The sequence below is a fragment of the Rhamphochromis longiceps genome, linkage group LG4 (genome assembly GCF_057381845.1).
Source record: "Rhamphochromis longiceps isolate RC_006_pf linkage group LG4, R_longiceps_female_GT1.1, whole genome shotgun sequence".
NCBI classification, from domain to species: domain Eukaryota; kingdom Metazoa; phylum Chordata; class Actinopteri; order Cichliformes; family Cichlidae; genus Rhamphochromis; species Rhamphochromis longiceps.
The window spans coordinates 20691974-20836152 of NC_140560.1; the positions used below are offsets into that span (position 1 = coordinate 20691974).

A 144179-nucleotide genomic window follows, 5' to 3' on the forward strand; every position below is an offset into this window, starting at 1 on the left:
AAAGACCCAGGAAAACCGAGTTAACGATAAAAACAATAACAAAATAACGAAAAGAAAAGAGGGCGATGACATTAATGCCAAGGGTTCTGAACTTATGTTTTGTTTTCACAGTGAACTGATGTCACTCATGTTGCAAAGACACTCATGCAACTTTGATCAGCCACCAAAATGTTCATATAGAGATTATTGGGAGCAGCAGAAATTGTGGCCATGATGACACATTCACAGTTGTCCACCCAACACCCCAACTGATTGTCTTGTAAGTAGAGAAATAAGTTCCTAAATGAAATTCCTCTACCACAGTGAGCAATCTAGTTTCCTCCAGTGCTGGAATCAGGCATGACAGACAGCATGTCTCAGAGACCAGCTCAGTTACTGCAGATTAAACTGAATCATGTCTTAATTCACCCATTTTGTACTATTAGACGTTGGCACTGCATGAAGCAGTTTGATTATTCTACAGATCGATGTTTTATGTATTGCCTTGACTTTGATGCTGGCCCTCAAAGGGTTGATTATGTCTGCTGACGAGTCATTTTATTGATGGACAAACAGCACATTTCAGATTCAGCTCAAATATTTCAAATCTGATCTAAATTTTTTAAAAAATGTTCCTTGATCTCTTCCCCCCCAGCAGTATATAATACATAAGTATTGTTTCCAATCATCACTAAAAATCTCATGTTAGTGCTGCCATTTTGCTCTGTCCTTCACTACATCCCGGAACTTGTGTTTTCTTCCTCCTGCCTGACAGCTCCATATTTAATATAATCCTGCCATCCACCTGTGCATTGTTGGTGTTATTGATGAGCTGCAAGTCACTCAAAACTGGATCTCCTTCCATATACAACCCTCATTCGAGACAGACCAGCACCATCTCGCAACCTCATGTTAGAAGACAAGTCCAGTATCAAAATTCAAGTGCACTCGTCAGTTCTTCCCACAGCTATAGGAGTTAGAACCAGCAACATGTTAAGTGCAGCAGTCTCCCATAATCTAAGGTTTCTCCATGTTGCCTGCTACTCTACATCATGATCTCCTTCCAAAAGTCTCATCTTGACCAGTGACCCCGTGTTTCCAAAGAAATGTGCCTTGTTGCAGTCCATTTGCAAGACTGTGTAACTGTGACAGAACAGATTAGTCAGATCAGAGTACAATGTATAGCCAAGTTTATTTCTTAGGGTCAGACTCTATAGCAGTTGCATTAGACAGCATGGTCTCCTCCACTTCAAACTCTGAGGTGGTGTTGACATGGGGAGCTGCAGTGGTGCTGTTGTCCAGAGAGGATTCTTCAAGGTTCACTTTAGACTCAGGAGCATCTTCTTCCCCACCTGTAATTGGAGGAAAGAGAACCCCACATTATCACTGTTCAAATTTTAAAAGACTTGACAAGACCTTAGTTTACCTTTTCCAGCCATTTCACTTTTGCCATCAGTCTCTTCAAGGTCTGGTGCAGACAAGTCAGGAAGCAGTCCTTTTTCCAAATCTATTATTTTAAGAAGTTTCACTTATAACAAAACCAGACTAAAAATGAGTAATTACTGTTGCCCTTCTGGTTACCAAGTTTGTGTATTCCACTTCTCCACTGGCTTCCATACACAGCAGGCCCGCCGATTTTATTGAGACCCACAGGCAGCTTCTCCACAGGTAGAGGCCTGCTCTTCTGTGAGTGCAAGACCTTCACTGGTCCTAGTTTAGCTTCATGTTCCCACACTTCCCAAAAGAAAATAGGACACCATCAGACTTTTGAGCACAAAACTGGGTTAATGCTGACATCTAGTCGTGACCAGCATGCACAAAACTAAACAGCAGCTACAATGGACAGACTGGAAACTCTACCCTGATTAGTCCTCAGTGGTTCAGGTTCCACTGGTTTCCCAAACCCACGGGGACCAAATCTTCCTTGGCTGATGGGCTTACTGCGGGGCTGGACGACTTCATTCTGGCTTTGACACTGCCCACAGAGGTAGTCGTTCCCATCAGCTGACCGCCATCTGAAGAGAATCATTGGCACGTTTTAGTCAGTCCCACATGCATTGACTTTCAATCATCTGTTGGACACTTTCAGACACACCTTTCATTTATGAAGGTGCATGCTTTATTTGTGGATTCTGCATCATTCACTGGGACAGCAGTCAGATGGCATGTGATGTAGACCTAACAAGAGAATTTGTCAGGAAGACAAAGCACATCTGCAAGAGTACGACTTACTGCCACAATACATTCTCACCTCCCCGTTGTCGGCATTGTGGAACCTAAAGGCATCAATCACCAAGTGGAGCTTTTCGTCTTGTGCCCTGGGTAGGAAGAAGGCCCTCGACCCTGGAAGCCTTGAATCAACCAAGCACCTAAACAAGATTTTAGGGTAATGTGAGAGTCAGATAAACTACACTTAACTTGCATTGACTGTAGAAACTTTAATAAACCTCAAGTCTGCATAACTCAAACCATTCTAGCCAGCCTTTACACCATCTTCATCATCAACAGTTACACTCCCTAAATGGCTCATCACTTTAGCCCCTCATTACTTTGCAACTCCCGCTCAGGCTTAAAATCCACTCTAACGTAGTCCAAATCCAGGCCTTTGTGTGCTTACCCATTTTCAATAAAACTGTATCTGGGTTGAGTGTTCACGTCTGGGTGAAGAGTGGCCACACAGCTGTTCATGAACACCCGGAGTCCCGCGTGATGTCCAACTCTGACTGAGGCCTCGATGCTGATGGGCTCGCCGAGGTAAAACACATTAACCCCACGCTCGTGCTGCCAGTCGTCTGCACAGAGAGCAGAGCGGTGAGCATAAAATCAAGGCCAAGAAGTCAGTGATGGAAGTCAACTCACCTGTCATCAGCTTCAGGTCAAACTCCAAGCGTTCCTCTGTGGTCTGCCTAGATGTGAAGGGGATCCAGGCAGGCTGGAGTGGAGAGCTGGACAAACTGTACTTCCTAAAATACAAAGCACGTTTTTAAAAGAGTGAAGAATATATTGATAATCTTTGAAGGTGTACTTTATTAAAAATAAATAAATGGGAATACAGACCTTTCATAATGGCACTCAATTGGAATCACAGCCTCTTCCATTCGGATTACGCCATGAGGAGAGGCCACAGGAGCGTAAATGAGGAGGTTTGTGTAGACTAGACATCCTTCAGTCATCTGTGGAGAGCAGGTGTGTTTATAAGTAGACGATGTAAGATTTAATACGTGTATAAGCTGCAGCACAGATTAGTTACCATGTGTTTGGTGCCGCAGTCCGCGAGGCCAGCGTGGATCCTGTACTCATCCTCAGAGGCCGCTGCGGCTCTGCAGTCGTCGCTGCCCTCCACTCCAAGGCGGAGGTCGTCGCTGTTAACAGGAGCTCCAATAGCAAACATGTCTGCCTTGATCACGACCTCTAGAGAGTCCGGGTGGCAGATCACGCCAACGGTGTTCACGTGCTCCCGTTCTTTTTGCTCCTGGTGCGCGCTGTGAGTGTGGCTGTGGCTCCACGAACGCGGAGCCCTCTGGAAGAAAGCATGAAGCGGTGGCGGCGGGAAAACTAAAGATGACTGAACGCAGAGTCCCGACAGGAAGAGCCCAACGAGGAGGTCAACCCAAAAATGTAAAGGCTCCATAAAGAAAACAAAACGAGGCAACCAGCTTCGGACCGCGAGCGCTCCTGTCTGACCCACGAGACAGCGCTCTAGGCTGACACGAGGAGCGTTTTAAGCTTCAACCAATCAGCCTCGTCAGCGTACCCCGCACACCTGAGTCCACTCAAACACTAATGAGCTTCTACCTGCATCCACGCAGTCTCGGGGTTCCTCTTGCCTCCTTTCCTAAACTCCCTTTCTTCACAGAAGGAAAAGTGGGTAGGAAAGACGGGTAGGAGGCTTCATATGGATTTGGGAAAAGATATAACTACGTACTTTATGCAGATCGTGTTAACGAGAGCAGTCTGTGAGAAACTGTTGGAACTGTACAAAGATCTAACACCGAAAAAGGGTGCTTTGTGTACCTCGTGGTTGTAGTAGTTGCTTCTATGTGAGTGTTAATTTACTTGTACTGAGAGGGAGCGAACGAGCGCGTAACTGGCACATTGGATGAGTGGCTCAAAGCTGTGAGCGAGGTGCCCACATGGCTCTGTCGTGAAACTCTTCTTCAGTGTTCACGATGAGTGTTTAGAGCTGACGCCCACTCACTGATGCTCAACGACGACACTGCTCAGATCAGGTGCGATTCTAGGATCAGAGCTTTGGGGGTGCTGAGCACCCAGAGAGCTGCCCAGCCAGGCAAAATAAACTTTACACGTCTTCCCTGTCTCTGTCAGTCCCTGCATCCTTAAATGTCTCCAGTTGTCCCAAGTTCTCTATGACTGCCTCCTTGGTGCATTTAAACCCCTGTTCCTCCCTGTCCTCGTCATCTGTTGTCTTCGTCTCTGTTATCAGTCATCATAATTTTACCATCTTTGTGCAAGTCTGCAAATTTCTTTATTAAATCATAAGATTCTTAAATTCATCAAGTCTCTCTGTGCCTGGATCCTCGTCACAAAACACAACATCACTGTTTTTGTTACTGTACATTTTAACACAATTTAATCCCCAAATTTTGAAAAGTCTGTAACAAAACCATCAAATCTGATAAAGTTTATTTAAATGCTGCAAAAGATGAATGGATTGGAATAGAAAAAAATACACATCCTAACCTTAATTACTGGGGGAGAATAATGAATGATGCTCATAGTGAGTAAAAAGTAAACTGAGTGCATTTTTGGACAGAGATTCACTTTTAATGAGTATGTATAATATAATACAGATACATACAAAAATACTCCCAAAACAGAATAAATTATTACAAAATATTAATAAAAATAAATAAAAATGGAGGCAACTTTGCCTGTGGTAGAATGTATACAATGTATGAAAAAATCTTTACTGCAGACACTAATTTGACTAATTTAATAATACTAATTTTGTGTTGTAAGATTTATGAGTTTCATGCTTTCATAGTGGTACTTGGGAGAGCTTGACATTTTCTCAGGTGGTACACACTGTAAAAAGTTTGAGAAACACTGATAAGTGTATGTGTGCTATTGGAAAACATTTAAAGCTGTAGTACAGAATCTTTGAAACAAGCTTAAAACATTTTTAGAATATAAACAGAGCATCTGCTTCTCTTTACAGCTCCTCACTCCACCAGGGCTGTTTGGCACTTTCTGATAGTGTGCAAATGTGATGTATGTACTGTGGCAGTCATACAGACGACTGGACGGTCCAAAAGTTGGCCTACCTATTACTGGCTGAGGTTTTAGTAGAGTTGTGGCTGAACCACATAAAAATATATCATTAATTTTAATCTCCCAAATCAATGATAATGTTATGTTGGAATGTTGTTAAAGAGGGTCAAAATGTTTCAACCCAGTTTGTTTAGCAGATTCTGTATAGCAGCTTTAATATAGGGAGAACACAACTTCCTGATTGTGTGAGTAAATTTTTTTTTCTTTGTCAGTTTAAACAGTTTCTGTTGTGCCTGTCACTGTTCCCTGTCTGTTTTCTTACCTGGCTCTTCCTGACCTTGTACTTTCTCATTTTCCCCTCTTTCCTCTCTCCCTCTTTGGACTGACAATCATACACAAATAGATTGTATTCAATTAGATGAAAAAATTAAATTAATATGAAAAAAATACTATTAAGATCGCTAACAAAAAGTCCTCTTTCAGTGTACTTTCAACCAAAAGGCAAATAACCAAACCACATGAACATCTAATAAAAGATATAAATATTGAAACACTGATCCAACATTATCTTTTATTGACGGATCATTTGGTACACAGGTACACTTTTACCTGAATGTTGCTCCTTTTTTTGAAAAAAAAACTTCCTTATATCCATTATGAACCTGGCTGTCTCTCTGTACACACACACACACACACACACACACACACACACACACACACACACACACACACACACACACACACACACACACACACACCAGGAGTTATAATGTTAATGGGCATTCAGTCAGTTAGCTAGTTATCAGAATCAGAATCAGAATCAGAAACTTTATTGTCATTGTCATGAGAACAACGAAATTAAGAATGGTCCCCGATCATTGCATCATCCCTAGCAATATCAAAATATAAATAAAACAATAAAATTCAATAAATAAAATAGATAGAATACTTAAAATACTAATAAGATATAACAGTAAAACATTCACATACATTCCCACACACATGCTTCAGACCGTGCATAGATTAACACAAGAGTGGCGTGATGGACATTTTTTTGTAGTATTCAGATGTGTTATTGCAGTTGGATAACAGCTGTGTTTGAGTCTATTAGTCCTTGCTCTGATTGCCCTGTACCGTCTGCCTGAGGGCAACAGTTCGAACAGGGAGTGGCCAGGATGTGAGGTGTCTTTTATGATGTTTTGGGCCTTTTTAAAACAGTGGGCGTTGTGTAGAACTTCCAGTGTGGGGAGAGGGCAGCCAGTGATCTTTTGGGCGGTGTTAATGATCCCTTGGAGTGCTTTCCTCTGAGCCCCTGTGCAGCTAGTGTACCAAATACATATGCAGTAAGTTAGAACACTCTCAATGGTGGCTCTGTAGAAGGACACCAGCAGTTTCTGTGTGATGTTATTCCTCCTGAGAATTCTCAGGAAGTACAGTCTCTGTTGGGCCTTTTTCAGCAGCTCGGAGGTGTTCACACTCCAGGAAAGGTTCTCCTCTATATTGACTCCCAGGAAGCGGAAGCTTGCCACCCTTTCTACACAGTCCCCATTTATGAATAGTGGTTGGATCTCTGCCTTTTTCCTTCTGAAGTCTATTATGAGTTCTTTGGTTTTTGAAGTGTTGAGGAGGAGGTTATTGGCCTTACACCATGACGTCAGCTGCTCCACCTCGTCTCTGTACGTAGACTCGTCTCCCTTGGAAATGAGCCCCACCACTGTGGTGTCATCTGCAAATTTCACAAAGATGTTGCTGTGGTGGCGAGGAGTGCAGTCGTGTGTGTAGAGAGAGTAGAGCAGTGGACTGAGCACACAGCCCTGGGGTGAGCCAGTGCTGAGACTCAGGGCTGAGGATGTGTGATGGCCAACTCTGACTCTCTGTCTACGGCCCGAGAGGAAGCTATTGATCCACATGCAGGTGCTGTATGGAAGCCCCAGGTCTTGTAGCTTGGCCACCAGTTTGTGTGGAAGGATGGTGTTAAAAGCTGAGCAGTAATCCACGAAGAGCATCCGCACATAGCTACCATGCTCTTCCAGGTGAGTTAATGCAGCATGGAGTGCTGTGGCTACAGCGTCTTCCGTGGATCGGTTTGCTCTGTAGGCAAACTGGTGTGGATCCAGGCTGCGGGGCAGGGCTGCTGTGATGTGTCTGCGGACCAGCTTCTCAAAGCATTTCATTAGTATCCATTTCAAACAGGACAGTGGTAACAACACCAGGCTATGGACAATTTTAAGTTTTACATTTTAAATATGCTATATAAAATTCAATGGGAGCAACAGGACGGTCAAATGTCGCTGATTTTACTACAGAGTAGGACGGATTGTAGGGTAGCAAACATCGTCGGAAAACACGTTTTCAACACTGCAGGTTACCTGGTGTAATGGTTTTCAGCTAAAAAGAAACATGGTCTGACTCCTACCCAACTATATAAAGAGTAACTGCAGGTTAAATGCAGCTAACATGTCCTGTTTTCAGCCAGGCACTTACACCTCCGCTCCGCTGCGTCTCACAGTAGGGGAGAGACGAGCTGGAACAAACCATTTTTTTTGGGGGGGGGGGGGGGGGGGGGGGGTAGCTATACTTTTGTTGTTGAAATGTTACGTACTGTATGCTTTTTATATTTTTAGTAATGTGTCACAAAAACAGCAAATATTGTCAAAAAAGTAAGAAATCTTTGGGGGTGCTTCAGCCCAAAAATGGGCTAAAATCGCCCCTGGCTCAGATCGTCATGAAACGGGGCAGAAATCAGCTGATTTGCGCTGTCTTTATCTGAGCAGTGCGCAGATTTCACTGTACTGATTTAGTAACGATGTTAGAGATTGAGGAAATGTTTGTTAGATGTTCATGTGTGAAAATTGCAATGTGCAACAAAGAGACAAAACAAAACAAAAAAACCCGAAAGCAAAAGAGATGAGCGCATTTACGCACGTGGCCCAGTAGCACAGTAACCTTCATTGTTAACAAAGGCAGAGCTGATAGTGAATAATATAATACAGGTCAACTGTTACACCCAGAGATGAGAAATATGATGCATTCAAATAAAATGCATCATATTTCTTTTTTACTAATGATTTATTATTTACATTTTATTCTTTGTTTATGTATAAGGTAGTTCTCTGGTGCTGTGTGTGGGTCCTATAGAACATAATTCCTATTTTGTCTTTCTTTGCTTTAGTTTCATTTACATACACTTTTAGGTGATATTTTATTTCTGAGGCTTTCTAATGAATGGCCCTTACTGAAAAAAACTTACTGAACAAATTCATTAAATGAATCACATCATATATATTTCCATGTACATGATGTTTTAAGTTATTTTTCTGTGTGTGGGTAAAGAGAATGAAAAGGAACTCTTGGAGACGAGTGTCAGGGATGATTTTGTTACAGAAGGGTGGCAGCAAGACTGAAAGGGAAGGTTTACAAGATGGTAGTGAGACCTGCTATTATGTACAGTTTTGAGACAGTAGTACTGACAAAAAGACAGGAGGCTGAGCTGAAGATGTTAAGATTTTAATTGGGAGTGATGATAATGGACAGGATTAGGAATGAGTACATCACACGGACAACTCAGGTTTGGAGACAAAGTTAGAGAGGTGAGGCTGAAATAGTTTGGGCATGTGCAGAGAAGGGACAGCTGGATGTTGAAGATGAAGCTGCCAGGAAGGAGGAAAAAAGGAAGACCTCAGAATGAAACAAATTTCCCACGTGTGGGACTAATAAAGGTTATCTTATCTTATCTTATGTAGTGAAGGGGGACATAAAGAGGGCTGCTGAGGTGACCCCTGAAGGGAGAAGCCAGAAGATAATTTTCCTGTGAGTATGTAAGTAACGTTCACAGATTTATGTTCTGTATTGTTTTACGTATGTTAGATCTTTCTGTGTTAAGGAAGCTATAAAACCACCTCCCACACTCTGCTCCACCAAGCATGGCCTCCTGACTGCAGGAACTTCACACAGTCACACAGAAACAAACTAGTTTTCTTATTTAATCTGTGTTTAGTTGATAATGTTGTAACCTGACTGTTGGAGGCAGTCAGAAGATTCACATGTTAGAACTCTATATTTGTTTTTACTTGACTAATTAAAAAAAAAAAACTTCTTGAGGATGTTGAGGATTCATTTTCACTGTAGTTTTTTTACTCAGAGGGGTGTGCACCCAGCACGTGACAACCTTTACAAGTCAGAAAATCTCAGCGTGGAGCTCGGAGACCAAGGGGAGGATTTTAACAGCTGCTCTCGCTTTGAAGTCGTCTTCCTGCTTCGAGGTGAAGAACAATAAATAGGGTGAGGCTGTCCACAGAGACTCACAAGAGTGTGAAACAAAGAGGAAAGACACATTATGACTGAGCTGCGGTGGATCTCAGAGCTTCTGTAACTGAACGGACAATGAAGGCGAGGCCGGCCTGGATTCTTATTTTCTTTCAGCTGTTCGAAGGTAAGAAATACGGACATTTGAATCATATTAATAATAATGTGTGTGTGTGTGTAGACTTAAACTAAAAGTTTGTGAGAGAAGGTTTGAAATCATAAACCTTGGTAATGAATAAAAGGAACATTTGATCTCATGATGGGGGAAACAAATCAACCTCCACAACGAGATGTAAAGAAAGTGGAAAATCTGATGGCTCCTTCTCCAGCTGTTTGGACATGTGATAGACAGAAGGGTTAATCCTCAGGGATGTTGAGACATATTTCCGTGTGGAGTTAACGTCTATCATTCCCTCCTTCAGCCAACGCAGAGGTGATCTTAAAACGTCTGACGGAGGGTCAGGCTGTGGTGATCTCCTGCTCCCCTTGGCAGGCCCACGGAGGCCTGACGGGCCTCCACCTGTACCACCGCGGTGTCCAGAGCCAGACAACCCTGGTGTCCGTGACTGAGGCCGGTGAGGTCACGGTCGCCACGGATCACAGAGCTCGCCTGGTGCTCCGTGGAGACCTGAGCTCCATGAAGGTCAACGTGACCATTTCTCGCTTAGAGCTGAGCGACACAGGGCTGTACATGTGGGATCTGAGCTACAGAGACACTAACAGCTCTGATCAGATGATCCTCTGCGCTCAGAAGACCTTCGTGCTGGTTGAGGTGGCAGGTATGTGGTTACACCACCTCACAGTGCAGGATTCAAGCTTGTTGAGATTTAACTGTTGTTTGTGCTGCAGGGAGGCCGTGCCACTGCTCTCCTGGTTACGCCCCTCTACTCTGGACCATCTTCACAGCAGCAGGGCTTCTTCTGCTGACCCTCACCTGGCTGGCCATCCAGAAATGTGTGAGTAGTTACCTCAGAGATGCAGCTTTAACTGAGCTCTGATAGTTTGGTTGCATAACTCCATCAAAATAACGGCTACAGCTGCACGAGTGAGTTACACGAGGCTAATTATCGATTAATGTGTCGGCTATGATCCTGGTCTGACAGTCATCTGTTTTTTTTTTGAGGGAATCTTCTGATAAAGTGTGATGTGTGACTGCAGCATCGTTACTCAAAATGTGCAAAAGGTATTAGCAGACAGGAGCCCAAGTTAGAGGTGAACCACAGCAGGATCTGTGTTCAACAACCCAGACAACCTCAAATGACTGTACGCTTCATTTCCTGCTGCGTTATTATTAATACCATCAGTTTTGCACAAAATAGCCAAGGTGCAAAACCCAAGGACAGAACAGTTTCTAATGTAATTAGTATCATTTGTCTTTTTAAGTAACAAACTTTATTTATAAGGTCTGTGATCAGGTACTGGTGGAGTGAGCGTTAAAGGAGAGATTACTGGAGTATTTTGATATTTTCAGACTGAAAACCCCCGAGGGATTTTTTATTTTATTTTTTTTAAATCAAGACGACACATCCAAGCTACAAAAACAAAAGCTGAAACTTTTTGTTCTATCACAATCTAAAAAAACCCAAACATGTGTTGTAGGTGAAGTTAAGGTCTCATCGCAAACCACAACCTCATGCTCCGATCTATGAGGAAATGGGCAGGAAGCAGCAGCACCAGAGCCCCAGAGGCCCCCAGAATAACCACGAGGCCCCCTCGCACCTGGAGGAAGTCAACTTCCCCGTGTACGCTAACCCAAACATCCGACAGCTTCAGGACAACTACTACGCCTGTCCCAGACAGCTCAAACTGAGAGACTGACACCATCGGGCCAACGGTGCTGCGAGCAGTAACAGGAAATAACAGACGCCTTTGCAAAAATACAAGCGCTGCACACGCTCTGATGGTGATTTGCATTCAGGATACAAAAGGATGAAGAAATAGCACGAACCTCCACTGAGGCGACTCACTCTCTGAGCAGTATTCACTTTTAAAATTGTATTTTGTACACATGCATTTAGTTTACTTTGTTCTTTTTAAACATAATTTAAGAAGTTTTTCTCTGTTCAAAACCCTTTTTATATATGTGATCAAACATTTGAGTGGTGATACTTAAAAATGGTTAGTGATACTTGTAACTCATTTTGGCTCAACTTGAAAGAAAGGCAGACGTGAAAAGTAAAAATGAGGTCAGAGGTCACATGTGACATTTAGAATTCCTGCACACCATTATCAGTTAGCAAAACAAAAATAGCTCTTTATAACATTATTATCACTTTTATCTTCAGCTAAATCTACTGAGCTTGAAGGAGCAGTCAAGCTGACATTTTAAATCCTTATACCAGGGGTGTCGTTATATGGCTTGGGGGCCAGAAACAGCCAGGTAGAGAAGACCTCCCCCATGACCAGTCACACTACACCAAAGTAATTAAGTAATATATAAACAAAGTAACAGTCTTTTCACCATCTACTCTTCCATTTCCATTAACTACAGCAGCATTTCTTCATCACAAACTCTGATGTTCTGCTGAAATTGCACTTTTTTTCCTTACATCTGGGAGATTCAGTGTGTGGTTAAACTTCTTCACAATGACAGAAATGAGTTAAACATCGCTGTTTACACGATAAATTTTTACGCTGATAACACACCACACTTGTAAGAATCATAGTGTCTGAGTCAGAAGGCTTTTTGTCAATTTTAGACCAATAAATCATTGAGTCGACCTTAAAGACCTCGATGGACTGTTAACCCGACCCCGCTCTACACTCTGTGGAAAGTCTTTGAGCTATCGTGTTTACAGACAGGACAACACACATTAAACCTTCTTGGTGGAAGCAATACATGAGAAGGGGACGGCTTTAACAGCCAAGTAACAAAAAAATGCTATTTTTATTAATATTTGAAAGAAGCTCCATAGTTCATGAAAACATTTGTTTCGGTGCATGTCATTTAACAATCACATTCTATGAGGAGTAAGAGATATACAGAGAGAAACAAAATAAAAACAAAACATTACAAGCCACTGACTTCTCATTAACTCTCAGTACAGACGTTTTTACTTAATAATTCAAACAAAAGAAAAAAAAAAAAAAAAGCAGCCCTAATCCCATAACTTTCCCACCCACCCTCTGTAAAACCTTAACCGAGGAGAAAAACAAACAAAAACAACAACAACAAAAAAAAAAAAAACCCTTGGAGGGTGACAGGCTAGAATCCCACAGTGCTAAAGAGTGAGACGCTCATTGGTTTTTAGGAATACACAGCATGGTGATGTAGCGCTAGGCCAATCTGAATCAGAGGGTGGGGGGAGGAAGCTGGAGATGGAGGTCTCCAACCCCTCTCTGCCCTCTTTATCAAAGAAAAAAACAAAACAACTCAAACAAATAAAAACACATTGGATCCCCAAAACCCCTGCAATAGATCAGCCACCTACAGCAAGTAGGCCATAAAATCCCCACCTTCACCCCTCCCACCCCCACCCCAAACACTTGTGCATAGTTTCATGATCCTTTTACAACCAGCTCACGTTTTACAAACATCCTCCAAGCTGTGAAAAATGCTCCACAAAAAGAAAGAAAACAAAATTCATCTATTATTAACATTAATACCCGCTGTGGGAGAATGAGAGCGAGAGAGAGAGAGAGAGAGAGAGAGAGAGAGAGAGAGAGAGAGAGAGAGAGAGAGAGAGAGAGAGAGAGAGAGAGAAAGAGATTAATGCACAATGTTTCCTGAATCAGTCAGGACGGGACCTCATTAAGAAAACACAATAAAGATTCAAACATACAGCATTTTGCATGTTATTCACCATCTTTTTTTTTTCTTAAACAAACTCAGACCATTTTTGTTTTTGTTTTTTCCATGTAAAGCAATTTTAATATATAGATTTATATATAAAGCACTCCATTTTTATTTTAAAGTCCATTATTTGGTTATTATGTAACTGCTACGGATTTAGAAACAAAAGGTATTCTCTCTTCTTCTGAAATCCATAACTTTCAGTGCTTAGAATTGTTTCTTTTAAGTCATCCTTTGTTTTTTTTTTTGTTTTGTTTTTTCTTTAAACTCATAAAAATGTACATTAAAATGGCGTGGAGTTGGTACTCTGGAACCCTGGCCTTCCTGAGACAAGATCCACTTTTTCGTGTGTGTGCAAGATAGTGAGCAATTATGTCTTTTTTTGTCTTCTTTTCTGTTTTTTTTATATAAAGGAAAAAAATATATATAATCAACATAAAACAAACAGGCTTCAGATAGTCCATGAACAACATTAACACAGAATAAAGAAGGTTAAACATAACAAGACAACACTGTTCAATCCCAGAGTTCTGAAAGTAGCACAATAAAATCTTCATTCTGTGAAGTGTTGCACTTTTTCTTAAAAATGGAAGCATTTGTCCTTTTTTTTTTTAAATCTTTTTTTTATTTTTTTTTTAGTTTCCCCACATGGTTTCATTCCTTTGTTTTGCTGATTTGTTTCTGAACTCCAGAATAAAAACTGTAAACTGTCAGTGGCCTTGCAGAAGAACAGATGAGTGAACTAAGAGAAAACCGAACGAAAGCTAACAAACCCCGAAAAATAAAATAAAAATAAAAAGGTAGGCACCTCTGAATGAGCCCTAGAAGCCAAGGCTCGGTCTGATGTCATGTCCTTCACCCTCCGTTGCTCAGATTTGGGAGAGCTGAAGTCCTTCTACCCCAATCTATGGCCACAGGTCTGCAAAATACTTTTTTTTTGCTGCATTTTTTTTTTATACATATGATTTTTTTTTGATTTTTTTTAAAGTTTATAGTCTGAAAAATGGTGCAATACTCAATTATGATCCATACTTTCTTGGATTATTCCACAATGAAAGCCACTAAGGTAGATAAACATTACATTTTCTTTTTAAAAACACACTTATTTTTAGTCCTTGAGTAAACATTTACACATGAACTGTCCCCCCAGATACCTCTTCCCCCCTCCCCTCAGTACTTGTATCATGTTGTTCATATAGCTGGATGAGGGGTGAGGCTGACACTCAGTGCAACGCTAGAGGCTAGTAACAATTAACATCAGAATATAGTATTTGACAAGCAAAAAGAAAACAACAACAACAAAAATGATACTGAACTGAAGAGAAACGTGAGGCAGAGATCCCTCCGCTGTAATCACGAGCTCTCACGCATCGTTTCACCTCGCAGACATTCATTCACAACGTACAGTACAAGCGGCCTTGTGCAAACACTCAAATACGACTGATGTAAATTTGCCTTTAAAAAAAAAAAAAAAAAAAAAAAAAAAAATCTTTTTAAAACCGATCTTTGTTTTTTTTTTTCACTCTGAACTGATGCTTAAAAATAAAATAAAACTCCAAAGTGAATGAATGAGACAAGAAAAAGAAAAACACTACAAAAAAAAAAAAAAAGTGTTCACATTACATTATTGGCGCTTCTTTTGATTCAAGTATTTGTTTTCATTATTTTGTATTACTCTGATATGTTTATGATCTTGTCTTCTGGGAAACATTGATGTTGGATACAGAGGGTAAGGAGCTGATGCCAGGGCAGAGGGCGGGGAGGTAAGGGTAAGGGTGTGGGTGGGTGGGGCGTTAGGCTTAAGTGGAAAACAGAAATCTAGCCATAGACACACATACACCCACAAATGTACGCTTGGTTGTATCCTGTGTATGAGCTAGCATGTGCATATTCAACCCAGACCTTTGTTTTTAGAGATTTGCTAATTCAGCTCTTTTTGACCCCCAGATCCTCGACTGATCCACGACTGAGAAGTAGATTTTACTCGAGCTCCAGTTGCCTTTGAGTCCGTGTGACTTAAAATAACAATAATAAATCGTAAAAAAATCAGAGGGGGGAGGGGAGGATGTGATTTCCAACACTAGACCGGTAGATAAGAGTGCAGACGAAGGCGTGGGAGAGGGTGGGGCTTCTCAGTGCTGGTGAAATCCCAGGGCACGTCTGAGAGACTGTCCTGGTCACCCATCCCTCCCACTCGGTTCAACTTCCCCCTCCTCCCGTTGATTCAAGTCCAGTGTGGAGCAAAATGCAGGTTTTTCAGGAACAATCGCACAAAAACAGACAGCACAGGCAATAGTGATTGTTTCGTTGAATGATGCGAGTCTAAAGTGACTCTGGAAGAGGGTCAAAAACCACCCCGCAAAGAGTTTTAAGACTTGGTACCGAACTTGAGGTGCGTCTCTTGTTTCTGCTGATACGTCAGATCCCCGCTTGGACCCCCAAAGTCAAATGTGCAGACATGACCTGTTTTCTATATATTCATATATATGCGTGTATACTGGCTGGCACAACCTTCAGGTTTGGAGGTCCAGAGTGAACCTCCAGGATACAGCTTCTCCCAGGCGTGGCTCGGAGAAACGAGCCCAGAGAGGGTGAGAAGGCGGCAGCTTGCAGAGAAACAGAAATCAGGCGTCTCGGCCTCAGAGTGCACAGCTGAAACAGACTGTGGTTTTTTTTGTAGTTTCTAGTTTTTGCAAAAACCTTGATGATAAAGGAAAAAAGAGAAAGAAAGATAATGTTTTTGGTTTTTAAAGAGATGTACCCGATGTGACCCATAAACAGTGCACAGACACATACAGGGACGCTCCCTCCTCCTCCTCCTCCTACTGGTGAGTGACCAGCTCCACTCATCTGGCCTTAAGCCTCCCACAGCTCCCACAGCCCTGCAGCGATAACATACACTCATTGTTGCTAAGGATAAATCAGGATGTGGCCAAAAGTGGAAGTAGACTTTTAGAAATCTGTTGGCACAAAAACTCAACTTGGTGCCTCCAGCAGGTCATTTAGTGTCATCTAACAGCTCTGTCCACTACACGCCCCGCCCCCACCCTTTATTTTTTTCTATTCTGAAGAGAGGCTCCATCAGTGTCCCCTACATTTGAATCCAGGTGAGGTTTCAAGAGAAGCTGCCCGGTAATAAAGGTTGAAAGGGTTAAGTGGAAAATTGGCAGATGAAGGGGATGGCTGTGAGCGAACACCTCCTTGTCTTTGCATAGAAATGGAAGGCTGTCATCAAGTTGAGGTGGTTCTAAGTGATAACTGGGTGCTCCCAGAGTTAAAGCACCAGCGTGAGCGAGGCCCATCAACACTAAAAACGATGGGTGTGTTACGACACAGCGCAGTGGACGCTCGGTCACCCCAGGATGGACAGAAGGAGTTGGCTTGTCATCCTGGAGAACCTTAAACTACACCCCCCTCCTTTTCATCCTGATTTGACTCCTCAATTCTGAACCCCCTCCCTCCCTCCCTCCCTCAGTGATTCATGCGGCTGAGGCGTACCTCTAAACTACACGCTGGTTCTGCCTTGGAGGCAGCGGCGGTGGGAGGGACAGGAAAGAAGATGAACACTGCATAAAAACCATGAAATCATCAAATATAACAATCGTTCATGATAACAGCAACAATATCAGCAAACTTCTCACAACAAAACAAAATTAAAATGCACACCAGCAACTCCAATAAAAAAAAAAAAAAAGAAAAAAAGAAGAAGGGGAAAATACAATAAAACAAAACATCAGTCGACTCCGTCTCCGGATAAAGTGATCCTTGCAGGAGAGAGACGGGAGGAGAGAGTGGAAGTGGAGGTTGCTGACAGACTCTGGTGTAGCAGTAGTAGTAGTGAGTAGTAGATTCAATACAAGGTGGCGGGCCAGTTCTGAAGGAGCTGCTCTTGGGAGGAAAAGGAGAAGGAAGAGGAGGGAAGCTAGTCTGTAAGGGTCTGCAGGGAGGCAGCGAGCGAGCGTGGGAGATGGAGGGAGGGGGCGAGGGCTGCTGCAGCACTGCACTCTGCAGCAGGCAGGCACTCAGTGGCCACACTATCACACAGGTTGGCAGGACCTCCAACAACAAAAACAATCCAAAAGCGGGGGTGGGGGCGATCCTCCCTGCTGAACCCAGTAGAACATGAACACGTCGAGTGTTTCCAGACACCAAGGATAAAGATTTCAAAAGCTGCAATGTAACAGTGATATCTACTTTGATAGCAGAGGGGTGGAGTTCTCTGAGGTCTTTTCCTGCCACCACCCATCATCGCTTGACTTAGTTCTTCTTTGTGTTTCCCTTCACTTTGCTACTGTTTGACATCCTTTCTGGTCCCGCTGACTCAAGGGAAGAAGGACTCCAAAAAATAAAATAAAATAAAATAAAATTGGGGAAAAAATAAAAATAAATTCACATCCACGTCAAGTTCAAAAATAAGTATACAGAGAAGCCACTAAGCAGATTGCTTTTTTTGTCTTTTCAATTTTTATTTGCCAGTGTTGCTTCTCCTTTCTTCTGTTCGTTGGCATTGAGGGTATGAGGAGTAGCCGTGCTCTTGCTATGTGCTGTGATAAGACCACCAACTCACACAAATCGTTGATTCAGACATTTCTTGAAATGCAAATGTGGGTAAAATGGAGGGAAGGGGAGTCATCTGGTCTTCTTGTTTTGGTTTGACGCCATCACCCCGTCATGCACGCACGCACGCACGCACGCACACACACACACACACACACACACACACACACACACACACACACGCACGCACACACACATGCACGCACACCTGCCTGTCCTTCTCCCCAAAAATCAGTCACAAGCATAATCGTGGAGAGTCGGGTGGTGTGTGCGTCCTTGTGTTTAGACAGAAGGCCAGCGTGCTACTCTCCTGACACCCTGCTGGGGGAGACAAAGGGAAGCTGTAGTGGCAGGGTTTTTTTTGTTTGTTTGTTTTTTGTTTTGCAATGAGGAGATGAGGGCCGGTACAGGCGGGTGGATGGGTGGGTGGTGAAGTTGGCGGGCAGACCGATAAAGTGTTTGCAGTTCATTCGTTACAGTCTCCTCTATTAATCCCGCGAGTAGGGGTGCTTGGACGGTGAGAGTCTGTGGCTATAATATTGCACGTCGCTTGAAATGGTTGCTTTGCAGGCGGAGTGGGCGCGCACGGTAGAGGGGGCGAGGCAGAGGCAGGGAACGACTTAAGTTTTTTTTTTCTCCTCCTCCACAGCATCAGTGACTGGGTCTGAGAGACTGAGACCAAACTGCGAGGTGTCTCCCCGCAAGTGAGTTGAGGTGCATCGAAGTGTTTCATCTTTACAGTTCCATAGTAATAGCAGTGGTTCATCACTGCCCATCTTAACTGTACATGCGACGACCCCACCCACCCCGTCCCTCGACACCACCACATAAGATTGACAGACACATTTTGAATAATATCATTTCTTAGCTTTGTTTGCAATGGTTCAAGAAGAGAAATTAAAAATAAAACTACAAAAATAAATGGCTTGAACAAGGCGAACAGAGTTGCATCATTCCCTTTGAGCGCTGTGAGGGGAACTCAATCTGCTTTTAAACAAACAAACAAAACTAAACAAAACAATGCACTGAAGTCGCGAGCTGTGGTTGCTTAAGCGGTTGTTAAGCCGCAGCAGCATGTACTCTCCACTCAGGTTTCACTGGCTCAGAAATAAGGGTGTGCAGGTGTCCGTATGCTTCTTCACCAAGTACAGAGTGAGTGAGGATAGCAGGGCAGGAAATAGTTTAAGGCTAATTATTAGTGCTGAGAGAAACAAATGTGGAGTCTGGACCAGCTGAAAGTTCAACAACCACTCTGATTGAAGGGTTTTTTAAACTTTGGGAATGACGCCTTTTTGTTTTCCATGGATCTCTGAGGTGCAGTATGATTGCCTCAAATAGGCAGTGAGGGATTAGTTTAAAGATGGCAGCTCATCACTGTGTCAGTTTGACTAAAAGTACGTCTCGCACGGCAAAGTTCTCAAAAGTTCATTTCTGAAAAAATAAAATAAAATAAAGTTCTCGTTCCTGTGAAGAAAAAGCTGAACACTGTGATCAAAATATCCGTTATTGGGATTCACAACAGAACTGCAACTAAAAATGTCAGTAAAAACCCAGGAGGAGACGAGGCTGACGAGGGCGAGCAGCAAGGTGTTTCCTCGTCCTCCTCCGTCTCTCCTTTCCACCTTTACATCCACGCTGATTATCTCCACATTGATTTGCAAGGTTTTTGCTCCTGTTTGTGTTTGTTTTTGTAAGCCTAGACTCTTCTATCCTACATGGACTCCCCGCTCAGCAGGTCCCCAGGCAGCAGTGTATTGATTGGGGTGGGGCTCCCCATGACCCGTCCCTCCTCTCCACTCGGGGGTCCCCACAGGCTGGAATACTGCTGAACACCACCCCACAGCAGCTCTCCACCTGTTTTTGTTCCGCCTGCTCCCAGGCCGCCGCTGCTACTGTTGCTGCCGGCGCCGTTGTTGTTGTTGTTCCAGTGGGGCGAGTGCCCGATGGGGTGAGACGCTCCAGACCCGGTCCCGCCCATCCTTGTCTGATTGGTGCCTGGAGTGGCCTGCCAGCTGGTTGTTCCTCCGAGTGACTGGCCCTGTGCAAAGAAGCGGTTCACTTCCTCTTCCCCGGCGAACTCGGCCAGGATGGTGGTGTTACCGAGCACGCACCTGCGTGGAGATTGAAGCACAAAGACAAATGATTCATGGTTAAATGCCCTAAAATTAACTGAGTGAAACACTTTGAACCAATGCGCTGATGCACGTACATGTGCAGGGACTTTTGCGCCTTGGCAGCTTCGTCCTTGGAGCTGTAGCGCACTACAGCATTTCCCTGTGTCAGGTTGAGGTGGAATGTGATGAGGGGGCCGTGTTGCATGCACAGTGTTCGCAGAGTCGAACCATCAATCTGAAAAAGAAAAAACAGCTGCCAATGGTGAGCCAGCTCATTTAATTTTAGCTACAAAGGGGCGTATTTTCAAAAACTGTGGAGAAGCAAGCCTCTTACCTGCGGAGTGAGGTTCCTCAGCACGAGCCAGCTACTTGTTCTGGTGGAGCTGTCTGTACTCCATGTGGTACCTGCTGTGCACGAGAAAGAGACAGCAGTGAAAGGAAGAAGTCTGTTGGCATGTGGTTCATACTTCCCAAGCTTATGTGAAACCAGAATCAAGTCAGTTAAGCTCAATGGGTGGTGTCAACTTCACCCACGAAAAAAGAAAAGCTGACCAGAGTCAGTTGATTTCAACGTTCAACCACAACAAGATCTTCTCGAGGCGTTATTCCTGCCTGTGCTCTACCTGTACAGCAGCCCTGCGGTCGTAGGCCACATCAAAATGCCTCCTCCTATGAGAGTATACTGACAACCACGCTCACACATAGTACTTTAAATACACTAACCTCTGCACGGCTCACAGAATGTGAACTTTTCCTCTTTGCTATACGGTTTCATTTCTAATTATTCCACTGTTTTCATTTTTTAAATGTCCAGTATTTTCACATGAATGCTGTTTTCTTCCAAATCACCCATGGAAACAATTCCTATTATAAGTGCATTGTCTTCCAAAAGTTTGAAGCTCTGTTGGTTTGTTATTTTAACAGTTATATCTGTCTTTTGGATTAATGACATGACAAAATTCACGTGAAGCATTTGAAGAGGAACATGACAAACATTAGAGACACAATAACCTCTTTGTAACACTACCTGTGGTGTAAGAGCTGCTCCAGCCTTGTCCCAGACCCAGAGAGCTGCCCCCCCAGGTGGAGGAAGGCTTTGTGTTGGTGAGGCCAGGCGGGGGGCGGGAAGGGGCTGTAGTGCTGCTCCGAGGGCCCTGTGGGACCTTCCACAGCTCGTGGGACAGAGAGGCCTGGCTGTGAGAAATGGGGCCTGGAGACCAAGTGGATTTCATCTCTGACAGTTTACCTACAAGAAAAAGAAGATGGCAAAGGTTGGTCTGCAGAATCATTCGTCCGAAAGACAACCGCTCCCGCAGGAAGGAGTCCTGCAGGATGAAATCGCTGAAAAGTTCTGAGAAACTGTCCAAAGGTGAATATGAATAAGCAAGTAAAGACTGCATTACAAAGTACAGCCTTCGCTGGATTTTACTCCAAAATAATCTCATCTTGTGTCATGGTACAAATCTATCTTCTGTTTCTGTGAAGCACACACTTTACATATAAACCAAAAATAACTGAACTTGGTGGCCTTCATGCACATTTGTGTGTGGCGCAGGAGGCACAAAACCCCACAGTGTGTTAGCGTATGCATGAGATGTGTTTGAGAGACACACAAAAGGAAAATTACTTCTTTCAAACAGACCAGTTAAGAGTCGCTATAAAAACGGGAAACACGACAAGCTGTACTCTCCATGCCGCACACAGAGGAGGAAGGAGATGCACTAACATCGCAGGGAGGGGATTATGCACTGCATGATACACAAAACTGACAGGGATACAGCTCAAATGAAGGTCACGTTTAATCAGGGGCAGTGACTCGTATGGAAAAGAAGACACGTCTCTCCAGTGAATGGCTGAAGCTCTGGGTGTTAAAGTAACAGGAAGGAGAGGAAAATGCTGACTTGCAGTGAAATTAGCCACTGCAGTGTGGCGAGGGGGTGGGTGGGTGGTTGTGGATAAACCATGTACCTGCATCCTCCATCTCCGGGGACGAAAGACTGAACGAGCTAGTGTAACCACTGACTGGCCAATCAGTGGAGGGAGGCAGAGCCTCGTTCTGAGATGAGGTGGGAGAGGAGCCTAAGCCGACGCCAGCAACACAAACAAATAGATACAAAACAAATAAGGAAAACGCAGCAGAGAGAAAATGGCATAAAGAAAAACACACAACAAATGATGACAGTAAGGTTCTTTAAGAAGAGAAGAATATAGAATATGACAATGATTACAGCAGCAGTTAAAAAAGTAGGAAAATGAAGAACGAAAGAAAAAGAAGCAGGCTCTCAGGTGGCAGAAATACACCGGATCACGGCTGATTCATACACCTTTCTTTTTTAAAATCATCTCCAATTCATCTCTTTACTTATTTGACTTTAAACAGAACCAAAACACTCAAACTGAGCATCTTGATTTGGAGGCGACGTGGTCCGGCCTTCACTCACTTCTCCTGTTCTCACCTCCGCTCCTGTCCCGGAGCAGGTAGCGGTTGACATCTTGGATATTTGTGTTGATGGTGGGTCCGCTGGGGACGCTGCCGGGGGTCACGTTGGGGTCAGTTTCAGGGTCGATATTCTGGAGGCCCTTCCACGGTACACCAGGACAAAACTCTGAAAGTAAAAGGAACACGTGCGCATGATTTTCTTACTTACGGGACACCAAAGAAACTTATAACAGGCATGTTTCACAGGTAAAGGTTTTTCTATTATGCTCATTTTCTGCACATGAATTCAAATGCCTGTCCTGAAGATATGACAAAGCAGTTTTTGGCAGACAACATAAACTTAAAGCTGACAAACTGAGAACATGAGCGCTGCTCACCTGGTGGCCAGTTGATATTGGTCCCATTGGCCATTTTGTCACTGCTGCCTTTGCTCTGTCCCCAGCTGTCTGGAGGCACCAGAGGGCTGGAAGGAGACTCTGAGCTGGATATCAGGCTGTAGGGGCTGTAAGATTCATCCAGCTGAGTGGGCTTTCCAGGAGGGCCCAGGTTGGCACCTAAGAAAAGCACAATGAGACATCTAAAACCCAAATACATTAACAGTTTTTAAATAACTGGCAGAAACTGCTGAAACAGTATTTTCAACACGCTCAAATACAAAGGGATTTTCAAGCTGGCATTGGGTCTCGTAAACATATTGTTTGAATATATCATGCTGGATATACAACTTCCAGTCCACATTTCAGATCTGCATTTTACACATTGAACACTCGTCTCCAGTGTCAAAAGGCTATTAGGTGAAATAATCATGACAGTGAGCCCCGTTTTCTTTCTCACCGTGCTTGCCCAGGTTGGGCTCCAATGGAGAAGAGTTTCCAGAGAGGCTTTCGATTGAGTTTGGGTGTGTCCACTGTGACAGGCGCGATTGGGGTTGGGGGGGTTCCTTCATTGACAGACTTCCCACCTCCATGCAGTTTACATTCAGTCCAGCTGAGGACATTAAGGAGATGTTACTTCACAATCCTGCAAGGACTACTTTTCCACATTCAAAGAGCAATGCTGATACTACTCACAGAGAGAGTAGGGGCTGTAGGTGTTAGGAGATGACTGCGGCTCTTTGGTCTGCAGGTCCGGGAGGCCTGGAGCCTGGGGATGACCTGGAAATGAATCCAGGGAGGATTTGGCTCCACCAGGATGCAGGCCTGAGTGGGAAGGGGGCGGTTGCTGTTGCTGCTGCTTCATCAGCAGGGCCTGGGCCAGCTGACGCTGGTGCTGTTGGATCTGCTGCTGCATGTTATTGATTGTACGTGCAACCTAGGGAAAAAAATAAACATGATGGATATTCAATGCGCAGGTTTTACAGATCCAGTAGGAGAATTAAAAAGTGAACCTACTTGCTGCTCTTGTTGTCGAATGGGACCAGAAACATTGCGCTGCGCCTGCAACATCTGCTGCTGAATTTGTAAACGCTGGTACGCCTGTGCAGGCATAAACAGGATTAAAAGTTTCTCAATGCCACGTACAATAAATGTAGATTAAACAATATGACCACATGTCCTTTTTAGTTACGTATGAGGTTAAAGATGAATTTAAAATGCTCAGATGTATCCAACAAAACTGAAAGCAGATAAAACTAAATGAGACTCACCAGTTGCAGCTGGTAAAGTTGATTTAGAAGGGTCATATGTTGAGGGTTTATTGGTGAGGTTAAAAGTGCAGGATTCAGACCAATGTTTTTTGCTGCAAACTGTAAGAGCTGTGCTTGAACCTGTGGAAGAAAAAGATAAGTAGGCAACGACTTAACAAAATGAAGATGCAAATCTGAGAATCTGCCTTATGTATAGTCTGCACCTTTCTCGTGTTAGACTCTGAGACATTTGAATTGAAATAATAAATGTAAGAATCTCACATGGCTGCTTTTAAAGGTTATGGTACAAGTCTGAAGTATTCACCACTGTATACATACAAACTCGTTCTCTCCTAATATTTAGACAGGAAGTGTTAAATAAGTTCATATGTTTGTGTGTATGTGTACCTGAGGGGAGAGAAACTGAGGCACTTGAGCACGTAGACTAGGCTGAGAGGAGCTGAGAGGCGGCACTGGTGGCTGAGGAGGCGGCTGCGGCATGGCCCGGACTTGTGCTGCTCCACCACCGCCAAACATTCCACTCTGCACCTGCCGAAAAGAGGACATGTCGATCATTTTCTTTAGCATTTACTCTACTGAAGTGACCTTGTTTTAATGGAGACTATTTACATTTGTGGCTTTTAAGCATCATAAGACCAGCTCAGGTATGATGTACTACAACGTGCAGAAATCCCAGGAAACATTTAGACACTCTGCTGTCATCAGCAGGGAATTTAATACTGCACATGCAGAGCGTATTTAAATATGGATTAACAATGGAGTGACTCACCTTATCCATGAAGGGCAGGCGGGGATCTGCTGAGGGGTCTTTGGAAAGAAGCGGAGGCCGAGGGCAGCTCATGGGCTTGTTGATGAGCCCGTTGTTGTAGTCGTGGCCAGCTATCCCCATCCCACGCTTGTCAAGCTCCGTCTTCTTTTCCAGCAGGGCACTCATGGCCTGATCCAGGTTCATGTTGTTGCTCTTCAAAGCCTCCTCTGCTGGATCCCTCTGAAAACAGAAAAGAGATTAATCCCAAAATGTTCGGATCAAAATTATGCTGTTATAAGCATTTCATGATTAGCTTTATTATTATTAATTACTAGTCTTTTAATAAGTTTATAAAATGGCTATTGAATGTTTTTTTTATATATATATTTATATTTGAAGAAAAGACTAAGCACTCACAGGGAAGCCCATGTCAGTCAGCTGCTTGATGAGACGATTCATGATCCAGACCTCATCCTGCTTCCCTGGGATCTTCCCCTGTAGGAGATGTGATCAAAAATGACAATGTCAGTGCAATTAACTGATTTCTTATGATGTCAAATAAAAGCATAAGGAAGTGTTCTTTATCCAAGCATTTGTGCTGCACACCTTTGGTGGGGGCTTTTTATTTGCATTGCTCCAAGAGTTACAGGAAGAGTTGCTCTCCTGGGAGGCAGTGCTATTCCACATGTCTACCTCCTCTGCATCCCACTGACCACCTGACAGGCTCAGGTCTTCACTTCCACCTCCCCATCCATCTTGCATAGGTTTGGGAGCTGGAAACAACCACACAAAAACGCATAACAACAAATAATAAGGGCAAAACAGGTACCTTATGTGGCATATTTGTGATGTTTGTCATTATTTAAAATAACATGCTCAAAGTACTACAATATCTCACATATCAACAGGATGGATACTGAAACCCAGTATTGGAACAATGACTGGGCCAAAGTATTAATAAAAAAAAAACAAACCTTGATTAAAGCAGAGTTCTGTTCTGTTTTTAATACCCATTATCTCTCTTTTAGAGCCTCTGAGTGTGAGTGCAGCTGTCTCTTACAACCATGGCTGCACTGTGCATCAAATACACAGACTTGCTCGAAAGTGTGGTTTCATTTCTGAAGAGTAAATGCTCACAACACTCAAAGCCACACATGCAACAAGTTTTTCTTTTTTTTTCTTTTTAAATATAAATATGCCAAGACGGAAACATGAGCAATATGTCAAAACATTTAGCAAAAGAGTAATTTGCCTTAGTTAAATTAACATAGTTGAATCACTAAAAGTAACCATTAGTCAGCTGAACGAGGCGTTTTGGTGGTTAAAAAAAAAAAATGTTAACATTAAGAACATGAATGTAAGTTATCTGTTACCATGAGCACAAAGCTACTATTAATTCTATTGTTATTGTCTTTATAAATAACAAGAAGTTAATTATTAAAATAAGCAGTATGAATAAGAGCAACAGGTAAATTCTATTCTATTATCTACTATTCCCTGGTCCAAGTTAATCTCAACTATATGGGTAGGATGTTTGAACCACGCTTGACAACCTGGCTCAAAAGCACTGGGGATGGTTGGGTAATATGCATGAGTCTCTTAAGCTAGTAATGTTTATAATGCACAATTAAAAACTTGTTTGTACGATGTTTTACATCTAGTAAATGTGAAGGTTTTATGTTTCACATAGAGACTACGTCAAAAACATAATATAGCCACTAGGGGTCAGTGTAGATTTATGTGCAAAACCCAAGTACTCCTGCTTCCCTTGTGCCATATTGATGTCCTTGACTTGACTCACCGGGAGAGAATTTTTAAACTTCTGTTTTTAAGCAGTATAGCAACACATACAGTATGATTGTATCCCAAAGCTATCCACACTTGGACGAGACTGAGCCATTTACCAGGTTTACAAGATGCAGGTGTCATTGTCGGGTTGCCCCTGCCATAGCTCTCCGGATTGCTTTCCCCCCAGCCCCCACAGTTCCCGCTGGGTTTGCCCCAGGCAGACGTCCCATTATCCACGCTAACCGGGGAAGATGCAGGTTCCCCCCAGGAGCTCTCCGATTTTGTGTGGGAGCTGGATATCTCTCCCCAACCTGGAGGACACACAAACACAATCAGTACTACTCAGAAACCAATCAGATCATGCGGCGTTTTTTTCAATATTGTGACCACACAGTGTCAAACTAAACTACAAAGATTTTGTTGTTACGATACGCCATTTGTTCATTACACTGACTTCTGTTTGCAAAATTGTGTGTTTAAATGACAGTTAAGAGACCAAATCATTATTTCTTGCCCTTCATACAGAGCAACAATAAAGGCTCTTTGTGCCATACAGCATGGCCTGGTTTACTTTGCTAGCTAAGTTTAAATGTGCATGGTAGATGCCCAAGACACAGAAAATGGGATGGAAATCTAACAGTGATGTATGATTGTGTCTTGACCATATTCAATGTCTATATATACATAGAAAAACCAAACATTTTAGTATTTGATCCCTAATAACCTGAGGCTTAAATATAACTGAGTCCGGTTAACACCACTAAACTGATTTAGCCTTCTGCTTTGAAGTGTGAAATGCCAGCCATGCAGAGAGGCAGAAACCTGGGTTTGGCTTAGCAGGAAGGTTGATGGAGGGAGGAGATGCCCATTTAAGATTTGGCATGGTCCCGTCCCTTTTGGCAAGAAAGACAGAGTGCTGTCTCTAGGCCTGCAGCAGCGCCAAGCTCAGTTTAGCTCTCTCCCCAAGGAAAGGTCAAGTCCCAAAGGCTGCTTCAAAATTATAGTTAACATTCAACCCTCTTGTGTCACTGGGTAAGAGGTGCACTGATCTAAACAAGATATAATCTCATCTGAAGAGTTTGTTTCTATCCATCGTAAGTCACTAAAACTCTATATTAAACAGCCAGTGAACAGCCTGCTGTCAGGATTGATCCAAAGGGTTCAACATGAAGAGTCAAATGAGGGCCAGCAGGAGGCTTCTGCCCAGTGCATAGTGTCTTGCTCCTCCTCCTCCTGTTCCTCACTTCAACTACTGACAGATGGTGGCTCCTATATAATCACACACTTCCTATCCATCTCAAACAGTTTGTGGTGAATCAATATTTTCACGAGGCCCTTTGTAAACAGCATTCTTGTGTTTCCTCTGCCATGTGAGGTTGCCAGGGTTGCCCCCATAGTCGAGCCGAGAGTTGTGAAGTGTGAGGGCGTCACTGAGGGACAGGCCTGGCCCTACCCACCTGATTTAGATAGTTGATTAGAGGCAAATCCAAAGAGAGTAAACTAGGTTAAGATATTACCTTTAAGTGGATCAACAGCTTGGAGCTTAGCAGCGGACAAAGCCAACCACCAAACAAGCTTTTTAGCACCTTTTGCTTTGAACAGTGAACAAGGATGAAGAAACTAGGAAACCCAGGCAGGCATTATAGTTTACCATTAACTAGATTAAACTCATTGAAATCAAAATTTGAATGCTGACTGTGTATATTAACTATACATTGTTAGCATTCATAAACAGGGAAATCTGAGCAAGTCATGTTACAGTCTGCATAATATATAGTTTATATCACCTTACCTTGAGCCATCAGGGGACCTCTGCTGTGAGATGCTCCAGGCTGGTGTTGCACAGTAGGATCCAAAGGCCCGCTGGTGGGGCCTGAGTTCTGGCTGTTTTGGCTGTGGCTCTGTAGGGGTGCAGGTGGCCCGTGGTAAGGGTGATTGAGAGGGTGGGGATGGTTGTTGTTGGTGCTGGGGGGATTATTGCCTCCAGTAGTAACTTTAGCTTGGGACGATCCTGAATTGTTCCTGTCCCACAGATTGACTGCCTTGTTGTAGGTACCGGGATCGCCCCAAGCAGAGGTCCCGTCATCGATCTCCATCTTGCGTCGGATGGAAGGAGGGGAAGGCTCTTCCCAGCCTGTAGGCTCAGTTGTTGAGGATTCCTGCTTATTTCCACCCCTACCTGGACCTTGTTTCACTGAGCCCGATCCCCCCCAGGACCCCATGCTCCCTCCTCCATTGTTACCACTAGGCCCATCTTGAGGCTTGCCCCCCCAGCCTTGAGAGGGACCACTGGGTCGCTGAGGAAGTGACTCTCCCCAGCCACCATTACCTCCAGGTCCTTGAGAAGACATTCCCCAGCCTCGTGGTTCTCCTTCCCAAGCAGTAGTGGGACTCTTTTTACTCTCTTCTGAGTCCCCCCACTCTGCTGTGTTATTGCTCACTCCACTGCTAGCCCAAGTGTGAGATGCTTTGGGCTGTTCTCCCCAGTTCTGGGATCCTGACTTGATGTGAGAATCTTCCCACCCACTTGGCTTCTCTCCCCAGGACTGACCACCATTTTTGGGTATACTGGTGCTTGGACCTCCTGGTGGAGGGTTTCCCCAACCACCAGGGCCACCTGGGGGCTTGATGTTGCTGGATGGCTCTCCCCAACCAGAGCTTGGCTGGTTGGTAGCTGCTATGTTACCACCCCAACTAGAAGTGCCCTGAGAACCAGGCGCATCATTTTTGCTCCCAGAGTCAGTCATCTGGCTAGGGCCTGTGTTAGTGTTGGAGGGCCCCTGGGCATCGACTGGAGTGGTTGAGCCAGAGCCCCATGATCCAGTGCCTACATCACTCTTACGTTTGGTATCGTCCATGTCCCAGGAAGTGTGCTGGCGAACGGGAGTCTGTCCCCAGCCACTGTTGCACAGCACCCTGGGGTCCAGATCCTGGGCAGGCATCAAAGGAGCTGATTTTTCTCTGGATGACCGGTCTTTTTGCTGGGGATGGCCTTCCATGCTGTCACTGCTTCCTTCACTAGCCGCAGCTGTGCTTACAGCCCTGCTCCATGAGATGGACTGAGAGTCCTGTGCGGGAGAGCTGGGTGTATCCCATCCTCCCTGGGTCTCTTCAGGGTGTTCACCCCAGCCTCCAGAGTTCCCTGTTCCATCTCCTTCATGGCCCCAGCCAGGTGCCTCCTTAGATGAACTTGCCTTTGAGTTGCCACTGTTACCCCATACTGAATTACCATCTTCACCATTGACCTGTGAGCCTCCTGGCGGTGGCTGGGTCATGGAACCCAAGCCTACAGGTGCACTTCCCCAGCCAGGCAAACTGCGGATGGGGCTGGGGGGTTCCTGCTTATTAGTGTGATTTGGTCCATCAGTTTTAAGGTTCTGAGGTTCTGAACTGAAAGACACATTCGTGGACGGGGAGGGGTGTGGCTCTGCATCAGAAGCCATCATGGTAATCCAGGCATTGCCAATCCCCGAGGAGTTGCTGTTAGTGTTGGCTCCGGTACAGGTGCTGGTCTGGGCTGGTGGGGGGCCAGGTGGATTGCAGAGGTTGGGTGTAGAGTGAGGAGGTGAAATGGTGTTGGCTCCCCCTGAGCTGCCTCCCCCTGTGCCACTTCCGTCATGCCCCAACATGGGCCAGGCAGACGGGTTGGCATTAGGGTTTAGGTTCAAGTTAAAGTTGGTGCTGGAGGATGATGAAGGACCCCAGCTCCTAGTACTGCCTCCTCCTCCTGGGCTGTCACTCTTCGTTTCACTCCCCATTGAGGACTGAGGGGGGCAATGGGAAGATACAGCCCCAGGGCCCCAGCTGCGACTGGCTGCAACCTGGCCAGAGAGCATGCTGGTTCCAGTATGATTGGCAGGGCTGGGCCCACTGTTGGCTTTGCTGCTGAGGTGGTTGGCAGGGAAGTGGCCTGTTTGGCTATTTGCTCCCGTGGCCATACTCACTGTACTACAACTACTGCTAGTACTACTGCTTCTGCTGCTGCTGGTCAGGTGACCAGAGTCAGTGTCCAAAGGGCATCCTCCTGGAGGGACCTGGCTCTGGCTGAGTGTAATAGAAGGCCAAGCCTCTGTGTCCTTCTGGTCGATAATTAGTTGATCCCAGCCACTGAGATTGGTGGAAGATGCAGCACTCGTAGCACTTCTGTTGGCTGGCAGGTGCCCCCAGAGGGGATTATCATACTGGGCTCCCTGGCCACTCTGTGGGGGCAGTTCTGTGTGAAAGACACACACAAGGAAAATAGACACACACACAAAAAAAATCATGAGCCATAAGCAGGAGCAACAGGATGACAGCAGAGAGACTAAGTTGCATACGTCATCACACCCACATTTGCTTAGTAAGATTGAAATACCATGGCAACATGCAATGTGTCTTCACCATGCTTTATAAATGAAAATACATACCACCCACATAAAAATAAATAAATAAAAGGAAAAATTACTAATATGATAACAGAGGGGGCTTTAATTAGTAAATGAATAAAAATTATGTACTTTATTTGTATACTACACATTTCTAAAGGAACAAACACTTTAAAATATGTCATTTATCAAAATAAGGTGCCGTGCATTCAGTACGTTTAAAGAATTTGTAGTAAAACATGATATTATATTTTTCTCTCGTCTTTCCCTCAAATGTTCAATTAGTTTAGTGCAATTCTTTAAAAAATGGCAGTGATAACATTGCTTTTCTAATTGAAAATGATTGAAAAGTTATGAGTATTTAAAGAAAGGAACAACAGAAAGATTGGAAACGTGGTACAAAGCTAGAATACTATCTTGGAACCTTTTAAGCTAATTGGTAACATGATTAGATAAAAAAGTTTCCAGAGAGGCTGATGGGAAGAAGTTCATACAGACTGCAAGAGGAAGTATTTTATATTTTATCATAAAAAAACAAACAAACTGCTCTACGTGTAATAATAATAATAATAACTATTATTATCATCGTGATTATTATTATGTATTGTAGGTCATAAAAAGATTCAGGCTCAGGAATACTTGTCAACATTATCACTGCATTCATGAATGCAAGTTAAAACTACGCTACCATTTAAAAAAACAAAACTGCCTCATTCTATGGGCCTCAGGTAATTTAAGATTGACTGAGGAGAAGTGGAACAATGTTCTGTGGTCTGACCAATCAAAATGAGCAATTTCTGGGAGAAATAATGGAAGTGGAATGCTCCAGACGGAAGAGGACAGGGACATTCCAGCTTGCAATCAACACACAATTCAAAAGCCAGGAACCGTGATGCAGAGGTGCTTTAGTGGACATGGCAAGTCTCCACCTGTGCACCATTAATCCTGACAGATATATGTGCACAGGCTTTAGAGCAACATATGCTGCTATCTAGGGAATGTCTTTTTTAGTGAATGACTGACCCATATCAGCAAATCAATAACAAACCAAATTCTGCATGTATTTCAAATGCACTGAAATGTATTTATTTTTGTAATACCTTCAGGTAAAAATAACATAGTCTTAATTTTTTGACAGCTTTGCTCTTTATTTTACTGTGCATGTATACAGCTCAAGCATCAATAATAAAGTTTTCAGTTTCTAAGGTTATTTATAACAAACAAGGTTAAAAATAAATCAAATTAAAAACATTTGCATGTAAAATATTTTTGCTGAAATAATTTAACACACACTGCAAACAGAAGTCATAACAGATAGATACTGCACCTTTCCAACTAGTGACGCACAGATCTGATATGTGATATTCCTTTATTGTTGGGGCCTCTCTGTTTACTACAACAGTTGTCAGCACACAGAGCACAGGCTGAATTAATGCTGCGCTCATTTTACCTCTGAAGTTGAAGCTGGGAGTGATGCCACTGCTGTGGTAGCAGTAGTAAAAGCAAGAAATAGCAGGATTTATTTTGGTCTTTAGCAAGGTCGAACCATTCATCCATCGCCAGCAATAACACACAATACCTTGGTCGTTTTTCTGTGTACAGCTTGCTTAGCGAGTCACAAATACACAACATTTATAGCACAGATTCCCAGTTTTACTACTGTTGACGTGCACTGCCACCATCTTGGATTATGAAGTCGGGGTTGGCGGGGCTTCTCCAACTTTCTGAGTGGAAAAATCCTACAACTGGAAGGCAGCATAACACAATATGAGGGAGCTATCAATTCAGCTGCACTGGCTCCCCATTAACTCCAGAGTTAATTTTAAATAAAACATGCTTTTGGGCAAGTTTTTGTTTTTTAATGTTCATTTTGTTGTGACATTTATATTCAAAGGTGCTAAATAAACAAAAATGCTTCCCCATCAGCGTCTCTTGTGTTTGGTTTAACACCTGTTTTAAAGCCTTCGTTTCACTCATGGTAACACAAGTCAACTCAGTTATTTCAGATTTCCTGTTTCTTTTGAGCTCTACTCCAGCTGAGATACAAGTGTGTGACTCAACACATTCCTGTTGTGAGCAGGGCTATATTAGAAGCTAGCGTTATTGTAAAGGAAAACAGTAAACAGTAGTGATCCTCACACTCAACTTAAATAACCCTAGTGCAAATAATTATTATCTATTAAATTTTTTAATTCATTTCTGTGTCCCAAGTTATTTCACTAATAAATACCAATTTAGTACATATATATATATTAAACTCCAGCATCTTAATTTACAAAGTTCATAAAGCAACAATTAGGCTAAATGATGTTATCTTACATTATTCTTTCCATCAGACTGTGGATTATAGCTCAAAGTTGTCACAGGGCCTGTACTCAGTATTGGCAGTTACCCAAAGCCATTGTAATGGTGTAGTATAGGAACTGGAAAAAGCTGGATTGGAGCATCCTTATACCAAAAAGTCAAAAAAGGAATTCCATACTTGGGAACCATGTTGCAGAATGCAATCAATGACAACATCTTTTACTTACGACCTCTACACCTCAGAAAACATCCATCTACCCATACAACTGCATGCAAAAATGCTTCATCTTATTTCTCCGAGAGCGAGTAGAATGGATCAAGCAATCCGGCTGCGATTTTCAGCACTGAAACAATAAACTCTACTCCAATCATCAACCTTGCGCCACCTCACTGGCTCATTTCTGCTACATCTCAAACTGAAGCCTCTGTTGTTTACATGCGCCCTCACATGCGTGCATAGTTTGTATGCAAATACGGCGACTGTCACAACAACAGGAGGGAAGTGATAGGATGCGTGCACCAAGATGTTTTCAAGCTTACTTTAATGCTTGCAACTACAGACAAGGGAGAGAGGGTGCAGAAGAGAGCAAGGGGGAGGAAAAAAAAAAAAAAGAAAGAAAGAAAAAGAGGGCAATGTATTTCTGACACACACAGCGCCGTCGTTCTGTAGCGTCACTCGACTGAGAAGTGCAGGGCCGCCATTTTCTCAGTCCTGAACTAGAGCCAAAAAGGCTCTGATCTCCTGTCTGGATAACCAGTGCTCCTGCTTCAACAGCACACATGCTTTCCTCACAATAACACACACAGAACATCGTAACACGACACTGCATGCTCGACAGTGTACTGTCGCTTTAATATTTAAAAGTGCGCAAACGCAATCAGCCGAAACAACACAGGGATGGGAGGAAAAACAGAGAGCAAGAAGAAAGTAGAAGAGTGTGCAACACAGTAATGAAATACCTGTGGAGAGGTGCCTCCCGACCATCCTGTAAAGAGCTAGGTTGTGTGCAACGCAGCGACCATCCTTGTCTCAATATGTCTGCTCGGCTCGCCAAGCTTCTGAGGCTCATATCTGAAATGCTGCCAAGAAGTTGCACAGCTCTTGCACGGCATGAGACAACCCCCCCCCCCCCCCATCCTCCTCCACCACCTCCCTTCCTTCCTCACCCCCTCCCACTAACCCTGCTCTGACTGGGTCTTTCCTCTCCTATCTATTGCTTCTCTCCGGCTTTATTTATATCGCGCTCTATTCCTATCCTGATGGAGGATATTCTCCCTCTCTGGAAAAGCACCGAGACGCGGCCGACTCAGCGGGGAGGGGGAGGGGATGAGAGTGAGAGAAACAGAGGGGAGACTTTTATTATTCACTCTCAAGCCATGATGTAAAACAAAAAAGCAGGGCTCTTCTCTCCCGCCCATGCCCTCACATCTTTCAACCTTTCAAAACTGTCACTAAACATTTAGCTCCGTCTGCAATTAGTGCTGCCGCCCACGACGGAAAGCCTCTTGAATAGCGGCAGCAGGCGAAAGAGAGCGAGAGAAGCCCTTCAGAGCTGGAATGGCAATTTTCCTCACACATGAACAGACACAGGATAAGAATGCACAGGATGACAAATGTCGATTTTTGTCAAAATTTATGGCTGCAAGTCGGAAATGCAGTAATCAAAAACAGAGCTGTCACTTTGGGGAGATGGTTTCTGGACACATGAAATAAGCAAGGTTGAAGGGATCTGCTAATTTGTGTGTGATTTAGTCTGGTTCAAAACATGGTGCTGGAGTGACGCGCACAGAGACAACAGAGGAAGATACCCATGAGATAGAAGGCAGAGAGGGAAGAGGATAGGAAGAGCAGGGAGCAGCAGCTCCCTAGATCAAGGCTGCTATTGTTTACAAATGATCCCAGCACCCACACAACAAGACAATAAGTCAATGTTTAGTGGAGAACAGAGTCCCTTTATGGCTGAAGTTCAGCCCCCTGTGCCTCTCGGCTGTGAGGTCCTAATGCACGGTGAGGTCATGGCCACTCGCTCGCTTTGTGTGCTAACTTACACAAAGTACAGATGGTGCATCCAAGTAGAGGAAAAAACAAACAGCTTCCTGACAACAACTCGGATGCTTCGTTGTATATCTATTACTTTATCGTGCAGCAAACTGTAAAAGCAAAAGCTACAGTTTAAAAGAAAGCTAAAGCATTCGGATATCCAGTGGTGGGATCACTAAAATTTGAAATGTTCAAGTATTTAGTTTGTGATCCTTTAGCTTGGAAAGCTAGGTGGTCTGTGTGATTCAGGTCAAAAGCTGGTGGAGGATTGTTTGCTTTAAAAATTCTCTTTCAAAAAGCGGTTAACACACTTTGGGTCATTTTGCTGAATGCTCATTTTTCTTGATTGTAAAATGATGCGGTCTGATCTGGTACTGGACTGCCTGTGTGCCTTCTGTTCTCTGTCCTTCACTTTAACATTTGTACAACACACCTGACTAGAGGCGAGGGAAGCTCGAGTTTCCTTGCTGAAGTGGCCTTCTTTGTGCAAACAATGCTTTAACGTTTCCCTTTTCACCTTCCCAAGAAATGTACGGCATGCACAATTTGCTCAACTATGCCTTCTATTTTCTGTAAAGTACTCCTATGAACTTGACGGATGTTTGGTAATAGAAATCTGAATACTTTCACGGCCAATGTATTCTCAGAGGGTGTACTTGTGGAGGAAATGGAGATGAGGGTAGAACAAGGGAGGGATCCAGAGGAACGAAAACATAAAAGAAAGAAGTCAGAAAATGAAGGACAAAGATGGATGTTGAGAGATAGGAGGAGGAAATAATCTAGGAGGGCTATGTGGGCCTCAGCTGTACTGATCCTGGCTTAATGAAGTCCCTGAGGGGCACAGAGACTGGATGGTACAGAGCTGACAATGCATGCTGCCAGCCAGATGAATGAACTCTCTGATAAACACACAAACGTGCACCTCCCAGGAATCTGCTACCTCTGCCTATGATGGTCTCAAACGCCACACTGCGTTTGATTTGATGCATTGTAATCAGTGCAAAACATTACAGCAGCGGCAGCAGGGGTTCGTTTTATCAAACTTATTGATAGAATGGGTTTGATGCAGAAACATTGCAAAAACAATTGTTCTGCGTCATGCTATACTATTTTGAAGTCTCAGTACTACAAAACAAGACAACTAAAAAAAAAAAAAAAAATTGTCTTTCCTACTTTGATATTTCCTGTTCTACTTCTGCACAAAGCAACAAAAATAACACAAGAGGGACTCAAAAATTCGGCAAATTTGTGATGTAGAAACTGTTGGGAAGTTGAATTAACTAGTTTAATTTTTATTACAATGCAACCCACTTACTGACCTTAACTGGGGCAAGTTGTATCCAACATTTCATTGCTGATATTATGGAGCATCTTTGCTCTACAAATCCTTTTAGGCACTGTTCAGCTCAGCTCACATGAGCTGATTTGATGGGGGGTTTTTTTCCCCATGAGACAGAAAAAATGTGTAAATGTGTTTGCAGTTTTGCACAAATTGTTAGAGGAATTGTAATGATTTTTTAAAAATTACATATCAGCTAGAGATGATGGTTAATCAAAAACGCTATTAATAGGGTTGGTAGCCACTAATGTGACACATTTTTGTTATAAGCATTACAATTCCAGTTGATAGCACGCAGAAAATGGCCCTTTTGCACACCCACACCACAACAAGATGCAAGACAAAGCTATTTAGTCACTGCATGCTGTGTTTGGGATATTCTGCAATAATGGCAAGTTTTAGTGTTACAGATTTAAGAGTTAGAGTTGAGGCAGGGTTAAACTGTATGGCAACAGTGACCTGGATATCCTGACAAGGCAAAGTGGAACAGGACACAATGCCAGCTGTCATCAACCACAGGCATAACCAGCAGATTTGTTGAAGGCAAATATAACACTCCTCAATAGATATTTGCAGCGCAGCAGTAGCAACAAAGCCAAAGTGGCACAGATAGCTTGCTAAATTCTCTGACAAACAAGGGTGAGATAAGGACAGGAGCTGTGCGTATATACATATGCAAAACCTGATTTAATGGATGCCTTCTTTGCAACTGCTTTGCCGATAATCTCAACATTATCTCAAGGGGAAAAAAATGGCAGAAGGACAATCTGTGCCTTTTAAAAAGTACACAGCAAAGACATCTGGCCATCATGTTTGGCTGTCAGTATCATCTTTCTCCTCCCTCTCTAAAGGATAAACCAGGTCAAGGTCTTTCTTCAACATGCCAGTCTTAAAATAGCTTGGTGTCATGCCTTCTCTACATGAAAGGGCCTCGGGATATGAATTGTTGCAAAGCAAAAAAAACAAAACAGCAACATCAGGGAGAGAGTGATAATAATGGGAAGACTCACAGTTACACATATAATATAGTATGTGGAGCCTGACTAATCACGGATACTTTACATTCTTTACTTACAGTATGTGTGAGCATGTGTTTTGGCGTGGCAGAGGTTGAGGAAAAGAACAACCAGCACACCAGACAAAGTCAGAAGAGCAGGGACACAGTGTAAGAAAGACAAGATAGAAGAAAATAAATTTTTTTTAAAAAAATCAGCGAGAGCTGATGTTTAATCACATCACAAGATGTCCCAGTCCTCTTTGAGGGGATTCCCAAGGCTCTTTTACAGCATCATCAGCAGACTTAAAGAGCACATCAAGTCTAGCAAGCATGTACTCACTCTCTCTCTGCTCCACCAGACAAGCCATTAGCACATTAGCTGCACTGTCCTTTCACTTGACAAAGACGGCTCATACCACAATGTTATGCCATTTTTGTCTTAATGCAGCTTATGGGCATAAAAAACCTGATCATGTTTTAAGGGCTTTTCCCACAGAGCATTACACAAATACAAAAAGGGGGTAGCTATAAATTTTAGCACTTTCAACCATGCAGTCATAACAGTTCACCTAAACAAGTCAAGTCAAAGGGAGGCCAGGATTTCCCTATGTAATATCCTCACATATCCCTGATAGAGACAGCCGTTTAATCCAGAGAATAGCTAATAATCTTTATGACATACAATCTTAACTCTTGCCCTGAGCCTGGACTATTAAACACACCAGCTGTTTACTGTTATGAGTCAAGTTGAGCAGGGACATTCAAGTTATGACTGTTTACGTTAACATACATTCGCATGTATACACAGTGGTGCACACAGAATTACCTTTACTGCTCGTCAAAAGGCCTCATGTGGGCAGGTAATGAAATACAGTGTAAAATGAGATGGAAACATGATAAAACTAGAAGAGCAAAAGGGAACTCAGTGAAACTCGACTGAAGTTAACTAAAGAGACATATGACGAATCACAAGGGGAGATGGCGCAGAGTCATGCTTGTGCAAAACTGTCCATTTGAGCTGCCTTTAGTGTTGTGAGGTCGTTCTGTCTGTCATAATGTAATCAGTCCGTTTAAAGACGCAGAGAGAGCAAAAGCAGAGCCGAACCAGCCTGCCAGAGAGGGGCGGGGAGAAACAGCAGCTTTTACCGTAAGCCATGAGTCACTTCAGCCCACAGAACTGGATGTCTGCCATGCTAGTTCTCTCCTTCTTTCTTTTATTCCTTCTCACTCGGTCTTTCTATCTATGCCAGGTCAGGCCCACTGAGGCAGCCAGCTAGCTTGCTAGCTAGTGCAGTGTTGCTCCGCCTACAAAAGCAGGAAATACTGAAGGGATGGTCAGGAAAGCTCAAGAAAGAGTAGGAGGAAGATGATAATGGAGGAGGTGGTGGAGGTGGAGGCGGAGACAGAGACGTGGACAGGATAAACATCTTATCACCATGGAGATAAGGCTGCACTCAAACAGCAGACGACACATTTATGAGAAAGTTTGTGCTGCTCCTCAGGCATTGAAAAGTGTCCAGTGCCCCTAAAGTGTCACCAAAGAGCACCTTTTTAGGAAATAACCGTTCCCTGCCGCCACTTAAAAACACATAAGAACCTGATTTACTGCCAAACATAAAACCACAGGAAGGAGAGTACACAGACACACAAAGATAGCCAGCTGTGTTTACTTGCCATCCTTTACCCCAGTATTCCTACATCCACATCCCTAATTCCCAGACAGGCTGAATGAAAATAAACAATAGCCAGCGGCACCTGTGCATTTGCACAGCCTTGCAGGTACACTGCATGATTACCAGCACAGTGCCTTACAAAAACAGGAGTGGATACAGCCATTGCTTTTTAAGAATGCCAGAACTCTTTGGCACAGCTGAGATAAGTCAAACAGATATTAGTAGAGATCTTTGAAGAACCAACACTGTTGTTGTTGTGGCATGACATACTTTTTGACTAAGTAGCTGTAGCCAGCCAAAGTTATTATTGGAGTAGTGTTCTACATGTTGCAACTAAAACTGCAGACTTGACAGTGACTGATGGGATACACTCAAATTTGCTCGAGTACAGACTGAACCAAGAGTTTACATCCTGCAGCAATGAGTACCTGCACTCTCTAATTGTATTAAGTAACGTCAACTTTATTTTGTCTTGTTTGATTAAATTTTAGTGATGCAGACAGTGAGAGCAAGAAAGTGTTGTCCATGCAGAAGCCTGATTAAAATGTGTAGCATCTTACTATAATACACAATCTGTATGTGTGTTTGTTTCCTTGTCCATTTACTCCTCTTACAAGACCAGGATGAGGGGACACACAGGTACATTTTAGGTCCCTGAAGGTTTTTAACTATATCAAGTCTTGCGACCATGTCATGTTGCCAAGCAACAACCTAGCAACAGGGCTAAAATCAACTGTTTTTAACATTTGTGCACCTATAAAAAGCATCATCCAATTTTATTTCACGATATCTAATTTGTATCCACAAAACATGTATTATATATGACATGTTATGATGCCATCAGGTTACCTGGCAACCACCTAGCAATGTGCTAAAATGAAGAAGCATTGCTGCTCCCACAACACATTATAAAAGCAGCGTATCATTTTTATCCCATCACAAGCAGGTCAAACAATATTATAGGAAGTGCATCATCTATATGTATAACATAATGTAACTCCACTGAATTTCACTCCTCATTCTCAATTTATATCCACTTCATGTGGATAAGCTGAATATATCATCAGTAAAACAAGTAATTCCAAATAACCTCTTACGATTTATGTAATTAAACATCACAAGATTTTTTTTAGAAAACATTAAATGTACTTATTCAAACCAACAGACCTGTGGGCAAGCTGGCTGCAGTGGAAGAGGAGCAGGAAAGAGAGGCGTGTATGGCTACTGTTGCTGCTGCAGGTTCACTAGTGGTGGGACGTCCCGTGGTGATGAGAGGCAGCGTCCCCAAGGGAAGAGGCTGGCCCCGCTTTAACAGCTGCTTGTGCTCCTGCTGACGAAAGCGTGGGGGCACCTCTCTGGGCGGGTAGCGCTGCTGGAGCGGAGTCTGGGACTGCTGTGCTGTCTGCGGCTGACCTCCGGAGGGGATGCGCTTGCCATTTCCACTGCTTGGGGGTACAGATGGGATGGCACTGGGGTTGACGGGGGGAAGAGGAGGGCTGGGGTTGAGCTTGGTAGAGTCTGGCACTGATGAAATGGGTGGGGATAAGTAACAACAAGAAAACAGAAATGCAGGGATGAGGAAGGGTAAAGCAGAGCTGTTGAGCACACACTAGTACTAAAATACTATGATTAGTTGCAAATGGACTGGTCCATATTCCAAATAAATAAATAAAATCACTCGCTAGAGACCGTTTATATGACTTATATCTGACACATAACACATTTAAAGAAAACTAAAAGGAACTGCTGAATACTGCCCTCTCCCTCTATAAATTACTGTCAGTAATTCATTTTAAATGTTTTCTGTAAAGCTACTGTGGTTAAGCATTTCCTTCACTGACTCTTTTCAAAGCCCTGGATACTTTTGGAAGATTTCTATGAAGTTAAATTCAGAAAGGCTAAAGGAGCAGAAATCTATAAATGCACAAGATTTACTCAAGGCAGTGGTCAGTCCAAACAGATGGTTGTTCTTTGGAGAACCACAGGACTGTAATAACCTCGGGGTGGCACTATAAAAGAAAAAATGATGACTTTAGAGATGGCCAAGACACCCAACTCCCTCACAGCCTGTCATGGTGCCGGTTCACAGATTATATGTGTTGAAGAGGTCAAGTACCAGAAAATGGACTTAGACCTGCCTGCTACATTATTGTGGGCTATTGTCTCCATCAGGACGGTGCTGTAAAGAGCGCTGAGCACCATCAACATAAGCTGTTCATGGTTTGTGGCAGGTTATGGCCCCTGAAATGATCACCTCTCAGCGCTCTACAAAAGCCGTTAGTTATTAACTGCTTGCACGGCTGCTGAAGCAAAGTGCTCTTATCCAACTAGCTTTAGTTACCCTTAGCAACAGAGTGCGAGGCTCTCTCTGCTCTGACCAGCCATTTCTCATGGTCGAAGCCCTGCAGGGTTTCACATGAGCAGCGAAGCCTAAGAACTGCACATAATTTAAAAAACCTCCAATAACATTTATTCATGCATTCGTATTTTTATTTTTTTTCCAATTGAGGGACATTAGAAGTTGGGAACAAAACATTGGTATATCATCACTATAAAACTGGTGTGTTACAAAAGAAAATTAAACTCCAATAGTCACTCTCTTACTCCCCAGAGGAAAATATCTAGCCTCTCTGCAGCTTAAAAATGCATCATCATATCTACAATCTTGGTGTCAACTGTTGCATGCAGCTACCAGGCTAATGTGTACTTGAGACGTTTTATTGGGGATTCGTGAGAGCATCTACTATGTATTTAAAAAAAAAAAAAAAAAATGCAACCACTGTGAAGCCTCCAGTTTAGTTTTACGCTGTCACAATCTTCATTTCCAAGAGACAGAAGAGTGAAGGGCCAAGTTAAGGCTAGCAAGCTTAATCCATATGCTGGATGGGTGCAACGCATATATGATGCTCGCCAATTAGTGAGAAGTAACAGACTAACAAATTACCAGAATTTCACAAAACTGGAGTGCAAACTCACTGGATTGGTTGCATCTTATAGAGAGTCGTGTTACCCGTGAAATCATTTGATTAAAATGCTGCAAAAACCCCCAGCACTGCAAACATGGTCAAGAAGTGACTTGAACTACTGGTAAAGGGTCTAAGACTACAATCAACTACAGCTCCAGATATCGTCACGCCTGTCAAAGAGGCGATTTGCTCTCATCTTTAAGCGTTCACAAAACACAAATTAGTTAAAATATTTATTCCCATTATAGATTTTATAAAGGGAGAAATTATCTACAGTGACCAAAACTGTGTTTTTACCACATGCAGGTTTTAGTACTTTTGGGGTAAGTGAAGGTGTAAAGCTTAATAATGGGTGATGCATCCCTTGTTTGTTCATCACTACCTAATCACACCTCTCTAAAATGTATACACTGAAATAAGAGTTGTTGCTATAAAAAACACGGCTGCTATAACCGACAAGATCCACTTGTCAAACATCAGAGCCGTGAAGTCCAAAACACCCCCAGGATGCTAATTTACAGTCGCTGAATTTGGAAATAGGCGGTCGGAAGCCACCACTAAATCAAACATGTTGGTCAGCTTGGGGTCACGGAGCTGCTCCAGAATGAGATGGATCATGAGACACAAAGCGCACTGGATAATCTCCTCAGCACATTTTATTACATAATAAAATAAGCTGGTAAACTAGAATGCAAACAGGATGCAAAAAAAAAAAAAAAAAAAAAAAAAAAAAAAAAAAAAAAGTGCTTAAGAGCTACACATACTGTACAAGAGCAGACCCCCAAACACCAGCTGACTGGACATAATGTGCACTGAGCCACAATGGCATTTGAGCTCTTGCTGCGGGGGAAGGGGGGTCTTTAAAAACCACCAGCCAGAAGAAAAAGAAAATCTTTGTGCTGCAGCCTAACTGTATTATAAAGAGCGGGGCCTTGCGATTGGCTGACAAAATGAGTGTGTGCAAGGCAGCAGTGAATAACTTGCACACATGCGGCTAGTCCGGCATCACACACAAAAACAAAGAGTTATGTAATGCTGAGGCCCACACAGAGGGGAGAGGGCGAGATGGTGTCGTGGAAGCACACTCAGCCTTGTAAATACTCAGACATGTTCGCTCACACGTCACAAATGGCAACATTTTTCTGTGCACGTTTGTTTGTGTGTGTGTGTGTGTGTGTGTGTGTGTGTGTGTGTGTGTGTGTGTGTGTGTGTGTCAGTCATAGTATGATCCAGTTTCACCCAAATCTGTCCGAGTATCTCCCTCTCCCTGCAGCTCAGCAATGTTGCGGGTGGAGGGCGGGGGGGGGGGGGGGGGGGGGGGGGGGGAGAGAGAGAGAGAGACGACACACGCTATAGTGTTGGAGCTCGCCTCTCATCAGATCTCTCTACATCTGCTTCATTTCCTCTTCATTCTTTATCCCTCCCCACCTTCCTGTGCTCCCCTCTCCCTTTCTCCTTCACTCCCAGTGATCTACCATTATCCTCTTGTCATTATTACTGTATTAAAGGCGGCAGATGGACACGATAATTCCTGCCCAATTCTACCCGCTGAGTTTAAGAGGTGATTTCCTCTTAAAAAAAACTGAAGACTGTTGTAGGTTATGCCACAATGTGCAATCGTAGTTATGAACATGAGCATTACACAGTTGGGACTCCATGATGTGACGTAGATTCTTCTGGAAGCTGAAGAGGGGGGAGAGCTGGCTGCCCTTTTAGCCAATCAGAGGGAAGAAACAAGGAGGGGACAGGGGAGGGAGGGAGGGAGAGCGAGCGAACAAGAGAATCGACATTCGGGAGGAAGGGAAGGAGGCAGGGAGCGAGGATAAGTGATGAAGAGTGTAGTGTGTGTAAGAAAGTCTCCACCCCCTCGTGCACTCCTCTGTTAGCTCGAGACTCACTGCCTGAAATCAACTTGGGTCCAAATCCGCTTACAACTGGATCACCATTTGCCGGTGCTGCTTTGGTTTCTTCAGATTGCATGAGCGACACAAGTCCTCCAAATTCAGTTATCCTGATAAACTGATGATTTAATGTAAAAATATCCTTTTATTCTCAATTAAAATTCAGAGACTGATCAAGGCAGGGCTTAATAAATGTTTCTGGCAGGTGTGGTGTACAGTGCTTGTATCTCAGGCAGTACTTAGCAGCGAAACAGTGAAATAGAGTAAGAAGAGACGAGACCGACTCCTGCTGACAGCCTGTTTGCAATAACAGAGTCCTCAGCTGTGCCACTGCACAGGAGAATTCCCACTTCATCAAAGATGCACATCAAGCCTTGGCCTTGGGGCTGTGTGTGCTTCATGCAGAGGAAGCCATCCCATTTTCTATTTTAAAAGGGGTCTTAATTTCCTCAGAAACAATGATAGTATGCTTGCCTGGCTGTTTAAGAGCTAGAGGTTGTGGGCTGCCTGGTTAGGATTGTCTGGGGATATATTAAAAGAGTTGGAAGAAGGTGGAGGAGAAAGAGAGTGAAAAGCATTGGCAATCTCTCTGAGTGGAAGGAAAAAAAAAAAAGGTCTGTGACCTTGCAGACAAAGGATACTTCTGTGCAGGTGCTTGGATAGCAATGTGCAGAAGAACTGAAGACTAGCGAATGCAAGTACTCATTACAAGGTAAGTTAGTTTTAAAACTGTCCTAACAACAATACGTGATGAATGAATGTTTTCAAATGATGTTCCTCTGAGTCGCAAACCAATTTTCAAAAACATAATTAATATATTAACAGTACTGTGCAGCCTGTACAATATTTACAAGTATATATTAAATACTATCAGTATTCTCCTCCCCTATATGTACAATAATAGCATGCTAATAATCATTCTCACTGCTCTGTTCCTTCATTGAAGTGGTTCGTCTCGCTCTTGGACAGAGTACATACTGAAATGCAAGCCTTCTATAACTGAGCCTTTAATCCCACAAGTTAGGCCATGAATGGAGCTTTATAAACTAGCTAAAGAAAATCTCGCTGCTGTAAACAGGATTGCTGTTTGCTTATTGTCCAGTATGTTACATGTGTTCAATCTAACAGCCAGGCCTTCTTGTGACTAAGAGTGAAATCCTGTTTGATGCCTTTGCATCATTTGCCTCCAAACTGTCACAGCACACCACTTTAACGGAACTGAAATAGAAGAAAACACACATGCTGCCTATTTCTAGAAAAAAGTAGCAGAAAGAGTGAATCGTGAGGGAGGAACGGCGGCATGTCTTTGAGGCTCTCCGTCTCATTTTTCCTGTGGGCTTTAAAATGTGAGCAGCGAGCCTCACAAGAGAGAAGATTAAAGGGTTTAATTAGAAGTGAATAAATACGACACTGTAGTTAAGAGGGAAACCCGTCACTGCATTACATTCCACACAGAGAAAAATGCTGTTTAAAAAAAAAAATAAATATATATATATATATATATATATATATATATATATATATATATATATATATATATATATATATATATATATATAAAATACGATTTTTAAAAAATATTTAATATCTGACAGCACAGTGCAGAGAACGCAAGGTTGTGATGGTCAAAGCGTTAATCAAACGGTAACTATGGGTCTGAATATATAATCTCAGGATCGACATTCACTTCCAGCTCTTAAGTGTTTCTCTCCAGACCTACTCTCCACCTGCAGAAGAGCTCCACAGGTTGAAGTAGGGGGGATCTCAGAAGACAAAACAGCTCTTGTGCCAGCAGCTGCAGGCAGCCCAGATTCCAGCGTGTTATGATTTACAGGAACCGAAGTGTGAAAGACAGTGGAACGTCCTGTCCTCCTGACCTGGGCAGCCCCTGCTGAGCCCGAAAAATGGTTCAGTCTCACATAACAGCGTCAAACTGAAACTGCAACAAAGAAATGCCACTTGGCACTTATGTTACAAGTATCTGTTTCGCCACATTCAGGGGCTGAAAATGCTTAATTTGTCAAACACATTCTAGACATTTTTGTTTGCCACAGACTTGACCTTTGCAACTTCTCCAATAAAGCTTCCTTTCAGATTGCAGCTCACTAACCAACCAGTCCACATCCACTTTTTGACAGGCTAAACTCAGCGTGTGGGTATATTTCAAGAAAAGACACACACATACACAAAAAAGATCACGCGTGAATTATATAGCACACAAGTGTTTTATCAAAGACCCTTTCACATCTGAGTGTTGCTAATTAAATTGTACCGTAATGTCAAAACCCAAGCCCATCTGTCAGTTGTCATAAATATAATGGCTCAAGTGACAATATGCAATGACAACAGGCTCATATGCACAATTTATGGTGTAAATACAGCTGAACACAGCGGTTACTTGTGTTGTTCCTTAAAGTGCAGCTTATCATTACCAGTACTGCATTCATTTAAGCTGCGCTGCTCGGGATAAGACATGCAGTGGTATAAATTTCCCCCCTGATCGCACCACAATTTATGGCTCTCTAGCACAAAGCGCTGGGCGTAATTAAGCGAATGTGAAACGGCAAATTACCGTAATTGTCGGGCTATAAGCCGCTACTTTTTGCACAAGCTTTGAACCCTGCGGCTTTTAGTCAGGTGCGGCTTTTCTATAGATTGTCCATGATTTTTGTGATATCGTAAGACGATTTGTTTTGTTTGTTCCGCTGTTGTACGGCACTACGTTGCCTGGCGGAAGGATCGGGGTTCAAGAGTGGTATGTTGGTCACATGTCCATCCGCCAGGCAACATAGTGCCGTACAAGTAGCGCGAAAAACAAACTTCAAAGTAGCGCTATGCGTTCAGCTGGAGTCGTGGATGATGAGCGGAAAGCAAGTTGTGCTCAACTCTACCGGTGGATTCTGACAGCGTGGAAAAGTGTGCAAACATCCACGATCACCAACGGATTTCGAAGGGCTGGACTGCTGCATGATGAAGAGGAGGACACCGCCACGGCCCTTCAGAGGGTGTTCGACTCCGACACTGACAATGACAATGAGGATTTCTTTGGTTTTGAAAGTGACAACGAAGGAAAGAAGCTGAGAGTGGATGACGAAGCCATCCTGAGCCTGTTCGTTTCCGACACTGGAGAAGAGGACTTTGGTGGTTTTAGTGCGCAGGAAGATGGTGGTGAATGACTGACTTTTCTTCTTGTTAAAGCCGTGTCACTGCACCTGAGCCTAAAAGGTAGTCTGAATCTATTTTTCTGGTGTGCTGTAGGTTACTGTTATGTACTACATTTGTTACTCATTTATGAAGCACAGCACATGTGCAAATATGTACCCATAACTTGATTTTCAAAATATTAATAAAAGGGGTGTGTCTCCAAACAGCCATCTCTTTCCTGACAATTCGCTTTGTGCATATTCTCTTACATATGATAAGTCAATATTGAAACACCTGCGGCTTTTGGTCAGGTGCGGCTAATGTATGTACAAAACAGGATTTTCCCCTGATTTTAGCTTGTGCGGCTAATATTCAGGTGCGCTTTGTAGTCCGGGAAATACGGTAATCTGTTATGAAATTACTGCCACGACACTACTTTGTAATAATGTTATCTTTTATTGCACTATGTAAATGTGCGCCTTGATGTGCATGCATGTTGTCCCCAGTCTCTGATAGGGACAAAAATGCACAGCATGGATAGGCACACAATAGCTCATTAACCCCTAGAAATGAACTCTAGAGTAGCTTGTTGATGGTGGATGTGCACAATGCTTATTACTAATAGACTCATCTATTATTTTTCTTTTTAGGGTGCGTCGCTGACACCATGAGTGCGGCCCAGCACACACTGTGATAAAGGTCTCTGTGATACTCACATCACAGCGTTGCTGCCATGCTTCATGGCTTCCCCACACCATTAAAGCTGTTTGAGCATCTTTAGTTTAAAAAAAAAAAAAATGCCACATGCCAGTAGATACATCCTACACATGTTACACGTGTATGTTTTAGGCTGGTTTCCTGGGGTTATGCAAAATTAATCAATCATACAGTAGGACTTTAAATACTGTAAAATAGAGCGATAGATATAGAGACAGACAAATATAGATCTCTCTCTCATATCTCTTTTCTCTATATATCTATGTGATGCCTTCTTGAAAGTATAAAAATAGTGATTTCTGTGACTGATATTAGATACTGAAATGGTGTGGATATGCTAAAATACCTGGCATCGTAAATGCTCACATTTGGTTCTCATTTTTCAAAATCATAGAATTTGCCTACAAGTGGACAGACCAGCTTTTCAAGCAGTCTCAGCCCAGATATTTTATTGTGTTTGGTCATCTGACAGCTTATACTCCAACCCCAAATGTCCAAACAGGCAATCACACTAGATTGTTTTAACTGAACCTATTGTATCTGGAGGTAAATGTGATACGTTTAGTTAACAAATATTACAGCACTTTCAAGGATGCTGAAGCAAAGGAGTCTGTAGTAGCTGTGATATAAAACCATATGCGTAACGGTGGATTTGCACAGACACAGAGCATATATATGCTGTTTGTGTTTGCAGGTCACATTAGGAGACTGTAAGAGTGAGAGCGTGTGTGTCATAAAAATGAGCCAGTAGAAATATCCTACAAAGGGGCCCCTCAGCTGTGCCGGCAAACAGGAAACGGGAGTGCATTCTCACAGTTTCACATAGCTCTGCCCATTTTTGTGTGTTCTCAAACACTGTTTTCCTGCACTCTCCCAAATCAACCAGAGGCACCAGCCACCTCTCTACATTTCACACAAATAAAAACCACAACAATTTCTTCCATCTCTGTTCCTTACAGCCCACCTTTTTCTCTCCTTCCTCCTTCTCTGGTCCCAGGGCGGGCCTCAGTGCTAGACCAGACAGGAGGTGGTGTAGTGTTACTATGGCGCTTGGGGTCTTCCTGGAAATCTCCTGTGTATGAATGCCTGTTTATTCAGCCTCCGCACTAGCCCTGCTCTCCTAATTAGCTCCCACTGTACCTTACACTAGTATCAGACACAATCTGCCTCTTTTAGTTGATTAGTCAATTAAGATTCATGGTGTCTTTCAGAAAAAAAGACAACTGTTTCAGCCCCTTTTCACGATCTTTTCCAGTCATTAATAGATAATAACTGCAGTGCCTCGTTAACTGCCACAGTAATATTGAGGTAAAGACAATCTATAATCTGTGTGATCTTCTTCAGAAATGATCAACATGAGCACAGTGCAACAGAAAAATATGTAAAAGGTGCTAAAAAGTCAAGTGTGATAATAGAAAAGCCTGTTATAAATGGTGAATTTTAGATCTGGTACTTAATAGGGGTTAAGATAAAGAGTTGAAGTGTCAAATAAATACTATGAAAAGAAACGGCATGTTATATGTGCTAACACTCACTAATAACTATTCTCTTTCTACCCTTCAGGCCATCCTGTCAGCATCTTTGAGCAGTTCTAATCAGATTTCCCGCTGCCTATCCCTCATGACACATTAAGTCCCTCTCCCATCTGCTTGCTCATGCCGACATGAAGATCTGCTTCCAGGCTAACTGACTGTCCACCACATCCTACCTGCTTCCCTCTGATTGTTAAAACCACTGGCTTGGGGAGACAGTGAAGAGAGTGGGTCTGTAGCTGCCACAAAGCAGGAGTTAAAACCTGCAAGCTAAATGCAGTCTTCACTACAAAACTACATTTCTAGGCATTTTTATTCAGATGGTTTATTTGTTGGGTTTTTTTTCCTCCTTCAGATTTTCTTCCTCTCCTCTACCCTCTGAGGTAAGCCTGAGGACCCCTATGTGGAGGCTTTGAGAGGAGATGGACCATTCTTATGCTTCTTATTAGGTTGTAGGTAGTAGGCTCAGGTAGTACAGCAGAGCTGGTGGCCAGTAATGTTTTCAGTTGCAATATATTTTTCAACTTTAAAAGCAAATCCTTCATAATCAACAGCATAGCAATGAGCTGAGAATCAACTGACGCCTAGTGGCAAAAAGGTAGAACTGCATATACTGTGTGGTTCCCCTTCTGACAACAATGTAACACCCTCACACAGTCAGTGTCCTTCCTGCTATCACAAGATATCACACAGACTCGCAGCAAAGGTCTACACTGACAACTCCAGTATTAAAACATGCATAACAGACGCTCCTTTTATTCTGTGGTAAAGAAATCAAATGAGTCTTTCTTTGATGTTGTGCATCAATTGTACAAAAAACAAGCAGCAACAACTCACCTTTGGTAATCTGCTCTGTGGCCTGAAAAAACAAACAAACAAGTTAACAACAGATCAAACTTAAAATGATAAGATAAACATGTAATGCATTCCATGTAAGATCCAGAAAACAGTATGCGGTTTTGCATGAAATAATTTTTAACATTTTTGCTCATGATCCACGCAACAGTAATGAAGCAAACTAGTCAGGGCAATGCTAAGGGACAGGTAGTGCTCGTGTATTTAAACACTAAATTGATTAACGCTCGACACATTTAAGAGCTCCAAACAAGATTTAGTTTGCCGTGGTTTGACTGCTGGCACTCGCCTCATTGCAAGACGGTGGAGTTAAGTCCATCTGACAGATGAGGACCTGATTATTGCTGTGTTATTTAATTGAATAGTGTAAACTGTATTATTTATTAAGTTAATGAGGGAAAACTAGCCTGTAGCTTGTACTTTTTCCAGCACTAGCAAAAAAAAAAAAAAAAAAAAAAAAAAAAAAAAAAGCTTAAGCACAAGCACAACAGATCGCTAGAAGAGGACTTAAGGTTAGGGGATATGAATATATAAATGTGCTGACATAGGAGCTCTATACACCGAAAACACTTATAATGTAGAGCTGTGCCTGGCCTTGTACTACATAGCATACTAGCATCTAAAATACTACAAATGCCAACAAGCTTGTTCTTTTCACCATAGAATAATCTGTAATTATTTATGATTGCTTTAGTCTATAAAATGTAGACATTTTATCCTAAAATTATAATTAGAACTAACAAAAAATATTTTCTGTGTAACCAAAACAAGCAGCACAACAGGTCAAATGTTGCTTGAGCCCTCGTAATGGAGACTACAGACAAAGAGGAGTCCCTGCATTAAACACAAAGTTAACTGGAAACTGGTTAAAAATAAAACATTAATAATTATAAAATCACTCCAATCCCTACCCAAAATCCAGCTGACTGCCAGTAACTGCTGCAATTAGCTGGAGTTTACAGTATCTTATCATATGATAAAGAACAGGAAGGAACAATTACAGCAACATGATAAAAGCATGTGGGTTTCAAAAACACTCTGCAAGCCTACCTTTTTTTGAGCAGCCTCTTTCTTTTTCTTCTCGTCTTGTTTTTTCTTTTTCTTATCTTCCATCAAATGGTTCTCTTCTTGTATTTTTTGCTTCTTTTCACAGCTTAAATAAAAAGAGAGATGGAGAGAGATGGACAAGGTTTTACCCCAAGAACCAGTCAAAGAGAGGAGTACTTTGGCTCAGCAGAGTGAACACAGATGAAAGTGATTTCTTGACATTTTCTTTTCAGCTGAATGGTTCATTTTATCAGTCTTCAAACTGAAATCAGTGTGTCAGTAGCTGCGTTTGTAACACGTGACGATATGTGGACTAGTAACACACTGAAATCACTGTCAGCTGAGGTGAATAGTTTTGATTATCGTCAACTCCAAAATCCAAATTCAATCAACATCTGTTCAGGATCTTCCAGAACAACCCCAAACCAATCAGGGTTAACTGCAACCCACAGCACTCAAAATGATCCACTGCCAAAGTTCTAATAGTACCTACTCAGCCCAACCTGGTTTCAGTTGTTTCCTAATACAATTGTGAATGGGGTCATTACAGCAATGTGGCTGAAAGATGTGACGTCATTTGGATAGAAAAACAAAACAAAACAAAAAAACCACAAAAAATAAAATAAAATAAAATTAAATATGGTGGATGTCAAGGTTATAGTATACCTGCTTCTCAGTTTATGGCTTTTTCTCAGACTCTGGGACATTTCTCATATACTCGGGTTTGAAAAACTGAAGTTTTGATTTTCATGAAGCCACTCTCATGACTCATTGAGTGACGCCACTAACTAGCCAATTGGTGGCGTGCAGTCTGTTAACGTCACAGAACCCCAGCTGAGTAGGTACTAAACAACCACCTGGTACCAAGTACTCCAACCTAATGTAAAAACCCTAAAAACCAAAAGTCTTGTCATTTAGCTTCAGCTGACTAAATGTCATAAGATTATGACAGAATAAATCTAAAGTTCATTCACTTGACTTAAGAGTAAAAGTTTGTTGTGATTTTATAGGTAAGAGTTACTCGGCACGTTTATAGATTGATATCAAGAGAAATAAAACAAAAGCAAAATGTGTCCATATGTCCACTCTTCTCTTCTTTCTCGCAGTTTTATGAGAAAGAGCATGGGAGCTGGCTGCCACCCTGTTTATTGGGATAGATCAAATTTCCTTTCTAATCTTACTGCACAAAAAGATTGAAAGTGATCCAATCAGAAGCAAACTCATCCCGCCTTTCTAAACAATTTAATTTGTTAATTTGTAACTCTGATTTGATCTAGTCTCTCCAGAACACTTCCATCTTGTTTTTATTCATCACTGTTTTTGTACTCGTGCATTCATTTTTATTTAGTCATCGTCTTGCTTCTGTTAAGAGAAAGAAAGAAAAAAAAAAAAAAAAAAAAAAAGGCTGACAAAAACTATCACAGAAATTATTGGTCAATGAAATTAAGACTGGACCCATGTCCATGGCACTTGTTTTGGTGGTAAACATGAGGCAGGTGCTTGTGAGTGACTCGTCCACAATCCACAGACGTAAGACTGTGAGTTTATTTCACATTCCACTTTTAAGCAGCATATTTCTTTAAGTGTGCAAAGATGTGTGCATACGTTTTTCAGTTGTCTTTAGGTTTTTTTCTGGAAGCTATTAGGAAGGCATTGTGGGTTTAGCATGTTGGTGCTCTTAAGTTGAGCCTGCCGCTCTTTAGTCTACACACACTCTACAAGACCAACAGATTCTAACACAAATAATGTGTTCGCACTACATCGAAACAAAAATCTCAAAACCTCGGGTTGTACCCTGCACTTTTAGTTTACGGTCTTGAGGATTTAAATGTCGACAACTCAAGCTGAAAACCATCTGCCAATGGCCTATTGTTTCACACTAGTTCGGTGGCCTTTTCAAAGCATGAGTGAAACAGGATGGAAATGTGCACTGATTTCATTTCAACCTTCCTGATTCCTTAGGTCCCCAGCAACACACCCGGCAAGTGTCAAGATCATCAGATAAACGGCTGGTATGAAAAAGCAAAGATGACACTGACACACAGACATACACACAGAGATTCCTTCATTTCTTATGAGCTACAAAAGCATCCAGCATCTATATCCAGCCTACACTAAGAAATGAATAAATAAATTACAGCTAGAAACAGTGTTTTAAAAGAAGGACATAGTAAAAATGAATTGGCCTGGGAAAAAAAAAAAATCATATATACATTTGAAAGTCAAGTTGCTTGAACCACAAATGTGAAACTGCACATAAAACCTTCAGCTTTTTTTCCCCCTGCCAAGCCTAAGCTGCTGCAGGCGACAGCGATATGAGCCACTGCCTGGCAACAAGCGCTCCCGGAAGGCCCGAGGTGAGCAGTCAGGTGGAGATAGAATGCGCCCTGAAGTGCTGACAGCGCTGACATTAGTCTGGTTGTAGAAGTTCAACAATAGGACTTCAAAAAAAAAAAAAAAAAAAAGAAAGAACAGAAAAAAGAAAGATGAGCTTGGGCAAGTAACACAAGTTTCCAATTAAGCAGCTAAGTGAGGATTTTAAAGCATGTCTTTAAACCATGGGTTCAAGAGTACTTCGTAACTATATAAATGACTTGCTTATTGCCTTTACTGAATGTTTTTTTCCCTTAAACTCTATGTCAAAAAAAAAAAAAGTACCAAAACATAGAAAAACAACAACCACAGTGCCGGAGATTATACCTAGGTATGTAATTGTGAAACACAGGTTTTCTGAGCTCTCTTTCAAATATTGTTTGACAACAAAACTTTCTTCCCTTTCATAACAGAGAGAAGAGAACTGCTGTCTCATCTCACTTCAGAGATCTGCATTATTTTTTTTTAAACCACAACAGCCACAAGTGAAATAGAAGGAGCTGCTGTGAACATTTTTTATATTTAAAGAGAGAGAAAAAAGACAGTACATTTGTCTTGTCAACAGCAGCCTTCAAAAACATCCTGCGATTAGGTAACGGCACACTTTAATGAGCTAAACCTCAATATCATGCAATTTTTATAAACTCAATTGCCAACAACTTCAATAATATCGCTCAATCAGTTCAACACATGCCCTTAGCTGACTCTGATGCAGGCAGGCTGTGTCCAAAGAGCAGCAACAAGAAGGCCCCGTATTATAAACTGTAGCTCAGATTGTGAGCCTGACCAAACCATGCAAACACAGAGCTCCCATAAACTTGGCTATTAATTCATAACTGTAATCACGTAATTTTTTTCTCTAACTGGCTGATACGGAACCTGCTGAGTACAGCTGCCGAGCTAAATTTAGCAGGTGCTGCTTGTTTCAAAGGCATCAGTGGGACTTGTGTCACGTAGGATCATGGGAGAAGGGAGATGCTCCAGTTAATGTGAGCTGGTGTCAGCCACCAACCCACATGAGGAGCAGAGCAAAGCGTCAAAATAAAGTAAGTAAGAAACATTTGGTCCCTAAGCAGGATGAAGGATGTCTCCCTCAATGAGAGCTGTCGCTTAGCATCTTGGGCTACGTCCACACTAATAGTTTTCTCTCCGTTTTGGCCTCCCGTCCACACTGAGACGGCGTTTTCCCCGAAGGAAAATGCAGCATTTTCGACTTGTGCGTCGCAGTTTGGACAGCAAAAACTGAGACTTTCTAAAACGATGATACGTGTTAGTCATATGGTGCAGTCATGTGACCAATTAAACTAAGATAGCAGAGGACATTATACAGCAGTTGTTTTGTTTTGTTTGCTCTCAATTTTGACAGCCCTATTAAAGAGGAATATCAGTTTGTACATACTTCAGATAGCTATGATGCAAAATTCAGAGTTGATTCTCACTATAGGTGTGAATGTGAACATGAATGGTTGTCTCTGGGTGTCAGCTCTGTGACCGACCTGTAACTGGTCTAAGGTGACCTGCGACTTTAATGTGCGCTAAATAATATTTGTATTTGATTTAGGGCTGCACGATTTTGCATAAAATGAGAATCACGATTTTTTGGCTTAGAATTGAGATCACGATTCTCTCACGATTTTCTTTTCCAGTATAAATATTTATTGCACTTATTAACTGCACATCAACTTCGCAACAGTTGAGACTGAACATAAAAACAATAAATGTCTCACGTTTTGTTGTTGCTGCAAAATGTTGTACTGCTTGAAATTCCGTCTCCACCGTTGCTCGACGCTGCGTGTATAGAGCAGGTAGTGCAACAATAGAAAAATAGTTGCGGGACGGCACTGTGTAGCGTTTGTCTAGGGTGTTGATCATTTTCCTAAATCCCTCGTTTTGCACAGTGTTGATGGGAGCCATATCTTTGGTCAGGTGATAAGTAATAGCCTCCGTAATTTCTTTGTGCCTGCGGGAGTTCGACGGGTATAGGGAAGCGCTGTATAAGGTTCCCGTTATTGATGTTTGGGTGGTTGACCGGGACGGATTTTCTCCTGTCACTTTCTCGTCATCCCTGACGTGTTCTCCTTGTTTTTTCCCTGCTAATTTTAGCGTCACACGGCACAGCTTCTGTATCACGTGGTATAAGGCTCCGCCCTTGTCATTTGTTGAGCAGGAAGGGTGAGCGCTTGTTTTCATGCAGATTACGTCCCGGATCAAAATGCGGTACAATCACCGTCGTCCTTTTTTTTTTTTTTTTTTTTTTTTAAATCGTTGTCATTTGGAAATGAGATCGCACATAAGTATGAATCGAGATCACGATTTTCTAACGATTAATCGTGCAGCCCTAATTTAATTCACTGCTGAATTTGTAAGTTTGCTCACTTACAAAGATATGAATGGTCTGTAATTTTGAAAACATATCCTCCAAGGGTTACAAAGTGGTGAGATGTTTCCTGTAGTTGGTCACCATGTTTGCACATATCTCCAGGGGGATTTTGAACCACTCCTCTTTATTGTAACTCCTCAAGTCCTTTATCTTTCTTGATTTTGCTAATGTTACTATGACCAAACAACTCTTTCTCCTCATCTCTGCAAGTACATAAATTCTTTGTGTAGATGTATGCACTTTGACTACGAGAGCTATCTGGAGATCCGGGGATGAAATATGGAGCATCTTGAAAACTTCTCTCTCTCTAATCTATTTCCATGCTGCAGCAGCTGATCCTGAACAAATTGGGAACTGCCTCAAATCTTTGAAACTTGATTTTCTTTACATTTTTTTTTACCCCACTTACTTTCAAGATCTTTAAAAAAAAAAAAAGAAAGAAAGAAAGAAAAAAAAAATCACAGGTATCCACAAACTTATTCCCCATGATGACCCCTGAACCTGGTAAATCAGTAACAAAAACAACAGCAATATTAAGCAATGAGATCAACAGATCCTAGAAGCCAATTCAGGTTGCACTTGTCACTGCTTAAAGAGACTGCAATCACTCACCTAATCTGAAACAGCTGATCCTAATTTTAGGGATTTGAAGGTGTGAAACTAGTCTGTGTATACCAACTTATTTCAGTGTGACTTGTCAAATATTTCTTCATTACTGTTCATTTGAATGAAGAAAATGAAGTGATTTTAAGTCTCTGTTAGTGTATAGCACCTTTCTTAATAGGCACTGATTCAATGAAGATCTGGATCAAATAAATCACAAAAAAAGCAGTCTTAATGGGATGTACTTTTAACAAATGTGCAACACGAATATGCTATGAATCTGTTGTGGCAAAGCACTGCTCATGATAAGGACACCGTTCAATAAGCTCAGCTCTGTTGTGGAATTACACCCTCCTGTCAGAACAACAGGATTAGAGCTTGGTGTCCCTCTTAAAACCAGACACACACTCAGACACAAAAAAGGCAACACACACTGCACATAGACCAAGGGCAGTCTAACAAAAGCAGGTGTAAAACTGGTTGAAAATGTGGAGTGGAGATGGAGAGGAAACTCAATAGATGAACTGTCAAAACTGCACACGCTGCTGCCGTGGATGTGTAAATGCCTCACTGCCCCTCACTGTACCACTAAAGAGGAGGGGGGTGCTACAAACGATGAGGCAGGCTTGTGGGTTGTGTGTGAGAGTTGGGGGAAGGGGTGCTAGACAGCAGTCACTGGGCACAGAGCCAGGAATGCCATCGCTGCAAGCCAAACAAGAGAACGGCGAGCACTCGGGAGAAGGCTTGCTAACAACCGCAGCAGCAGCCGCCGCAGCAGCAGCCACAGCTATGGCAGCGCGTGTAGCGCCCTCTGCTCGCCTGCACGCCGGGCGACGCAGCTTTTCAAGCCTGCTGATCAGTCACCGCACTCAGCAGGTTTTCAAATGCAAAAACCTCAAGCGCATTGGAAAGAAAAGAGAGAAAGAAAAGGAGCAACTTTTTGTCAGTAATGCGCTCAGATTGTGTGAAGGTTTAAAATCTGCTGGGTAAGCACTTACAACGTCTTTGTGCTCTGCAAAGAGGATTGCACTCTGTAAACTACTTGAAGCTATTCTCAGTGTAGCCATGTTAATGCTTTCTGACCCGGACTAATGACGGGGGAAAAGAGAAACTTGTGCTGCACTCCTGGTGCTATGTAGAGGCCCTAAAATAACTTGTATGGACAAACTCCAAAAGCACACAGTGTCAGCTGCTCCAAAAGTAAAGGGAACACGTTCATAGGGTTAGGGTGCATGTTGACAATTTCTTTTCTTTTTTCCCCCCCAAAAGATCAAAGAAAATCCTCAACAAATGCTTAATTAAAATGCAATCATGCAGCTCTGTCACAGTTTTTTCACATTGTTTCAGATTTTTATTTCTGAAAGGGGCAATTAGGAAAACACTTTCATGCAGTATTTGTCCAGAAAACAAAACAAAACAGCTACTACTTCAAAAGAAAAAAAGAAAAAAAAAGAACAAATGAACGAAATAGAATAAGAGGTTGTTTCTTACTGAAAATGATAGAAATAACAGAACCAAGATATGATAATAATTTCCTCTGGGATACATTTCTTAAGAAATTCTTGAACTCAAGCAAACCAAATATGTGGGGGGCTTTTTGTTTGTTTTTTTAAAGGGGAGATAAAATTACTCAAAAACATCTTGCAAGACAAAAGTAGAGTTGTGTGTGTGAAATCAATTAACTGCCTTCATAAGAAATCAAGCTCATCATTTCCACTGAAGACTCCAAGCGAGCATCTGATCGCTGACACAGAAAACAAGCCGCCAAACCAAATGACATAATCTGGCAAAAGCAACCCCTCATCCCTCCAGTCCAGCTCTAAGCAAAATAACCCGTGAAGACTTCTGAACTGAAAGTGAGGCTGTGACCTAAGCTGTATAGTAATCACAGCATTTAGTAGTCTGTTTTTGTTATCAAGCCCCCCTTTGGCGCCTCTCTGTGAATACACACTGCCTCTTTCAGGAGGACTGGGTGCTGACCGGGGGCCCCAAACCTGGCAGGGACAGAAAAGACCTCCAGCCCGCTTCTCTTAACCCTTTGCCAGGTCCAAACACACACACACAAATTAAGGACTCCAACGCATTAGTAAAACAAGCGGACCTCAAAGCTTGCATCAATCTGCCCTCTACATGCATCGGGGTACTGGTATCCCCAGCATCAGCCGCACACACTGTCTTCTAATGGAGAGTGTGTGTGTCCCTACAGGATGTCAAGCTGCAGGAAAAAGCCAGGTACAGATAACTGGTGCATCTTAAGGGTTACACTGGTCTCTGATGGGAAACAAAGAACTGAGAAGAGATTTCCAACACATATACTGTATAAATTATTGAGCAGTCTGGGAGCAATTTCAACCACAGCGCCGGGGTTATAATCAAAGCATTGAAAGGGGGAGAGTTTTTGCATCTAAAAGTAGGCAGAAAGTGAGGACCAGCAGTTACCAACTATTTAAAAAAAAAAAAGCCGAGCGGATGAGGATGCATGAGGTGCAAGCAGCAGTCCTAGTAAATGAAACAGAGAGCGGCCGTACGAGGGCATGAGTACAATAGGTAAAACCCTGGTGGCTAATGCGTTTAAACCCAGTCAGGTGATGCAAGCTAGATCCAGCCACCTCTCTGTGCAGCACCGAGGATATTTCGGCTTTAATGCTCGTGTCAACTCTCTTGCACGGCAGCGCAACAACAAGCGTCCCACCAATGTCTGCCAAGCTGCTACACATACGACAACTCGACAAGCGACAACACAGGGCGCCCTTGAATCACCGCAGCTGTGCAGCCACGGTGTTTTAATGACGAGCTAGCTCAAGTTAGGAACATACTATGAAGAAAACCTCCGTGCTAACCTCAGCGACCGCGCTAGAAGTTAAAATAAGCTCCAGTGTGCACTCGACAAATGCGATATATACAAAAAGGGGGGGTTAAGCAGCACTCACGAAGAAGACAGCACTGATGTCAAAGTGGGCTGAGCTGAAAATATTTTGATTCCCAGCTGCCATGTTTGCTATCGAAACTCGCCACATTTCCCCCCCAACAAGAAACAAAAACGCGACAAGGCACATCTCCGTCGCGGTAAACCTCACGGACTCGGTGATAAATCCTACCGTGAAGCGTTCAGTCGGTTCTCAGCAGCGGCGGAGCCTCTGCAGCCATTTTGTAGTAACTGACCGGAGCAGGAGCTCGAGACGGTTGAATCGGTGGTAACGGGGAAGGGGGGCGGAGCTCCACCTTGCCATGTGATCTTCAACAACAAAACAAACTGGTCCCACTTCACATCGCTCCGCCCAGGCGTTTCCATGACAACTGCAGCTCCTCCATCACTCCCCTCTCTGTGCTGCTCGCTTCAGCTCGCAGCCGTGCGTGGACTCGCCTCCCTTCACCTCCCCCACCTCTCCTACCTCCCCTTTTCCTCACGGTATACGGTGTAGATTCAACGAAGAAAGTACGCACATATAAAAGTCAGTAAGCTCCGTGTAAAACGTGAACTGTTGGGGGGGGGGGGGGGGGGGGGGGATAATAAGAAACATAACAGCGTTTCAGCAGCGCTGGCACCTGCGCTGTGTTTTAACGCCAACAGAGGGCACAGTTTGTTTTACAACGCAGATAGCCTCGTCATAGTCATAATATACATTCGCACTATGAAGCGGTGAGAGTTTTATTTATTTATATATTTTAATCTTTCTGCTGTTAAAACCAGTTCAGCAGGGAAACGTAACAGAACATGCAGTACAAATGATATAGGAATGGATGTGTCCAGTTTAAGCAACCAAAGAGAGAAACACTGTGCATCACAGCATTTATCTGAGAGCTTTAAGATTTAAGCTTGTAATAGGTTTGTGAAAATATGCAAAATCTCTTTATGAATTATGTTTTTTTATGTGCATTTCAGGTTTGTTTTTCGTTAGAAAGTTTCCAGAGAAGATGGGTGTATTCATCAAGGGTCATAAGAAGGTCATAAGAAGAGTTAAGATAACATTGTTACAGAGGCATGTAGACATCTCTGTCCGAATAAACATGTGCACTAAATGCAGTCATGCATTCCTTTCCTATGCAAGCTTTTCCCCACTGGGAAAAAAGCCATCCATAACTTGAAATTTGGGGTTGCTATCTCAAACTTTTAACACAATAACTTAGAATTTTAAGCCATTTTCTCAATTTTGAGTTATTTTCTCAAAAGTTTGAATTTGTAAGTTGAAAAGTTGAGATATCTAACTTGAAATTTTGACTTGATGGCAATTTATTTGTTTTGTTTTTTTGTCTGTTTGTTTGTTTCTTTGGTGCTCAGGAATCAATCTTCCATATTTTCTGCCCTATCTTAGTCTTATCTTAGTTAGGCATAATCTTTTTTTTCACACTTAATACAATAACTTTGGTACTTAACAACCTGTAATGATGAGAAAATTGACCTTGCAAGACACTCAATGAGATAAACAGCATGTTGTAAAGGGAGGTTTTAATCTGTGTAGACTGTGCAGACTGACAGTACCCGTTTTTAAGAAATAATTATAAGATTAATAATAATAATAATTGTTCCTAGTCAATACTGATTGACGCAGTTAAAATAAAGTGATTAGACTACACTGTGCAGTTACATGAGATGTTTTTATTTACTCTATTTCTAAAATTACAGCATGATTTGCTTTCCTCTTTGGGATAAATTCAGCAGCACTGAAAATGTGTGTTTCATTTTTAGGGAAATAAAACAATTGTGGTTTAATTTGGCTACATGAAAACATCAAAATATTAAGTAAGGCTTTGATTAAATATATAGTTGTAATGCGTAAATCAGGAGAACTTGGAAAGTTTATTATAGACATTATTTTTGAGGTGAATGACAGTGATGATTGATAATACAAATGCACTAGAATATAGATCTAGCATGTTTATGTTGCCAATTTTGAATGTTTTTCTAATACACAGCCAGGATTTTGGTCATTTAGTGTGAGAAATTCCCCGTGCGCGTGACTCAAAGGAAATCTTATGTTTTCCATCAAACTGAAGAGAAACAAATATGACTGGAGTGCCTTCTGAGTCAATTCGTCTCCACTCAGTGAGTCAGTTCTGGGCCTGAATAAATGCCCTCCTATCTCACTTGCAGCCACAAAAGACCACTCCGCTTGAGTATCTGTGGCATCTGAAAAGAGTCTGAAAACATCAAATGGAGAACGCCCACATGAACTAACCATAATTCTGACTACAAAGCAGGTTGATCGCCACCGTGTGCTCACAATTACAGCACCATCTGTACTTGCTGTCAGAGCCATATAGATTACGGTGTCACCCACATCTGGATAATCGCAGAAAAATGCATTACAGTGACGGTGGCAAAACACAATTAGTCAGTCTACAAGATGATCGAGTGCAAGGGGAGTATGTGGAGAGGGAGACACTAATCACACGCCATAGTGATGAATCTTCTGTGTGTCATGGCAGTAGATAATAATCCATCGCCTGAATCCTTTTCCGAGTTTGTGTGTGGTGTGTGTGTGTGTGTGTGTGTGTGTGTGTGTGTGTGTGTGTGTGTGTGTGTGTGTGTGTGTGTGTGTGTGTGTGTGTGTGTGTGTGTGTAAAGAGGGGAGATCTCCTTGAACAGCTGCCACAAAAAAAAAAGTTTATGCTCCCTGTGGGAAGATATTCTCACCAATTATGACATTTAAAATGACTGAACGATTTCTCTAACAGTATACTGTGACCCTGCTTTTATGCCATGCTTGTTCCTCGTACTACTTCCTAAATTTCAGCACAGTGCCATGAAGTCGACATCTGCGATTTGTTATGAAATGTTTTAACCACTAAAGTATTGTAGATCATAGATTCATGCAATCCTTTTAGTTGCTTACTAAACCAATGCAAATTAAGATGGCGGCCGTAAACACGATGGCTACCAAAAGCGAGCATGTCATCATTGCCTTTTTGAACATGTTAGTTTAAAGTAGCATCTAAGTAGATTTGCAGAACTGCTAGCATAACTGCAGAATCAGCAGGAGTGCTAATAATTAATCAGGAATGCTCAGAAAGGGGCGGAAACCTTAAGCATTGCTCAGGGCAGTGGTTCCAAAAGTGTACATGGATGGAGGTTATGAAAAATAAGAAGTAAAAAAAAATACTTTGGTGCACCTTTGAGCAGAATTCATGCCTCATCCTTTATTAATTGGTAATAATTGCTAAAAAGTTATGGGAAATTGGGGGTAAGCTTCTTTTTTTTCAGTTTCTACAGTGAGGCAGGCTGCAAAGTCACTTTACTCTGACATTTGAATACTTCAAGCATGAACCAGTATAAACTTGGCATATCTCAGCGTGGCATGCAGTGTGTCCTAAAAGAAATATGAGTGAACTGGACAAGCAAAGGAAAAAAGAAGGAGTGACACACCACTAAATTTCTATACTAGATAAAGAGTATCTTAAAATCATATCCTTAAGAAATACAACAAATTTGCAAGTTTTGGTTCAAACTGTTGTCAGTATCTGTCATCAGGAGGTCAGGAGAGAGGTTCAACAGTGTGTGTATACAGCCATCTACGAAACACAGTGGAGGCTCTACCATGGTTTGGGGCTGTATTTAACCCAGTGGTATTGAGTATCTTGTCAAAACTGATGGAAGAATGAATGCAGAAAAGTACAGTCATATTGTGATCCATCATGGAATGCATCTGATTGGCAGCATGACAATGGACGATGACCCCAAACACACTGCCGATGCAGTAAAATCATACTTGGATAGAAACACACAGTCCTGCATTATGAGCTCGTGTACCACTGCCTGTTTTCAGCTTAGCTTGTTTTTGTCATGTCATTTTGAGTTTTGTATTCCACCTAAAATCTCCTATGATTTCATTCTCAGTTTTAGATTATCATTACTGTTTATTGTTAACTCCCCGAATCTTAGTTTTCCTGCTCACCTGTGCTGTTGTTGTCTAATCTCCTTTTCTGTGTTGGGGGTTCATTTGTTTTTGATACTTCCTGTTTTACTTTGGTATCTTCTGTCTCTTGTGTCTTGTTTTCCAGTTTTGTGTCCCCTGTCTCATCATCTTGTATTACTTTCAGCTGTGTCTCGTTTCCCTGGTGTTTCCCATAGCCCTGATTACCTCATGTATCCATTTAAAGCCCCAGTTTCCCATAGCTCTTTGTCAGATTGTAGTGTTGCCTACTAATGTATTTCCCCTGCTGTTTGTTACTTTGGATTCGTTTTCAGACTTCTCATTGTTGCATTTTGCATTTGGGTCCATGCCCACACCTATCCCTAACAAAATAGAGTTTGTACAATGATTTTCAAGTTCATTGTACAAACTCAGTTTTTGCCTAATGTAATGTATTTCTATTTATTTTTGCCCGTTTCTCATTTCCCTACTCAAAATATTTTTACACAGTACTATATGTGCTGTTATGCAATTAGCAGAATACAAAGAAAAGAAAAACAACAAATGCATCTCAGTATGTTGTGATCCATACAAGAGAATCTGACCTTGCTGTCTCTGCATTAACAGCACTGATCAATACACACAGACAGGCAGTGTGTATGTGAGAAATTCAATTATCACCTCGGCCAGCTGAGATGGCCTGTCTGGGTGCGACTGAAGTTCAATGGTTAGACTGTTACCAGCCTGCCCCTGTGGGAAAGGCGGAGGGGTCAATCAAGGTGTCATTTTAAACTATGTGAAGAAGCGGGACTTTGAGACCTCCAGGGAGCAGGGGTTAGAGGTTTTACTTGAATTAAAAACACAACCTAAGATGTAGTCACATACAGATGGGTCGGTGTGCTGTCGTAAAAGCCTTATTCATGTATTTGCATGTTAGCACAGCAACTTCTAAACAACTGCACATTTCATGCACAACAATATTACATGTTTTCTTCACGATTGTGTAAGACAGCCATTTGTTTTTTATGTTTTTATTCTGTGCTTCTCCCCAGTGCTTTCTGCATCCAATAAAGGAGAATTAGATGACTCTAATGAAGGGATATTTTCTCAGAATTTATTTTGTACATTATCATTAGAAAAATACCGCAAACGCAGCTTGAACCAAAGCTTGTTCAGACAAGCATGGCAAATCAGTTTGTTGACAGAATGAAGGTCTCTCTTTAAGAGTCGCTGTCGTTTTAACACTTCTGTCACTGATGCTTGTGTCCCAAATAAGAAAAGGCTGCGATTAATTTACGGGGGGTATCTCTATACTGCATTTCATAGACTGTAATTGAACGAGAGACAAGTGATTGTGCTATGCAGCTAATCAGATGTGTGCTGTGTGGGTGGGCATTAACCCCCCGTACAGACTGTATTCCTTTTGCAGCTCAGCGTTAATCAGATTTATGGCGTGCGTAAACATAATTGTGTGTCTTTATGGATTCAAATGATTCAGCTGAACAATTAATCTCTGGTAAACATTAATTTGCTTTCTCAGTGCTGTTTGTCTTTGCTGTCTTTCTTCTAACCCCCCCTCCCCCCCAACGTGGCAGTTTCTGCATTCACTCGAGCCCACGAATATGGCGCGCAGGCTCTCTGTCTCGCATTGGGGAAAGATGGAGGGGGAGGAGAAGATGGCACAGCGATATGCTATGAAAGCTTGTCAGTTCGTCATCCTTCAAAGTCAGTGCGTCCCATTGCTGCCTTCACCTGCCAAGGTCACTCTGCTGATGTTTCAGGTGGTGGTGGTGGGGGCGGAGAGACTCACAAAGACCATTACCCCACCAACAAAGCTATGATTACTTCTATTTTCATTTGAGATGAGATTAAAGTCCTTGGGAGGTGGGGGTATCAATCTGTTGTAACTTAATGAGTCTTCTTTAGTGAGCAAACAGACGCTCGGGCCAACAGTGGCCACGGTCGATATCTGTCCGCCACTCATGATTGTATGCACAGAAAAGAGAGACTACAGGCTTAGAGAGGGAGGAAAGGAGAAGGGAAGGGACAACCCGTCTTGTTTTTAAAGCTGTCATATCGTAAACTAACTTCCAATTAACAAAAGTATTACACGAAACAATGATGTAAACACATTATCCATTACTTCAGTTTCTGCTTTATTACTACTGGGACCACGAAAGTGTTTAGTTTGGTGGATTAATACTGTACACACGCGCACGCATCACCTCCTCTTCTCCCCGCAGCATCCACACGTCAGAGTGATGAATGTCTCCTTCCTGCGAGTGACCTCCAAGGTCAGCAGTAGCGGTGGGGGGGAAAAAATGCGGCCCATTTCCCTCCCGGCAGCAACAGCAAGGTAACAGCTCAGGCATAATTCACCATCGCTTGGCCGCTGCTCTAATCGCAAATGTAATCAAACTGGCTGGGACTCTGCAGGCTCTGCTGAGCTAGGCTGGACTGCGCCCGGGTGGGGTGGGCTGAGCTGAAAAAACAGGGAGGGATGTTTTTGAAGCTGGAGCACGCTCTCTGTAGTCTTCTGATGGAACAAAGAGTATGCATGCCGGTGTAAGGTGCACACAGAGCCGTAACACCTGTCCCATTATTGACGCAGGCAGCACGCTGATCGATCACAAGCAGCGGGAACATATCAGAGCACTGCAAAGCAAAACACGTGCCACACTTGTGCCACCTCTGCCTGTAAATGAAACACAAGCATGCCATCGTGCACAGAGCCAGCGATAGTGGCCTAATGAATACAGGCAGCTTTGCAGTCGGTAGCATCCCCTCACCGGAGATATATTATCTAGGCCACAGCATCAATCTTCCTGTCAGCAGCCACTGCAGCCGCTATCTGTGCCTCGCCATCATAAACACATATATTATTCATGAATTAGCATTATTGTCCACTTAATTATTCATCAGGTCTTAATTATCCGGCAGATAATCTATTCCAGGTCGTGGGAAATTAGATAAGGAAAGATAACGTTGTTGCTAGGCTCTAACCATCTTTAGTGCGAGTGTGGAGAGCTTTCCACTCGAGTGGTTTTTATGATGGGTGCATTAAACGAGTTTTGGGAGCATTATTGGTAAAATTGGGGGGAAAAGAGGGATAAAGCAGGAGAGTCAGTGAGGTGAAATAGTCTGAGATGTATTTAGATTGATGGGGCAATAAGAAGTAGTTTTTAAAAAGGATGATGTATTGCAATTAGCACCCTGAGGAGTGCGTGATAATGAGACCATTAATTTCAAAGATCTCCTGTCACCTATTGTAGAGACTATAAACGGAGTGTACAGAGGGAGCCTAAAAAATTTACCTCTCTTTGTACTGCTGTAATCAAAACCTCATCACTTCTTCATGTGCTTCCCCTTTCAAAGTCAACGCTGCTGTCCACCAGCTCTGGCCATGTTCTCACTCCTGTCACCTCATCTCCCCTCCTCCTGCAGACGCCTACCTTACCCTCTCCTTCCCTCCTTGTTTTCTAGTCAAAGCACACACACACCACAGAAGACGATGAATCATTCATAGGAGCACATAATGCCCTCAGCCCTCTCGCCAGAGACAGAGAGAGAGGGGAGGGCAGACAGAAAGACAGTGGGAGAAGAGGATTATGAGAGTGAAGCTGGAAATGAAATGGGTTAAGATGTAAGACAATACAGTGTGCGATAGATTAAGCAGATGGATTAGATTAAAAGCATGTTATTGGGAGGCCGGTTAAGACATTTGACAATTTAATAAGCTCTGACTGACTGATATGGATGATTTTCTTAGGGTGTATAAGACAGTTTTTCTTTCATGTATTTTTAATCATATCTGGACTAAAGCACTTTTCCTTTTCTACTTAATTGACGTGTCTGTCTGCTTATGTAGCTACAGTGTTCATGAACAGAGTAAGTATGAAGTCGTTTGATCACAGAGCTGCAGCACTTTGTAAGTCAAAGAGGGACCACATTGAATAAAGACAGTAAAACAAAAAAGATGTGCAGGGGAATAATGATGTTATCCTCTGCTGAAAATTTGCTCACTTACAAAGAAATGAAGAGTCTCTAACCTTTATAGTAGTTTCATTCTAATGAAGAGACAGAATAACAAACAAAATTATAGAAAAATGTGTGTTACATAAAGTATTAAATAGATTTTCATGCCATTGAGTGGAATAGCTATTTGATCTCAAAGCAAAACATGACTTGCGGTAAGATGTTTCTTGTAGTTGGTCACCAGGCTTGCAGATCTCAGGAGGGATTTTGGCCCACTCCTCTTTACATAAACTCTCTAAATTCTTAAGATTTCTTGGCTGCTGTTTGGCAGCTTGAATCTTCAGTTCCCTCCACTGAGGTCTGGAGACTGGCTAAACCCCTCCATGACCTTACTGTGCTTCTTCTTTAGCCACTCCTTTGTTGTGTTGGTGGTGTCTCATGGATCACTGCAATGATGAAATATCTATTTACAACCCATCTTCAGTGTTCTGGTTAAGGGAAGGAGGTTACGGAGGAAGGAACTACTAATTAGTCAAACATGCTGAGTCAGCTGTTTTCATATGAAATATATGAATAAATCATTTTGTTCAAGGCATTTAGAAAATGTTCAGAACACCGCACTTCTAAAAAGATAAAACACTTTATTTAATGTAAATTTTATTTAAAAAAAGAGCAACTAATGTTCAAAACCAGGAAGGTGTTTTTAAAAGTTCATATTAATGAAATATATTTATTAAATGTAGTTTTAAAGTAATAGAAGCATTCTTCTTTAAATATCCTTGAGATTTATCTGTAGCTTGAGTGGTATCCATATCTGGCAAGGTATGTTTGATATGAGGTCCAGGAGTTGACATTGTATGTCTCTGTTTATCCATGACTTATTTATTATTTATTTATATTGTTTCATAACAAGTAAGTACTGTGAAAAAAATCTTGAGCCACATCTTATTTCTTTGTGTTTTAATGAGAAAATGAGAAAAAGGTGCTGCGATTTATTGAAACTTCTGCAAACATACTTGGAAATACGGTATATAAGGCAAAAAGAGAGTTTGTAGGATTCTCACAGTCACAATGTGAGCTCTCTTAGGTGAGCTGATCCCATACTAGTTCAATAATGCTGATGTCCAGGGCTCTGGGGAGGCCAATCCATGACTGATAGTGTTCAACTGTGTGTTTTTCTGTTTTTCTGTCACTTTTTCTGACAGTGTGTTTTGGATTACTGTCGAGCTATTGCCGATCAAATGCTTTCCAGATGGTTTTGCGCAGTGGATCAAAATCTGATGGTACTTTTCTGCATTCATAATTCCACCAATTTCGACCAGATCCCCAAAACCACTGGCCGAAATCCAGGTCCCAAACCAAATACTCAAACCAGATTTTCAGTCCATTTCTTGTGAAATTTGGCACACCCCAGCCTTTTCTCCCTGTTTCTTTTCCTTAAAAATTGCTTCCTGACAACCACACTTCCACTGAGACCATTTCTGATGAGGCTTCAGTGAACAGCGGATGAATCATCTGAAGGGCCAGTTGCATCTCTCAGATCCTGCGACAGATCTGAATTTTTCCTATTTCATAGGGACATGACATTAAAATAATATTCATGTGCTGTAAATACTTATTTAGGCCCGTCACTTCATCTTTTGTCTGCCATTTGTCCAGTTTCTTTGAATATTTTGAGGAAAAACTGCACAACTTGCTGAGATATGACAAGTTTTCAGCTAATAGCTCTTTGGGAATCCCCATGTCGGTGCAAAAGATTGATGTTTCTGAAAAAGGTCGAAATCTGCTGGCTTATAAGCCTTATAAGACCTTAACTCTGGTCAGCAAGTCTCTTGATCACACATGAATCACTAGTAATGCATTCATTGTTCCCTGTGGCTGTGTGATGCAAGAGCTGAGTGAAACAACACACAAGTATGTACTGACAGAATAACCACAGACACACATGCTCACAGGGAGGTCTTTGTTTTGTTTTCAGCGGAACTCTGATAATATAAGCAGCAGTTAGAAACTCGAGCCAGACAGGGAGGATTGGATAAAAGATTTTTTAAGTCAACCTTCGTTCATCAGCTCTGTGCGGACTTTCCACTTCTCCGCTATGAAAACCAGGACATCTAAAAAAAAAAAATGAATCCAACAGAAAAATGCCAAAAACTGCTGTTCCTAAAGTGGCCACTTGAGGCTGGTTAAAAAAGGGAGTCAATCCTCGGTTTAAAATGTGTGCTTTTGGTGCAGACATAATCATGCTTACTATAGCTAATTTTCCTCTTTGTAATTATTGTTTGGCTATCATTTAGTCTGTACTGAGGCTTTAGTTATGCAGTTTATGAGACAGGCTTGATTTGAGAGAAAGCTAAATACTCTGTAGGAGCCATTCTTGGGTTAATACCTTATGTGGTCACTAGAGGTCCCCTTTTTCTGTTTTGATTATGTAATGTAAAGGTATTTAAGGTAGACGCACGTAATCGGCGTCAGGTGACCGTTGCGCTGTTATGCTAAGTCGATACAGAATAAAGACCAAAAAAAGGACAAGATACATACTGCTGGATTTATTGGACTGTTAACTTAATTCATGCATACCAGTGACATCGCGTCACCCCCCGTTAACGACCACCTCAGTGGCTTCAAGCGTAGGCTTAGCCTCTACAACTCAGTTTCTCCTCTACACCTCACCCCACCTCCCTTACCCCTGTTTAATAAACAGTAAAAAAAAAAAATGAAATAGCACTAATGCTTTATCAATTCAGCAGCAGCCGAAGTGTTTGGTAGAAAAGAAAACCCCTTTGGGTCATGATACTGTAAGATATCCTTACAAATCACTGAATATGCACACATGAAAGCACAAAATGATGTAAAAATTAAAAAACACTATATGAGGTATGTCAGTTATCGCTGTACAAAACACTCAATTATGGTTGTGCCACAGCAGGAAAACAAATACGCTCGCAATCAGCAGCATATGTATATCATATGAGGCATTCATATTAAAGTACTGCATGACATTGGCTGCTAGGGAAATCCAGTAGCTTGTGTGGCAGGCAGGACCTGATGAGTGCTGGAAAGTACCAGAGAGTTACAAGGGTAGAGCAAAGTATGTGCCATTGATGGCAGTGACAAGTAGCTTTTCTTTTGGAGCACCCTGAAGCCATTTCAGTCATGGCTTTTTGCATGCCGTCCATTATATTCCCACTGATACAAAATTTAACAGCTTTTTTGTTTAGTTTTTTATGGTTGCTCATCGTGTTGCTGCAGAGAAATGTGTGCCCTGTTAAATCATATCTCATGGAGAGCGACCGAAAAGTGAAACCCACAGTAACAAATTACGCCATTAAGCCACAAAAGGCCACAAGATGACAAACCTTGCAGATATCAGAAGGAACAGGCGCTGTTCTGCTGTTCCATTATCCTCTCACCTCTCCAACCTATGCGGGAGCTTATTTTTCCATCTCAAGGAGCCCGAGTGTTTGTCTGATAATGCACCGACTCACTGAGAGCTCAATCCTTCCTCTCCTGCTTTCCCTTCTCTTACGTGCAAATGCATTTGATGTCTTCATTGGAAGTCTGGGGGTACAGTGTGTGTGTTTTGTATGTGCACATCAGTGCCACTGTTATCTTGGTAGTACCTCTTCAGCTCCTAATTGCCGCGCTAAAACAGGGGCCGTGGGGACAGACGCTCTAAACCCTCACCCCATCTTCACTCTTTCAAATAGAAGTGGGAAAGAAAAAGAGAGAGAGAGGTGGAGACACTGAAGTAAGGAGGGAGAATGAAGGTACTGATGCAAGGTGTAAGAGGCAGAAGTAACGAGCCTCATGTGGGAAAATCCAAGAGAAGAAAAATGTGAGAGGACAGAGAAGAAGATTGATATTGAAATATGCACAAAAAAGAAAATCTGTGAGACATGTAAGTAATGGAAGTAATTATTGCCCCAATGCTTTTACGATGATTAACGTCATCGTAAAAGCGCGTGCATGCCATCAATTTAAACACACGTTTTCATATCAGCCTGGGGGAAAATTTGAAATCCACTCGACTAGTTATCTGGGTATGCTACGTACGTGGTATCATCGCATAAACAGGATAAAAAAGAAGTCACCTGAAGGATGACTTTTACTCCAAGCAAAAGAGGTTAATCTTCATACCAAGAATAAACTGCCTGCACACTCAAAGATGCTTGTGTACTTCCTTGCAACAAACCATACAGCTTTAATGATATTTGGTGGATTAGCACTGCTGGAAATCTGAGTAAAGTAGATGCGTCCAGGTGTTGAAACTAGTGTTAGAATAATTGGCTTACAAACAGAGGACTAAATAGGTTTTAGTTTTTATTAAAGTGTCTGAGTATTCACCTCATTAAATGGGCAGTAAAATTATTATTAAAAAAAAAAAAAAAGTCCCCTGTGCTCTTTTGTAGGCTTTTTCGAAGCAGGCAGCTGGCTAGACGCCTTGGCCCAAGGGGAGCAGCTAACTCACTCAGCTAAGGCCCCCACTGCTGGTTGCCATAGAAATAACGGGAAGAAAATACAGAACCTGCCAAATGGAAACTGTCAATTACTGTAGATATGTAGATACAGGCCGGGAGTGTGGGGTAGACGTCTTCTGAGCACAGCACGCATTCCTATCTGTCTCTACCCACTGTCTCTCTCTTTCTCTCTCTCTCTCACACACACACACACACGGACACACACACACTCAGACACAAACGTGCCTCTCCCTCTTCATTTCTCCCTTTTACGCAGCAGTGATAAGGTGCTAAGTCCAACTGTGAGGGGTTTGGGTGGGGTGCGGGGTGTCTGGGGCAGCACTGAGGAGTCAACTCCCCTCTGTAATCCACATATTGATCCTTTTACTCGGCTTGAGTCACAATCAATACAGGCAATAAAACCAGACGTAGCAGCCTCTCTGGGGAACTGTGACACACCCTCAGACAAGCTGTGCATGTGTACAAACACACACACACACACACACACACACACACACACACCTCATGACAGCATAGTGTGTGTGTGTGTGTGTGTGTGTGTGTGTGTGTGTGTGTGTGTGTGTGTGTGTGTGTGTGTGTGTGTCATCACAAATCAGTCCGCTGGACAGCTCTTGGTTGCTGTCATGCGAGGTTTCCCTCTCGAGACACTGTGAACATTTAACATGACAAAACAGTTGCTGTGCTGCATAAGTGATCAGACAGAGCTGCTGAGGCTCCAACCAGAGAGAAGCTGCAGCACAGCACACACTACCATCAGTCATGAACACACGCCTTGTGCATAAATGCACAGTTGCGAAAAACTGCAGATGCAGATTTATACTAAATGAGTGTCACGCAGTGTATTGATTTGTATAGACACACGCACAGTGAGATACACTGCCACCTGCAGGTGTGCCAGTGACAGGGGACACCCAACTGAGGACCACATGCACTCACCAGACCCTCTTTTTTTGTCTGCAGAACTGCCTTAATTCATCACAGTACAGATTTTTCAGACCTTTTGTCTATATTGACATTACATTACAGAACCAACAGCAGCGTGAAACATCGATGCAAGGCAGGATGGAGCCATGCTTTCACGATGTTTATGACAACTTTTGATTCTACCGTCTAAACGTAGCAGAAGACATCAAGACTCGTCAGCTGCAGCCCATCCGCTTCAAGGTTTGGTGTGTTTTACATACAGAGATGCTCGTCTGCATACCTTGGTTGTAATGAGTGGTTATCTGAGTTCGCCTTCCAATCTGCTTGAAGCAGTCTGGTCATTCTCACCCGAACATAATTTTAACCCAAAGAACTGCAGCTCACTGGATTCTTTCTTTCGTACTATCCCCTGTAAGCTAAACATGGATATGCAGGATAATCTCAGCAGATAAGCAGTTTCTGAAATACTAGTACAGCCCATCTGGCACCAACAACCATACCACGTTCCAAGCCACCTTTCTTTCCCTTTCTGATGATCAGTTTGAACTTTCACTGGCTGGCTTGACCACATCTACATGCTTACATATACTGAGTTACAGCCATGTGACTGGCTGATTGGATAGGTGCGTTAATGAACACTTAGAACAGATAGAGGGGCTAAACAATCCATGGGCTGGGTGTGAGAGGTCCCTCATAATGCTCAATACCCTAATATAAATGCCCTCTAAAGAAGGGAAGCTGCAGCTGAGAGTGAGGCTGAGAGCTTATTTAGAGCTCAGGGAGTGAGTTCTCCTTACCCTGGAAAAAAAATACAGATTAGCTGTGAAATTACAGCAGGGAGGATGTTTATAATTTACTCTACATCACAGGGTCTGTTATTGTTACTACCCCAATCCCTCTGGTAATCATCATTACTTTTATTGTGGCTGTTAGCATAGCATCATTAGCATACAGTATTGCAGATGGGTGAGGGGAGACCTGAGGTGGATTGTGCTGTTCATAATACCATAATTTCAGACCAAAGCTATTGTTATAGAGGCAATGCAATTACGCAATTTTGCATCTTTTAATATCTGTTGGAAATTACACCGTTCCAGCTTCAATCAAATTCATGAGGTGTGTGAGACGCAGTGACAGAGTAGATTATATTTATGGAAATCAGCCCATGAAAATCACATTTCTGTGATTAGACATCTCCCACAGCAGAGTTAATACTTTTAGTTGCAAATATTATGCGTTGTTTGCATGCATAATCTTGTACAGTCAGTTTTTGCAGATTTTTGCAAACAATACATTCTGGGGGAAAAAATAGGTATGAGACTCCAACTGATGACTGCAAACTAAGACTGAAATTGGGCCTGGTAGCGGATTCTCTGCCGTTCACTCTGATACTCACGAGTAGCATCGTTGCAGAAAAAAAACAGAAGCAGTTTTAGAACAACAATAAAATGTGGTCTAAAGTAGAGGAAAGTAATGGAGAAATAACATTCTAATAAGATGTGAAGACAGACAGAAGCTGTAATATTTAAGAGTAGCACCGTGTCGAGCTGGGAAGTCAAACCAAGCCTGCGATAACTTGACAAATCCCAGCACTTGCGCTCTTGAGAGGATTGTGCTTCATTAGCAGATAAAGAGTGGAGGAGACAGAAGAAGAAAAAGAAAAGGGCCAGGGGAGACGGGACTGCTCTTTGTTCCTCAGTCTATACTCATTTCACTGTTATCTGCTTTAGGGAGCTTTATTTGATGACATGACCCATAAGTTGCAGGCCCAGGAATTAACAAAGAGCACAGGTTGCATACGTAACTAGGATGCTCTCTTATCACATTCCCCCACAGTGCGGAAGGCAAATAAACATGTTTGAATGAGCGAGAGAGAAAGAGGAGTTAAAATTTATGAAACAGACTTACTCTACAGAAAAAAATAGCTGCATGTAAACAGCATTTGGTCTTCAGTAGGGATTCTTGTTGCAATATCTGCAATATCACATCTTCAGTGTCCTTGATCAGCTTAAAGATTGATTTAACCATCTAATTTCAGGGAATAAGTAATCGTTTTGGGAAATATGCTAAATGCCAAATGCTAACTGTAAAGACAGTAACTGCAGGCTAGCTAGCAAAAGACACTGGTTCTCAACGCTAATCTCAGATAGCTGGCTTCCTGTTAGCTGCACAAAAACCAAACACGAGCTTTAGTTTTTATTACTAGTGGTTCTGGCACGTCAGAACCGTTTAAACCAGGGGCTCCCTGAGCAATTTTTGAACAAATCCCCCAGCTGTTAAGAGCTGAAAATATGTTTGAGCCTTGAGCTGACACAGACTTAAACTAGCCACTTAGCCACCACTGTTGAGGTTCATCAAAATTAAGAGGATAAGTAGACATACTGTTGAACTGTAGCTTTATATTTAACAGACAGGGGGCGTTGCCTCACAGCGAGAAGACTCCTGCTTCAAACCCCGGCTGAGGCCTTTCTGTGGAGATTGCACGTTCTCCCCGCATGGGTTCTCTCCAGGTTCCTCAGCTTTCTTCCATAGTCGATAAACATGCTTGTGAAGTTAATCAGTGGTCCTAAAGTGGCTATGGATGTAAGGTAGTTAAAATGATTAAATGTTGCTTTGAGTGGTCAACTAGTTTAACTAGAGAATCATTATATAAATGTCAGCCTACTTCACAGAGTAGTACCACACATCTAAACCAAATAAACATAGTCATAAAAACGTTCATTAATTCTTTTTATAATGATACACACAAGCCAATAAAATCAATTTTTCATCCTCACAGCTGTAAACTCCCCTGGGAACTCCAAGGAGAGTTCAGAGGTCAGGGTTTCAGACTACATCAGGAATGACCTGTGACATTATAACCTTCTGCTTCTGCTTTTCAGTGACCAGTATGACTGCCCTATAAGCCTCAGCCACTCCCAAAGACAAAGCACATTCCTGGAATTTACGCCGTAAACATTTTTATCTTGCCATTTCACAGCCCAGGCAACCATTGAGTACATGTGCAGTTCAAAAGACTCTTTTAATTTAACGGTAAAAACAGAAGAATGAAAAAGAAGAGAGAGTGTCGAGGGGACGGTGAATAAGGGGATTATTTATAAGCCGCAGATCAATAATCATTGCATTTCTAATTTCACCACAACAGGGTTTGGCACACGCATGTCTATGTGTTAAAGGGCAAGACGGGGGAGGGGGAGAATATTTAGACCATTACTCCCTTCAGACAGCATACACACACACACACACACACACACACACACACACACACACACACACACACACGCTTGTGTTAATTTTCAGTTCTGCAGAGCCTTTCATTCTGGTGATAAATGGAAGGTTGAGGTCTTGCTATTGCTAAATCAGTTCTCTCTCAGATGATTGAATAAGAGTTCCTGGGAGAGATTTAGATGGATATCTTTTTTCTTCTGTTAGAGCAGCGAGAGCAAAACATGCTGCCTGTACACCGAAGACACCATTTAACATTTCTCTAAACTATTTCTTCTCACTTTACAAATGTGAACTCCCATAAAGATCCTCTGAATCCATAAACACCGTGTACACCTGTCATATGTCTTCATTAGAAACACCTGGTTGTGAGCAGTTCATGCAGCACCATTCTGTTGGCCCAACATTTTGCATGATTGAACAGGTGAGTCACAAGCCAAAAGACTCCAAGGGACTGATTTTTATCAAGACATTCACAGATCCCACAGACCTGATGAACTGCTTGTTTGTTTGTGGTACTCGTGGTATTGCAGGGTCTTCTATTAAACTTGGCGGTTTAGACGTGAGCTGTGTCCAGATAACTTGACTTAACTGATCTAGTGACGTTTACAGAGGGGTCATCCACGGGACAGTTTGATGATTGCAATAGAATGAAAAAAAACCTCTTGACCTTGTGATCCTCTAGCACACAGGTAACAAAACATAAGGCTCAGGGCTCAGAATTGGCCCAGCGAAGACTCCAATCTGGACTACTGAACGGATTTGGAAAATGTAAAGGAGGGCATAGATTTTACAGCTTTTCCTACTCATAAAGACTTGCCCCACAAACAAAGACAAGTTCCTGTTTTTTCCACAATGTAATAGAGAATTTTTATTTTTTTAAAGTGGATCCACAAGGGAGAAAAAATTGTGTAAATGTGAATTTACACTATTTGCTATGGCAGCATTTGTTATCATGTAGAAAAACCGAGACATGCTGTTGAAATAACACTTCTTTTTCGTATACTAAATGGTATTAAATATGTAGTTACACACTTTACAACGACAAAGTGGGGTTTCGCTGGTTCAGCCAACTTAAAATAAAAGCGGGCTATATCTGACATCCCTGCCCTAGCACAACCATTAAGTTTGCAATTTCAATCAGACTAGTGCACATTAACACATTCACATCCTCTTTTATAATCCACTGTTTATCCTTGGGCCACATAAAGCGTACAAAATTGTTGTTAGTGCTAATTGCTTTTTGGTAGCAAACTAATATGATGAAACTAAGATAGTAAATGAAGTGAACATTACCTTCATGCATGCCGACGTTAGTATTTCGCCTCTTAAAGTTGCATTCACGGCTGTAGATGCCAGTCTTGCTAAGTGTCTCACAAATGAAAAGAGCACCAAGTCTATTTATTAACTTGCATAATCTACTTTCAGAGATGATTTCTTATTTCTGTTGGGTATAAGGAGTTGCCTCCAACCCCCTTTTTAATCTGCACCAATCAGCAGACTCTATTTACCAAGGGTACACTCTGCCGCAGTCACTTCACTGTTAATTGCCATTTCATTTTGTCACCACAATGGAGACTGCATACCAAATAGCCATTTCCCAGGTAACTTTACATTAGGTACACAATATATCCTTTTTGGGGGGGGGAGACTTTAATCTATTCTGCCTGACGGCTAACAGTGTTTGATAGTTGACAGCGTTGGCTGTGTGAAATGTCATGTGTGGGATATGAATTTCCCCAGTGAGCTCGAAAATGTCTGGAAAACACCTAGCAGTCGCAGCCGTGAAACCTGATATCGCCTGAGGAAGTTGTGGTTTGGTCACAGCTCTGCCTGTAGACAGAAAGCAATCATCTCTCGCTCTCTGTTACTCTCTCTCAGTCTGTCCCTGATCAAACATTAACTCCGCAGGGAGTGACAGGCACACGCTGAGCCCACCTGTTTCGTCGGCCCTGTTTGTGCGTGTTTGAAACCATGCAGAACCCCAGCTTGCCTCTGCCATCGAGGCAGTAAGAGAAATAACAGTGATGAGAGCACAGAAAACACACACACGCAAAACGAATCCACCCACCAATCGAAAAGGGCAAACTGGCATCCACACCGTCCATTGACTCGGTGGGAATGAGTGTGTGCCCCGGCTGCATTCAGACGCAGAGCGAGGACGGAGGGGAGGATTATACCCCGACGGCCTATTCTTTGCTCCACAGCAGCCAGCCGAGATGAGCCCTATTCGCCATTCCTATCTCGTAGCTGCAGCCTCACGGGCTCATCCATCTCCATTTCCCGCTCCCTGTCGTCGTTCTTCCAGCGCCAGCTCAGCCTTAATCAATCTAATTACCAACCGCAGAATAGACCCCAGACCCATCTACCTGTCCACCTATGTCTGTCCAGGCTGTCTCCGTGCTTGCTTTGGGCCCAGACAGCCCCACCCTGCTGAATCGCTCAACGAGTATCAGATGTTTTTTTTTCTTTTATTGTTTACTATTTATGCACAGCCCAGTGATATCACTAATAAACACGCAAACTGCCATCGTCACATGTTTCTTTTTGTTGTGAAGTGCTCTCTTTTAGTGGATTCAGTCGATTATAAATAAACCAATTAAATTAAATTCTAAATGAGACCATTTAACAAATATTAGCATTAATTTTGAACACGCAGGCCTTGTTAGAAACAGTTAGAGAGTGAAAATGAGCTTTCATGTGCTCGTCCAACTTCCTGATGGCTACAAAGGGATCAAATCACAGCCGTACTACTAGGTCTTCATAATATGAAGCGTGGCCAAGTGAGGAAAGGAAAATTAGTCTGATATTCCTCCCTCTCCCTCTCTGACAATGGCAAGCTAATTAAAATCCTGGCATTTCATATTCATGACTAATTAGCTAAATGAGATGGCAGCTCCAAAGTGGGCTGCTCTTAATTAAGCCAGAGAATTTGAGTTACACCTTGGTGCTGAGGTGTGTGTCTCTATGTACACTGTGTGTGCCTTTGTTTGTGTGTCTATAACAGCAAGACAATATTAATCTTGTCTGGTGGCCTGACATTCTCCAAGAAGCTGACCCCTGTCTCAGCTGAGGCAGAGGGTAAAGGTTGCCTCATGTTCTCTGTATATACTGTACACCATGTATACGTGTTGCTCTGTAGCGTCTGCAGCACTGTTTTATGCCTGGTTAATTGTCAAGGTGTTAGTAGAAACGACAGTAACATTACTTATTTTACATGAAATAGGTGTCTTCTAATAGATCGTTACATCAGCTTGAGTGGTATAATGATACAAGCTGTTACAGCTGAGGGCGAGAGGCGGTGTACACCCTGGACAGGTTGCTAGTCTATCACAGGGCTAATGCAGCCAATCACCAGCTAACCTAACATGCATGTACCTGGACTGTGGGAGGAAATTGGAGGCTACAGCCCCTGTGGGGCGATGCTGGTCCTGAAACAAAGATATCATAAGAGGGGCTATCTCATGTGTCACCTCACAAGCTCCTTATTTCTCTTCTCATTTGGTGATGTCTTATTTGTTTTTTTGGTATTTTGTGACAGCTATAATAAGAAAATATTGTGTATTTGTTGCCTTTCAACTGCTGTCCCATCAGTATGGCTGTTATGATCATAGCAAAATAAGATAAATAAGGATTATAAGTTAGTTAAACATTACAAATCCAGTAAATAAATGTTGACTTGGAAATGAGCACCACAACCACTTTAGAGGCTGTGGAAGTAATCAAAGATCGGATTGATCTACTGTTTATCACCAGTGCTGGGGTTGTAATTCCAAGCAATCTAATAGCAAATTATGGGGAAAAAAACAAAACAAACCCTTTTGGCATCCAACATCAGTTAAGACACATTTTAAATAACTGTGTGTTAGTAACTGTCACGTCCGGTGTGGCAGCCGTGTGGGGTTGAAGATAGGACCCAAAATACGGCAGCTCTGGTGCAGGTGATTTATTAAACAAAAGAAAATACAAACAGCAATGGCGCGGGAACATGAAACTGGAACCTAAACTGGGCAGAGCTAACAAAACAAACCAGAAACGTAGATGCAGGGACGACGGATGGAGAGACGCAGGGAGACCGAGGTAAACAACACAGACGAACCAGCAACGACAGAAGACACGACTTAAAAACACTCAGAGAACACAGGGAGATTACACACAGGTGGGGAACACAGCTGGGAGTGATTAACGTGGCGAGACTAGGGAGGCGAACTGAAAACACTCACATAAGACGCAGACCTTCACAATAAAACAGGAACTTACACATGCAAGGACACAGACTAAGAAACGCGGACTTGATACAGGAACACACGGGCAGAACAGAGTAAACACTAAACACAGGAAGAACAGAACCAACAATCACACTAATAGAAAACACAAAACGCTGGGTCAAAAGGACCCGGGACCATGACAGTAACATAACATTAAATCTTATAGAGGTCAAAGCTCTCTCCTGAGGCGAAGAAACTTCCTCCTGTTTATGTAACTACTGTACTTGCACCTAAAAGTGCACCTGTGTTTTAATAAATCATTAATTTACTTCAGTGCATGAGACATAATTGTTTGATCACTAACTTTAATTACTAAAGGGAAAAATTTCAGTGCACTGTAGAAAAAAGTTGTTTTTCCCTGTTAAATTCTACTGAATTTTCCAGTTTTAAAAAAAAAAAGATAGAAAAATAAACTTTAAATTAGCACATCTAATTAAAAATATCCTGTAATCATGAAAGTGTTTTTTTATGTAGAATTTCTGTATTTTCACATGGTGGTAAATTTCTGCTATTTTACGTTTTTTTCTGGCGCTCCAGCTGCTGGGATGTGCATTTTATTGCAGTTTCACAAACACCTCCCATTATTTAGTTAGGCCAACTTAATTTTACCAGACAGAACTTTCAGGAGTTTTCCATGAGTCTTGCCTTTTTGCATAAATCTTGTGTGGTGGACTTTAAAGACACGAGGCACAGGCCAACAGAGCCATTAAAATGGAAAAGAGACACTGTTTCATCAGCTCTTCAACAGGATAAACATCTCCCTTGAAAGTGCAGCTTCGACTGCCAGCTCCTACTCAGCCACAGTGCATTTTTTAAGTACTCTGTCTTTGGCATTTCAGCGGTAGTTTACTGTGCTGTCCATCTACTAGAGAGATTAAACAAAAATCTTGGTAGCCTAGATAGAATATTATTCTCAACAAGTTTTTATTGAGTTATATTTTTAATGTGTGCCAAAAGTAATCTTGACATTTAATCTGTGATGTCAGGAGGAGAAAGAAAAAAGAACAAAAGTAAAAATGAATTGTATTACATTTCCTTCCATCCTTCTGATTCTAGTAATCTCAATCAGAAAATCCTCTTTTGTTCTTTACAAGATTCCCAAATCCCGGATAAATCACAAACGACATTAGTGAAACCTCTCTGTCTTTGTAGAGATTTGTATCCTTCAAATCTCTCAGAGTTTGACTGCTTTCATGTGGTGCTGTTGGAAAGGTGCTGAACTGCACAGCTTTGAAGATAGGCCCGGCCTTTAATTAACCATTTCTGCAGAAATATAGCTGCGATGAGACAGAAACTTGATGAAAATATTCTGTGGGAATTTGGTTGAGACCTACCGAGAGGATCTGTTCTGTTTCTCTTTGTTTTGATTCAGGTTCAGGAAGAACTGACATTAAGGATTAAAACTCTGTCATGTCAAAGCTGAGCCAAAGAAAGGTTGCTTTCTTGCCTGTATAATAAGTGCCATCTGCTATAGATGAATAACAGAAAAGCCTATTTATTACTTTATTAACCTTGTAAAGTCTGACCCTCACTCTAATACTGTGGTATCAGATAACAATACTGTACAAAAAGTCTCAAATCAAGGAATGTTTTTTGCTTGTACAGGAACCTAAATCAAGGGGGTTGAAACAGTATTGTTTCTACAACCTAGTTGAATCTATAAAAAACTGCCAAAGATAACTCAATTTGACAGGTATAAAACAACATTCCTGCACCAACAAAATGATTTTCAAAGAGTTATTTTCTGAAACTCTGAGGAAACTGCACAAAGAAGAAGTCTTGAAATATCTACAGCAGGTAAACAGCATCTTAAAGCCATGCCCTAAAGAAATAGAGCAGAAATCCAGGAAAGACCTAACACAGGATCTGAGAGATAATCTGGACCTTCACTTGATCCATCTACTGTTGACTGAAGTCTCATCAGAAATGGTCTCAGTGAAAGGGTGGCTGTCAAGAAGCCATGATTAGGAAGGGAAACAGAGAGAAATGGCTGAGAAACACTAAATTATACAAGAGCTGCACTGAGAATCTGGCATCTTTGTACAAGAGACAGTAACTGTCCACAACCATCTATAACACATGGTGGAGAATCTGACATGCTTGGACTGCATGTCAGCCAGTGATATTGAATCTTGTCAGAGATCTTGATTGATGGAATGATAAATGGAAGGAAAAGTAGTAGTATTTTGCAGTACGATCTGGAAAGCTTCTGATTGGCAATCCCTTTATTTTCCAGCATGACAACGATCCCAAACACCCTGCCAATGCAGTAAAAGCAGACCTGCATAGCAAAATACAGCCCGGACCTCAACATTATTAATGAAAACATCCAAAGAAGAGCTTCGACTGTCCTTCGAGAAGCCCGGAGAACTATTCGTGAAGGCTACTTAAAGAAATTACAGTTCAGACTGTGTTGAAGAATAAAGGTCCTCATAACTAATAATGACTTTCATATAAAAACTCTGTTTTTGCCTTATATATCATATTTCCTTTTATGTTAGAAATGAAGGGCTGAGTCATATATTCCCTCATATTTCATTATTTAAAAATAAATATATATTTTTTGCTTTTCTCATCTTATTAAGGTTTAGACTTCACAGGGTTAAAAAACTCAAAACTTTTCAACTCAATAATGGTAATGTAAAGTAGGGGGATTTTTTTTATGTGGGTGTCTTAAGAACAAAAATATCTAACTAACATCATGCTTTTAGCTGTGGGCAATAGGATGTAGGTTTCTACCCACTGAATCAAGGACACTACGGCTTCATGCTTTCATTGTTAATGTCACATTATCCTTGCAATTTCAGCAGCTTGCAACACATAATGTGGCCTCCTCCACTCTGTATTTTAACCCCGGTGTCGCTGTTAGCGAATGAAACATTGTAGGGGTATTCTTTAATGAAAGGTACCTGAGCCAGAGAGCAGTAAATACTCAAAATTATAAACCACATACTTCCTCAATAAAGGAGCCTCATTTGAAGGTGTGCAGGGATTACAAGGACAGCAGTTTCCCCTTCTGTGGCACTCTCGGTGTCATTAGCACGGCTGTAAAAGCCTTACCGAAGAGAAAAAAGACAAACAAGGCTGTCAGGGTTTTTCCAGCTGTAATATAGATGATGGAAAGGAACTGAACGCTTCCTGTCGACGACATTGTTGAAACTAGGTGTTGTAATGACAGAAAAAGAGGGGAAAATGAACACAATAACAGGTTTCTGGGCTGACTTACACAGACACACACTGTCTGAAGTCACAATAGATAAATCTAATTTAATGTGGTGTACTCTGTTATGGTGTTACAGCACAAATGTGGACTACTGTTGTGCGTGTACCTCTGCGTGTAATATGCAGTTCTGCTAAACTGTGGGGTTTTATTCCACTCACTCTATAGCGTGTCGTTTAGCACCAATGCAACAGACTTGTGGAAAATTATGAAAATTATGAAATGATAACATGTAGGAGTTTTATTCTTTGGGACACCTTGAAAGAAGAAACCAATGCACATGCAAAGCTAAGAAACACAAAGGTCAGTGAGAGGGTAGCATATAGAAAAAGGGAGAGCTTAAATCATCTTGCACTGACAGTCTTATCATCTGCATGGTGCATAATCTCCAAAGCTCCTGGCGGATGATGTGCACTAGTCTGTACGTGTGCGAGCACACCTATATGAAAGATCAAAAGCAATAGAAATTCTCCCAGGAAAGGCTGAAAAAACCCTAAAATATCCTCAAATTACTGTAGGTCGGTCATAAACATGCATGCTGATTGGATCTCCATATGGTGCAGAATATTTCATCACATTGGGGCTCAGAATTAAATACAGCATCTGATTAAATTTCTCCTGCTGTCTTTAAAAGCCCATCCCACTGTGAAAAAGATGGCCCCCAAGAAGAGCCTTTGCTCTGTGTGGACTATGCAGTAAATTGTGCACATATTTTTGAGTTGTCACCTTGTTATCAGTCAGTTTTTTTTTTTTGATGGGTTTTTACAGTAGACATAACGTAGGATTACCGACCCTAACGCTTATGGTGTTGCGTCCGCTTTGACCTTCGTTCTCGCCCTTTCTCGCTGACAAAACAAATCCAAAGCAAATTAAAAAATAACCGCAAAGTGAGTATGTTAAAGATAAAAGTAAAGCAATAGGTAAAACAGCTTCTTTAGTCTTAACATCAAGCTTGCTCCATGTTTCAGCACCAACATCGATCAATTATTCAAATATTCCTGACTTGAAGGAAGGACCCGTCAAGACGAGTCTACTTTTCTGCAGCTGACACAGGTGAGTTGTCACGCTCAGAGCCACAAGTTTCCGGTTAAATCATTTGTTACAGCGCCTTCGTCCTGAGCTCCATCACAGCTGTCACACTTTTTTTTTTTTTACTCTTGTAAGACAGTTTGTTACTTTTTCTGTTTATGTCAGTATTTGTAGTAGTTAATGTATCAGTATCATAGATGTGTCTCTTACCCACCTCTGCATTCAAATTTAATTGTGTTTGTTGGGATGGAAATTAATAATATTCAATTCAATTCAATCTTTATTGGCAGACTACATGTCCATAAAAACAAGACAGGAAACACACACACACACAACTCCCCCCCCCCCCCCCACACACACACACACACAACTCCCCCCCCCCCCCCCCCCCCCCACACACACACACACACACAACACAAGGTATACCATTAAATATATATATGTATATAAATAAGTATATAAAGCATTTGTAAAAATATAAAACCATAATATACATAAAACACAATTACTTAAAATAAATCAATAAATACACAAACACTTTAACCAGTGCTTTCTGAGACTGGATGAGTAACGGGAACCACTCACTGTCGGATCTGTAAGTGCTAAAATTATACTGTTACTCGAACCATCCAGTCGTTCTCTAAAACTGAACATTAACTTTCTTAAAAGTGCTTTAAAAGTCCAGACACCCACAGCTACAAACATCTGACTGGCACTACCACTTCTAGGTATCCTGCAAAGGATTCTCATCGCATCATTATATGCAACATGCAGCTTCTGCATGCTACATTGTTTGTAGGATGACCACAAGGGGGCAGTATATAGCGGTGTGCAATACGCTTTAAACAAAGCCACTTTAACTGGAAGTGAACAAAAGCTGAATTTGCGTGCAATAGTATTTGCCTGCACATAGAGCTTACATCGTTGTCTGTATATGTCATCATCATCATTCATTTGCTCAGTAATAAAGTGACCGAGGTATTTCACCTTTTTATGAACTTCAAGAGTTTTTTGTGCCAGTTTAAACAAAGGGAAATTTAGCTGTTTATCCTGCTTGGTTCTACATATCAAAACAGCACTTTTAGCAGCATTGTACTCAATGTCATATTGCACACCATATTCAGTACAGACATTAAGAAGATCCTGTAACCCAGCACTGCTTGGACTAAAAACAACCAGGTCATCTGCATACACAAGATGATTTATCAGTGCTTCACCTAATATACACCCAGTGTTACAGGCTCTCAGCTGTATGGACAAATCATCGACATATAAATTAAATAAAATTGGAGACAAAATCCCACCCTGTCTGACACCATTGCTGACACCAAAGGGGGCAGAAATACTGCTTCCCCATTTAACCTGCATGTTCTGATGAGCGTACCAGTAAGAGAGAATCCTCACGATGTATTGAGGAACTCCCCGTGTCTTCAATTTATCAAAAAGTTTTCTGTGGTTCACTCGATCAAAAGCCTTAGAGGCATCAATGAAACACATGAGGACAGATGAATTTTTAGCCCTATACAACCTGACTATTTCCTTGAGTGCATATATGCACATGTCAGTGCCGTGCTTTGGTTTAAAGCCAAACTGATTATCCAGAGAAGAGATGAACACACTAACTCTATCAAACAGGATTCTTTCTAACACCCTAGATAAAATACTGGCTAGTGCAATCGGCCTGTAATTATCCAAACAGCTCACTTTTGCAGCTTTGTCTTTCATAACTGGTACCAGTAAAATACACAGCATTGAGTCTGGTAATATGCCATGAATCATAAACCCAGTGAAACAGAGTGCTAAAAGAGGAGCTAGCCTTAAACTAGCATGTTTTAAATGTTCTGCAGTGATGTGATCCAAACCAGAGGATTTATTATCAGACAACCTATGAATGGCTTCATATACTTCATGTGTCCTTACACTTATTGTGTCATTACTCATGTCAAGATTGTCCTCATATATATATATATATATATATATATATATATATATATATATATATATATATAGATAGATAGATAGATAGATAGATAGATAGATAGATAGATATAATTAGTAGTGATCAGAGATGGGCAGTAACGCGTTACTGTAATCTGATTACTTTTTTCAAGTAACGAGTAAAGTAAGGGATTACTATTGCAAAAACGGTAATTCGATTACCGTTACTTTCCCGTAGGAACGCTGCGTTACTGCGTTACTAAAACTGATTTTTTGCGAGAATGTCTCATGACAGTGACGTAAGCAAGTGCAACGTTAGTGACAACAGCTGTGTGCAGATCAACAGTGGATCACATATCGATTGTGGGAGAGAGTATGAGCGTACAGCGTTTAAGCGTGGAAGTACTGACCTTACTTTGAGTTTGATTCCATAAAAAGTGACAAAAACATTAGCGTCCATCGTGCGTGGGAAGAAAACTTCTTTTTACAGCGAAAAAAACCCCCTAAACTTCCGAGCAAGCACCGAGTGCACTATGACATAATGGGAAACTCACAGAGACACTCGCGGATTCTTCAACTGACCGCGGCACACCTGCACCAGGGTAAACCTCCGCCTACCGCAGTCCTGCTTTACAGGTGAAAATAGAGCAACAGGACCGCTGAGCCTTTGACTTTATTTATGTTCTGCTGTGTTTTACTTGCATCTATTTGAAAGACTGAGTGTAAACACAAAAACTATTTTATGTGCTGGAATGTGTAGGAAATAGGTTTAAATGTTAAACTAATTTATTCAACTCAGAGAATGTTGCATATAATTAAATTTTTGCTTGATGCATAAAGTTAAAAGATTAAAAATAATAAAACAAGTTAAAAAAAAGAGACTTTTCCATTTGATTACATTTTGTATGATGGATTATGCAGAAAAAGTAGAATTGGGCTGAAAGATCTATCGCTTTATCACCTCTTCAGGTTGTAGATCGTGTTTTTAAAAAGTAACTAAGTAACTAAGTAATTAATTACTTTTGAAAATAAGTAATCAGTAAAGTAACGGGATTACTTTTATGGGGGGAAGTAATCAGTAATTAGTTACTGATTACTTTTTCAAGTAACTTGACCAACACTGGTAGTGATACACCATAGTCTATTTACATAGTCTGTGTTCTTGTGTTACAAGTAGCCTGCTAACAAGGAAAATACATTTAGGAAGTCATTAAGCAACCAATAAATAAAATAGATTTGGAATAATAGTTATTAATAAATTATCTGGAAACTCTGACAAACAACAAACAGTTACAAGCTGTTCAGTTTTTCTGGTGAGTGCGTTTTGTTTTAGGCATACGCCACATAAAACATGGACGTAGCTAGCAATATGTCATCCGGCGGTTTACGAAGACCGTTTTAGATGAGTGTTTTCACTGGCAATATCTTGGTTTAAAAAAAAAAGAATCTGAAAAGCGGCGAGTCTGACTGACTGAATGTGTTTACAGAGGTTATGTCAGAAAGGACGAGAAATCGTTTTGCAACAACCTGATGGCTTTAAGATAGACAGTTTCAGACATTTTAAGGTACATTAGCACAGGCTTCATTTTTTCAACCCCAAGCTGTGTCCATGTTTTTTTACTGTCTGTAGCTTTACGCGTGCTTCTCTAGCTGACAGCCGACATCTTTGCTAACAAAGATAGCTAGCTCTTGGAAGCATTAAGTTAAAAACTGCCCATACTCTCTCATACAAATATGATCATTTCCAGTTCAAGAAAACCAAAATATTGAAGGTCGCAATGCCAGAACTTAAAATGTAAGTTCTGGGTAACATGATGTCGTCTACGGGCAACTTCAGCTAATGATTAATTAAATTTGATAGGCAGATTAATTTTTCCGTGTGTTGCTGCCTGCGCTGCTTCGAGCTGACAGCATGGAGATAACCACTCAGCAATACCAAAGTAATGCCTTCCCATGTTCCCACTTACACCCTCGACAGATCCATTTTTCCTTCTCACCCCTGTGATGTGTTCATTGTGCAGATGTAAATAAAGTTGCAGTCATGGTACTTCAGCATCCAGGTCGTTCTACTGAAAAGGAGCGAGCGTACATAGAGGGTTTTTTTTATTTCTCACCCCTGGCATCAGTGATGGATTTTTATCCAGAGATATGCCGCTCACTGGATATTGTCTCTTTTTCAGACCATTCTCTGTAAACCCTGCAGATGATTGTGTGGGAAAATCCCCGCAGATCAGCAGTTTTGAAAATACTCAGTCCAGCCCGTCTGGCACCACCAAAAACCCACGCCACGTTCAAAGTCACTGAAATCACCTTTCTTCCCTGCTGCGTTGCTCGGTCATCTTGTCTTATCATGTCTGCATGCTTACAATGACACTGGCGTAAGAATAATCAAATAGCAAGATACAGCTGATGAGATAGAGTGGAGTCCGATCATAGGCCTTTGTTATTTGCTCATGTTTTCATTTTACTGTTACAGACACAAACGTGGACACGAGTTCTTTCGTTTTGTCTGCATAACATTCAGTATCTAAGGGCTTTATCTCACTCCGGATGAGCCATCAATCGATAGCAAACTCTCCACCCACCACAGAGAAAAGCAGCCAACACAGAGCCCCACATATGGATACCCATCATACTCCAAAGAGACAGGAGACATGGAACAAAGTGAAGTCTGTGGTGCTGTGGGGGCTCAGTGGAGCAGAGTAGAATGAACTGACAGAGGTACGGAGGGACTTTGTGCCAACATTTCTCCTTTAATAAAGAGCACGTACTCCCACCTCTCACTGCAAACTTAGAGAAGCTTTATTGGTTCACATCTGACTGACTGCTGTAGCCACAGGGGGTGGGTGTGCATGTGTGAGAGCTGGGTGGTCAGCATTCACCGAATATTAAACCCACACACCCACAATATCAAACCTTTCAAGCAAAGAGAGGCAGGTTAATGGAGAGGGAGGAAAAGCCCAGAGGACAGCTGTGCAAGAGACAATGAAGCAGTTCGCTTCATTGTCTATCTTTGACATGTAGAAAATCCAAGAGGTCAATGTGGCTCAGTTTAAAGTTTTACCTTAAGAAACATCTGCTTTGATGTGGGATTTGTTTAAGCAGGGAGGTGTTGCCTGTCACACCAGTCAGCTTGACCGTTATGACTTGACAGTCATAGGGGAAATAAGCGGCAGCCACACCTGCCCGGTCCTATCTGTGACAAGGTTTCCTGTAGATGCCTGATGGCAGTTCAATACCCGAGCGATGTAAAGATGGACGGACAGTCAACTAAAAAGCCAGATGCTGAAACTCGAGGGCAGCTTCTGGGTTGTCGACGGTTTTGAGGTCAGTAGTATGAAATGACATGAGGGGATCTGCTCACAGATTGGCGCTGGATATCAGCTTTTACTTTTCCTCTTTGCTACTGCACAGATTCTTCATTTAGACTATTTGCTTCCTGTCACTCTCACTTTTCCGGCATTCTTCTTTTTCACGGTCATTTTTCCAACTATCAGCAGCAATTGGGGTAATAGTGGGAATAATTCAAGTATTTGTGGTCAATTTAAGCATGTGCACCATCCTCCATTTGCACCAAGCAAATGTGCAACCATGGGGAAAATTAAATTCTTATTATGCGACCTGCTTTCTTCTAAAAGCCTGTGTCCTGTAACAGCTCCAGTGTCTGCTACGTGCATACATAAAACACATTGTTTCTCCTCACTCCATTTATCAACAACCTTTCCGTTTCTGTTCCGGCTTGTCCTTAACCTCAATTACTATTCACCTGCCGTCTCACTTGGCTGCATACATCCAAGCGGCTTTAAATTCTTTTTCCAGACAGCCGGCTGGTTTCATTCGCCCTATCTCCGATGGAATTTGCGGGCTGTCAGGAGACTTGAGCAGTAAAGTCAAACACCAATCTGGCAAGTGTGTCTTTTGTACTTGAGCACATTTATGATTTTCCTCAGGCACTCACACACTCTGATTGGATCTTTTTCCGTGCTTTCAGTTCTGCATGCAGATGATGCACACATACACACGCGCGCACATAAATGGGCTCATCAAAGACAAATTTGCTCCTGTACTAATTCCTTAATGTCCATCTCTTTACAATCACTTCTAAAATCCCAAAGGAGGAAATATAGATCCAATGAAGGCTCTTCTCTAATATTCAAGGTAACACTTACCAATATGAACCAATATGATTTGTGTGCCACACGAAACAGTTGTGGTCAGAATTTTACAGACACCCATCGTTCATGGACATGACTGTCATTTCTTTGAACTTTTCTTATTCTAGGGTGGAGTGATTGTACAGTATACATCTTTAATGACTTTATAAAACAAGATAAATCATCAACGGTCCATAGATCATTGATCAATCGTCTTTGATCAGTGGTCATGACAATTTGCAATGATCAAAGAACTGACCTCACAGCCCATTGTTCATTCAGTGGGCTAGTTTCAGTTATTGTGCAAATGTGCTGTTTATAAGGTTGTGGAAACCTGCAGACAGCTGAGACTGAAGAAGTCAGTCTCAGCTCTACGTCCAGACGAACAGAATCAACCTTTTGGGATTCATAAAACAAGAAATGGGTGCACAAGTTTGAATTTATTTTCTTTGGGTCAAATATGTACATAAATTAATTAAAATCTTTTAATAAGTGGCACTAAAGTTTCTACAAAGTCTTTTAACTTGACAGGACCGAGGTCTATTAACCTCTCACCACTGAGTGGAATCAGTAATTTCTCTCTGCAAGCATCAGTACAAGTCATTCTGATGCATCACCACTTTGGCACGCACCTTAGCAAGCTGTCACGCTCAGATGAGAGGAAATACAGTAGGATGTTCAGGACCCACCAAGGCTCATGTTTGCCATGAACTGGAAACTGCTGAAAACCAGCATCGCTGTCCACAGTGAGGGTAGGCTTCATCACCGTGAAACAGGAGCGTGTCGATCAAGGAAGTTTTAAGGCCAGACGAGATAAAGATTGAGCCATCTGGCCACAATGACACGAGGCATGTTTGGAGGAGTAAAGGCGAGGCTTTAAAATTGAAGAACACTGTACACACTGTCAAGCATGGTGGCGGTAGCGTCATGCTATGGGGCTGTTTTGCTCCAGTGGCACTGGTACATTGCACAAAGTGGACGGAATAATAAAAGAGGACTAACTCCAAAATCTTCAATTTCACCACGAAGCGCTAGATCAGGGGTGCCCAATCCCAGTCCTCGAGATCTACTATCCTGCAGCTTTTAGATGCATCCCTACTCCAACACAGCTGAATCAAATGGTGTGATTACCTCTTCAGCATGCCATCAAGTTTGGCAAAGGCCTGATAACAAGCCATTCAGTTGATTCAGGTGTGTCAGAAGAAGGATGCGTCTAAAAGCTGCAGGACGGTAGCTCTCGAGGACTGGGATTGGGCACCCCTGCGCTAGATGGTTGAAACCTGGACAGTGGCGTGTTCCACCAGGGCAATGATCCCAAACACAAACCAAAATTGGCTTTTGAATGGATAAAGCAGGCTAACACAAACTTCAGCCTTCCCAAAGTCCTGACCTCAATTTTATCGAAAACCTGTGGGTTGTGCTTAAAAGCCAGATCTGTACCAATTTAAACAAACTTCACCAATTCTGCTAACAAGGCTGCTCAAATGTGGAGATTTATCCCAGAAGATTGTTAATGGCAAGTGCAACTTGCTAAGAGACGTTTAACCGAATTGTGCATATATTCGAGACTGTGTGTATACACCTTTGACCTTCTGTGGATTAGAGAAAATCCAAATTAGTGAACCCGATTCATGTTTTTTAAAAGTTGCTAAAGATAGTTATACTTTACAATTGTTCCACCCTGGGAAAAAACCTAAATTACCACAACAGTCATGATGAGTGGATGTAAACTCATGACAACAACTGTAGATCCAGTGATTCCTTTTTCCCACGTATTCTCTTCTCTACCATTCAAGCTAACATTTACCATGATGACCAAAGACTGGTCTGTCTCATGAAATATACAGTAAGGTTAAAGCTTAACAAGCTTGTGTCTGAAAATCAAACAGTTGCACCTACCAGTTGATTTTCACTGTAGCCGCTGTGACTAGATTGACCAGATAACTTTGACACTAAGTAACTAAATGTGGGACAGTATGCATGTGTGGGATTTAACATCTGAGGGACACATTCATTTCATCTTTTTTAAAACCTATTAAAATAGGTTAAAAACACATTTGAGAATTACTTTCTAGCCAAGGGCGTAGATTTGGTTTTGGCATTGGTGGCGGCGGATGATTCAACCACCAAACCCTGCTCTGTTTCTTTTTTTTCTCTCCTTTTTGTCTTTGCTTCTTGATAAAAAAAAAGGTGGGAAATATACTTGCCTACATATGCTATTCTACATGCTTTTAAACCATTTAAAATTACAATTCATAGTTTTATATGTGAATTATATAATGTTAAATTACTATTAAACAAATGACTGACTAAGTATTTTAGACTTTAGTTTACTTCAGCCATATTCCATATAAATCAGGTATCATACAAAAATAAAAATTGCTTCAAATAGAGTCATGACAATAAATGAATATGACTTTAAGGACTTAACAACATTACTTCAGTTATACTACACCAACATCTCTGATACATTGGCACAAAGGGAACACTGAATGACCTGCTGGTTTTTGTCCATAAAACTACTCATCTAAGATTACCACAAAGTCAAAGATCTCTCAGCAAAATTATGCAACATTTTAGGCACCATTGCCCCGATCAAATCAGTGAGCTGGGACTTTTTATTCTAAACATGAACTACTGTTACAGCAACATGACTTACTGTCATTTTTTTTAACATGACAAAAACCTGGCATTTGAACATGGGTGTGTAGATTTTATTCTATAGCCACTGTACATGCGTTTTATCCTCAGATTAAAATTATTATTGTGTGCTTGATGTGCCTCACCTTTGGCCCTGGCTCTTCCCCTCTGACTGCACTAGGACATATTGCCACCTGATAAAATAACACATGGATTCGTGCCATATAAAAAGTGAGACATGTCAATTCAGATTCTTTGTCAAATATACACTAATGAATCAATTTACATCAGCAGCCTAACAATTGTCGTGATAATAAATACTAGTTAACCTATAGCACCAAACCATCAGTCAGTCACCTGTGACCTCACCTCTTCACCTCGGACAGAGGTGAAGAGGTGAAGACATGGCAGAGCTGCCTCTGTCACCTGATGAATAACAGTGAGACATTCCACATACATGCAGTCACGCATGTGCTTCAAATACAGTAATGAACCACCAGGTCATCATCCAATCTCTCCTGTGATCTTGTATCACCATTGCTCTCTGAGCTTTGTGTTGGTTCTTCTGTCACCTGACAAATAGGACATACATGACAATAAGAATAAAATGTGTAGCTGCTTCAGTGTTTCTGTCACTTTGTGCAGATCTTGACTCATCAGTAATGTTTGTAGGCTGAGTGCATTTTTAAAACAATTTGTGCAAACTGCACTACAAGGTGGAATATTTGCAAAATCATGACTACCTCATGACATTTTGTCTCAAAAATGAACCCTATGAATATGTCAGTACCATTAGGATGAAATTATTGTGTCACCAACATTTTAACGTTAGACATATAATTTTAACTTCCTCTGTAAACTAATATCCTGGCTTGCTCGAGGCTGACTGTTTCAATCAAAATTAGAAATGTTACTCTGAGACTGAGATAATTAATAGTGCTGCCTGTTGTGCAGTTAGTTTCCAAAACACGTTATTCATGGTTACATACAATTTTAGACTGATGTGGGCCAAAGCCTAGCATAGTAACGTTATTTTGACGGACACATTTTTTGAGTGAACTTGACTTTAAAAATACTTTCTTATATCCAGGTTCTTCCTTTTTGCTGCCATCCTCCTCTCCCGTAAATAAGTGTGTAGACGAAGTCTGTTGGTATTTTTTTGTGATTTTTTCAATGGCTAAACATGTGTTTTTGTAAATGACAACCTTTGATTTTATGGATAAGACATCCATCCAGGTTCATTTTTTACATTTCGGACAGATTTTGGATAGATGTTTAGAAATGAGCATCCTTTTAATGGCTACTGAAAATAACTGTAAAGAGACATAAGCCTTTATTGGACTAAAAAAGCAGACAGAGATACTGGCATATTGTAAGCAACAGCAAAACCTGACTTCGATGGGAAAACAGACAAAGTAATAAACTCATCAAGACATGAGTATTGATCGGGAGACCTCTTGAGGACAAACCCGAACAGGAACTATCCATCGAGACAATTATGGGAAATATCAAGTTCCTGGCTTCACTACAGCGTCTGTCTTCTTGTTTAACATGGAGGAAATTCCCCAGTAAGACACACACATCTACCATTCTTCATTTAACTGAATCCATTTCAGTGTCTTCCTACACTCTCGCCTCACATCCATTTTTCTCTTCTGCTCCGTTCATCACAAACTTACTTCCATCCATCATCCCTGCTGGCAAATGCTTGGCAGAGTGCCTTGGCACTCACCCCCAGGGAGCAGAACACACCCATCCTCCATATTCATCATCCCACATACACTTCATAGATAAAGTAGTAAGGAACTTTCTCGAATTACCAGCATTTATGCAGTCTAAGTTAAAAATATAGACAAACACAACATATTGCAATTACAGAGATGCCACTGAAAGTGTGGGTTGCAGCGGCGCATTTGTATCTCATTAAAGGTGTTCTGTCTTCCGACTAAACATGCAGCTGTGATCAGAGGTTTATGCATATAGTCATGAGCTTGAATCTCACATGCTTTCTTTATATTCCTCTTTATCCAGAGTGGAATGAGTGTACAGCATGCTTCTTTATGACTTTAAAAAACAAGAATTGGGTGCACAAGTTTGAATTTATTTTGGATTTCCTCCAATTCACACAGGGTCTAAGGTTTACAGACAGGTCACACACACCCCCAGTGCTTCTCTCAACAAGCTGTACTTTGACCAGATGCTTTTGGTAGCCATCAGTAATTTTCTGGCATAATTTTGATTGGATATTTGGCCAATCGTCTTGGCAGAATTGCTAGACTTAATTTAAATTAGTTGGTTTCCTGGCACGAGCTCGGCTTTTAAATTTTCAGTAGGGTTGAGGTTGGAGCTTCAGGAAGGCTTGTTTTATCTATTCCAAAACCAGTTTTGATGTGTGTTTGGGATCTCTGTCACATTGGAACAGCCAACTGTGCCCAAGTTTCAACCATTTAGCTACTGATTTGATTTAGCAGCAAAACAGTCCCATGGCATGACGCTACCACAGGCATGCTTTACAGGTGGTAAAGTTTTCTTAGGTGCAAAAGCCTCACTTTTACTCCTCCAAACACGCGTCTTGTCATTGTGGCCAAATAACTCAAAGTTTGTCTCATTAAACGTTTCTCCTGAAGGCATTTGGCTTGTTTGTGTGTGCAGCTGCAAATTTCAGTCAAGCTTTGAGGCTCAGATTTTGGGACATGGGCTCCTTTCTTGGTCAACACCCTCTCAGTCCATGATTAGGTCAAGCTGCCCCCTTGCTGTGGACAGTAATGTTGTTGTTCGGCAGTTCATTGTAGGCTTGGGCCTCGGTGGTTCCTGGGTTGTTCCTGAACATCCAAATCAATTTCCTCTCATCTGAGGGTGTAAGCTTGCTGAGGTGCGTGCCAAAGTGGTGACACAACTAAATGACTTGTACTTATGTTGAATTGTTTTAACTGATTGTTGATAACCAATGAGTGCTGTCAAAAAAGCGTTTTTTATGCTTGCAGAGAGAAATGACGAATTCCACCCCTTATAAAAACATTGAAGTGAGTGTATGTATATATATTTAAGCCAGAGAAAATCCAAAACAGCCCCAAACTTGTGCACCATATTCTTGTTTTTTAAAGTAATAAAGATGCATGTTGCATTAAGAAATCATTAAAAGCCCCAAATTACCCCGACATTTTCGATGGGTGTCGGTAAACATCTGACCACAACTGTACCTACCATTGTGATGCCACCATAACGCCAGTTGTGTTGCCATGTAATGCCATAACACATCAACATCTGCCCTTTCATGAACACTGTTAATACACCATTGCTTTTGATTAACAAAGAGTCGGGTTAAATCTGGGGCTCTGAATGGCTCACTTTGCCAGGGTTAGGGTTAGAGAGTGATTACACCTCTTAATACAACCTGCTGTTGTGTCTACAATATGCCGGGTTAAAGGCAGCACAATGCACAAAAGACCAAATTCGACAAATCTCCAGACAAACAATGTACGAAAATGCGTAAGCGTGCACGGTGACGAGCATGCATGTACGCCTATTCCCATGCTTTCTCGCAGTCATTTCCATAACAGCAGCATAATCGCTGACACACATCTGCGACTGGTTTAATTACTTACAGTAATGAGCCAGAGGCAGGAGCTACCAACGATGCTCTTCTCTCTGTCTCACCTTCTCTGTCTGGATCTCTCTCTCCCTTCTGTCTGAAGTGTTTTATAGCATTGCGTATGTCAACCAGGAGCAGCACGCGCCTACATTTTTGTCTTGCAACCAATTACTGCGACCACATGCTCCAGCTGAAGAGTGTATTCAAACAGTATTTGATATTTAGCCCCTTCTTTGTTTTGTTTTGTTTGTTTGCATCCCATCTTCCCCCAAACCCCCCTCAGCTGCGATTTCTTTGTTTTTCAAACCCTCGCGTCGTTTTGGGAATTTTTCTTTCCAACCGTCATTCCCATGGATACTTGCAAACCTCCCTCTCTGTTCAGTCGGCTAATTGAATTTGCAGCTGACTTTTAATTAACGACGGGGCCGATTTGCATAAAGTCGACTCATTTGCATACGGTCGCAGCCCCTCCCCCATGCATGTCTGAGCGCCTGGCACGGAGCCAGGAGAAAAGGGTGGAAACTGACATTGGCGAGAGGAGCAAGGAGGGAGGAAGGGACGGATGGAGGAGGAGAAGGTGAGGCGTCCGCCAACAAAGGAGACGGGAAACAGCAGATGGAGGAAAAGGAGGAGACAAATGGGGGGGCAAACAACAACAACTCACGCCACTAAGAATGAGCGAGGTGGACATGTAAACACACGCTAAACAAATGTATGCACAGCACGATCAGCTGCATGCACGCGTGCACGTGTGACAAACATCTCGACAGATTTTGCAATCAAGTTAGCTAATTAATAAATCAAAAGGGGGGGGGGGGGGAAACAGCTAGATAGTTATATTCATCTTACAAACAGGTGTTAATTGGAGCCACATTGGCTTCATGCAGATGAGCTCGTGAGGTGCAGTTTAATGTAGTTGAATAAATAAAGCCAAGAAAGACACACAAAGCTCATCTCCTGTTTCAACAGTACATGTGTGACAAGGACAACTCATATCTAAATACATTGACACACCGCTGCAGCCGCCTCCTGCATATTCATGCATTCACACGAGCATTTGTCAGGATGCTTCCTGACCAGAGGGCCTGTTCTGCTCTTATAGGTGCCATCCATCAGCACTGTCTGACCGCTGAGCATGCCCATATCTGTTAATGCCCCCTCCATCGTGTGAGGCTAGCAGCCTGTACCTAGAAATATCGTGAGGTTGCGCGTGCATCCACACCGCAATCTGGCAAAAGCTGTAAAGTTGTCAGCGAGGATTAAAACAGCTGGAACGACGCAATCTGCAGTCAGGGTGATATACTCTGTGTGTAAAACGTAACGCGAGTTCGAGCAGACATATCATGGCGATCCGCACAAAAACAAACTGTTTCTTTCTCTCATTGAGGCGCCAACTTCATTAGTATCCATAAAGCACGCAGCTCATTAATGAATGTCATTAAGACAGGCGGCGAGGCGCTGGGTGGGTGCCAACAAGACGACTGCTGGGTGGCTCGCAGGGAAGAGGATGAGCCCGGGCCAGCGGAGATGCAGCTGCTTCTCTCCCGTCTGGTTCCCGGGAGACGTGGAGACAGGCAGTTTGAGAATGTAGCCAGGAGGGGGGAGGTCTCAACTTGAGATGGGGGCGAAGGGTCAAGCTCACTAGGTGGCTGCGGGATGTGGGCGTTGCAGGCGTGCGCCATCTGAATACTGCCGCCATCTTGAAGGGTAAAAAGGAGCGAGTCGCCATTTTGAAGCGCTCAGCATCGGGGGAGAATTGGACTTTAAGGCATGACAGAGACATCTCAGACGTCTCCTCTGGTTGGCTTTGTCTTTTCTCACATGCACAGAGAGCACGGTCGTGTTTATCCTTCCCGGTTATTCAGCTACCTAGTAAATCTTAGCATTAGCGAGATCACATTTTAGAAGATTCGCAGAGATTCATGTGACTGAAGACTGGGAATGGGATGAAAGCGTAACATCCAATGGGGTAGTTGGGGCAACGCGCCCGGACCAAGAAGGTAGGAGGGCCCTGCACATCACAGAGAATGCTTCTATCATGCTAAGGCGCCCAGAACCAAAGCCTGACTTTATTTATATAATATACACTTTCCTTATTCAGTTTTAGACGTGCAATTATTTGCTCAGTCATTTTGATTCTGATTGTATTAAACATTTGATTAAAACAGGCATCTTTCCTGAATTTCCTGATTTGCGTTTCCTGCCATTTGTACAAAAAAGTCTCCTATGCAACAATTTGTTGTTCAGTGAGCATCTTTTAAAGCAGTTAGCTGGCGCGGCGGCAATTTTAAATGATGTTTTGCAAGAAACGCATTGCTCATAAGGAAGAATGAGAGAAGAGAGCAGGGTGAGAACGCTGCTGGGATTTAAGCAGTACTATCAGTGACTTTGCCAAGCACACCATTCTCCAGATTATGATGTGGGTCTGATGGGTGAGTATTTTGACTGGTTTTGTGGAGGATTGAAACATTGTTGCCACTTATATGTTGAAAATGTGCACTCACAATATGTGTTTATGATGCATGTAGAAGCCAGAGTTATTATGCCTCTGAATGGGATTAAAGGCCAAGGAGTTCCCAAACAACAACCTTTTGAAACTTCAGCCTTCATTTTGTTACATTTACCTGAAATCTTCAGATGTCATCATGTTGACAAGTCACGTATACGGTGTAATGCTTGATAGAGCACTCAAAGCCACCTTTGGAGTTTTTCCTGATGCAGTGGGTTTCTTTTAGAACACAAACTACTCACAAAAGGAAAACACAACCTGATGCCTGCACCACAAAACAGATTTTAGCTTATCCAGGTAACTTCAGGGCCTGGGTTTTCTCTGCTATGAAGGTGGCAAACTTCCAACCCAGGTCAATTACCCCGATGCTGTGAAACTAACCTACTAATTACTGATTACTTCCCCAAGTAATCCCGTTACTTTACTGATTACTTATTTTCATAAGTAATTAGTTACTTAGTTACTTTTTAAAAACACGATCTACAACCTGAAGAGGTGATAAAGCGATAGCTCTTTCAGCCCAGTTCTACTTTTTCTGCATAATCCATCATACAAAATGTAATCAAATGGAAAAGTATCTTTTTTTAAAGTTTTTTTTATTATTTTTAATCTTTTAACTTTATGCATCAAGCAAAAATTTAATTATATGCAACATTCTCTGAGTTGAATAAATTAGTTTAACATTTAAACCTATTTCCTACACATTCCAGCACATAAAATATTTTTTGTGTTTACACTCAGTCTTTCAAATAGATGCAAGTAAAACACAGCAGAATATAAATAAAGTCAAAGACTCAGCGGTCCTGTTGCTCTATTTTCACCTGTAAAGCAGCACTCCGGTAGGCGGAGGTTTACCCTGGTGCAGGTGTGCCGCGGTCAGTTGAAGAATCCGCGAGTTTCTCTGTGAATTTCCCGTTACGTCGTTGCGCACTCGGTGTTTTCTTGGAAGTTTAGGGGGTTTTTCGCTGTAAAAAGTTTTCTTCCCACGCACAATGGACACTAATGTTTTTGTCACTTTTTATGGAATCAAACTCAAAGTAAGGTCAGTACTTCCACGCTTTAAACACTGCACGCTCATACTCTCTCCCGCACTCGATATGTGATCCATTGTTGATCTGCACACAGCTGTTGTCACTAACGTCGCACTCGCTTACGTCACTGTCATGAGACATTCTCGCAAAAAAAAAAAAAATCACGGTTTTAGTAACGCAGTAACGCCGCGTTCCTACGGGAAAGTAACGGTAATCTAATTACCGCTTTTGCAATAGTAATCCCTTACTTTACTTGTTACCTGAAAAGTAATCAGATTACAGTAACCTCTCAGACCTCTGTGGGTGCAAGGAGGGTCTAAAGCGTTTTACTACAATCTAAAGTCTTTGTTTCCCTGCTGAGGATGAGTAAGAAATAAAAACTGTTTGATCAGTTATTCTTTTGTTGTAATGATGCTTCTTGGAAATAAATCTTATACCACTGGAAAGCCTCTTTATTTCCTCTTGAATGGTGGTGCCTCATTTGCAAGGAAAATGCATTTGTGGCGGAAAACAGCTTCTGCGACTGAGTGTTGTTCTGAGCTTCAGGTGCCGACAATCATCTAGTCTAGACAATCTCTGGCCTCACAGGCCTGCCACGACTGCTCTTCACCCTCAGGCCCGTTTGCACTGGTGTCGGCAACATGTACACTGGAACGTGAACATGTGGAGGAACGTTATGCTCAGCAGTAAGTCCAGATTCTGCTGCAGTTGGATCATGGAGTTTAAGTGTGAAGATTGCCAACTGTGCACAGATAGGTAACAGTTTTTGGTGTAGGCAGTGTGATGGAGAGATGCTGCAACTTCCTTACTGGAAGAACGAGTTATCATTAAAGGCTTCAAATCTCCACAGTCTAGGACTGTACCGCTCATGCCATCCTGGTTGAAGAAGCCATCCCACAGCAGTGTATGACCAAGCTGCTGACCGGCATGAGGCAGAGGTAGGAGGCTGCTGTGGGCATGTATGGTTCTTCCACATGTTACTGAGGCATCTCTGTTAACTGAATAACTTGTTAAATTTCCAAGATGTCTTGTTTTGTCAGACTTCGATCCTCACATGCAATAAACTACACCAAACAAGAGTTAGTAGCAGAATAAGCTGTTTGGCAAGAGAAGATTTGGCAGATTTTTCCATGGGTGTAACCCACAAATGCATTTTCCTTATAAATGTGGCAACACTTACGGGGAAATAAACAGGCTTTCCCAGAGTGTAAGATTTATTGCCAGGAAGCATTGTCAGAACAAAGACACAAATTTCCTTATTTTTTGCGCTGTGTTTAGATTCCTTGATTTTTTTCCCCCCTGTTGGCTGCAAACTTTTTCATTGTTCTATAAGCATCAATATGTGATCCTAAAACTGGACATTTACAACAAAAAAACCAAAACAAAAAGTGTTAAATCTGTTATTACATTTATTCTCTACTTGCTCTCAGCATACTGAAGACCACCAAAGACCTGTTGTTCAATCAAATACTGAATTAAAATCCATCAGATCCCCAGCCACATCTGATGGCTGGGGATCTGATACTATAACAAGAGTTATAGTATTGATAAGTCTGTTAACTTAAACAGATTGTCTGTATTTTGCTTGAGCTCTTCACATTTTTCTTGTAGCCTCTCTGTGGCCACTGCACTACTTCTTCCTGGAGCCTTCACCCAGCACTCTTAGATCAGCACCCATCTGTCTTTGAACCACAGCGGCTGGCCAAAAAAAAGTCACCTCTTGGCTTTAACTAAGGAAATAGTGTCTTCCATGGGACCGAAGGTCTAGGTTCATCAACTGATGACACAGGCATATTCCAAGCTGTCACAGCTGATGAGCTGCAAATGAAGCTTCAGTTTAGACCTGAGAGTCACTGAAGTTCCCTCTGGGCCGATTCCACTGGCGTCAAGTCCTTCAAAAGGAATCAAAGTAAATATTTTACTTGACACGAGTCTGTTTGCCGCGTTTACATTCTCTTGCTGCTTCAATACCTCAGGGCGCTGACGTCTGCACATACCCTCACTGATCCCGAAGGTCTCGCCTTCTCCAATGTCGTGCCGAGGAAGAAAAGATGCACTCATGCGTTCAAGTAATTAGCACTAATCAGCTTTGCACTGACCTAGTAGGCAGCCATATTGATTTCAGGGGCTAATCAAGAAGAAGTTTAATGACACGGCAATTAAAGTGCTCCAGTAAGTGAATTACACCTGCAATTAAATGCTATGGAAAAGCCATTGTGGGAGAAAATTATCTAAAATGTCATCAGTGTATACATTTAAACGTTAAGGAGTGACTTCTTTCGCTGACTGGACTTCTTCTAGGCATTGTAAAAATATAAGAAAAAAAACAATATTTACAACTTCAATCTTTATTTCTTTCAAATAAGATAAAAGAAAATTTGTTATCAATAATACAAGTACAAAAATGTATCAGAACACAGACGAATATACAGGACAGAGCATGACAGTGAGAGCTTAGGAAGTAATATGTGGATGAAAGAAAGATCCTCGGTACATGATGGGAGGAAAAACAAAGTGGGCTGGTCAGTGGAAGACTAGATTAAAAAAAAAAAGAAGAATTTAAGGGGACTGGATAACGTCGAAATGTAGTCAGCCTGGCACCAACAACCGTGCTCTCTTACCAGTTTTGGCCAACATGCTATGAAAAAGCACAAAAACCCTCCAATAAATAAGGCGCCATGACGGGCCCAAAGCAGGGGAAGTGTGTGTGTTACTAATCTGAATATATGGACTACAACTGACGGCGTTCACATTTTATATCGTGCATAAATACTTTATCATCTTAAATCACTCTTAAGATATTTCTATTCATAAACAATGACATTTATAAGTGGGAATTAAAAACAACTTTTAAAGAGAAACACGAGCTGCGACAGAAAAGTTAAGTCAAGCGTATGAGGTGCTCTCTGATAACCCTTTTTTGGGAGTGGGGGGGGAGGGGTTAACTAAGGGGGAGAGAGCTGAGTGAAGCTGCACTGCTCACACTTTACATTACTGTGTGTTACATGTTGGCAAAGCGCTGCCTGGCCCTTCTCCAACATGCTTTATGCAGTGATCAAGTGCAAGTATCATCACTTTTCACACGTCGCTATAAGTGTGTGCTTAGAGGAAAAAACAAAACTGTGGCCCACATTCCTACAGGCGCTGCTAAAAACAAAACACCAAAATCTGCAAAAAGAAAAGTGGACGAGTTTAATATGTTAAGTTTTAAGGCACTTCAGTGTCAGTTCGTTCGGTTTGGTGGAAGCTGAAATTTTGGCACCACAAATATTAACTGTAAGCAGGTAAAAATCCCTCTCTCGGTCAGCGATACTGAGGGGATTTATTCATGAAGCAATAAACTGACATAAACCGTCCATTCAGCCACCAAAAGTCACCGATAATGAAGTCCCTCTGGCAGGCGTTTGAGTTTTTCGCACCCTGTGAGGTGGGGCAGGAGGTTTGGAGTGGAGTGGGTTGGAGTGAAGTTGAAGGACTGTTGCTGAACATCAGAGTCTCAGAACAAACGAGTTACGCTGTGATGGCGGCAGGCGGCGTCTACATCTCGTGGGCGGTGAGATGATGTTCTGGGATACCGTTGGCATGAGCCACCATCGTGTTATTCTCGTTGAGGCGCCTCACGCGATACATTTCATAGTGGATGCTGCTGGTGATGTCCTTAATGTTCTGCATGTGGGTCCTACAAACAAAAACACACACTGTGGCATCACAGAAGTGTCCGTCCATCTCAAACCATCGCAGTTTTTACATTTTCTACTCAACCACCTTAAAATTTAGGGTACAAAGTGTGGACAGATAATTACTGCTGTAAAAAACACACACCTTTGTATATATGGATTTTTAAAGAGGCTCGTTCACACACTGAGAAGTTGTTTAAATGAACAAGGATCTCAAAAACTTGAAAAACTGAAGTTTCCAATGGTGTTTCTCGATGTATTCAAGGGCAATTTTATTCTGTTCTATATAAACTGAATCTGGATTTGCAGTTTCAGATGATGAGCTGGTCAAAATTTATATTAACAAACTGAAGCAGTCTCATTCTTGAACACAAACACACTACCTAAAACACCGAAAAACACAACTACAGACCATTTCTACATGGTATATAGAGACAGTGAAACCAATTCTCTACGTTTCACTCATCCTAAGAACTGCAATGTTCGAGCACACGACAGGAAACTATGGTCACTTTATCTCGAGTTTGAAAATAAAAACTACATTTACTTTAACATGCTGACTGGACACATCCTCCTGCTCCTTTGTGTCCTTTATTTTGCCTTACAATAACCTCAAACGGTTTTGAATCCACCTTGATCCAGCATGTACCTGTGAACTACCAGCACACTTGCAGTGTCAGACAGAAACCGCTCAAACCGTGTCTTTAACTGTTGTGTGTGTCTGACTTGAATCACTCCAGCTGTCTTGACAGACAACAGCTCATGGTTTTTTTTTGCACTTTGTGCCTGTAAACATGTCTCATATCAGTTTTTCCCTCTGCAAATTTGCGTTTCTGCTTTTACTGCACTGGGACTGTGATCACTATAAAACAGGTGGATTCACTGAAGCAGGACGCCTCTTGTCAATGTTAACGCATCATCACGATCACTGCGATTAAAATTTTTTTACGCCATTAACCAATCAGGAGCGCAGAATGGACAAACTTTGGACAAACTGCCCGAATTGCGTTGACAGAGACATTTCAGGGATTTTGCGTCATTTTGCGCTCCAGATGGGTTAATTGCGGGATGATGGATAAATCCGTGTTAACGCATTAACACTGGCAGCTCTATTAAAAACACTTACATATTCATTCCTATTGCTACTACATACATGTGACACATGTGATTCATGAGACTGATCAACCACATGCAGATTGAGTCTCCCTCTCTGTGTCTAAAATTACAAAAATCCCTTTATTTATGATGAATCTGTGCCAGATCCTCATCTGGCATAAACCTGTGGACTTGCAGACTAGTAGACAACATGCACTCACCTGATGAGGAGATCCCGTAAATAGGCAAACTCACAGTGGGCTATGTTCTCAACTGCAGAGAGAGAAGCTTTGAGTTAGAAATGATCAAACGGGAGTTAAAACAGGTGCTAACAGGCTGCAGAAGCTTCATGAATAGCTGGTGCTGAGATTCTTTAAGAGTCCAGCAGGTGGAGTCAGTGATCCTAGTGTGATGGCTCCATGCAGCAGGCCATCTTGCCCTCACCTGCTGCAGCTTTCATCCACTTTGAGTATTTTCTGAGGAGATTAACTGCATCAGAATTTCCCAATGATGTGTGCCTGTGTGTGTCAGCACAGGCACACTCTGCAGGAAATTAAACTTCCTTTATGAGGCACTTGATAAAGGGGTGGGGCCTCCTGTCTGGAGTAGCTAACATAAACTGGAATTAAAAATGACTAAACTTACACATTTTCTCTGCTCAGTGCATATCCAATGTGAGGATTCAGCAGACATACTCTTTGTATGGGAATGAGAGAGGTTGGGACACCAAGTAAACAATCAGGCGTCTTCATAGCGACTGTCTGGTGGAGGCCTGAGTCAGCTACATGGCACACGACTGCTGTCTGGAGAGCTGAATGGAGCATTGTTGACACTCTGTGACCAGCTGACTCCCAGAAACCCTCCCTTCTTTTTTCCCCCCTTTTCTTTTTTGCTAAAAGTGCATCATTAATATAAATACAAACGAGAGTTGTACCTTCAATGGTTCCCCACTTGGTCTTCCTCCCCAGCAACCTCCTGCCGTTGACCTGGTACTCCTGATCACTTCCCACCACAGCAAATGGGATCATCTCCTGTTCAAAAGGTTAAAAGTAAACGGCTATTAGAGTTAGAAATCCTTACAGAATGGATTTCAGATAGAGCCCAAAGTCCTGCTTGGTGATGCTGCTGCCCTTACCCTGATCTTTTCATTGATCATTCGGTCCTCTGCGTCCTCATCAAATTCCTTCTGTGGGTATACGTCAATCCCATTGGCTCGCAGCTCTTCCCTGATCTGGTTAGAGCATGTTCAAATATACACACACACACACACACACACACACACACACACACACACACACACACACACACACACACACACACACACACACACACACACACACACACACACACACACACACACACACACACCAAATCTTTAACCCACCACAAGTCTCTTAATCTCTGGACTAATTAGGCGGCTGTTCTTGATGTATCCTTCTGAGAGATCAAACAATTGTACCTAAATATGCACAGGATGCAGATTAAGGTTGCATTAACGCTAATCTATGCCAAAAGTTTGGGCTTAGTCGCTAACTGCAACAAACAAAACGCAAAACCCTCACAGGATGTACGCCTAAACCTGTGTGCACACAGAGTGTGTTAATGAGGGAAAGGGAAATCCTGAGATCCTTGAAAACAAAGCCAATAAAAACCTCATAAAGGGGTCAGCTGTTTAAAAAAAAGTAAAGGCAAGCAGAGAGCAAAAGGGTAAAAGAATATAGGGATACTTCAGAGAAGTTGCAATGCCACTAAAATCTAATAGATGTTACCTTCTTTTTGAAGAAGTCTCTCTCCTCCAGCGTGAGTGTATCTGCCTTGGCAATGACTGGGACGATGTTGACCACTTTACTCAGACGTCTCATGAATTCGACATCAAGAGGCCGAAGACTGAGGAGACAACATGAGAGAACCGGGAGGAAGACATTAGATTTAAGAACAAAAGCACAGGAAATTGTAACGCAAAGCTCTCGCACCAGAGGGCAGATGTTCCTAAGAAACGTCCCAGATGGAGGAACATTTACAGTTCCAACTTCTTATCATGCACCCATCATTACACAGAGTATGTGAACATCTGCTTGATACAGTTAGGGGAAGCAGCTAAGGCCTTTCCCGCAGTTTGAGAAAGCATCTGCATGTGGTTAGAGCAGCGGATTCTGGCCTGGCTAACGACTCTTTCACACAGGCTGCTCGTTGTCAACAACAAGGCTTGTGCACTCGAGAAAGAGCACGCTGAGAAAGACAAAAGTGCAGAATTGATTGCATGCACCCAGACACACACAGAGTCTCTGTCTCTTGCGTCCTTCCTGCCTCTCCCCCATTAGGCTTTTTAAGGCAAGCCTGGAGCAGCTGCTGGCCGGGCCATGTGACATCTGCAGTGTTGGATCAACATGAAACGCTGCTTGCTGGAGACGGGGGGGGGGGGGGCATTCACACCAGGCCCCTGCCTGAGTAAAGACATGCCATGAGACAAAAATTAATAGAGGTGCAGCATTTGCTCTGTTATCAGTTGTGTCTTTGTGTGCGTGCTCCAAAGGGGATGACAGTCCACAGCTGCTTCAACATTTTCCCAAGACCAGTCGCTGCACTCGACTCGAGTTACACCAATGAAAAAATAGGAATATAAAAGAAACTATGAGCTGCATGGTGAATTATCATGTGTTCACCGAACGCCTAATTCCTTCTGCTAGTATACCCAGACCCCCCTGAGCTCCGATCGGTGCAGGTCTGAACCAAGAGAGCGCTGAGAGGGAGAGTAAACCGGACGGTTCGATGAGAGCCAGATGTGTGGGCCTGTGAGAGGTCCAGGGAAAAACTTAGGATACTGAGCTGCTTCGGGGCCTGGCGAGAGCAGCCCATGTCTCCAGAGTGTGTGGGCCGGATAGAGAGTCCTTGTGTGTGTTCAATAAGAGGGGGTAACAAGGCAGAGAGATCTGCTTCACATTTAAAAAGTTAAGAACAAAGACAGCCTATACCAATATATGCTGACATGCACAGGCAAAGCACAGCGTTGCTGTCTGTAACAACAGCAGTTATTTAAATTCCAGTTGATGTAATTGTTTCGTATTGTCACCAAGTCAGACTTTTAGAAAACACAATGTCTGTTTACAAGAAAACTACAGAGCATAAAGAACAGCTTGTGTGACAGGAATCAGCACTGATGTTTTTTTAGATGTGTCTTTTTGAGATTTAAAACTACGACTGTGGTGTGTCATTACCAATGTCCAGTTGGGGGGATGAAGTATATGCAGCAGTGGACTCTGGAGTCTGGGATCCTTTTCTTCCTGTTGATATTGATTTCCTCCTGCAGGTACGCCTCGTACTGATCATTAATGAACTTCATGATGGGCTGCCAGCTATGCCATGGTGGAGAAAGATAATTGAAGAGGGAGAAGGAGAGAAGAGGGAGGGGAAAGAAGGGTAAGGGGGTGGAAAAGGAAGACAAGGGACAGATCAGTAAAAGGAGGAAGAGGAGGGGCTCAGGGAGACAAAGAAGAGGAGGAAGGACAATGATAGAGATCAGGTAAAGTAAGAAAGCAGGAAAAGCAAGAATAAAGGGGAGGACATCTGGTTAGAAACTCTTGTCATTATGAACTCTTATAATGCTTATATGGTTGTTGCAGCAACGTTAAGTTGTAGCCTACCAGTTCTCATTGTTGATCTGGTCTCCAAAGCCTGGTGTGTCAATGACTGTCAGCTTCATTCTTACACCCTTCTCCTCGATGTCTGCAAACAAAAGCACATAAGAACACTGTGAGCCAGCACAGCAGCAAACTGCTGTAACACAAACAAGCAGTGAGAATGCAGATGGGCATAAGCCAGTTGTCGTGAGTTGTACCGTGACTGATGGACTTGATTTCCACTGTTTTGGGAATCTTCTCCTGGGCTGTAGCCAGCACAGACTTACGGCTGACTTTAGACTTGAACAGCGTGTTCATCAGAGTAGACTTTCCCAGGCCGCTTTGTCCTGTAAGCAAAAAACAAACAAAAAAAATGACAGGCAATGAGAAAAAAAACACTTCGACAGTGACTGCTTACACAGTGGGGAGCCAACGGTTTACACAATGGTGCCATAATAAAGCCAAACAAGATTCTATAAAATGACCCTGCTTCACTCCAACAATTTCAGAAGCTGTGACACCTGTCTGCTCAAACACTGCCAACAAAGCACACCAGTTTACTTCATATGCAGTAAGTGATGAGAAAAAGGGGCAGCTGCAATGAGCCAACAGCAGGACAGGACAAGCAACAGCCACAACTGCTATGCCTATGGTTGTCTTTTGTCATCTGCTATACAAGTCTCCAACGATTGCATGTGCACAAGAGTTTGGGCGTTTCCCCTGTCTAATTTCTCCAGCTCCTTTCTCTCAGCTGCCTCTCTCAACAAGTCTCATCCCGTGGATGTGGGATGAGATCCAGTCCCTCCGTTGTAATTGCAGCTTGTAATAGTAGTCCCCGTTTTGCTCTGCAGCCTCGATGAGTTTGGCTGATTTGTCCACCTGCTGCAGGTTCTGGTTAGAGTTTCCTAGCAGAACGAGATCTAGTGTCTAAAGCTGAAATCCATGACTGTTTATTTGGAGTATGTTTGACTGCGGGAATTCTTCTTGGGAAGCAGCTTAATGACATTGTGGGCCACCACAACCGCAACATCAACCTCTGGGAAAAATGGCACAGGAAAGGCTGGGGCTAGATGACAAGCAGAGACTGAACTGAAAAAAATAAAATAAAATGAGCAAAGGGAGTGTTCACTAGTAAATTAACTGTGAATGGTGATGCTGTTTTGGATGGAGGTTAGTTTTACTTTGGTATCCTGTGGAGGCAGCAGCATATGAAACACTAAAGCTTTTTTTTAATAGCCCTAAAATGCTAATACGACATATGGCACTTATGAGCCACTCAAAATAACAGCAGGGGAAATAGCATGACTGCAACAGCCACACCCAGAAATACACAAATGTAACTCCTTTAATCTTATAACTACCAGTTCAAGACACTTTCTGATCAGATAACAACACCGATGCTCTTGTTTTGCTACAGTAAGAGGATAAAATGCTCCCCCATCCGGGCAAATTGAAACAGACTTAATTTATCAGCTGTCTGTCTATATGGATGAGACCCCCTGTGACCCTTGGACCTCATGCTAACATCACCACGGGTTAATGAAGAGCTGTTTGGAGGGGCCCACTGGGAAATGACCATTCAAAGTTCAACCTCAGGTTAAGTCAACATTCAGAACTTTGATTTATGGATATGCACTCGCATGCACAGCAGCACACACTCCACGCAAACACGGATTCACAGAACAAATATGAAGCTCAACAGCTGGAAGTTAAAGGACTCAAAAGTCCACGTGGAAATTAGCATTTTATCTGCTACTGTGCTTTGGCAGTACTAATGCCACTGTGAGCCGTGTCCAAACTTGCTCCAACAGCTGCTTTCTCCAAAGTGTCTGCATCCATCATCCTACCGCTAACAACCATCACAAAACAGTGAGGTGGTGCCAAAATCCCACAAGTGCTTTCTGTATGAGGTCAAAGTCGTACAGATGCTTTTTAAACTGTTAAATTGTGTCTGGCAGCAAACATTTTCACAAGAAAAAGCAAACAAGCTGGAAGGAAATTTTTTAAAAATGACACTCAAAGTTATCACAATTCATTATCTTACCAAAAAATTTGTTCTCTTTCTATCGTCTCGCTATCCTGTTTGGATGTAGGGGTTTCCCCCCGGGTGTCCTCTTCCTTTATAGACAAGGAAGTAAATCCACCTGCTCTGTTAGTTTTAAACTGTTAGATTGTAGCTACTGCACCTGGGCCTAAGCATGACTGATGTTTTATAATCAGTCCATTATCACTCCATTTGTTTAACAGATGAGAATTAAAATAATGAAAATCCAGTGAAAATGCGTTTTTTTTTGTTGATTTTCGTTTCACTTTTGCTACAATTTTTGGAGGGGAGCATAAAGTCCTCTATGCAGGTAAAAACCATCAGTTATAAAGATGCCAAACCAATTATCCAGTTCTTAAAAACCATCAATTGTTCCTACATTGTGATACAGTTAAATAATTTCACCTTGATATTTAAAAAAAAAAAGACACCCAAAAAACCATGGAAACCAGTTTTGTTTAGTTGTGTTTACCCACTCAGGCCTGGGGCTGCTTTCAAGCACATTTTTTTTTTATTTGAGGATGAGACAGACCATGTGTGGAGACGACATGCAGGAGACGTAAAGCAGTGAGATTGGGTGGGCTCGATGGTGGCCTGTTTGATCCTGAGGTGTGTAATTAGCTCCTATTTTAAAGGTGTCTGATCACAGTGATGAGTATGCCCAATTAAAAAAAACAAAATAAAAGAAAAAAGCTTCAGGCTTATATTTAAACTTGATTAGAAAAAAAAGCATCATGACTCAGTCTCAGCTCTAGTTATACATAACTGAGGTTATTGTGAGACTTAAGTGTATACAACCATCAATGCAACCATTTATTTGCAGAAGGCCACACTTTTGAGTAAAGATGGGAAATATTATTTCAACCTGAACATTTGCTAGCAGTAGTTATCCACAGTGAAGCACCAGCTCAAAAGTCTTACTCAAAGGCACCTCCTGGAATTATTTCTAATGCTTCACATGCATTTCTTTTAATGTGTGAGTGCATAAGCAGCCAAAGATTTGATCACTGCAATGCTATGTGACCGACAACAACTGTGCGAACCAAATCTGGGAATTTTAGTGAGTGCAAACAGGCTCTGCTTACCCACAACCATAATGTTGAGCTCAAAACCCTGCTTCATGGCTTTCCTCCTCATCTGCTCCAGAATGGCATCGATACCCACATAGCTGAAGTCCAACATGGGGCTGCCAGCCTTCTCCCCATACAGTCCACCCACTGCTGGGGACACCATAGCATCAGGCACCACCGCCTCAGACATGGTATTGCTGCTGTAGCTGGAAAACACTTCAGGTCCTGATGTAACACAAACAGAGAAGGCTTGAGTTACTCACAAGTATAATATGGAAGAAGCAATAACAGATAAATGACGCATCTGTGAAAACAGGTACTGCAAGTAAAATGATAGAGAGGTTTAAAAAAAAAGAAAAAAAAAAAAAAGAGGACTTTTTACAAGAATTTCAAGATTCTTGGTTCCTTGGAAATCCATAGGAGGAAGTAATGTACTGCACCAAACTGTCATAGTGCTGAAATATGTAATGATTGACAACTTCCTGTTATAGAACAAACCAGTTCAGCTAAGCAGCTCTTCAGGTGCTGGCAGTTCAGAAGAAAAGCTATCAGTAGAATTAAACTACAGTAAAATCTGTTAATAACACACATACACATTTGAACAAGATGATAGGGGATTCCTGCAGTGTCAGAAAAATGCATCCCTGACTGGGAAAACTCGTGTGAACACCCAGTTAAACAACAGCTTGGATGGTTGATGGCACAAAAAACCAAGTTATAGCTGAAATGGCCTGCATGTTTGCCTAATAGGGGGGAACTTGATTAATTGTGCAAGTGGCCATGCACATCATTGCATCTTTAATGTTTGGTTTTATTCAACCTGTGATGCCCTTTGTAACTGTTTACAAAGTGCTATTAGTTATTGTTATATCTAGAGGAAAGCTCTGGGATCCATCTTCTAGTGAATGTCTGCACAAAAGTTTCTGATAATCCATCTAATGGTTGTTGTTTATTTCAGTCTGGAACAAATGTGGCGGACTGTCTAGAAGACAGACAGAAAAACAACTAAAAGCACCTCCTGACTTTCAAGGTCCTGGTTAGTCTCATGCCAGAACAGTTTATCAACCCAAAAGTAAAACTATCAGAAAATTCGCTCTGTGGAATTAGAGTAGTTTAAAATTGGCAGAACGACATCTCTTCACTTTGTTTTTGTAATGATTAACTTCATGTCCTTCTGTGAAATGCCTGCAGATGTTTGTCTAATCACAAGAGAAATATTAAACTTTTAATGTGTTCACTGAGGTCTGCGCATGCCAAAGTCACCGTACCTCTCGAGCTGTGTATGTGACAAATTTACACGACGGCAGTGTTTATGTCCGTGTGTCATTAGATACACAGTCCATGTACCATGCTACCCCTCGCAAGGCCTCCCTTTCCCTTGCTCTCTACAGTGCAGTGTTACTGTCCTGCTAATGTGAGAGTGGAAAAGAGTGAGACTGGTGAGGTTGAAACCTGATCGACCCACAGCTAACCTGGCTAACACACACAAAAGCCCTGAGTACATGCTTGACTCTGTGCCTTTAAACATGCTGGTTGCCTTGACTTCACACACTCAGAGTTTCCTCTGTTTGAGCGCACAGCTGATCTGTACGTACACATGCAAATATCAGCCCCTGAACTGCCTGCCAAGAGTTTAACAGCTTTTGGATTCCAGCGAATACTCGACCTGTTACAAGGAGAAAGTAGTCCAGACAGCAGGCCAGTTCACCCGTATCACTCTGGGAAATAAATCAACAGGCTGGTAGAAAAGTCAACACACTTCAAACTGGCACTGCACTGATTAATGGAAGAAGAAGAAAAATCTGAGGAATGGCAGTGCTGTAGAAACTCAAAACTAGCTCATGTTAACACGTTAAGTCTTGCTTTTATAATATGCTCCATTGTGTGTGCATCCATGTGTCATAGAGACCCACCTATGGAAGCAGCTCTCCTGGCCTCTTCACCACTTCCTCATCCTGTTCCAAAAGTCAGTCAGCAACTTACAGCGACTCACTGCCCTCCACCTCCCCTCTACACCTCCCCTGTTTCGCTCATGTCTTTTTCCCCTCAGCCTCACCCTTTCCTCCCTGCTCACACTGATCCTCCCTCATCGGTGTTGCCTATTGCACACCAACTCTTAGTTTTCTTGTATCTCTCCTGTTTGAGCCCCTCCTCCTTTCTGCTACTCATTTGGCTTTTAGCTTTGTTATTAAATGTGCTGGATAATACAAAACCTCCATCCTCTTCTTCTCTACACCATGTATTTTCCCTCTGAAATCCCTTGCTGATTTTTTCCTGCGACAGCTTTGTGCTGTAAACAGAGATGTTTGCAGGAGTTAGGACACTGTGGCAACCAGGGCTCCAACAACAGAGCTTCAAAGGCATGATACCAGGGAAAGCATCAAAGGAAAGAGACATGAAATGAACAAGATGGAATACTTAACATATCATCCAACAGCATCTACACCTGCAAAGCACTAAAATATAATGATGAGAAGATCATCTGTACAAGCTTAATCTTTTGTTCGAGCTGAAACATTTAATAGATGGTGGATTGTCAGTTACTTGGATACCTGTTTAATCTAATCCAAAGGCTTTACTGTCAGGACTCGTGCACAACCATGAGCTGAGCATCGACCCATTTTCGAAGGGCATAAAACGGGATAAAAGAAATTTGTTCTTTTTATTGCAACTGTAGATCTTACTTCTGCGGTCCCAGCACAGTCCTCATTCCCAGCCTCTGAGCTTAAACACTTTTCTCCAGTTTGGTATGCACACTTCTCATTTTGTGATCAGTGTGGGTTTAAAACAGGAAGAAAAAGTAGGTTTTATGGAGGTTTTTGGTTCTGTGTAACCTTTGTGGAAACAATCAATTACAGTATTTGGTCTGAGGACTTCCTGAAATGAGCCTCATTTCAGAACAATGCTCAGCACCTCTGCAGCATGTCTGTTCTGTTTAATGTTCAGTTACTATTTGCTCATCTTCCACTGTGGGTGGGAATTATAAAAGCTAAGATACAGAGTGAATGAGAGACGGACAGAAAGAGTTGTTGGTGGTAACTAACTGGTTTCCCAGCCAGGAGTACAAAGGCTCTTCAAAAGATTAACTGTCCTTCATGAAACCAATGTACTGATTTTCTCAAGTCAAAGAAGAATTTAACACCATAAACAACTTGGCAAACATCACAACACCACACAAAAGGAGTCTTGAACCACTACCGTGGGAAACCAAACTCTTCTCTACAATCAAAATGAATCACTTCATTCATGGGTAGGACACCTCTTTAGACCTTTAGCCAACTTTGGTAAACTACAAACCCTACGATGTGGTGAGTGAAGCATCGTATCAGTGGTGCAGAGAGTGTGTCAAAGCATCTGGATACACTGACCATTTATTCACCCTCTGTCATGGTTTTTAGCCAGTAATGGCCTTATAAATGTTAACATTATTATTTTTTACCTCCACCTGGAAATGTCTGGCCCTGATGGCTTAACAGCTGTTGGACATTACCTCAAACCTATCAAACACAATGGGCTGACTGAAAAAATTACTGTTGAGTCAAATAGGGATGTAAGGAATGACATATTGTGGGAACCTCAGGTATTTTAATATGTTGTCATGCAAACTGATGGTGTAAATCCTTTGGAGGTGGATTAAATGAGCCTCTCAGATGGCTTCAACCGGCCACAGCCTTTTAAGAATAATTATATTGGGCCGCTTCTCAACTCAGCATTTTATGTTTCCCCCCCACTAGTTTCAAGTCTGATGGGAAATGGGCATGCAAAAGTTACATTTGAGAGAAAATGCGATGACAGTTGTGGAATAGGTTTGCTTATGTTGCTGATCAAACAGCACAAGCACAGTTTGGATGAATCAGATTTGTTTTTCAGTGACAATTAAGGGTCATTTAAAAACGTCAGTTTCCATTGTTGCTTGCTTAGTGGTAATAAATCACCCCTGGATGACTTGCACATTTGCCATGCCATTCCTTAGCTCTACTGCTCCCCCTGCATCATGGACAAACAAAATTTATTTTAGCTATTGGAAAGCAGAGTGACTCACTGTGATGCTGTTTTCAATTACAGGCACTAAAGAGGTTTTCTCTTTTATTGCTTCCAGCGGCATCAGATTGCTTTGCTTTTTTGTAAATATAGCCAGAAGTCTCACCTCTGCAGCAAAGCATTTCAGAGAAAAACAGCAAGACACAAGGAAAAGAAGAAGACCGAAGTGTGGAGAGGAAAAAAAAAAAAAAAGGCAGACGTGTGCAGATAGGCATGAGATACAGAGGAGAAGCAAAAAGGAAGATGGCTGTCGTTGAGTAGGGGGGAGGTAAACAAGATAAGGTCAGTGAGAGGAGGACAAAGAAAGGCATGCAGAGGGGGAGAAGGAGGGGAGGAAAAAAAAGTGTGGATTGCAGAGATTGTGATTTATTCCAGTTTTGGGCCTGGGGCATTCCTCACTAACTACACACAGGCCTCCAAACTGAGATGCAAATACATTCGAATCCAGCTAAACATCTCCCTGTTCACTGGATGGTCTTTTCAAAAGGCACTAAAACTACAAAGGAGTATGAAGAAAAATGTGACTCTGTCGCCTATGTTTAGATGCAGTGTGGCCAGAACCACTGAGCCATGGCTTAGCTGTCCAGGGTGTTGATCTCAACAGGGTGGTGAGCAGGTCAGAGATCATGTTCCCAGTTTAGGTTGGAAAGAGCTGCACTGAGGTTAGTCCCCTCATGACAAACCTGTGGTTTGACCCTTTGAATAAACTCTGTAGAATTTAGAGGAATCCAGAGAGAGAAAAGGATGGAAACTTGGAGTGTTTGTTATCTGCAACACTGACTCACTCAGGGCATCTGTAAAACTGATTGTACAAAATCTTTCCCTTCATCGCTTCACTTTTACAACTGTTTTATACAACATGCAGGCAGTTCCACAGTTTTTCTACTATTTTAATGAACCATAACGTACACAAATGCTTTCTCTACTAAAGCATTGCACCGAATGATTAAATGCCAGGCTTTAAACAAACACTAAGCTACGGATGATAAGATCCAAACAATTGCTCAAAACCTACAGTCACAAAAACTGTTTTTCAAAGGAAATTAGATTTGTTTTTATCCAACGTTACATGAAACGGATCAAGAATGTAGTAAATGACACTTGCTGTCTAATGGGTCCATTCATCACAAAATGATTTATGATTTTTAATAAAACAAACTCTCAGCCAGCATCGCCCCTGTGTTACACTGTATTACCCAATGTGGGTTTATAATGATAAAATGGCTAACTGATCCCATTAGCACAGCAGAAAACTGCTTTGTTAAACTAGCCATGATTTGGCTGCTGAAACATCTGAGGCGGCTTATTCTAATAATCAATTAGCATTTTGACCACATGTTGTGGATTCCTGGAAACAGCTTCCAAATCCCATCCTTGGAAAGATCTCCACACCTCCTGCTTGCTTGTGTTTATACACCACTTTGCATTTAATTTAATTATTCATCCCCACTCTCCTCCTCAGTTGTGCTCCATCTCCCTCCCTTCACTCCCAACTGTAGGCAGTTTATACAGTAAGTTTCATCCAGATTGATTGCATCCAGGAAAATTTAGGGAACAGCCACGCATATATTAATTTAATCCATTGTATCAACACCAACACAAAGCTGGTGAATTCCTACAGATAACCTTAATTATATTTGATTGAAAAGGTAAATTGAAAGAGTTTGTGTCCAAGCTCCACGTAACAGCAGGCTTAATTTGTTTCATAGCAATGACAGCTCAATAATTTAGTATCCACCACTAGGCATTAATCCCATCAAGCGATAAAATGCACAAGTTCAGGTTAATCTAAGTGCTTGTTTGGAGCTGTATGTCAAAGACACATTGGTTTACTAATCCACTAAATGGGTTTTGAGATCTTTGTTCTTTTTAACAATCTATTTATGGGCTGGTTAAAAACATCTGCTGCGTTTGTCTTCCATTTACATTCCCATACAGGATGAAGGCGGTTTGCAGTCGTGTCTCATCTTAACGCCGCTAGATTTGTTTTGATGGTAACCCAGATGCCTCTTGAGGAGCGTGCGGGCTGCTTCAAATTTTATTTTATTCAATGTGATAAAAACGACTGATTCTCAAGCTGCCTTTTTTATGGTTGATTTCCCACAAGAGATGGTGCAAACACAGCTGAGAAACTTGTGTAGAAGCGATAAAAATGTATTCAATTACATTGAACTGGGGTTCCGGTAGCCCTCCAGCATTGAATCAATTCGATACCCCCAGACCACATGGGTTTACAACACACACAAACACACAAACCCAGTTACCCACCCTCTGACAGTGAAGCCTTTTAATAAAAAGGGGAAATTGGTTTGGTGGCAGTGCAAACACTGACTTTAATAACACAACAGCCTGAGTGTTTTTGCAACAAAGCCGAATTCCCAGACTCATCGTTCAGCTCTCAGGAGAAATGTGCCTGAGAGATTATGTCACCTGCCACTATTTGCCTGGAAATGATATACCCATCTTACTGTGTTCTGCAGATGCTTAAAACCAATGATAATCAGTCTCTTAACAACATACAACTTTGTATTTGCAGCATGCAGCATCAGCATCTAGGGTTACTTTGCAGACAGCAGAGAAATGTAAATTACTGTAATGACAGCAGAAGCCCACAGGTTTGTCTAGACTTCCAGAGGAATGTGTTCGGCCTCTAAGCTGTGGTGGTGCACAAGAGAGCTGTTGTCTTTCTAGGCTCTTCAGCTAATTCTTACACCAAGCAGCTCCAAAAGAAAAAAGAAAGAAAGGAAAAAAGGAAAAAAAAAAATCAAATCACTGAGCGCATCAGGTAAGGTTTCACCTATACATTATTAAATGCATGCATGCCTCAATTTACCGTGCGGACACCCAAGTGCAAGCAAGAAGACTTATTGACTCAATTCAAGGCTCAGGCTGATTTAGTTTCAACTAAACATCTACAGTTAAGGAAATACATTCCACTGCAGCAGATCATGCCTTACAAAAAAATATTCCACCCTAAAGCAACTGCTAAACTTTACCCTCTGAGTTTACACGAAAGCAAAATGAATCAGGAAGTTGTCAGTTTTGTGAGCGTCTTTGTGGCTAGGCTAAATAATACATTAGTTATCCATTACCTATTGGGTACTTGCTGACAGTAATAGAGCATGTGGACTGAACCAATGTAATCTCAGTGAATGGGTCAAAGTGTATCAGTGAAATGGTTAGCTGACAGTGAGTGTGGGTCTAGAGGGGCAGGGGGTTGAGGAATCTGACCTCTGTTCGTGCACACGCCTCACCTTAGAAACAACAGTTAGAAGAAGTGTTATTTAAACAAACAAAAAAAAAAAAGTACAGCGAACTCAGTTGAAAAAGTTCTGCTTTTTTAACATTGCACAGACATAATTATAAATACCAAATTATCTACAAACTAACCAATGTTACTTTAATGCTCAGTTGACTAAAGGTGGACTTAGAGGGCAGCTGTCCTTCACTATTGAGACAGAAGGCTCAAGGTGTTCAAATCCTTAGAAAACACAAACTCACTATTCCATCAAAAATGCTGTCAGCAGCACTCCTCTGACACAGTCTACAGCCTGTGTGCGAGCTGAAGCCTGTCACCTGGGTCCTCTCCAAGTCTCAGCAGCAGTATTTATGGACTGTGTTTGACCCACATACAAAGCTTAAGGGTGTAGTGGACAATAAGTGACGTCACAGTGTCAGTTTAACTTGAAATGTGACTCCTTACTCAAAGTAGTTCATATTTACATGTTATTTCAGTTAATTTCAAGTGAACCACCATCATCTCCTCACCTTTGAAGATTTTAAAGTCGTATATTTATCGTGTGTGGCAGCATGACACTTCTAGGTCACTGTAGGTGTAGACAGCCAAACACTTGTTACATTAGACCTTAAAAGCGTTCCCTATAAAGGGAACATAAGCTTATTGTGTTATGTAAGTTTAGAATTGTTTTCTTTTAACATCTTCATTGCTAATCTATCAACATCAACACTTGCAGATGACTGAATCATCTCAAAATTTATATGCAACAAGTTACAACAAAAATACGACAGTTTCCCTTTTTCCACTCTTCTCTTGTGGTGAACATCTAACGCACATACATGTACTAGAAAACGCAAACCAGTTATTCAGAGAATCTGCTCCTGGGGAATCCAACAGAGATGAAATGTTATCGATTTTACAGAGCTCCGGTTACATTCATGAAATGTTTTGCATTTCAAACTCATGATGCTAAATTCCACAATAGATACACAATCTTACTGATCTAACTTCTTGACTCCCGATGTGCACAGACAGACAAAGACACGCAAGATGCAGAAGGTAACGATGACCTTTTCAGCTTCCCATTAAACAGTGGTGAAAGGCCACAGTCTGTTCTGCACAGAGGCCACAACAGAGCTCCTTTCAGCAGCTCTGCGTGTGTGTGCGCGCATATGTGTGTGTTTCTGAGGCAAACCAGAGGCGGGTGACTTTCTGAAAAGGTGAGGGGCAGTTGGTGTTTCCACCGGTTTGATATTAGCTGCTGAGAGGAATTCCTTGTATTCTCCAGGTCAACTTTGGATAACAAAGCCTGGATGATAAATTCTGAGGCCCAGCGTTGTTGTCAGCTGCTGCCACATGACCCCATAGCCAAGAACTCGCACTATCACTTTGTCAGTGCTTAAACAAGAGCAGAAAAAGTAGTGAAAGAGAAACCTGATCTGTACAGAGCTCATAAAGAAACACTAATCCGAGGCTAGCCTGTTCTACTTTCCTAAAAGGATTCCTTCACTGTACTTTCCAAAAGCACATCAAAGCCTACGAACCACGTGTGAGGTGCTAACTGTCCACTCTGCATACGTATTTAGCCTGGTAATATGTCATTGTCAGCAACAGCAGTCCAGTGTGTGGACAACGTCAGGAGGAAGGAAACAAAAATAAAACTGGGAGTTTAAACAGAAAAAAATGGGGTTGAACATGATGGAACATCCCCCTGGATACATAAACAGACGTGTGTGTGTGTGTGAGTCTGTGTGTGTGTATTACACAGAAAGATCGATTACAAAGCGTGCCACACAGCAGACATGCACAACATTTAGGAGATGAAAGACAGGGAATGCAAAATCTGAACAATGGTAATTATCCGTGAAAGCATGCTCACACAAAAATGAGAAAAATATCCCAACCTGAGATCCTGAGCACTGTCTGTGAAATACACAGCCATGCTTCTTTACAACAAACAAATTAATAGCCACGTGCATATTTAAGCTTGGTTAAAACACATCAGTAACATTACATGTTTGAACAGCTGGACTCAAAAACAAACTGTTTTCTTTCTGCTAAGAAGACAAACACACAAATCGAGAACAAAGGACAAAACTTCCTTCCTCCACTTCCAACTGATTTTTAACACACACACACACACACACACACACACACACACACACTCCCTGCCAGTATGCAAAGCACTCACCGTGTGTGAAGTGTTTGTGTGTATGAGCTGTCCCCTGTCGAAGTGCAGCGCTCCAGTGAGAGGCCAAACTCTGCTGTGGCTCTGGAAGCTCCCTGCCTGCCCCTCCCACCCATGCCTGTCATGTGACTCTGCACGCAAGGCAACACCACACGCCCACTTCCTTCAAATAACCCCGACCCTCCCTCTGACAAATAAAAGGGAAAAAACACCCCCACAACTTCCAATGCGATAAAAAGTAAATGTTAGCAGAGAACGGACAAAGACAGAGCGTCAGTGGCTGCGATAAAGAAACAACAGAAGAGCTGTGTGTGCGTGCGCCTGCAGCTCTGCAGGCTTTAGGCCAGCTTCTCCTCAAGTCCCACATTAAAAAACAAAAAACTAATTACTTTGTCTGGACTCCTTATCTCCTCATCTTTACGTCAAACTACTAACACTCAGTCCCTTTAACAAATCAGTACCCTCCATAAATCAAGACTCACTGATTTCTTTTCCCCCTCTTTGCAAATTTTATATCATATTGGCTTTTACAGCAAATCATTTAAAAGAAAAAACAAAAGAGTAAAAATGTTTTAGATAAAGCCAAAGAAATCAAGCAGACAGAGCAGGGGATATGATGACATTTATCCTTTTTTTAAAAAATTCACAGGAAATTGTTGTTTTTTTAAAGCAGCTTTTGTAAGTACTGAATAATCCCACAGCAACTAAACTGAAATGCTTGGCAACAGTCAAGAGCCTGGATAAGATATCCTCAGACATTTCAACAGTAAAAAACATTACAGGGATGATGTACAAACACTTTAATGCTGTTACAGTAACAATAAAAGCCACATGTATACAAAGTATGACAAAGTATGAAAAGCAATAAAATAATATAACATGAATCCATGTATTAGGCAGGTATATTTATTTATAGCATATATTAGATTGTATACTGTAAACAGATGTATAAGATGAGTTAGATGGGGGTAGGAATGGCTGACCAGGATATGGTCAACATCTTGTTCTTGTTTTCCTCTTGAATATGATGGCTTTTAATGATTGTGTTTGTCTTTTATTCCCTAATACGTATTGACACTTGTTACTTATATGTTCAAAATAAAGATTTGATTATGACAGTGCAAACACCAACAACTATTACTATTTTCCAGTGAAAATATAAACAAAAGACGAAATCTAAAGAATGGCAAAATGAGATGTTAAAAACACCTGATCCCTTATCTTCCAGTACCTGAGAACAAACCAGTCACTTTGGCTGATTACTACTCTTTGGAAGTGTGTATATTCATGCCAGATTAAAGAGGACGGGAACAGCTGTTTTCAGGCTCACAGGAAGTGTAATTACACACCAGTGCAGCAACTTGAGTTTAACCTTACAGCCACATGAACAGACACACACACACACACACACACACACTCTCTCTCTGGGCAACACCTGCATTCCTTGAAACGAACAGTCAGGTTCCTGAAAAAAAACCAGGCGTAATATGTTGGAGAGACGTGTCATTACTCAAACTCAGAGGCCAAAATAAACCAGGGCTTTTAAACAATGTCCATCTAACGAAACTGAAACATCAATATGGACCTTCTGAGTCCTGCACAATACCAACACACGATTCATTAAATCCGACACACAAACATAGCTGGACTTGTAACTGTGATAAAAACCAGGTTTTTACCAAATATGGACGTAAAATAAACCCTTGTTGTCGTTAGTTTTACAGGGTGGAGAACCCTGCAATTTCCCCCAAACTCGGGGCCCCGTCTCTCTTACAGCTTTTCGCTCTTTGACCTTTTTCGTTCTTTTCAACTCACTCTTTCTGAAGCTCACCTTTATCTCCCCAATAAAAACCTGATGTTTAAAGTGGAGACACTGGAAATGTAGATAATTCTGACAGCACTTAATAATGGGTTTAGGAGCTGGTTTATTACTCAGCTGCACTTTATTTCACCAACACGACACAATCATCTTTGAAATCTTCTTCTGTGGATTATGCAGATAATACAATAGGAAGACATAACAGAGCTTTTCACTCCTAATATGCATTGCAGCAATGCCAGTGATGAAGCAAGCCACAGATAGTTTAAATAAAAAGGGGCAATGGTCATGACTTAAGACAAATTAAAATCCACATTTAGGAAGACTAAAGCATCATCCTGAAGTCACGTAAACAGCTGTGTGCATAAAACTGTGCCACTCTGAACTCGAAACACAAACTCCTCTTCTGAACATCACTGCCACTCAGGAGCTGCTCTCCAAAGGTCTCACTATTAACTTGTCTTTTTTTAAGCCTAAAATAGACTTTTTATGAGATACAAATTCCCTCTTTCAGATTTTCTTCTTAAAAACACTGACTCCTGAGTGAACCGTGCATACATGCAGCGTGGGCCAACCATCATTTGTTTGATCTGACATAACTTGGCAGACTTCTTTATTACAGAGCTGCTGTGCTGCTGGGGACACGGCCTTCTTAAATGAAAGAAGAAAAAAAAAATCTTAATTTTGAGGAGAAGGAGACAGAAAGCCGATGTCAGGGGCTGAAGTTTGTGGGCCACGCTGAGCCAAGATGGTGTCATGTACTGGCAGGCAGAGCATGAAGCTGCCTGGCTGACCCCTGACAGTATTCCTTGCAGTTGGACTTTCATAACACAGAGATACAGAAGAACCATAGATTGACTGGGCGCATTACATTAAAGGCATCACAGGTTGTCTTTTTCCTCCACAGGAAAATAGTGTAGTGTACGACTAATACAGAGGGCTGCAACACATCTTAAATCAGTATTCAGTAGACTGCAGTGCACAGGGTGTGTGTACAGTTCTGCTATGAACCATCTTAGGCTGATAAATGACACTACCAAAAATAAATAAATAAAGGTTCGTTAGCTGACATGCATGCTGAGGTTTCTAAAAAACAAAAAAGCAAGTACAGAAAAATTAGATCAACAGCAAGGACCTTATTCATTTCTGCAACACTCATGCTGCTCATGTGAAAGATGTGGGTGGTGGCCACGGAGAAACTAAATGTTTCCTTTGTGTGTGTGTGTTTCTACCTCACCCAGAAGGAATACTTAAGCCTCCGTACAGGATAAAAGGAGAAACTTGAGCATGTCTTTATGTGTAAACATTTGTGAGTTTACTTAACCTAAAAATCTATTGTGCACCATCACACTGTGACGCTTGGATTTCCATTTGGAGATGAAGAGTAAACACTCGCAATGTAAATAACATTTAGGGGCCAACTTTAGGGCAAATCTACCGGAAATTAATGTAGGTCAGTGTCCTCTGAAGTAATAGAAACAGTGTGGGGGTGTGTGTGTGTGTGTGTGTGTGTGGGGGGGGGGGGGGGGGGGGGGGGGGGGGGGTTTGAAGATGTCACATGAATCCAATTCTCTGGGAAGAGGAAGTACTTCCTCACTGAGGAGGATTTGTAGTAAACAGCTGAATGAGGCCCTCTCAGGGTTCTGAAAACAGCTCCTTCACCCTCCTCCACCCGATGTGTGTGTATGCCGACACTGAGCCACTCAGCTCTGTGTTTGTGTATTGTGCTTCTTAATGTATAATACAGTGGACTTCAACGTATCTTTGACAAATGTTTTCCAGCTCCAGGCGCTACCTTCCAGGTGCAAGGCCAACTACCTGTGTGACAGCAGCATCTGCTGGTAGCTGGTAGAGTTGCAGCAGTAGAAGCAGCTCCACGAGCTTCAAAACAGCATGGGTCAGTCTCCAGCCTCAGCTTTGCAGTGCAAAACTTGCATATCTAAAAATTTGGCAAGTGTATATTTAGTTATTTTAACATGATGAAACTTAAAATTTGAGTTGTGGTGCAAACATCTTTGTACATAATCGTAAAGTTTTTATATGGTGACAGGAACTACAGAACATCTTTAAACAATGAAAACTAAAGTAAACAAATTATAAATGAAAACATAGCCATTAAAAACACGTGTACACTATTTAAAATTCACTCAACTACAACACGAGAGACTCGACTGCAATTTCAGTCCCTCACCTCTGCAGTCGGGCAGACACACCCATATTCAGACTTTGGATTAAATGACCAATAATCAGCTTTTGTATTTTAACAGAACCAAATTACCACAAAAAGAAACAAAACAGAACAAAAAAGTTGCTGGTAGTTGCTGTTTTGTTTTCTCTTTTGTTCGCAGCAGCAAATAAAAAATAAGTAAACAATGTGAAGAGAAAACTTGTTCCAAGATAGACTCAAACTAACTGTAACTGTTGGACCAGAAAACCATCTGGATCTTTATTTTGAACATGGTCTTCACTTGTTTTGGGAAAAAACAATTAGCCAGTTGCAACATCTGTACCACTAGATGACTGATGAGAAATTTTGTAAAAGTGTTATAAAACTTTCCACTTTTCACTTGTTATTTTTACTCTCTAATATGAGTTAATTTTGTGCTAAGTTTGAAAATTTTAAATGGATAGACCCACAGCATGCTTTCAGTGAAAGGCCAAATCAATATTTTGTATATTAGCTACTCAAAATGGTTCTTACTGTGCATCATCTGTACAATATCTACTCATGTCTAATCTAACAGTAGTGACTCCCAGCAGATTCATCCAGTGAGGCTCAAGGACAATAATGCTGATGGAGAAATGACAGACATGTTGATTAAGAGTGTATTTGACTGATGCTTTTGAATTTTCTCTGTAATCTTGAAACTTTTGTGCTCATTAAACTGTATTTTCAAGCGTGAGATGGTCATTTTCAATGATGTGTTGTAACCGTCTTGATTCAAAAGTTGTATTAGATATGCACATATTAGATATATGTGCATTGTTCACAATGTAAACTAACTGCATGCCCTGGTGACTTACTGACCTAAAATAAATATACGATTCACTTGATTCAAATCCATCCGTGTCTTCCAAGTTTCAAAACATAGCTGATATAATAGTAAAGTAATAATAAAGGCAAGGCAAGTTTATTTGTATAGCACAATTCAACAACAAGGTGATTCAAAGTGCTTTACAGAGACATTAGAAACAAGAACAAATAAAAAGCATGATTTAAAATTGAATAAAACAAGCAAATAAACTAACTAACTAATTAACAAACAAACAAACAACAGTATATAAAATCAAAACAGATAAAATAAAATAAAATAAAAAAGTAATAGTAAATTTCTACACGTCCTGATAATGGCAAAAGACCAAAAATGCAGCAAGTGTGAGAGGCCAATAACCTGCATTAAAACAAACAAAAACATCCAGTCTCAAACAAAAAGCAGATTATGTGCAAATATTTCAATCTACTCTAGTAAAGTCATGAGCTGTGACACATACATATTTTTGGACACAGAAATAATCTCAAGTTTTTATATAATGACTACAGATCACCTTTAAACAATAAAATTTTAAATTAAGAAAACAACAATCATTCAAGAAAACTCCAAATTCAAAAACATGTGCACATTGTGTGAAATTCATATGTGATCATTTGGTACAGGAGAGACTACTGCAGTGTCACAGTTCGACACCCTGCCATAAGGCAGACACGCCCATATTCAAAGCTTCCATTACAAGCCTGCTCATAAATGGCCAATAATCAGCTGTTAACAGACACGTGACTGCCAAACTACCAGATACTGAAATGTTTTTTTGTCTTTAAAAACGGAAGGAAGTCAAATGGACACAGTTGTTTTTCAACTTCCTCTTCACAACTGTCAAAGCTCCTCCCTCTGGATTTATTTACAAGGAAAGCAAAACCTAAAAGAAGTTAAAACTGCTCTCACACAACAAATAGATCAGACTGAGAGAAGCATACCGACACAGGTAAGTTCCCTCATTTTCTAAATTCCTTACTCGACTGGTGAGGAATTTACCCACGTCTATAATGCAGAATATATTCAGCAGGTGACAAAATATTCCATACACAACAAAGTGGATTTGACATGGAGTCTGTTACCGTGCACTACGTATGCCTTTTGACTAATTACAAGCATACATACTGTCATTCAATATGATCTGCAAGTCTGCAGGATTAGTATTAAAGCTTTGAATTTTAATTTGTGTAACTTCCTGACACAGTTATTGGGAGTGTCATGAAACCAGTGCCATGGCCAATAAAAAGTGAAATACAATTCATTAAGATTAGCAACTGGCTTTATCTAATACAACATGAAAACATTTTCGGAATCTCTCAAACAAAATCTGCTTTGTTTAATTATTCTAAGCAGACCGTTCAGTGATCCCGCCCTCTTGTTTATCTGAAGCTGACAGGAGGACTCAGTGGACAAGTCAAACAAGTTTTGATTATAAATGAAGAGTTACTAGTGTGACACTCCCCTATCATTACCTCCTCTCAGGTCCTGTTCAGGAAGTTAAGACTGTTTGGTAAAACAAGAGAATTTCTGAATTTAAGGTAAAAACAAAATCTCTTTATTTAAGAAATAAAGAGACATTTTTATAAATGATTTTGTAACTTTATAACATTTGTTGTTCCCTGGGTTAACACCCCCCCCCCCTTCTAATTTAATAAAACTTTAATTTACTTTTCCTGGTGAAAATACCATTTACCAGGAAAAGTAAATAAAACCTGTTTCAGTGTTTGTACAACCAAATGATTAACGCTTAATTACAGACTAGGAAAGAAAAATTAAAGTCCTTTTTTAAATGGTAGCATGTTGATAAAAATATGTAATCATAACTATTATATGCATCACAGGTCACACAAAAAGACAAAAAAAAAAAAAACTTTGTAAGGGCGGAAAATGCATGGATTCACTAGCTACTTAAATCTCTCTACAGGCTGATGAAGATGTCAGGAAAGATCATCTGTTGCTGTGTGGCTCTGCTCCTGACCCTGACTTCTGTGTCAGCTGTAAGACGAACACTCAATTCAATCAATGATTTGATGTCAGTAGGCTTCGGCCAGTCTGTGCCGATCCACAGTCTTGTGCTGCTCCACTGGTTTGCCAACACTGTTAACATTGACAGAAACGATGTCATACATCTGAACTTTAACCCAAACCATGATTATGGGTCCCACTATTATGGCAACAGTGGGAGGCTGTTTGAACTATCGCTGGGATCCACATACTACACCATCGGTAACATCAATGCATCAACATCAGTCCCACTTCCACCTCATGTCCGAGCCCAGTCAGGACATGGAAACAGAGTTCGAGTCGTTATTAGAGTCAGGGAGGCATCTGGAGTGCGACAAGTAGAGCGTGTCTATATCACGCAGCATTATAACCAATTTAACCATCAAAGGTCAGATTATGATCAACATCAGACGTACGAGATCACTACCAACCTCTTAAGAGAGATCAGAGAGTTTTCTATGGACAGTGATGACATGATATCATTAAGGTATCTTAGGGATCGCTTTGGACGCAGGGCTAATGATTTGCAGTTAGAACGCATCAGAAACATGTGGGGTCACCTTGCTTCTCTCGGACTGTTGTTCCACATTGTGGGGTATGCTGGGCCAGTACAATCCTACTGTAACCAAGTCCAGTTGGCATCAAGAAAAAATGATTCATGGAGCAATATTCAAGACTGTCTAGGTTTCTTATGTCGTTTGTTGTTTGCAGTTTTTTTGGTAGTTGCTGTTTTGTTTTCTCTTTTGTTCGCAGCAGCAAATAAAAAATAAGTAAACAATGTGAAGAGAAAACTTGTTCCAAGATAGACTCAAACTAACTGTAACTGTTGGACCAGAAAACCATCTGGATCTTTATTTTGAACATGGTCTTCACTTGTTTTGGGAAAAAACAATTAGCCAGTTGCAACATCTGTACCACTAGATGACTGATGAGAAATTTTGTAAAAGTGTTATAAAACTTTCCACTTTTCACTTGTTATTTTTACTCTCTAATATGAGTTAATTTTGTGCTAAGTTTGAAAATTTTAAATGGATAGACCCACAGCATGCTTTCAGTGAAAATCAATATTTTGTATATTAGCTACTCAAAATGGTTCTTACTGTGCATCATCTGTACAATATCTACTCATGTCTAATCTAACAGTAGTGACTCCCAGCAGATTCATCCAGTGAGGCTCAAGGACAATAATGCTGATGGAGAAATGACAGACATGTTGATTAAGAGTGTATTTGACTGATGCTTTTGTATTTTCTCTGTAATCTTGAAACTTTTGTGCTCATTAAACTGTATTTTCAAGCGTGAGATGGTCATTTTCAATGATGTGTTGTAACCGTCTTGATTCAAAAGTTGTATTAGATATGCACATATTAGATATATGTGCATTGTTCACAATGTAAACTAACTGCATGCCCTGGTGACTTACTGGCCTAAAATAAATATACGATTCACTTGATTCAAATCCATCCGTGTCTTCCAAGTTTCAAAACATAGCTGATACAATAGTAAAGTAATAATAAAATAAAAAAGTAATAGTAAATTTCTACACGTCCTGATAATGGCAAAAGACCAAAAATGCAGCAAGTGTGAGAGGCCAATAACCTGCATTAAAACAAACAAAAACATCCAGTCTCAAACAAAAAGCAGATTATGTGCAAATATTTCAATCTACTCTAGTAAAGTCATGAGCTGTGACACATACATATTTTTGGACACAGAAATAATCTCAAGTTTTTATATAATGACTACAGATCACCTTTAAACAATAAAATTTTAAATTAAGAAAACAACAATCATTCAAGAAAACTCCAAATTCAAAAACATGTGCACATTGTGTGAAATTCATATGTGATCATTTGGTACAGGAGAGACTACTGCAGTGTCACAGTTCGACACCCAAGGCAGACACGCCCATATTCAAAGCTTCCATTACAAGCCTGCTCATAAATGGCCAATAATCAGCTGTTAACAGACACGTGACTGCCAAACTACCAGATACTGAAATGTTTTTTTGTCTTTAAAAACGGAAGGAAGTCAAATGGACACAGTTGTTTTTCAACTTCCTCTTCACAACTGTCAAAGCTCCTCCCTCTGGATTTATTTACAAGGAAAGCGAAACCTAAAAGAAGTTAAAACTGCTCTCACACAACAAATAGATCAGACTGAGAGAAGCATACCGACACAGGTAAGTTCCCTCATTTTCTAAATTCCTTACTCGACTGGTGAGGAATTTACCCACGTCTATAATGCAGAATATATTCAGCAGGTGACAAAATATTCCATACACAACAAAGTGGATTTGACATGGAGTCTGTTACCGTGCACTACGTATGCCTTTTGACTAATTACAAGCATACATACTGTCATTCAATATGATCTGCAAGTCTGCAGGATTAGTATTAAAGCTTTGAATTTTAATTTGTGTAACTTCCTGACACAGTTATTGGGAGTGTCATGAAACCAGTGCCATGGCCAATAAAAAGTGAAATACAATTCATTAAGATTAGCAACTGGCTTTATCTAATACAACATGAAAACATTTTCGGAATCTCTCAAACAAAATCTGCTTTGTTTAATTATTCTAAGCAGACCATTCAGTGATCCCGCCCTCTTGTTTATCTGAAGCTGACAGGAGGACTCCGTGGACAAGTCAAACAAGTTTTGATTATAAATGAAGAGTTACTAGTGTGACGCTCCCTTATCATTACCTCCTCTCAGGTCCTGTTCAGGAAGTTAAGACTGTTTGGTAAAACAAGAGAATTTCTGAATTTAAGGTAAAAACAAAATCTCTTTATTTAAGAAATAAAGAGACATTTTTATAAATGATTTTGTAACTTTATAACATTTGTTGTTCCCTGGGTTAACACCCCCCCCCCCCCCCCCCCCTTCTAATTTAATAAAACTTTAATTTACTTTTCCTGGTGAAAATACCATTTACCAGGAAAAGTAAATAAAATCTGTTTCAGTGTTTGTACAACCAAATGATTAACACTTAATCACAGACTAGGAAAGAAAAATTAAAGTCCTTTTTTAAATGGTAGCATGTTGATAAAAATATGTAATCATAACTATTATATGCATCACAGGTCACACAAAAAGACAAAAAAAAAAAAAACCTTGTAAGGACTGAAAATGCATGGATTCACTAACTACTTAAATCTCTCTACAGGCTGATGAAGATGTCAGGAAAGATCATCTGTTGCTGTGTGGCTCTTCTGATCTTTACATCAGTTTCAGCTGTAAAACGAATGCTCAATTCAATCAGTGAGCTACAGTCAGTCAGATTTGGCCAAGCGGTACCTATGGAGAGCCAAGAATTGCTCCGCTGGTTTGCCAACAAAATTGAAATTGATACAAATGGTGTCATACGACTGAACTTTGACCCACACTGTGATTATGGCTCACATCATTACGGCAACTTTGAGGGGTTGCTAGATGAATTGCCATGGGGGTACAGATACTACACTCTTGGCAATGTCAATCAACAGACATCACTCCAGCTTCCATCTCATAGGAGAAACAGGGCCCGAATCATAATTAGAGTCAGGGAGCAGTCACAGACAGTAGACCAAGTCTATATTACACAGCATTATCAGACATTTGACTACCAAAGGTCAGAGTACGATCCAGAACAAACGTACCTGATCTCTACTAACCTCCTAAGAGAGATCAGAAGGGCTCGTATGGACAACTCACCGATACATCGTGTAAACGCGTCCCAGTCATGGGACACTGGAAACAGACAGGCTGCAACAAGAAGAAATGGACAACCTAATGGTTGGAACGATTGGCTGTTGTTCGCTTTGGTTGTTTTAGTCTTCATTTTGTTCATTTCCTTTTTGTCAACAGCAAATAAATACAACAGATAGGGCTGTTCGATATAACGATATATATCGGATGACGATATAAAAACGTCTATCGTTGCATTTTACGCTATCGTTTGTTTCGTGGTGTCGCAAAATAAACTGTTTACGGCAATATGTTTCCATTATTTTGATGGTCACTGGTCGTGTCCAAATTCAAGGGCTGCATCCTCCTGAGGCCGCATTTGTAGACCAATTATGTCACAGCGACGTGCCGAAGGCTGTCCAAATTCGTAGACTCCTCCAAATGCAGCCGACAAATGCGTCCTCCTTTTCCCCGAATTTGAAGGATGGGTCGGGTGTGTCCTTCGTGGCCTACCATATCCCAGAATTCATAGCGCGGCCCAGCCAAACTCCAGTTTCCAACAATGGCGGCCGCTACTAAGTTTTAAAATTACTCATACTAATCTTTCTGGGTCACAAAATAAACTTAACATATTTTCAGGCAAGAAAGTAGCTGTGTAAACATCAAATATCTGCTCGGTTTATCAAGATATCGCATATTTGCAAAAGTGCCTCGACATTTTCGAAGACATCTGCTACCCACCAGCTCGATAGCTACTCAGGAGCTCGAGGGTCACTGAAGCCGCCGAGAACGGCACAACTCCCGGCACATCATTTTCAGATCACTGTGGACTGTCGCTACTCAGGTTAAACGTAATATATGTCACTTAGACAACCTAAAAATGTTATTGTTGGGCTTTTTTCAGTGTTTTGTTTGTTCGTGAGTAAATCGGTTTGGCTGAGATTAAAGTTATTAGATTAGATAAAATAAAACTTTATTAATCCCCGGGTGGGTTCCTCCTTGGTTTTTACACAGCTGACTAAACGTCAAACAGAAAACTGATTAAACAGAAGTATGAGACAGTCGAGAATTTACGCCAGTGTCCTGTTATATTTTAGATAGCAAGGAGCAGACGGCTGAGTTTATTAAACTCCACCGAGACAGCGGTGACGCTAATCAGAAGGCTAGACCGTCCAATTTCCCCAGCCGTTTACTTTCGGCCTACCCGACCTTCTGAGGACCCGGCCCACGTAGACCGCCAAGGCTGGGTCCTCAGGAGGATGCAGCCCATAAATTTGGACACGACCACTGTAGTGACTATATTAATTTCTTAAAGTTCTTTCTTTCTCTTATATTTAACCACACTACAGACAGACAAGTGCTTGTTTTTATGCGTTGTCGTTAGCTACAACAATGGTAAAACCACCGCGTGTCTGCTTGTTTTGTTTTCCACATAAAGCTTTCACAATAGAGCTCAACATCCTGTTGAGACTTTTCAAAATAAACGGAATCACATGAAAGATGCAGAGTATTTACGGATGAGAAGCAAAAAACGAGCCGCCAGGTGCTAAAAAATAAACCTTAGACTCAAACGTTAGAACAGGCTTTTCCCCGCAGCACGCTGTGTAATAAATACTCACAAAGAAAACGGTGGCCGTTACAACCCATGTCTAAAAATGTATAGTTTCATGCATCAGTTAAAACACTCGACTCCAGGTACGCAACGCCCAGCTGGAAACACTTCACGCAAGTCGAGCTGCCCGAGATTCACAGAATTTACAGAAAATGTTACATTTTTGTGATTTATATCGTTATCGGACGATAGATGTCTTAATATCGGGATATGAGATTTTGGTCATATCACACAGCCCTAACAACAGAGTATAGTTTAATCAGTAACTAAAATTGTGCTCAGGACCAGAGAACCTGGAGCATCTTTGTCTTGACCGGGACAACAGGGCAGTTATCTGAGTTTGATTACATGACTAATAGTAGTTTCTGCTGTACAATTTGCAACCATGTCATTATCTTTTTTTCATTTTTGTTTTAGCCTGGACTATATGAGTTTATTTTGTGTTAGATTTAAAAGACAGGCTGGTTATAGCATGCTTGTAATAAATCATTTTGACAGCAAGTCACAAAAATCAACATTTTGTGTGTGGACTTCAAAATTGTGCATTTGTATTTGTCAAATATCTAATCATGTCTAATCAACAGTAGTGACTCCCAGCAGATTCATCCAGGGAGGAGAACGGACAATTACTCTGACAGATGAATGACAGAGACGTGTTGTGTTACTGTTTTGGTATTGTATTGCATTTTTAAAATGTTGTGCTCATTAAACTGTATTTTTAATTGGGGACAGTCATTTTATGTGATGTGTTACAACTGTGTTGACTCAAACGTTGTATTTGATATTTTAGTCTTGCTTAAAAAGTAAATTAACTGTGTGGCCTGGTTAGGTACTGGGCTATAACAAACAAGATTCACTTGATTCAATTTCATCTGGCTCTTCTATGTTTTACAACATAGCTGATATGAGGTTTGCAATGCACTACGTAGATTTCTACACTTTCTGATAATGGCAAAAGATTTAAAAAAAAAAAAAAAGGAAAAAAGTGTTTGAGGCCAATAATCTGCTTTAAAAACAAAACAAAGAAACAAAAAAAGGAAGGTCGAGAGCTGTGGCACTTGCATATAAAAGTGTCACTTGGCTGTGTACCCAACTAAAATGCTAAAATACTGTTCTGTTTTTCTCCATGAGGACGAGGTTTCATGCAAACAGCTGTATTATGAAACTTCCCGTTAGCGCTAGCCTTTCCGGCTGCTTTAGTTTCTTTTTCAGGGAAACAGAAACCTAAAGTGAGTTACGTCTGCTCCTACACAGAGAGCTCAGACACTGGCAGAAGCAGGCTAAGGCAGGTAAGCTCTCTTACTTTCTGCTGCTAATTTGAATCATTTGGAGACTGATTAACTCTAGGTTTTATTGTAAAGGCTTCTCTGCTTAGAATTTATTCTGAATGGAAAATTATTTACACGACAGTGCAGCTAACAGCATTGGAATTTATATGGAGTAAGTTACAATAAATTCTGAGAGTCGATCGTCTCTTTGATTACACACTTCTAATGCACCCTTTCACACAGAAGAAGAAAACCACACAACATACATTCACAAACATAAATTCACCTCGTTCTATGGCTTTATTGACCCACTGAATGCATTTCAAAATTTGAAGCAGGCTTTTATGTGATGGATTGTTACTATTGGTCTCTATTACACAGAGTCTACAGAGGACTTTGCGATATTTTGTGTTGTGGATTGTTTTACTTCCTGAAAAGGCAGCAATCATAATAAACACTGCATGAGCAGCAGCATCATTAGAATTGTAGCACAGCTACAGTGGGGCAAAAAAGTATTTAGTCAGCCACCGATTGTGCAAGTTCCCCCACCTAAAATGATGACAGAGGTCAGTAATTTGCACCAGAGGTACACGTCAACTGTGAGAGACAATGTGAAAAAAAAATCCATGAATTCACATGGTAGGATTTGTAAAGAATTTATTCGTAAATCAGGGTGGCAAATAAGTATTTGGTCAATAACAAAAATACAACTCAATACTTTGTTATTGCCAACAAAGGTTATGTTACAGAGGTCAAATGTTTACTATAGGTCTTTACCAGGTTTGCACACACAGTAGCTGGTATTTTGGCCCATTCCTCCATGCAGATCTCCTCGAGAGCAGTGATGTTTTGGGGCTGTCGCCGAGCAACACGGACTTTCAACTCCCGCCACAGATTTTCTATGGGGTTGAGGTCTGGAGACTGGCTAGGCCACTCCAGGACTTTCAAATGCTTCTTACGGAGCCACTCCTTTGTTGCCCAGGCGGTGTGTTTTGGATCATTGTCATGTTGGAAGACCCAGCCGCGTTTCATCTTCAAAGTTCTCACTGATGGAAGGAGGTTTTGGCTCAAAATCTCACGATACATGGCCCCATTCATTCTGTCCTTAACACGGATCAGTCGTCCTGTCCCCTTGGCAGAAAAACAGCCCCATAGCATGATGTTTCCACCCCCATGCTTCACAGTAGGTATGGTGTTCTTGGGATGCAACTCAGTATTCTTCGTCCTCCAAACACGACGAGTTGAGTTTATACCAAAAAGTTCTACTTTGGTTTCATCTGACCACATGACATTCTCCCAATCCTCTGCTGTATCATCCATGTGCTCTCTGGCAAACTTCAGACGGGCCTGGACATGCACTGGCTTCAGCAGCGGAACACGTCTGGCACTGCGGGATTTGATTCCCTGCCGTTGTAGTGTGTTACTGATGGTGACCTTTGTTACTTTGGTCCCAGCTCTCTGCAGGTCATTCACCAGGTCCCCCCGTGTGGTTCTGGGATCTTTGCTCACCGTTCTCATGATCATTTTGACCCCACGGGATGAGATCTTGCGTGGAGCCCCAGATCGAGGGAGATTATCAGTGGTCTTGTATGTCTTCCATTTTCTGATGATTGCTCCCACAGTTGATTTCTTCACACCAAGCTGCTTGCCTATTGTAGATTCACTCTTCCCAGTCTGGTGCAGGTCTACAATACTTTTCCTGGTGTCCTTCGAGAGCTCTTTGGTCTTGGCCATGGCGGAGTTTGGAGTCTGACTGTTTGAGGCTGTGGACAGGTGTCTTTTATACAGATGATGAGTTCAAACAGGTGCCATTCATACAGGTAACGAGTGGGGGACAGAAAAGCGTCTTACAGAAGACGTTACAGGTCTGTGAGAGCCAGAGATTTTCCATGTTTGAGGTGACCAAATACTTATTTTCCACCCTGATTTACGGATAAATTCTTTACAAATCCTACCATGTGAATTCATGGATTTTTTTTTCCCCATTCTGTCTCTCACAGTTGACGTGTACCTCTGGTGCAAATTACTGACCTCTGTCATCATTTTAAGTGGGGGAACTTGCACAATCGGTGGCTGACTAAATACTTTTTTGCCCCACTGTATATCGGTAAGTATATTCTGTGTTAAAAAAACCCCAAAAACTGTCAATACAGACATTAATTTGATAATGCTTTTGGAAATATTCAGGTTTACTCATGCAATTGTATTTTAGCAGCTCATGAGCCCACAAACAAACGCCAGGACAAAACGTTCTGGCTTAATTAGAAGCAGACAAACTTGTACTTAAGGACCAGGAAAGCTCAAAACGTACGTACACACACACACACACACACACACACACACACACACACACACACTAGCAAAGCTTACTGCAGGGTTCATATGGAAACATGTCTAATGTTTAAAGACCACTGGGAAAATATGAACAAATGTAAGGTAAAGATGCAGAGATGAATAATGAAACCAGTAACTTCTTAAATCTCTACAGGATGTTGAAGATATCAGGACAAATCAGCTGCTGTGTTGCTCTCCTCCTGACCCTCTCCTCTGTGTCAGCTGTAAGACGAGCGCTCAATTCAATCACTGACCTGAAGACGGTAGGCTTTGGCCAGTCTGTGCCCGAGTACAGCCTCCGCTTGCTCCACTGGTTTGCCAATGAAATTGACATCAACAACAATGATGATATCCTGCTGACCTTTGACCCAAACAGTGGTGCTTATGGCTCACATTATTATCGCAACAATGAAGAGCTGTTAGACCCACTGCCGAGGGGATACCGATACTACACTGTTGGTAATAGCTACCAAGATGCATCACTGGGACTTCCAGATTATGTCGCCGAGTCAGACATTGAGGACAGTAACAGGGTTCGCATTATAATTAGAGTCAGGCAGCAGAATGCAGCACGGATAATAGATCAAGTCTATATCACACAGCATTATGAGACATATGAAGATCAAGGGACAGATTATGATCCACAACATACATATCCAGTCACCGTCTGCCTCCTAAGAGCGATCAGAAAGTTTTCCTTGGACCGCAATAACATCAACTCAATGAGGTCTCTCAGAGACCACTTTGGAAGCAGTGCTGATGATTCCCAGCTATGGGAAATTATGGATATCTGGGATGAGCTTGCTTGTCTTGGACTGTTTTTGTTTATTGTGATCCCAGAAAAGTATTCCTCTCACAAACACAACAGCAGACGTCAGCCAGCACCAAGAAGGAACACACAACCTGATTTGGAGAGCAGGCAAAATGTCACTTCTGGGATGTCTGCAAAAGATCAAGTGGATCATAGAAATGGGATAAAACTGAAGGTGTGTAGATATATATGTATGTATGTGTGTCTGTTACTTGTAGTTATTACTGCCTATTACCTGTGGTAATGCAATTTATAATTTATATATTCTGTATTCAGTTATGAAGGCTCTAATTGTTGGTTGCGAGCTGCCGCTTAGATGCTTGTATCTGCCCGGGGCTGTTGATGGGTCTGTATGCAATGATGGGTGTAGCTGCGGGAAGTTTATTGTTTTTTTTTGTTGATGAGTGAGTATAGGGGTGGGATTTAATAAGTTTTCTTCGTCCCACTCCTTTTTCAGGCAAGTTTTGTTTTTTGTTTTGTGTATTTTATGTTCAATATAGGTATTTGTTGTGCCTGAAAATGAATAAATAAATGAATGAATGAATGAATGAAAGGTGACAACAGGCAAAAGTGGAAACGCCAGAATTATTTGGAGCAATGTTCATAGTGACCTTCTTAAACGAAATGTGATGGTGGCACTTTACCAGAATAATCAGGAAGAGAAAGCCCTGACTTCTAAATGTATTGAGAACATAGCGTCAAGCAGTTATGACACATCAGTACCCCTGAATGAAGGCCTTCAGGTACGACTGCATGAGGTCAGGACTCGATTTTTCTTCTGGATTTCAGTAGGAAAGGAGATAGACAGAGGCAGTGAGTTTAAAAATCCCAAAGCTGTGAATATAACAGGATACAATGCTAACCTGCAACTCTTTGCAAATGACGGCAAGGCTTGTGCTCGCTTAACAGTGACAAAGTCTTTCCATAACTGGAAGTCTGAATTTAAAAACGCATGGGTAGGCTTCTATAGCTCTGAAAATAACGCCACAAAAAACTATGAATGGTGGCAGTGGCAATGGGCAACAAAATTCAAAGAAAACAATTCTCAGGACAATTATAATGTATACGAGTACGAGTCAGACATGACAATTGCCCCGGGAGTGCAAGCACGCTTCATACTGCAGGATGAAATCGAGAAAGCAAGAACCTCACCCTGGGCTGAATGAAGAAATTTACTCCTTTAAATACTGATTGAATAATGTTTTTTAAAAAGCCAAAGAAAGAAAGTAGAGACAAGTGTTAGCAGCAGATTTTAATTTCAGGTCATTACCAGCCTCTTAAGAGTGATCAGAAAGGTTTCTAGAGACCACTTTTGAAGAAACAATCATGATTACCAGCTATGGGACATTACAAACATATGGTTGTTGTTTATTGTTGTCAAGAGGCCTGGCCCTATACTATGAAGCAAACCCAGAGTATCTTTCAATTACCTGGATTCAATGGTGATCAGGATACATAGTCATACGAAGCTGTTTATCAACTTGCCAAGTTAACTCCCAGCTTCTTTCACATGAAAAGGGTGGTCTTAGCATCTGATTGATCTCAAAGGAGCATTTCATGGATCATATACACAAAATGATCCCTACGCAACCTAAACCAGACATTATCAAATGGTGATTAAAAATCTGTAAACATAGTAACATTGAAAAAAAAAATGAATAAAATTGTATAAATGTTTTTATACTTCACTTTAAATGCTGCTAAATCTTATAATACAGCCACTGGGACACAAAAAGAAAAACACCAAGAATACCTATTCAACAAATCAAAGTCACTTTGATCTGCAGACAAACTGAAGTCATTTCAACATCTCCTTTATTAGCCTGTGGGACAGTAAGTTTTAATGTTCAAATGCATCTAGTGTAAACAGCTGTAATGTGCATCCATCACCTTAGAAATAATCAACAGCACAGAGCATGCACTCAGCCATAAAATAATTAATGTGAATTAAAATGTTTACTTTACCACTCAATGCACTAAGTCACAAGATTAATGAGTTTCTCTCATCCTTTTTGCAACAGTGTTGCATTTTACAGTTTATGTTCTTTGCATAATTTTGATCAACATTTATCATCATCTGATAAGGTCTGTGATAGCAACACTCGTAGGGATCATTTTGTGTGGAGGACGAGTCATATGACCCGTGAAACACCCCTTTTAGATTGGTGTTGGCAGCATCTGACCAACCGTTTTATGTGAACATGCAGTGGAAACCCTGGAGTTAATGAGTTGATAACTAGCTTCGTGTAACTGTTTATTCAATTGCTGATGTTAGAGTAAGTAAATCCAAATAACAGAAAGATACCCTGGGTGTGTAGAACTTGCTTCATAGTACAGGCCTCTGAAAAGCTACAACTCTAACCTAAATAACCTATTGCAGGCTGCAACACAAGGAAACAACACAACCATGAGATAGCACCTTTGGAATCAGGGCTTCTCCAACATATGTGTGCAAGGACTAATTTAACTAAAATCAACATCAGCACATAGTTTAAATCGAGCTTCTCTGTTAGAATTGACTGTTACCGACTACAGAATCCTGTTACATCATTATTCTTACTTGCTGTCTTGATACACTCCTAGCAAGTTTTTACTTTTTTCAGCACCTTAGCTCCTGAACGTTTTTTCCTGGTATTTCTTCTGCATCAGTGAAGACTGTATTTTTCAAAAAGGACAAATTCAGATAGTGAGGCCATTAGTAATTATTGGCCTATTTCAAATCTTCCATTTATTGGCAAGATTACGTATTACGATTAAGTAACTGCTTGAAAACAAATTTCTACTATGAAATTTTCCAATCAGGATTTCATCAATGTCACATCACATAAACTGCTCTCATTAAAAAGGTGTTCAATGATATTTACTATCATTGTTTACCTGTTTTACACTATATTTACATATGTTTTTAAATCGGTGTTATATATTTTTTTTAACATTTTTAAATTTTAATCATACTTTTCTGTTCATTCATCAATTCATTTTTAATACATATATTTTCTTCAAAAATAAAGTTATTTTAATCCAATTTCGTAAAATACTTTGAATGACTGTTGAGTAAACGCTGATATTTAAACACATTAGCACACTGCCTTGCCTTCAAACCAGTAAATAACACAAAGAGGCACAACATGCTCTAGATATCAACTGAACCAAGCTATAGTCGCCTTACTGTTCACCAAGAAAAGGCCCCGACCACCAGCAGGATGTTTAATTAAACATGGAAACAAAAATCCAGCAGGAGTTGTTACATTGTACGCTTTGCAGCCATCTGTTTAATTTTACTTTGTGCTGTATGGATTTGCTTTCTAAATCTTGCATAGAATGCTTGTAATGAAATGTTTGGGATTTCTAAATATCTTTTTAGCATTTGAACTACATAAAATTGTGCTTACTGTGTATGATGTAGTTGCTCGCCACAGATTTGAATCTTGAATAAGACATGCATTTTATAGATGTTTTTTGTATTTCTTCTGTCATCTTGAAAAGTGTGTGTTCATTAAACCATTTTTTCAAGTGTGCAATGGTTATTTTGTGATGTGTCATAACCAACTTTAGAAACACAAACAAGCAGATGCGTAGAATGTAAGGCTCATCAGTGCCTACGCTATAGGGCTGCTCGATTATGGCAAAAATGATAATCACGATTATTTTCACTGAAATTGAGATCACGATTATTTGACGATATTTATTTAACCCTTTAAGACCTACCATAGAACCAAGTCCACCAGAGCTTATATTATTATTTTTTTTTTACATGTTGTAGTGCCATTTGTGGGAGCATTTCAAGTTGCTATACATCAATACAACTGTTATAGCCCATATTTTAATAATATGTATGCATTAAGTCCATAGTAATTACATAAATTGCAAAAAAGTGTAATAAACTACAAAAAAAATTGAAAATCGCTTTTGTTTTGTTTACATATATTTCTACTTGGAGAAATTTAAGAGGTTTATCCCTCAAAACTTTAAATACAATAAAGTTGCAAAAAAATAGTTTCCCACCACAGGAAATTTATTTTGAGTGTCTTCATAAGTTTTATTTTGGAGATACAGCAATTTTTATATACTGCAGGAAAAACAAAAAACAATCCTATGATGCAAATTTGCAAAGAAAACAGCATGTGCATCATTTTACTGTGGGAAGTGTTACGAACAGCTGATAGGAACAGCAAAGCGTGTTTCTGGAATATTATGTTTTTGTTCCTGCAAGCGCTTTTTATGCAATTTTTGCAAAGCTATATGTGGAACGAAACCGTGACCTAGGACAAGCTGATGGCATCAGATGTAAGTACAACTCCTCCGGTTTCATATGCAAAACAAATTATTGCGCTAGCTTACACGGTTCAGATTCTACAGGGATTTAAAAATAGTTACGCAAAACGGAGCGTGCTGCTCTGACCGGCTTTAAAGGGTTAACAATAACTTTTAAAAAATAATATAAAATAGTGTGCAACACCACTGAAGTTTTTTTTTTTATTTTAAACTCTCTTTTCAACCAACGGCAGTCACTCTCCAAATAACTTCTGCTTAGCTTTCCGAGCTTCCCTCGGGTCCTCTTAATCAGCGGTCTCCACCCTTTTTTGCGCCACGGACTGGTTTATGCCCGACAATATTTTCACAGACGGCCTTTAAGGTGTCGCAGATAAATGAGGGAGGGGCTAATAATCGGCTCAGTCATTTTTAATGATCGTTGAAAGCCCAGATCGTAATCGTGATTAAAATTCGATTAATTGAGCAGCCCTACTACGCTATATGACCAGGCTCTGGCTGCTGGGCTGGGGTCAGCATAGAGTCAACTTTATGATCACGATGTGTTCTTGGCTAGCTGTGTGTTATCATGTCATCTGTTCAGATGCTTGCAAAGAGCTGATGATGTGTTAATAGCATAATGCGATTGTTTCTGACATGGGTGCAGTTTACCCTGTGGTGTATGAAATGCATGTCTGTTCCATTTTGCTTCTCAAGCACACGAAATGAATTCACATCCATTTCTTTTATCCGCTCTATCCATTCAATATGCAGATAACTGAAGAACTTTTGCAACGCAAGTAAAGACAACATTGTAAATGTAATATAATTACTGAGCTAAGTGTATTAACCCGTACCTGCCTTGAAGCAGAAGTGTCATTATGTTTGTATTAGATATATTATATTCTCTCAAACATAAACTAAACAAATAAAAAAAAAAAAAAAAAAAAAAAAAAAAAAAAAAAAGACAAAACAGTGTCCTGGTGACCTACTGACCTAAAAACAATGTATGATTCACTTGCTTTAAATCCTTCTGGGAATGTTCGTTGCACGTCTTCCATGTTTCACAACATAGTGAATAACAAATAGCAGGTAACCAAGTGACTCTTTCTGTTGCCTAATGATGGCAAACGACCAAAAAAGAAAAAAAAAAAAAAAAAAAAGTCAAGTGTTTGAGGCTAGTATTCCACATACACATACATATATTAAAAAAAGTGAATAAAAATTAAGACACTGACGTGCAAGTATTTCAATCCACTCTAGGCGGTCAAGAGTTGTGACACATGCATAGAAAAGTACTTACAAAGACCTGATAGACTTGATAAGGCTTCAGGCAATACTGACTAATATTTAACCAAATTTGTCTCAGTCGCTCTCCCAACAGTCACACACTTCATCCTAAACCTGCTCTTAAAAATGACAAATAATCAGTGTTTGTATCTAGAAGCGTGGCTGTAAACCCAGCTAAAATGCTGAAACAGTATTCTGTTGCTCGCTATTACAGGAGGTGGTTTCATGCAGACAACTTCCTGTTAGTACCAGCCTTGCTGGCTGCTTTGGTTTCATTTACACGGAAACAGCAACCTAAAGGGAGTTACCTCTGCTCCTACACAAACAAAGAGCTCAGACACATGACAGCAACAGACTAACGCAGGTAAGTCCTCTTACTTTTTGGTGGGATTTTGAATGAATTTATGACTGATTAACTCTAGATTTTATTTGTGAAGGCTTCTCTGCT

The 144179-nt window shown here is 41.5% G+C and overlaps 8 protein-coding genes across 15 annotated transcripts in view; 5 read left to right on the forward strand and 3 right to left on the reverse strand.

Annotated features, from left to right (window-relative positions):
* Positions 1–1153: 1153 nt before the first annotated feature.
* Positions 1154–4400, reverse strand: LOC146671493 (zona pellucida sperm-binding protein 3-like). The gene is made up of 10 exons (XM_085403710.1): positions 3230–4400; positions 3037–3152; positions 2839–2942; positions 2597–2771; positions 2231–2348; positions 2075–2157; positions 1840–1994; positions 1561–1713; positions 1406–1486; positions 1154–1331 (listed from the first exon to the last, which is right to left on the reverse strand). Exons 1-10 carry the CDS (start codon positions 3608–3610, stop codon positions 1171–1173), a joined length of 1527 nt encoding a protein of 508 aa, XP_085259836.1. The 5' UTR covers positions 3611–4400; the 3' UTR covers positions 1154–1170.
* Positions 4401–8745: 4345 nt separating this feature from the next.
* LOC146671494 (uncharacterized) lies at positions 8746–13002 on the forward strand. Its single transcript, XM_085403714.1, has 4 exons — positions 8746–9643; positions 9939–10295; positions 10366–10472; positions 11116–13002. Exons 1-4 carry the CDS (start codon positions 9595–9597, stop codon positions 11332–11334), a joined length of 732 nt encoding a protein of 243 aa, XP_085259840.1. The 5' UTR covers positions 8746–9594; the 3' UTR covers positions 11335–13002.
* A 1181-nt stretch (positions 13003–14183) lies between these two features.
* On the reverse strand, positions 14184–60025 carry tnrc6c1 (trinucleotide repeat containing adaptor 6C1). Its single transcript, XM_085403713.1, has 21 exons — positions 59936–60025; positions 51485–51587; positions 50417–50438; positions 40487–40843; positions 28394–30814; positions 26718–26912; positions 25420–25586; positions 25231–25308; positions 24835–25053; positions 24453–24593; positions 24066–24185; positions 23812–23895; positions 23491–23731; positions 23255–23407; positions 22798–22974; positions 22437–22586; positions 21949–22059; positions 21008–21226; positions 20315–20388; positions 20076–20215; positions 14184–19977 (listed from the first exon to the last, which is right to left on the reverse strand). The coding sequence occupies exons 2-21, from the start codon at positions 51545–51547 to the stop codon at positions 19578–19580; spliced, it is 5532 nt and encodes a 1843-aa protein (XP_085259839.1). The 5' UTR covers positions 51548–51587; positions 59936–60025; the 3' UTR covers positions 14184–19577.
* Positions 60026–103006: 42981 nt separating this feature from the next.
* LOC146671496 (septin-9-like) overlaps positions 103007–144179 on the reverse strand; it is an 83938-nt gene continuing 42765 nt past the window's right edge. For 5 of the 6 annotated variants that reach the window (XM_085403716.1, XM_085403718.1, XM_085403717.1 and 2 more), the window contains 9 exons: positions 112193–112402; positions 109282–109410; positions 109088–109169; positions 108662–108799; positions 107216–107333; positions 106582–106677; positions 106381–106477; positions 105668–105719; positions 103007–104353 (listed from right to left, as the gene is read on the reverse strand). In XM_085403716.1, the coding sequence (XP_085259842.1) occupies positions 104212–104353; positions 105668–105719; positions 106381–106477; positions 106582–106677; positions 107216–107333; positions 108662–108799; positions 109088–109169; positions 109282–109410; positions 112193–112402 (1064 nt within the window). In that variant the 3' untranslated portion in view covers positions 103007–104211. Of the gene's footprint in view, positions 104354–105667; positions 105720–106380; positions 106478–106581; positions 106678–107215; positions 107334–108661; positions 108800–109087; positions 109170–109281; positions 109411–112192; positions 112403–121647; positions 121783–144179 lie in introns of those variants that run through there. The other variant, XM_085403720.1, reaches the window with a different exon arrangement.
* On the forward strand, positions 126676–129736 carry LOC146671497 (uncharacterized). The gene is made up of 4 exons (XM_085405013.1): positions 126676–127444; positions 127978–128033; positions 128420–129094; positions 129643–129736. The coding sequence occupies exons 1-4, from the start codon at positions 127298–127300 to the stop codon at positions 129734–129736; spliced, it is 972 nt and encodes a 323-aa protein (XP_085261139.1). The 5' UTR covers positions 126676–127297.
* LOC146671498 (uncharacterized) lies at positions 130538–134523 on the forward strand. 2 transcript variants are annotated; one of them, XM_085403725.1, is made up of 3 exons: positions 130538–130681; positions 131215–131270; positions 131666–134523. In XM_085403725.1, exon 3 carries the CDS (start codon positions 131670–131672, stop codon positions 132363–132365), a length of 696 nt encoding a protein of 231 aa, XP_085259851.1. In that variant the 5' UTR covers positions 130538–130681; positions 131215–131270; positions 131666–131669; the 3' UTR covers positions 132366–134523. The 2 variants fall into 2 exon arrangements, with proteins under 2 accessions (XP_085259851.1, XP_085259850.1); XM_085403724.1 differs by lacking the exon at positions 131215–131270 and having other exon boundaries at positions 131666–134522.
* Positions 135018–141608, forward strand: LOC146671499 (uncharacterized). Of its 2 annotated transcripts, XM_085403722.1 has the most exons (4): positions 136358–137152; positions 137261–137352; positions 137534–138365; positions 138745–141608. In XM_085403722.1, exons 3-4 carry the CDS (start codon positions 137535–137537, stop codon positions 139354–139356), a joined length of 1443 nt encoding a protein of 480 aa, XP_085259848.1. In that variant the 5' UTR covers positions 136358–137152; positions 137261–137352; position 137534; the 3' UTR covers positions 139357–141608. The 2 variants fall into 2 exon arrangements, with proteins under 2 accessions (XP_085259849.1, XP_085259848.1); XM_085403723.1 differs by lacking the exons at positions 136358–137152; positions 137261–137352 and adding an exon at positions 135018–135066.
* Positions 143992–144179, forward strand: part of LOC146671500 (uncharacterized) — a 3446-nt gene continuing 3258 nt past the window's right edge. Inside the window, exon 1 of the mRNA XM_085403721.1 lies at positions 143992–144095. The gene's annotated coding sequence lies outside the window, so the exon portion shown is untranslated. The remainder of the gene's footprint in view (positions 144096–144179) is intronic.

Bases quoted from the DNA above. Each gene is read 5' to 3' on its own strand.
- LOC146671493 (XM_085403710.1), bottom strand. From the start codon at position 3,610: ATGGAGCCTTTACATTTTTGGGTTGACCTCCTCGTTGGGCTCTTCCTG. The intron at 3,153-3,229 runs GTAACTAATCTG...TGCTCTCCACAG, and splicing joins ACTGCGGCACCAAACACATG to ATGACTGAAGGATGTCTAGT. The intron at 1,714-1,839 runs GTAGAGTTTCCA...TCTTTTGGGAAG, and splicing joins ACCACTGAGGACTAATCAGG to TGTGGGAACATGAAGCTAAA.
- LOC146671494 (XM_085403714.1), top strand. From the start codon at position 9,595: ATGAAGGCGAGGCCGGCCTGGATTCTTATTTTCTTTCAGCTGTTCGAA. The intron at 9,644-9,938 runs GTAAGAAATACG...TCCCTCCTTCAG, and splicing joins TTTCTTTCAGCTGTTCGAAG to CCAACGCAGAGGTGATCTTA. The intron at 10,296-10,365 runs GTATGTGGTTAC...TTTGTGCTGCAG, and splicing joins CGTGCTGGTTGAGGTGGCAG to GGAGGCCGTGCCACTGCTCT.
- tnrc6c1 (XM_085403713.1), bottom strand. From the start codon at position 51,547: ATGGAAGATAAGAAAAAGAAAAAACAAGACGAGAAGAAAAAGAAAGAG. The intron at 30,815-40,486 runs GTCTGTTGGTTT...TCTTTCACACAG, and splicing joins TGCAGCCAGCTTGCCCACAG to AACTGCCCCCACAGAGTGGC. The intron at 25,587-26,717 runs GTAAATGGCTCA...GGTTGTTTCCAG, and splicing joins ACCTGCATCTTGTAAACCTG to CTCCCAAACCTATGCAAGAT.
- LOC146671497 (XM_085405013.1), top strand. From the start codon at position 127,298: ATGGACACAGTTGTTTTTCAACTTCCTCTTCACAACTGTCAAAGCTCC. The intron at 128,034-128,419 runs GTAAAAACAAAA...ATCTCTCTACAG, and splicing joins AGAGAATTTCTGAATTTAAG to GCTGATGAAGATGTCAGGAA. The intron at 129,095-129,642 runs GTATGCTGGGCC...CTAATCTAACAG, and splicing joins CTGTTGTTCCACATTGTGGG to TAGTGACTCCCAGCAGATTC.
- LOC146671498 (XM_085403725.1), top strand. From the start codon at position 131,670: ATGAAGATGTCAGGAAAGATCATCTGTTGCTGTGTGGCTCTTCTGATC.
- LOC146671499 (XM_085403723.1), top strand. From the start codon at position 137,535: ATGTTGAAGATATCAGGACAAATCAGCTGCTGTGTTGCTCTCCTCCTG. The intron at 138,366-138,744 runs GTGTGTAGATAT...AATGAATGAAAG, and splicing joins GAAATGGGATAAAACTGAAG to GTGACAACAGGCAAAAGTGG.